Here is a 144,179-nt window from a genome sequence, read left to right as displayed (position 1 = left end):
TTCTTCCACTTATCACTCCTATTCCCAGCACTCTTCTAGTCTTGCAGATAAAAGATGAGCTCGTAGGGTCATACTAAATCTTTAGAGAGCACATTTTGGTATATGACGGTCACTAGAAAGCTACTATAGGTTATTGGTAAAGGACCTTATAGGATAACTAATGTTTTTGAGGAAGATTATTCTGCCAAGTAAGTGGTTGCAGTAGCATGGGCTGGACAAATAGATTATTCAGATTTGGGTTTTTTTTTTGTTTGCTTTTTTTATTGTGGTAAAACATATGTAACAAAATTTACCATTTCAATCATTTTTAAGAGTACAGTTCTCTGTCACTGAGTACGTTCATATTGTTCTGCAACCATCACAACTATCCATGAATAGATATTTTCACCTTCTTGAATGGAAACTTAGTACCCATTAAATAAAATTCCCCTTTCCTTTTCTTCCAAGCCCATGGAAAATACTAATCGACTTTCTGACTATGCATTTGAGTATTTAGGTACCTCACATAAGTAGAATCATACAATATTTGTCCTTTTGTGTCTGGCTTATTTCACTTAGCATAACATCCTCAAGGTTCATCAATGTTGTAACATGTATCAGAATTTAATTCTTTTTACAGCTGAATAATATTCCATTGTATGTATGTACCGCTTTTCTTTATCCATTTGTCCCTCAATGCACAATTGGGTTGTTTTCACCTTTTGGCTACTGTGAACAGTGCTGCTGTTAACATTGGTGTACAAATATCTATTTGGGTCCCTGCTTTTAGTTCTTTTGCATATATACCCTGAAGTGGAATTGCTGGATCAAATGGTAATTCTATGTTCAGTTTTTTTGGTAAAGCACCATAGTGTTTTCCACAGTGGCCGCACCATTTTACATCCACACCAGCAATTCACAAGAGTTCCCATTTCTCTAAATCCTGGCCAAGACTTATTGTCTGTTTGTTTGTTTTTGATACCAGCCACCCTAATGAGTGTGAAATGGTACCCCATTGTGGTTTTGACTTGCATTGTCCTAATGATTAGTGATGTTGGGCATTTTTTCATGTGCCTATTGGCCACTTGTATATCTTCTTTGAAGAAATATGAGTCCTTTGCCCATTTTTGAATCAAATTGTTTTCATTGTTGTTATTGAGTTATAGGAATTCTTTATGTATTCTAGATATTAATCTCTCATCAGATATGTGATATGCAAATATTTTCCCCTATTCTGTGGGTTGCCTTTTTATTCTGTTGATGGTGTCCTTTGAGGCACACAGGTCATTAGTTTGGATGAAGTCCAATTTATTTATTTTTTAATATTTTGCCCATGCTTGTGGTGTCATATCCAAGAAATCATCGCCAAATCCAATGTCATGAACATTTTCCCCTTTGTTTTCTTTGAAGAGTTTTTACATTTTTAGCTTTTATGTTTGAGTCTTTTATCTATTTTGAGGTAATTTTGGTATATGGTGCTAAAGTAGTGGCCCAAGATTATTCTTTTGCGTGTGAATATCCAGTTTTCCCTGCACCATTTTTTGAAAAGACTGTGCTGTTCCCTGCAAATGGTCTTGAAACCCTTGTTGAAATCATTTGACCACATATGGGGAAGTTTATTTCTGGACTCTTCATTCTATTCTATTGGTCTGTATGTCTGTCTTTATGCTGTTACCACAAGGGTTTGATTACTGTAGCTTTGTAGTCAGTTTTGCAATCAGGAAATGTCATATCTCCAACTTTGTTTATTGTTTATTCAGGATTCCTTGAGATTCCATATGAATTTAAGGATGAGATATTTTTCCATTTCTACGAAAAAAACTGTTGGGATTTTGGTAGGGATTGCATTGAATCTGTAGATAACTTGCTGGTATTGGCATCTTATTGTTGAGTCTTTCAATTAATGAATTGCGGGGAGTCTTTCCATTTATTTCTTCTTTCTTTCTTTCTTTCTTTTTTTTTTTTGTGAGGAAGACTAGCCCAGAGCTAACATTCAATGCCAATCCTCCTCTTTTTTGCTGAGGAAGATTGGCCCTGGGCTAACATCTGTACCCATCTTCCTCTACTTTATATGGGACGCTGCCACAGCATGGCTTGACAAGCGGCGGGTAGGTGTGTGCCCGGGATCCGAACCTGCGACTCCTGGGCCACCAAAGCGGAGCATGCACACTTAACTGCTGCGCCACTAGGCTGGCCTTGTATTTATTAGTTCTTTAATTTCTTTCAGCAATGTTTTATAGTTTCATTGTATAAGCCTTTCACCTTCTTGGTTAATTTTATTCCTACGTATTTTATTCTTTTTCATAGTGTTGTAAATAAAACTGTTTTCTTAAATTCTTTCCATTTCTTTCATTGTTAATGTATTAAAAAACCCTGATTTTTGTGTGTTTATTTTGTATCCTGCAACATTGCTGGATTCATTTATTAGTTCTAATAGTGTATTTGTGGAATCTTTATGGTTTCTACATGTATGATCACGTCACCTATAAACAGAGATAATTTATCTCTTCTTTTCCAATTTAGTTGTCTTTTATTTCTTTATCTTTTCTAGTTGGTCTGGTCAGAACCTCTAATATTATGTTGAATAAACTTGGCAAATACAGGCATAGTTGTTTTGTTCCTAGTCTGAGAGAAAAAGCTTTCAGTTTTTTACATCGAGTATGATGTTAGCTGTGAGTTTTTCATATATGGCCTTTATTATACTGAGGTGTTTCCTTTTATTCCTAATTTGTTGAGTGTGTCTATAAAGAAAGAGGATTGAATTTTGTCAAATGCTTTTTCTGCATTAATTGAGATGACCATGTCTTTTTTTCCCCCTTTATTTGCTTAATGTGGTGTTCTACAGTGATTGATTTTGTACGTGAAAACATCATTGCATTCGAGGAATAAATACCAGTTGGTCACGTTGTATAATTCTTTTAAAATGCTGCTGATATTGATTTGCTGATATTTTATTGAGGATTTTTGTGTCAATATTCACAGGGGATATTGTTTTGTGATTTTCCAATCTTGTAGTGTCTTCATATGGCTTTGATATCAGGGTAGTGCTGTTTTCATAGAATAAGTAAGAAAATGTTCCCTCCTCTTCAATTTTTTGGAAGAGTTGGCAAGAATTGGTGTTAGTTCTTTAAGTGTTTAGTAGAATTCAACAGTGAAGCCATTTGGTTTAGGGCTTTTCTTTCTTGGGAAGTTTTTTGATTGCTAATTCAATCTCCCTGCTGCTTATAAATTTATTCTGATTTTCTATTTCTTCATGATTCAGTCTTGGTAGGTTTTGCGTTTCTAGAAATTTATGCAATGCGTCTAGGTTATCCAATTTTTTGGTATACATTGTTCATAGTACTCTCTTATAATTCTTTTTATTTCTATAGACTCTATAGTACTGTCGCAAATTGGATTCTGTTTTTAGTAATCTGAGTGTTCCCTTTTTTCCCCCTGGTTGATCTAGCTCAAGGTTTGTCAATTTTGTTGATCTTTTCCAAGAACCAAATCTTCATTATGTTTTTTTCTCTACTGGTTTTCTAGTATTTATTTTCTTTATTTCTGCTCTAATTTTTTCATTTCTTTCCTCCTGCTAGTCCTGGATTGTTTGTTTCTCTAGTCCCTCAAGGCATAAAGTTAGGTTGTTGATTTAAAATCTTTTTTCTTTTTTTTGGTAAACATTTGCAGTTATAATTTTCTACCTTAGTACTACTTTTGCTACATATTATAAGTTTTGTTATATGTTCTTTTCGTTTTCATTTTTTCCCAAGTATTATTTAATATTATAATTTTTCCTTTGACCCTTTGATTGTTTAAGGCTCTGTTACTTAGTTTCCACATATATGTGAATTTTCCAGCTTTAATTCTGATAATGATTTCTATTTTCATTCCATTTTGATCAGAAAAGATACTTTGTAAGATTTCCATCTTTTAAAATTCATTAAGACTTGTTTTGTGGCCTAATATATGATCCATCCTTGAAAATGTTCTATGTGTACCTGAGAAAAACATGTATTCTATTTTTGTTGGATGGAGTGTTCTGTATATGTCTATTAAGTCCAAATGATCTATAGTGTTGTTCAAGTCCTCTATTCTGTATTGATCTTCTTTCTGGTTGTTCTACCCATTGTTGAAAATAGGAAATTGAAGTCTCCTGCTTTTATTGTTGAGTGGTCTATTTCTTTCAATTCTGTCAATGTTTTTGTCACATATTTTGCTGCTCTGATATTTGGTGTATATGTGTTTAGAATTGTTCTATCTTTTCGGTAATTTGACCTTTTTATCAATATAAAATGTCCTCGTTTTGTCTCTTGTAACAGTGTTTGATATAAATTCTTTTATGTCTAATATAAGTATAACTACATCAGCTCTCTTTTATTTACTATTTTCATGGGATTTATTTTCACATTCTTTCAATTTCACCTGTGTGTGTCCTTAGATCTAAATGAGTTTCTGGCTGACAACATATTGTTGGACCATGTTTTTTTCAAAAAATACGTTCTACCAATCTATGTCTTTTGATTGAGGAGTTTAATCCACTTAAATTTTACTGGGGGGAGTTTAATCCATTTTGATTGGATGAGTTTAACCTATTTACATTTGAAGTAATTACTGATAGGGAAGAACTTATTTTTGCCATTTTGTTATTTATTTATTATACGTCTTACTGCTTTTTTGCCCCTCATTTTCTCCATTTCTGCCTTCCTTTGTGTTTAGATGATCTTTTGTAGTGACACATTTTGATTCCTTTCACATTTACTTTTGTGTATATTCTGCACGTGTTTTCTTTGTGTATACCAAGATATTACATGTAACACACTTATGTTATAACATCTATTTTGAATAGATACCAACTTAACTTCAATTGCATTCAAAAACTCTGTTCCTTTCTGCTCTGCCATCCCCCCTCCACTTTATGTTATTGATATAAAAAGTTACATCTTTATATATTGTGTATCCACTAACATGGATTTATAATATTTTAAGCATTTGTCTCTTAAATACTGTAGAAAATAAAAGTGGAGTTATAACCACAAATTGCAATAATACTGTTTTTATATTTACCCATGTATTTCCTTTTCTCAGAGATCTTTAAATCTTCATATGGTTTCCAGTTATTGTCTAACATCCTTTGATTTCAACCTGAAGGACTCCCTGTAGCATTTCTTGTAGGGCAGATCTAGTAGTAATGAAACCTTTAGCTTCTGTTTACCTGGGAATGTTTTAATTTCTACCTCATTTTAGAAGGGAGTTTTTGTTGAATGTAGTATTTTTGATTGATAGTTTTTCTTCTTTCAGCACTTTAAAAATATCATTCCACTGCCTTATGACCTCCAAGGTTTTGCTGAGAAATTGGCTGATAATCTTATTGCATGTGATAATTTGCTTCTGTCTCATTGCTTTCAGATTCTCTCTTTGTCTTTTAACAGTTTGATTATAATATGTCTCAGTGTGGGTCTCTATGGATTTATCCTACTTAGACCTTGTTGAGCTTCTTGCATTTGTCAATTCATGTCTTTCATCATATTGGAAATTTTTTTGCCATTATTTCTTCAAATAATCTCTCTGCCTCCCTCTCCCTCTTCTCCTCCCGGGACTCCCATAATGTGTATATCAGTCTGATGGTGGGATCCCATAAATGTCTTAGGCTATGTTCAATTTTCTTTATTCTGGGCCGTATTTTCCTGATTCTTTGTATTCCTCATGATTTTGTTGTTGTTTTTGAAAAGTGGGCACTTACAAAAACAGTCACCTTTCTCAATCTTTGCCTACTGGCTTTGTTCCAAGGAAGCCCTTCACTAATTATCTGGGCTTTGGTTTGGGGTCTTGGAATTAACCTAAGGAGAAACCTTAAGGTCTTTTATGTATTTTCTGAGTATACGTCTTCTCTGGGCCTGTGTGTAGCTTTTTCAATTTTCCCATATACATACTGCATTTAAATGTCTTAATTTCCCAAAGAGTCTTTCTCTGGGGCCTTCAATGGTCTATTTTTTGTCTTCACTCTGAAAAGGAAAAATTCTGTTTCTCTTCTCCTCTCCTTTCCACTCTGTTCTTAATAATTATGCTCACCAACATGTGTGGGCACACTAAATAGTTTTCCCAAACTAAAAACTTCTGACAATAACTGCCTGGAGTTAGTCCATACCCCACAGGTTAAGGGCTTACTTCCACAAATCTGCCCCACTTCAGATGCTGATCACAAGTGCAGTTTGTCACCCGTGCTTCTGACTAACTGGCTATAAATTAGAGGTCCCACAATATCCTCCTCAAATTCAGTAATTTGATAGAATGGATTTTATTTGATAGAATGGATTGCAGAAGTCAGGAAGAAGGTTTACTAGTTTACTGGTTTATTTAAAAAAAGCATACAATTCAGGAATGGCAAGATGAAAGAGACACATAGAATTAAGTATCAGAGAAGGAGTGTGGAGGCTTCCATGCCCTCTCCAGGAGTGCCCTCCTCTGAGCACCTCCACATGTTTAGCAATGCAGAAGCTCTCTGAACCCCTTCAGTTAAGGTTTCTTATGGAGGCTTCATTAAATAGGCATGATTGTTTAAATCATTGGCCATTGGTGATTGACTTGACCTCTAGCCCCTTTCCCCTCCCCAGAGGTTTGGGGGTGAGGCCCAAAGTTCCAAATCTCTAATTAATTGATTGGTTCCCTTAGCAATCAGCCTTTATTCTATGAGTATCTATGGACTTCAAAAAATCACCTCATTAACATAAATTCAGGTGTGATTAAAAGGGGCTTGTTATAAATAACCAGACTCTTCTTTTACTTTCATCTGTCTGTAGCTATTTCAGGAACTGAGGACAAAAGACCAAATATTATAACAAGAGATGCTGCCATCACTGTCATTACTTTGGAAATTACAGAGATTTTAGGAGCTGTGTGCCAGCAATGGGGATGTAGATCAAATGTATATTTTTTATTGTAAATCTCAACATCATACACCCATAATGACGTGCTTCAGGTGTCTGCAGGTTAGTCTCCCTGCAGCTTTCCTAAGCAATGCCCACTGCTTCTCCCTGACTGAAATGTAAATTAGTTGAAACAGAGACCGGTCCTTCAAGCAGCATCTGACAACTTAGAACATTATGAATAAAGTCTTCTCTGCCCATCCAGTTTGAAGGAGGGAATTGAGAATAGGGCTGCTGCTATAAATGGCCTGTTTTATGTCTTCACTCATAATCTCTTACACCAGGCTTCTGTGGGTCAGTCTGAAGTTTTCCTGAGCAATGCCCACTGCTTCTTTCCACCTGAGATTTAAGTTATGCCACAACTTCTCCCTCCCCCCATTGCTGTTTGTAATCCGTGTGAAGTGGAACAAAGATGAAGAGGTAGCCCCAGACAGATTAGAACATTGCAAATAACTTCTGTGCTGTTCCCTCTGGATCAAGGGAGGGAATTGGGAACTAGATTGCCACCTCCTCCAGACAAAAACTGCAATACACAGGGGAGTGGATGGGACAAGGACAAGCAAAAACACCACAGAATTTTCAACCATTTTGAATGTGGCTTTTTCTCAATGAGGTGTTTGCTTGGCTGCTTTAGATCTTTGACTTTTTTTGCAGAGCTACCACAAGGTTATTTTAGCCAATTTTGGGGTTGTTTTTTGATGTCTCTGTGGGGACACAAGGGCTTAGAGCTTCCTACTCTGCATTTTTTCTCAGTTGTCTACGTTTTTAATCCTGGCTCTATGACTTATTCACTTAGCCTTAATGAAACTCATTTCTCTCATTTACAAAGTAGACATAATAATTTCTTGTAAGTATCAACGTAGCTGGTATGTAAGGTATGTATCATAGGGCTTGGTATATTATAGTCCCTCAGCACATAATAACAATTACTTGAGGTATTTGTTCAAGTAATTGAACAACTACTGGAAGTAAAACATTATTATTATTGAAGTAAAACTTTTGAGAATGATAATACCCTATGTTTCATCACCAATATCATCAGAGATTTGAGGGGATGATGGAAGAAGCCCTTTGCATTATGGTAATTCTAGGTTATATTTTGTCTCAGAGAAAGTATAGAAGTCTCACCCAGTTCTAAGTTGATGGGTGCTTTGTGTAACTCTGAGTCAGAGAATGACTTTGTAATCTTATTTCTCCTGGGATGCTCTTCTAGGTTGGTGGGTTGCCATGGCATCTGGACCTGACGTGATGGCTCCCATTTGTCTGGTGGAAAACAACAATGAGAAGCTGTCAGTGAACCAGAAAGCTATAGAGATTCTTGACAAAATTTCTCAACCAGTGGTGGTGGTGGCCATTGTAGGGCTGTATCGTACAGGCAAATCCTATTTGATGAACCGTCTTGCAGGACAGAATGATGGTGAGTGTTGTACTGGGTCAGAAGCCAATTGCTAGTTATATCTCCCCTTCTTAATGTTCTTCCCTTGTCCCATGAAGGGGGAACCAATCTCCTCTCAATAAACCAAACTTCTAATTTCAATTGTCACCTCCAAATTTCTACCTTACTGTAATCTGTTACCACAGTCTTTGTTTTACTCCCATTAAGGAAACTGTCCTACTAATGCTCAGATTACTACCTTCCTTTACCTGTGTAAGCCCTTGACTCTCACAATTGTGTATCTTCTCTCTCACAGCATATTTTGCTTTCTCTGTGGAATATTCCCATGAACATATAAAGATGTTTGACTATCTACCATCTTAAAGATCCTTTGTGGAGTTCACATCCCACTGTGGCTAACAATCCCCCACCCCCTTTTTCTTACCACTTTACCCAGGAAAAATATGTCCATTTCCTTTTTCCACTTCCCATGTCTCTCTTCAGTCTAGTTTTATCTGGCTTTGAACCTCACTGTTCTTTCAAAATGTTCTTGTTATGGTTATCAATCACCTTCATTTTGTCTGATTCATGGATGCCTCTTTGTTTTCATCTTGAGCCCTTGCTTGGCATGACTCTCACAGTTAATATCCCCTCCTCTCTGAAATAGATGACACACAAAGTAAGACATTCTTGAGGACATAGAGAAAGCACCCTCTTTTATGCTGGGGTACTTATATTCTGACAAGTCGGACTTTGTAGCCTCTTGGCTGCTTAGATCATCTGCTGTCACTGTATGCTGCTTTCTCCTGTTCCCTTGCAGGTTTTCCTCTGGGCTCTACTGTGCAGTCTGAAACCAAGGGTATCTGGATGTGGTGTGTGCCTCACCCCTCTAAGCCTGACCGTACCCTGGTCCTTCTGGATACTGAGGGCCTAGGGGATGTGGAAAAGGTAAGGCAGAGAGTTACAGATAAATCTTTTATTCTGAATTTTCTCCTTATCTCTTCATGATACTTTGTAATTTAACTGCTGGAATCTGTTTATGAAATCTAGAAGTCCAGCTATAGTAAATGAGGCAAACTTTGGTTTTTTCGAATCTCACTTCTAGGTAAGATACCATGGTATATGGAGTAAAATTTTCTGTTATTTCTTGGCAGTAGGTGAATGATTTGATTCAGTTTAGGAAGTAATTAGTGAATAACTGATTCTTGGGTCTCTGGATTAGTACTGCAAGTATTAATGACCAAAGTGAAGGTCTTCCCCTCAAAGAGTCTTTAGTCTGATGGATAAAGAGCCTATAGAGCATTATGGAAGGCTTTGAGACACCTCTGAATGCACTGGTTCTAGAAAAGCATGTGTTTGTCTTACAACAAACATTTAAAGATGGATTTTTGGTATTTTAGCTTTCTACTAATGGGTGAAATGAATGATCTCTCCTATTTTGCCTTACTTTGAGACTTATCTGGAAATAGTATCTAAATTTCTACAGGTCTCCATTTCTACCTAAAGAAAAATTAGAAGCTCTGTGTTTATTTTTAAAGCCATATATCAAACAAGTATATAATCTTGTTGTCTAAGTAATTTGTTTGTCATAAGTACCACTTCTTCTCATTCTAATTGATTACTTTTAAAAAATTGGGGTTTGGGGAAATAAATTAATGAATAGGATATTTTTCCCCCAAACTGTCATATAGAGTTTTCTAGGCATAAATCTCAACTTTTACATTTACTCTAGGGAACAGCTTTAGACACTGTTTGTAAGAGAAATAATTTCTGGATTTTACTATTATTTAGACAATGCTGTAATTTATACAAACAAAGTAGCCTGGCCTTTAAGGCTCTTTATCAGGCTGCACTAGAGCTCACCCTCCTGCCTTAACTTCTGCATAGACCCTCTGCTCCAGTCAAATCAAATAACTCTATTTTTATTTCAAAGACCTCTGTATTCTCCCATCACTAATTTTACTTCTTTGGGTTTTTCTATATGTGGGGTCACCTTCCTTTCTTCAAGTCCACATTTTACCAATTCTTTAACACTCAGCTCAAGGTTTTGAGGAAGCCTTTGTATCACGCACTTTTTCTCCAACTTTCATAGCTCTACTCTTCCTTGGTAGACTTCTAAATTTTAATTTAATATTATATCTATAGATTCCACTGCTTATATAAATTGCAAATACCTAAGCTGTTTGTAGATATTGTCATCTTTGCTGCATTCATTATTGTGGATATTTGTCACCACTTTGAAATGGTCAGCTTGAAAGTAATAATTGTCATTTTAAACTTTGCTTTTTAAAAATCTATGAACAATGAGAAACATTCAGTAGCTTCCTATAAGCATTTATCGAATTTAATTGGCTATAATTTGAATCCCCAGTTACGTCAACTATAATACATTTTGTATGGCCTATGACCAACAAATATATGTAGAGTGAATAAGTGGTAACACCCACCATTGAATGCCTAATTGCACATCAGATACCATACTAGCTTTTATATATGTTATTTTATCTCATCCAATTGAGGAAAAAGAAAGCCTTATGTAGATTAGAATCCTTTTATACATGGAAAAATCACAATCACAAAAAAGTCTTTGTACTTGTCAAAGCTGGTGTCTGTATTTATGTCTGTTTTCAAGTTTATTTCTTTGCATCGTGAGTAGGTTAGATGTGTTATCTTACAAAGCAAATTGCCAGTTATTTTACCCTCAAATGAATGTATTCAGAAATAGCTAAAAGAATTGCAATTCAAGATGTGCATTCCATGGCAAACCATAGGCCCATCTGGCAAACAAAAGAAAGGCCTTACTCTTAAGAGAAAAAGGGAGAGTAGGGAGGGGCTATTCTAAGCAAAAGCCCATTGGGAGAAAGTAACAGTTCAAGATGGCAATGGCTTCTCATTGGCTGAGCTGTGGCGTTTCTCATTGATTGGGCAGTTGCTAGCTGGTAAGAGAAATCCTTCTTCAGCAGTAAGGTAGTTGTACTTTCTGAGAGAGATAGAAGCCTATGTCTCTTCCTGTTTGGAGTGATTGATGATGCGTGATAGGGTGTAAAATTCCACCCTACAAGCCTTCCTGACTTTAATTTGGTTGAAGTTTCTCTTATTCATTTCATAGATGAAATAACAAGTGAAAGACTGATGGAATAAGTGTCTGAATGAATTTTTAGAGGGTAAACCCCTAAACCTTTTGCTCAAATGTGCTTTCTAGGGCGACCCTAAGAATGACTCGTGGATCTTTGCCCTGGCCGTGCTTCTGTGTAGCAGCTTTGTCTACAACAGCATGAACACCATCAACCACCAGGCCCTGGAGCAGCTGCAGTATCCTTCCAGGAACCAAACCACCCAGTTTCATTGAGTTTATGGGAATGGAGATGGAGTCAGTTTCTTTTTCCCTGTCACTTAGTTGTCTTTGGTGGAGCAGAGGGGATGCAGGGCAAAAGAGAGCATTTATAATAATTTTTTATTAGAGAAATGTGGGAATTGTGGATACTCCTTAGCCATTTCCTAGTTATGTGACAGAACTCACAGAACTTATAAGGACAAAGTCCTCCCCAGGGTCAGATGAAATAGAAGATTCCACAGAGTTTGTGAGTTTCTTTCCAGATTTTATCTGGACTGTGCGGGATTTCACCCTGGAGCTGAAGTTAAATGGTTGCCCTATCACAGAAGATGAGTACCTGGAGAATGCCTTGAAGCTGATTCAAGGTATCAGAGCATGGCCTGGGTAGTGGATAGTCCAATAGAGGGTGGGATCTAGTAAACACTGTCTGTCATCTTTGGGGTTGCATTTGTATTTAGACTAGATCAAAATCTGTAGAAATAGTGACTGGAAGGTGGGCTGAAAAGCTCTAGAGACAGGTGTTTAAGTTCACTTTAGAAAAGTAGAGCCTAAAGTAGAGTAAGATGATTCAAAACCAATTTGTTCTGTACACAATTTGTAACTTAGCAGCCAGATTACAATGGGTGCTAAAACTTTCTAAAGGCCAGATACTTATGTTCCCTAACTTGGCTTCTGCTTTTCTGTGTTGAGGAAAACAACAGACCAGGTACTTGTTAGACATGAAATTACAATGAAACGCTTATCCAAAGAAAAAATATCTTTCACACAGATATTATCCTTCTGAAATAGGGATATAATTTCTAATGCTTGCATGGATATATCATTTGCAAAAAATGACTTTGTGTTCTAAATAAACCTGAATAATATGTGTCTTTTCAATCTACATTTTTGCAATATCTCTGATAATTATTAGAACTAGAGAATTATAGAATTATTAGAATTGTTATTATTTCCATATACTAGCTTTCTCTTACACACATTTTTCCCTTTCTCTACACATTTACCCATGCTATCATTTCAAAATAATAAATTATTTTAAGGGTTAAGTGAATGGGTGTGTATCTGATGAAATCTTGAGAGAAATATCAATTCTGATATATTCAGTCTTGCTTTCATGTTTCTATTTATGTTTTCTCAAAACATTTATGGAGAATTTTAGTAGGCAGAAGATCAACACTGTCAAAGAAAATACAGTTCTTTATCTTAAAGAGTTTATGGTGTAGTGGTGACATCTTAAAATTACATTTTAGTTACATTTACTCTTCAAAGATTTTTGCTAAAAAATAGCTAATACTATACACATTATTTTTAGCATCAAAGTAGTTTTCCTTAATTAATCAGGGCGTCATTCTTAATATCATCCATTATTCCTTGTTTGTGGCTGTTCTTTTTGGTCCCACAGCTCAATTTGTACACGGGATCGAGTAGACCAAAAAGTTACATTTGACCTTTCATTCTTATAGCCATTCATTCAGTAAACATCTAATAGACAATTACTTTACCATGTTCAGGTCTGGGGAAATTAGTTGTAGGTTCTTTTATTTGCGTCATATGTCTGCCCAAATGTCTCTCCAGAGTTGCATAAGTTTGATGTGCAAAGAAGTATTGAATGTCTATGTTAAAGGAATTGTAAGCATAGAAGATGGCCAAGATAAAAAAAAAATCCCTGTGATAAAAATCTTTAGCTGCCTTGCCCCAAGACTGTTCCCACTGTAATCCCTGTTTTTTTTTTTTTTTTGCTTGAGGACAATTGTCCCTGAGCTAATATCTGTGCCAATCTTCCTCTACTTTGCATGTGGGACACCGTCATAACATGGCTTGATGAGTGGTGTGTAGGTCTGCACCTGGGATCTGAACCTGTGGGCTGCTGAAGGGGAGTATGTGAACTTAACCACTACAGCACCGGGCAGGCCCCAGTAATCTCTGTTTTTTCTATGCTACAGGCAAGAATCCCAAAGTCCAAGCATCCAATCTACCCAGAGAGTGCATCAGGCATTTCTTTCCAAAACGCAAGTGCTTTGTCTTTGACCGGCCAACAAATGACAAAGTACTCCTAGCCAATATTGATAATGTGTTAGAAAACCAACTGGATCCTAAATTCCAGGAACAAACAAACAATTTCTGTTGCTACATCTTCACTTCTGCAAGGACCAAGACTCTGAGAGAGGGAATCACGGTCACAGGGAAACGTGAGTCTCCTTTTCACATTTGTGTGGGGCCTAATTTATGTAGAATATATTATATGATGTGTTTTCTAGCATTTTTATTTGATTCTATATAGAATTATGCGTACACAAATGTTCATACTTCATGAAGAAATTTGTATACTTTATAAATATCACACTTTTTGGAATTTACAAATTCCTGTCCAGAATTAAAAACTTTATCAGTTATACCTGTAGCTTCCACATTCCTGAAAAAATACTCTACTGATAATAAAATCACTAACTAAGTATAAATACAGAATATAATATTTTCTCAGGGAAGTCCTTTGTAATTTGCAAGGAGAATACAAAAGAGATTTTGGGAGTTTAGTACAGTTCAAGAATAAATGTTAGACCATAAATCCCTGAAAATCCATTGGAAGCTGCAGAATTAGGAATAAATATAATCTGATTTACCCTGCATCATCTGTCTACCTATGTAATCTATTTTACTTTCAATTTTTTAAGTGGGAAATTGGGTTTTCCAGATGCCCTTTGGTATGTTAGCTCACGGTAAATATTTAAGTTTTTTAGCCCTGTGGCCAGGAGAACTGTAAAAATGAAGAGTCAGTAGGAAAAAAAGGTGATGCTAATAGAAGGAGATAGGTTGTGTGTGTGTGTGTGTGTGTGTGTGTGTGTGTGTGATATAGAAGTGTCTCAGAATCTTGGACCTGTTGAGTGATAACTTGATATTTATCCCCTAAATTTCCTGGCTTATTCAGGGCTGAGCACTCTGGTGGTGACCTATGTGGATAGCATCAATAGTGGAGCAGTGCCTTGTCTGGAGAACGCAGTGAGAACTCTGGCCCAGCTTGAGAACTCAGCAGCCGTGCAGAAGGCAGCTGACCACTACAGTGAGCAGATGGCCCAGCAAGTGAACTTGCCCACAGACACGCTCCAGGAGTTGCTGGACCTGCACGCAGCCTGTGAGAGAGATGCCATTGCAGTTTTCATGGTGCACTCCTTCAAGGATGAAAACCAGGTGTTCCAGAAGAACCTTGTGGTAATTTGTCTCAGTATTTACACTTTGTGACTGTCCCCCTTGAAGAATCAAGCCTAGAAGTGCCTTTATTGACCCCATGGCTCATCTCTCACTCAAGGATAAAGTAGTCTGGATTCTTAGGAGGGATGGAATTTTAGAGGACTAGATTTCCTTTTTTTTCCTCCCAAACCTCAGGCACTTTATCTAAAAATCTCTCTGATGAAAAGAAGTAAAATCAGTACAGATTGCTTCCTGAAGTGAATACTTCTATGGATTCCAAGCCTGGTCAGAATACCCAAAAGTCATTCCTGAGGTGGTCGCTTTTTCTTAGAACACACTCCAATTCCTGGGAACTAAAATTTCTCTTATCAGACCATCAATCCAAGCCATCTTCGACTTATTTTTCTCCTTGCTGTATCAATGTATCACTGAAGTTAGAATCACTGAGGGCTACAGCTGCAGGGACCACAGAGGTTAGGAAATGCAACGCCAGCATTTCCTATGCAGGACTTGAGACCCAGGGAGGTTAAGAAGCTTTCCCATAGTCTTGCAGAGAGTTTTCAGGGTTGTAAGTAAAGCAAGTCTTGTGATTCTTGTTTTGTCCCATGTCCTTCTTCAACAGAATGTTTTTCTCATGAGGACCACAGTCAGACCAATTCCTCTTCCAGATTCTTTGGAATTTTATCTCCTCTGTTCCTTTCTTCTGGTGACATCCCTCTACATTTCCCTTGCAGGAAATCATAAAGAATAAGAAGGAGGGTTTCTTGAGGCAGAATGAAGAGGCATCTGTTAAATACTGCCAGGCTAAACTTGATGAGCTTTCAAAGGCCCTAATGGAAAGCATTTCAACAGGAATATTCTCTGTTCCTGGGGGACACAAGCTCTACACGGAAACAAAAGAAAGGATTGAACAGGACTATCAGCAAGTGCCCAGGAAAGGAGTGAAGGTGAGGAAGAAGGGGAGCATGGGGAGCCTGCAGAATAGAGTCAAGAGGGTCTCCTGACAATCGAGCACAGCACCAGTTGTGGGTAATAAGAGAGCATGGGCATATTGTGACAGCTTAGCTTTTAAGGTCCGCTATTTGCTATTTATTCCCGAGGAGAGCAGAAATGTCCATTCCCCAAAAATGAGTATGGATTTCTGTAATCTACAAGGGACAGAATAGAAATTATTAATCTCTTTACCAAACAACATGACATTCAATGTACCAAGTGCTGATGATTTACAAGTTAAAGTCAGATCAAACGTGAGATAAAGTCAAATACATAGACAATTGCATACAGAGTGATAACACTTATGAACCTGCTTTCGATGCAAATAATCCATAACCAATCTATAAATCAAATTTGGGGTGAGTTTATTATGAGCCAAATTTGAGGACCATATAGCCTGGGGCCTTCCTTCCCCAAAGAAGGAAGAGACCCCAAAATGTGGAGCGTACAGAGTGGTTATATGTTGTCAAAGAGCGTGCATCACATATGAGTGGAATGTCTCTTTTTACAACAGTCACGAGATTGTCTAGCCTGCCTAGCAGGTGCAGCAATTCACACAGCAATAGATGAACACAGCAGGTAGCAGGTCTGTGGTCTCTACCTGGGTGGTCACAGCAAGTCAGCAATCAAACATTAGCCTGGACAGAGAGATGCTTATCCTTAAGGAAATGCTGGTGTGGGGGAAGTTGCAGCCTTATCTTAAGGGCATTTGTTCTTGTCTTTGGGACAGAGTAAATGCTTAAAGCAGATATATACAACACATGTTCAAAGGCCACCTCAGGCCCTTTTTGGAAAAACAAGGTCAGGCTGAATTAGTTTTACACCAAATGGCTTCCTCATATACTCCAATATATCCTATTGCTTGCCATTTATTTATCACTGCAAAAATGTGCTACATTGGTAGTGGTAACACATAATAATAAAAATAATAGTGCTACTAATATATATTGAACTATTATTGTCTATAGGCATAATGTTAAGCTCTTTCCCTAGACTCTTTAATTTAAGCCTTGTAATAGCATTAAGGAGCATCTACATTTATTGTCAACATTTTATAGATCTGAATTTAGGGACACAGACAGGTTAAAATAACTTGCCTAAAGTAACAGCCAGCAAGCGGCAAAGGAGGGCAGCAGCACAGATTAAAAGAAACATTTTTCAGGGCCAGCCCAGTGGCGCAGCGGTTAAGTGCACGCACTCTACTTTGGTGGCCCAGAGTTCACAGGTTCTGATCCTGGACGCGCACCGACGCACCACTTGTCAAGCCATGCTGTGGCAGCATCCCATATAAAGTAGAGGAAGATGGGCATGGATGTTAGCCTAGGAGCCAATCTTCCTCAGCAAAAAAGAGGAGGATTGGCATCGAATGTTAGCACAGGGCTGATCTTCCTCACACACACACACACAAAAAGCAACATTTCTCATTGGGAGGACAAAAGTCACCCATTCATTCAAAAGTCACCCTTCTCATCAGGAAGGTAAAGATATAAAAGCACCAGAGACTGTGGGTTTGTAGAACTGAACATAGTTCTGACCGGCTGGAATCTAGAGTGGGTAGAAGGAAGCAACACTGGGAGAGAGACTGGAGAGAGTCAGGAAGCAGGAAATATGGAGAATCTGGTCACTCTGGTCACTTGGACTCTGTTGGGAGAGCCACTGTGGAATTTTAAGCATGAAGCAAAAATGACATGAATGTACCTGTTTTTTCAGCACTGATCTCCCCAGTGGAAATCTAAATTCTTTGCCTTTTCTTGGTTCCTCAGGGGAACGAGGTCCTCCAGAGCTTCCTGCAGTCGCAGGTGGCAATAGAGAACTCGATCCTGCAGGCAGATAAAGCCCTCACTGAAGGAGAGAAGGCTGCAGCAGGTACGGGGCAGGGCTCGGCTCACAATGGGGCCAGTGGATTCCTGTGGTGTCCTTTGACAGGTGTGAGAGCAAAACCTTCCTGAAACAGGGAGCTTCCTCTCCTTCTGTGGAACAAACTGCTGAATCTGAAAACAATAAGGAGAGTTGTGGTTGTATATCAGCTAGACAGGGCATTTCTCATCACATTCTCAAATGTGGTTTTGATGGTGTGGATATGGGGAAATTCAGAGGTTTCCCACCTCCCTTTTCAAATTTTGTTTTGTCTCTGAGCTCAGAAGGGCAGATGTCAGTCCTCACTTAATTTTCTTCCTTTTCTAAAACTTTCCCGCGGCAGTGGAGCGGGCCAAGAAGGAGGCAGCTGAGAAGGAACAGGAGCTGCTAAGACAGAAACTACAGGAGCAGGAGCAGCAGATGGAGGCACAAAAGAGGAGTCTCCAGGAAAACATAGTCCAACTGAGAGCGAAGCTGGAGAGGGAAAGAGAAAACTTACTGAGAGAACAAAAGATGATGTTGGAACATAAACTGAAGGTAAGTCGGGCCGTGGCCTCAGTAGTGCTCGATGATCATCGCGATCAGGAAGGGATGGGTGCAGGTCACAGCAAGACGTGGAAGGAAGCATCATTGCCATTTACCACTTGTGATTTATAAAAACCCTGAATCCTTCTTTTTTTTTTTTTTTTAAAGAAGCCTTTGAATGCTATATTTTACATAGACTCTAGAGAGTTCTGGATGAGTATAGACTCTCCAAGCCCTTGAAGAATATGAATGCGGTTTGAGCTGCTGTTTTGGGGATTTTAAAATAATCTCATGAGGCCTGATTAAACAGATATTCCAACCACGAGTATTTAATATGAGCAGCAACTGGTTTGCTTTACCAAGACCACTGCCCATTATCAGGAACCCTACTACCCACCAAAGACCCTTAGGTAGATCTATGCTGACATAAAACTGCCATCAGAAATGTTCATACTTAAAACACAGGGAAGTGACAGCTTCTAAACTTGCTGCATTGTCTCCAGGTGTAGATAGTCTACCCACTTTATCATATGGCATAGGAGGAATTCTCTCAGTATCCATCTGAACATGTTTATACAGATTTCTGGAACAGCTTGAAGTTCCCATTATTTCTACAATTTGGGTGACCGTACCATCCTAAGTGGGAGTAAGAACTACTGCAATCAGATGTCGACTGGCATTTTTTGACTAGAACATATTACATTTGTCCTCATGTCAGGCTTAGTATCCTAGCAAGACCCTAATGGTATATGAATGTTATTAAGGCTGTAAAGTATGCTTCCTCTCAATGCTGTAGTCCAAGCCAGGAGAATTCCTTGTTTCAAAATCCTCCTTTCATGATTGAGTAAGAATAAATTTAAAAGTAAAAGGAAGATAGTTTGACAAGGTTCTTGAATATAAAACATAATGTTGAAAAAATGGAGATTTTACATCTTTTTTCATTTTTGCTTTTTAGGTCCAAGAAAGTCTGCTTAATGAGCAATTTAGAAAGAAAGCTGAAGAGATGAATGCAGAGATAAATCACTTGAAAAATCTGACTGATAGTACTAAAAATGATGAAACCCCCTGGATTGCACGAACCTTGGACAAACTTGGTGATGAAATCACTTCAATATTGTCTGCTCCTGCCAAACTTCTTGGTAGTGCTGTGAAAGGCTTGGGCTCACTATTGAAGAAGTAGCTCTCTTTTTAAAGAAATTATACAGTGTGGATATATGCTCTGACCTATTTTTGGTTGTGTGCTTTTCGCTTTTATTCAGCAAATTTTAAACATAAAAAGTAGCTACTAGAGGATATCAATGCACAGCCCACATTAGATAGAATAAATGCACATACACATTGACATAGCTGGTTCACTTTTAAGAAATATACATGTGCAAAATACTGCCTCAATGGACCTATAGTATATACATTGAGCCAGTGCTTTTAACGGCAAAAGTTGGTAACTACTTAAATATCCATTTATATAAATTGGTAATATGTATACTGGAATACTATGTAGCTAGTAAAATAAATTGAGTGGAGCTTTATTTGTATGAATATAAAACAATCTTGAAAATATATTGTAAATTGAAAAAATGAGCTGGAAAACAATGTGTATAATGTGTTCACCATAAAAAATATAATTATTATGTGCAATAATACATATGAATGCATAGAATATCTCTGGAAAGATTAATTAGGAGCTGGTAACATTGGTTTCTTCTGGATAGAACTGGGTGGGATTAAGGGTAGAAGAAATGCCTGCTTTTCATTATATACTCTTGTTAAGAAAGCTTGTATTACTATTTCATAAATAAATAACAAAGAAAATGTAAAGTATAATGCTAATAATGATAATAATAAAAGGAATGTGAAATTGACTATTAGATGGTGAAACTGCCCTTTGCTTCTAGAAATGACATCAGTCTGATCAATGAGGAATCTAAGACTAAGATCAGAGCACAAGAAAGCAGAAAATTTGCATCCTAATCTTGTTTTCCTTTTGGCCTTGGTTTTTAATCACTTATATTTACTTCAAAACTAAGATATAAACCCTGTTGCCCTTTCAAATATCAGCTAAAATAGCCTCTACTTCCTACCTTTGAATTGCACTGTTATGGTGTTAGAAGTAAATTACCAAACATAAGAATATGCATTGATAAGAGGGATCTCCTCATCCTTAAAAGCGCAGTGGTGGCCTCTCTGCTGTAGGCAAGAGTGGAAGGGACAATGTGCCATTGCAGAACCAGACAACCTGATAGTATTGGGAGTGATAAGCTCTGACCCATGTAGGCCAGGTGTTGGCACTTAAGTTTCAGAAGCCCAGTACATACAATGATAGTAATGAGCATCATAGTTTGTCTTAGTCAGTTCAGGCTGCTGTAACAAATTACCATAGACCGGGTGGCTTAGACAGCAAATGTTTATTTCTCCCAGTTCTGGAGACGGTAAGTCCAAGGTTAGTGTGCCAGCATTTTTGGGTTCTTGGTAAGGGTCCTCTTTCTGCTTCACAGATGGCTTATTTCTCTTCACGTGGTGGAAAGAGTAGGGAGAGAGTTCTCCCAACTCTTTGTTATAAGGGCACTAATCTGATTCATAAGGCCCCCATTCTCATTACCTAATTACCAGTCAAAGCTCTGCCTCTAAATACGACCACATTGGGACACTAGGGGTTAGAGTTTCATCAAATGAATTGGGGGGGAACACATTCAGTCTATAACATGGTTGGAGTGACAGCTAGCTGGTCTGGATCAGTAGGAATTCTGAAGATAATGAGTAGAACAGGGCATCTCTAGAGTCAAAAGAAATGGGAGAAAGCAATCAAATGGAGTCAAGGATGTTTATCAGGATGCTGAGAGGTAGCCCTGATAAAATGTACAATCCTTATCCTTGATCTGAGCCAATTTCAGACCATGAACCTATCAGCTGGAGGGGAGGCAAGATCCCAATGCATAGGACCCTGGAACTCTGGGACAAGGATAAATGATAATGATTATCGCAGTCTTCCCCCTAGAGGACCTCTGGCCATTTACTTGATACCTTTGTACTGAGGAATGGGAATGCCCAAACATTTCAAGGACTTGTGCAATCAGAATCCAAGTTGGCATTGATACTAGACACGGGAAAGTCATCTCAGTCTCCCTGTCAAAGTAGGGGCCCACGGCATCCAGGTAATCAATGCAATCCTGGCCCCCGTGCAACTAATTGGGATCTAGTATTTGTTTTCAACTAGAAGTACAGTTCATCTGAGGAGAGGGACAATTACACGTTTTTCTGTACATCTCCTCAGAGCATGTTTAGGCACAGAAGGTATTAAATTAGCATCTGCTGGAAAAACAAAATTTGACACGTGTGATTGTTTTTAATTGCCAGAATTCCATGAATACTCCAATGATCTGAGGTAATAGATAATTTTGGATTTTTGGCACTAGATTAAGGTTCTGTAAGGTGATTTAAAGGCTAGCATAACAAAAGAAACTTTTCTGGTGAAGTCTCCTCTCTGTGACCTCGTGTATCACAGTTTCTGTGCCTTGTGAGGATGTTAACACATCTGCACTGGAGATTTTAAATTGCTCTATCTGCCTATGGCTTCAAGTGTTCAGAAGGAAGAATGGCTTTGTCTTTTTTAAGAAAGAAAGAGTACAGTAATGAATATGTGGCCAATAAATGGTAGGGTTTAACAGAAAAGTAAGCTATTGTATTCAAATATCTATTCCCATTGAGAGCTTGAATCAAAGAGATGCTCTAATCCCTTAGAGACATCCTGAATTGGAGAAAAAGAAGAAAAAGGCTTTCAGAAGTAGTTATTTTATTCATGCATCTATTCTAATACTCATTAAAGAATCCTTAGTTTCAATTATTTGTACTATTTGTTAAATTCTCACTCTCTACCTGGCATTGTCTTGGATTCTGTAAAGACAGAAAGGTAAAGCTTATGCTCTATGGGTATCTTACAAAATAAACAAAAATAAATAATGTTATTTAGGGAGTAATAAATGCTGCAAAAAAGAAATTTCTTTTCTGGTTAGAGATTAGGAGTCAGAGTGGAAACCAAGAGTCCTTTTCTAAGTTCAGCTTCAGTCTAATTCTAATTGCCTGGAAATATAATTGCCTGTTTCTTGGGGAAATATTTATTATTGAGTCCTAAGGACCAAATACGATAATATTACAGCATAGTAAAACTCTGTGTCCATGGGGATTGAAAGAATGAATAAATAGATGAATGGTTGGATGAATGAATAAGTTTTACACTTGTTTATCATTTCAAGGGGTAATAAACATCTCTCCTATTACTCACAGTCAAAAAAGTAAAGATTTTTGCTGAGAATGTTCTGTTTTTGGAAATGAAGGAACGAAAACGTGAAAAAGTTTCCAGGTAAAAGGATGACATTAATAGACAGATATAAGACTCTCAGTACCTGAATTGGAAGCAAGTACAACGTGCAGGGTTTTTCACAAAGCAGAACTTGGGCTTTGTAACTCTGAACCCCAGAGTCTCAAAAAGAGGTTAATCGAAAAAATTTTGTAGTAAAGACCTTAAGTAAATACTCAAAGTGATTTTCCATCTTAGGTCTGAGTGATTATCAAAAGTAAATAAACTTGTCAAAAATAAGCCGATGAATTTTTCTCATAGCAACTTTTCTCTGTCTCTCTAATACCAGTATCTGGAGTCGACATCATTGCAGGTCTTGGCTTGTTTGCTCTGAGATCTGCTCTGCTTCTAACTTACTGATCTCTATTGCAGTGGAAATGGCATCTGAAGCACCATACCGCATTTCTCCTTTTAGTTGGCTTCCTGCTGGTAGGAGGCACTGGATAAAAATTGTGAGTAGGAAGGAAAAGACAATTTGGGGGATTTCTCTACCTTCTTGTGTCTCAGGTGGTATCTGGGAGCAGGCTCATCTCTTCCAGTGCTCCAACTCCCACAAGATAGGCCCTGTGTGCTGTCACTTTCTGCTGGATGGCCCAGGCCTCTGGGCTTTGGTATCACCACCTTGTCACTTGTCTCTCCAGCCTTAGATTGTTGCTTTTTCCTGCAGTAACTTAGCCCTGGTTTGCTTCCTGAGACCCTGTATTTGGTCCCAGCTCCCCTATCAACTGTACAAATGGATTATGTTTAAACAAACCAGAGTGGTTTCTGTTTCCATGACTGTATTATGACCGATATATCAACTCTGGAATGTTCTTAGCATCTCTTTTTTTTTTTGGAAGTGTGGCCTCCTACTCAGCATTGTTATTTGAATGGAATCCTTCTTACTTCAGACAATAAGATCCTATTCCCTGAGCACATTTTTTGTGCCACTTGTCCCATGCTGGACTGAATATGGTGCCTACTCTTGGCCCAGTTGATCAGTCCAGAAAAAAGCATCTGATCAAAAGTGAAGTAATGAATACCCTCCTTGATATGTTTTGAATAAGAGGGGGCCTAATCTCTCTGTGTCTCTATTGCTTGTCTGTGAATATATAAAATGCAGAAACTACCAAGTTCTATTTTCCTTCCACCTAAAATATTTAAAAAATTTTTTCATTGTCTAATATACACAGCATATAATTTACCATTTTAACTATTTTTAAGCATAAAATTCAGTGGCATTAAGTATATTCACACTGTTGTGTAACCATCACCACTATCTAGTTCTAGCACCATCTCATCATTCCAATCTGAAACTCTGAATCCCTTGAACAATAAGTCCTCCTATCCCCAAGCCCTAGTAGGGTAACCACTAGTCAACTTTCTGTCTCTATGAATTTAAGTACTCTGGATGCCTACTATAAATGGCATAATAGAGTTATGGCATAATAGAGTTATGCCATTTATAGTAGGCTTTTTGTCTTTTTGTCACCAACTTATTTCGGTTAGCAAAATGTCCTCAGGTTTATCTATATTGTAGCATGTGTCAGAATTTGCTTCTTATTTAAGGTTGACTAATACTTCATTGTATGTGTACATCACATTTTGTTTAGCTGTTCATGTCGATGGATACTTGAGTTACATCTACATTTTGGCTTTTGTGAATAATATGCTGCTATGAACATTGGTGTACTAATATCTCTTCAAGATCCTGCTTTCAATTATTTTGGATGTATACCCAGAAGTGGAATTGCTGAATCATATAGTAATTCTATTTTAATTCTTTGAGGAATTGCCATGCTGTTTTCCATAATGGTTGCACCGTTTTACATTCCCACCAACGGTGCACAAGGGTTCCAATGTATCTGTATCCTGGCCAACACTTGCTGTTTCTGTTTTTTTTCATAGTAGTCAGCCTAATGGGTATAACGTGAATTTTATTCCTTTTTAAGGCTGAATATTATTCCATTGCATATGTATACTGCATTTTGTTTATCCATTTATCTATTGATGAACAATGGGACTGTTTCCATCTTTTGGCTATTGTGTATATTGCTGCTATGAACAATGGTATACAAAAATATGTTAGAGTTTTTGCTTTTAGTTCTTTTGGATATATAACTAGAAATGGAATTGTTGGATCAAATGGTAAGTTTAGTTTTAATTTTCTGAGGAACTGCTGTACTGTTTTCCGTAGCAGCTGTAGCATTTTACATTCCCACCAGCAATGTACAAGAGTTCCGATTCTCCACATCCTCACCAAAATTTGTTTTCTGTTTTATTCAATGGTAGCCATCTTAATTGGTGTGAAAGGATGTCATTATGGTTTTGATTTACATTTCCTTAATGATTAACGATTTTTTGATGTGCTTATTGCACATTTGTATATCTTATTTGGAGAAAGTCTATTCAGGTCCTTGCCCATTTTTGAGTTGAGTTGTTTTGATTGTCATTGGGTTGTAGGTGTTCTTTATATATTCTTAATATTAGTCTCTTATCAGATACATAATTTGCAAATATTTTCTCCCACTTTGTGAGTTGCGTTTTTACTCTGTTGTAGGTGTACTTTGATGCATGAAAGTTTTTAATTTTATTGAAGTTTATCTGTTTTTTCATTTGTTGCCCATGCCTTTCATCAAGTCCAAGAAATCTTTTCCAAATCCAATGTCATGAAGCTTTATTCCTATGTTTTCTTCTAAGAGTTTTTATAGTTTCAGCTCTTACATTTAGGTCTTTGATCCATTTTGAGTTAATTTTTGAATATGGTGGAAAGTAGGGGTCCAACTTCATTCTTTTACACCAAGTTTTTCCCAGCACTATTTGTTGAAAAGACTGTGCTTTCCCCATTGAATCGTCTTGGCACCCTTACCAAAAATCATTTGACCATATACGGGAGGGATTGTTTTTGAACTCTCTATTCTGTTCTATTGGTCTATGTCTGTCTTTATGCTAGTGCCACACTATTTTGATTTCTGTAAAGACTTATGTAAAGGCTTTTTTTGCATCAGTTGAATGATCATGATTTTTTTCCTTTATTCCTTTAATGTGGTGTATTAAACTGATTAATTTTTGTATTCTGAGCCAATAGGATATAATCAACATTTATGGAATACTTCACTAAAAACAGCAGAATACACATTCTTCTCAAGCTCACATGCAGCATTCATCAAGATAGACCACATTCTGAGATATAAAACACAACTTAACAAATTAAAACAAAAATAGGAATCATAGAATGTATGTCTCAGACCACAGTTGGAATTAAACTAGAAACCAATAACAGAAAAACAGCAGGAATATCCTAAAATATCTGGGTATTAAACAGCACACCTCTATGTAACACATAGGTCAAGGAAGTCTCAAGCTAAATTAAAAAATATTTTAAACAAAATAAAAATACAATTTATAAAATTTATGAAATGCAGTTGAAGTAGTGCATAGAGAGAAATTTATAGCAATAAATGCATGCATTAGAAAAGAAGAAACATCTACAATCGATTTAATTTTAATACCTCAATTCATGAAGTTACTGGGGTAGTTGGGCTAAGAAGGAAATTGTGTTAACCCTTAAGGGATTCTATAGAGATATGGATGGACTGGGAGGCAAATTATGAGACAAATTGTCATAGCCCAGCACTGGCAATTGGTGACTCTGAGAAAGAGGGTGAGAAATGAAGGTTAAGGGTGGAATGAGTCACCCCAGTATCAATGAGAAATGTGATAGGGTGCCATTCAACTCACACGAGTAACATGACCTTATGAATTTAGTGGGAATTAAGGGCATGGAACATCTACTTCCTCAGAGGAGAGTTAGTACTCCTCTCTTGAAGAGAGTGTTTAGGTCTTTTCCTTGCTTTAGAGGGCCTGGCATTTCCAAACCCTATGGCCCTTTTCCTTACCATATCGGTACATATCCGGGTCAATGGGGATGTGTATTTTTGGGTCCTGCTTTTGTTTAAACTTTTCTAATACTTTTCATTGTAAAGCCATGAGCTTGGGTTGTGTGTTTTCTATTTTTTTAGAAAGATTACCCTCATAGTGCTGGGCTAATGTCTGAAGTTCAGATATCTCAGCATTTTACCAGTAGACATGTTTTTGGAGTGTCATGAAGCACACATCTTAGACCATTCAAAAAGCTTGTATCTAGAGCAACTGCTGTTTGGTAATTAAGTTCAAGCCCTGAGTGCTCTTTCAAAATATTTTCTAATTGGTGGTGATAAGTTGCCTCAGTTTCACCCTTTAGTTGTTTACAATTTTGAATATGTACATGACCAATCAATTTTAATACGGTAAACCTAGGAATGGTTTCAAATAGTTTTTCTTTAACTCTTTCACTCCCTGACTGGACTCAGTAGTGGCTTGAGATCCCTTAAGTTCCTCTGAGATAGTAGTCTATTCAGCTTTCTTAAACCAAAGAGAAGAATCTCTGGGTTCGAGACATAAGTGGATAAGTTGAAATAAGTCAGAGGATCTCAGAGAGTAAGCACTCAAGACATCCTGAGTTGTCCAATAAGTTTCTCTCTTTCCTTTTGGGAATTGGTGAAATCTTTAGCCATGGAGTTTGAATCAAGACCAAGATTTACATGTTACTTCCTCAGTTTGTTCTTGGTTGAGAGTGGGTGGCAAGACTGGCTTGAGCACCATCTATAGGAGGTGAAGATTTAACAAATTTAGTCATCAAGAGAAATTGAAGAGAAGGAGAGCATTCTGAGAAGGAAAGGAAAAGGGAGAGTGGAGATGGGAGGATGGAGGCACTGTAGGATGGGGTAGAGGGGATTGTGTTTTGGGATGGCCAAGAGGGGTCTCAGGGTTGAATAAGTGGTTTTGGAATCTTTTTTTTCCAGGGCTCCTCTAAGATGAAAGTAGTCAGCAGAGAGTCAAGAAGCAGGTGGGGCGTTGCATCCACTGAGAAACTGCCATGTTCTAAATCAATGGTACCTTTTAACAAAGATGTCTAGGACTCTACTACAGCTTCAATAGTACACTCAGACTCTTAATAACCAAAATCTGTCCTTACTGTGCTTAATGGACTATCATCTGGAGCACTGGATCAGGAGTCGGACTCACCAATGGATCCCTGATCAATCAGTCAGGAGTGAAGACAAAGGCTTAACATGTGCACACCTGGAGTCCTAAGTGAGAGTCCCAGGGGTACAATGATGAATCTGATCTTATCTGAGTTGCAGTACCAGACTATAAAAGAAAAATATTCTAACATTTGTTAAAATAGTGATGAAGACTTTATTCAAGACTATTGCAGTAGGAGTCAGGACTATTGCAATAGAGGAGAAAGATTGAGCTCAATTCTAAATATAGCAAAGCCAGCTGGAAATATATAACTGAAAGCAGAGTGAGAGGGTCAGAGGATAGGAAAATTACTAAGTGGAGACATCAAGGGTAGGGAGGTTCTTGCTAAATGGGCTTAATAGAATTTTTGCTAAAAACAGGCCAAGGACTCAGATATTGTCTTAGTTCAGGCTACTATAACAAAAATACTATTGACTGGGTGGCTTAAACAGCAGAAATTTATTTCTCACAGTGATGGATGCTGGAAAATCCAAAGTTCAAGCAGATTCTGTGTCTGTGAGAACCCCCTTCCTAGTTTGCAGGTAACTGTTTTCTCGTTGTATCTCAGTGTAGCAGACAGAGATCCCATGTCTCTTACTCTTTGATAAGAGCATAATTCCATTCATGAAGGCTCCACCCTTATGGCCTGATTACCTCCAAAGGGCCCCACCTCCAAATACCATCATGTTGGGGATTTAGATTTCACTATACGAATTTGGGGAGGACACAAGCATTCAGTCTTTATCGCTCCACCCCTAGCCCCCCAAATTCACATCCTCCTCACATGCAAAATACATTTATTCCCACTGCCTGAAAAGTCAGCTCATTCTAGCATCAACTCTAAAGTCCACAGTCCAAAATCTCTTCTAAATATTGTCTAAATCAGATAAGGGTGAGACTTGAGTTAAGATTTATCATGAGGCAAAATTCTTCTCCAGCTGTGAACCTGTGAAACCAGACAAGTTATATGCCTCCAAAATACACTGGTGGGACAGGGGTAGACAAGATAAGGAGAGACGTTCCATTCCAAAAGGGAGAAAAAGAAAAGAAGGAAGGCATGATGTGTCCCAAGCAAGTCTAAAACCTAGCAAGGCAAACTCTATGAGATCCTAAGTCTCAAGAATAATCCTTTTTGGCTCAGTACTCTGCCTTCTAGACACTTGGGGTATTGGTCCTGCCTCAGGACCCACTGAGGCATGAGTCCTGCCTTCACAACTCTGGTGGGGCTGTGTGGCTGAGGCTCTGTTTAGCAGAGGTCATGTTCCTGTGACTCTGTGAAGTGGGTGTTATGCCCCTACAGATCCTGCACTGAGCATTGTTCCCACCCTTTGAAACCAAGGTGGAGGTGAAACCGAGCATGAAGAGGTTAATAAATCTTCCCTGGGCTAGAAGAAGAGAGCAAAAACTTTGAGATAAGCTTTGCTAACTGCAGCTGTGCATATTCAGCATAATCAACTGTTGTTTAAAACTAAACAGGTCTTTCTGTCCCTCCTTAGTATATGAGTCAGCTGTTTTCCCGGGAAATCAAGGTCCAGAAATCAAGATTCAGCCTCACAAGGCCAAATGCAGGCTGAAGATGAAAACTAACCAGAAAAGTCCACACAGTCAAGGGAAAGAAATTCAGTCTTAAAGGCCAAATGCAAGCTGGTAGGAAGGTGCCAACCAGCATGTCCACATGCTCCCCCTCCCTTACCTAAAGACCCCAGCACATGCTCTCCCTCACAACCCTTAAAACCCCTTGTCTCCCGTCTTTCGGGGAGATGGGATAAATTTGAGAGATCTCGTCTCCCGGCTGATGTCACCTGAAATAAATCTCTTTCCTTGCCATAAGCCTGGCGTTCTAGTTTTATTTGGCCCTTCTTGTGTGGCAGGTAAAGAAGCTAGGTATGTATCCGGTAACAGAGGCAGCTCTGTCCCCAAGATCTGTCCACTCGAGGCTTGTGGTGGGAGTGGTAGCCCTGATGATCTCTGAATTGCATTTGGAGTCCTTCTTCTCTTGTCTTAAAGGATAGCACACTTAGCAGCTGAATAGCTCTATTGTCCAGTTCTGTTGGGTCTAAGAAGTCCAACAGTCTTCCTTTATTTCATCCTGTTTTCTCTGTTTCCTTTAGTTCTAGCTGGCAGTGCTTCTACTGGTATAATCTCATCTGTAGTTTTGCCTTTTATAGAGATGCCTGATTAAATCCGTGGTTCACATTCACACTGATCTCCTTAGCAAATGGTCGGTCTGCCACCACACCATTACTCTTCTCTTCTGAACACACTTTTTTATTTTTTGTAACATGGACAGACTGAGAATTTTCCAAATCTTTAAGTTCTGGTTCCTTTTTGCTTGACAATAGAGTCTTCAATTACCATCTGTCTTCTCACATATTGCTATAAGCTGTCAGAAGGAACCAAGCCATTCCTTCAACATTTTTCCTAGAGATCTTCTTAGCTAAATATCCAATTTTATCTACCTTCTACAAAATACTAGAACATGAACACAATTTTCAGCTAGGTTCGTTGTCATTTTATTAAAAAAATCATCTTTCCTGCAATTTCCAATAGTATGTTCCTCATTTCTGTCTGAGTCCTCATCAGAATCACTTTTCAAGTTCTCTTCCTGGCAATATTGACATTTTCTTGCATGCAGTACAAAAATCTTCCACCCTCTATCTGTTACCTAGTTCCATGTTGCTTTCACATTTTTAGGCATTTGCTAAAGCATCACCTCACTCCTTGATACCAAATTCCGTCTAGAGAAGCCATAAGCATTTGGTCCATGGTGTCAAGTGTGGGTGATGACAGATTTGATTAGATATCAAGAGTGGAGGAATATCGATAAGTTAACTTATCAGGATTCTTACTAAAGCTGGGCTAGGCAAGACAAGGACAGGGATCAAGGTCAAGACTTCGGGTTGAGAAGAGAAGAGACCTCAGAGGAGCCTCACTAAAATTTGACGAAGGAGGGAGTCTGTCATTGGAGGAGGGGCTATGTGGGAACTCTGTACTTTCCATTCCACTTTGCTGCGAACCTAAAATTTCTCTAAAAAATAAAATCTATTAATTGAAAGACACGGGCAAAAGTCTTGAACAGATACTCCACAGAAGCAGATAATTGAGTGGCCAATAATAACATGAAAAATATTCAACATATTTATTCAAATTAAACCACAATGAGTCAACAGTACATAATCAGAATGGTTAAAATTGAAAAGGCTACCAAATGTTGGTGAGGTAGTGGAGCAACGAAAACTGTTTTATATTGTTAGTGAAAGTGTTATATGATACATCTGCTTGGAAAAGGTTACGGCAGTTTCTATGAAACCAAACATACACCTATCCTATGATCCAGCATTTCTACTCATAGATATTTACCCAAGAGAAATAAAAACCTACAGTCACAGAAAAAAAATTGTAAAGAAATAATTTTGTTAAAGTGGCACTGGACAAGAGAACCAAAATGTGTCTGGAAGAACCTGGCAAAATCCTCTTTTGGACTCAAAGAATACCATAAATATTGATATAAAAAAAGCAGCACAGAGTTAACGTAACTAAGTACACAAGAGAAAAACGCACCAGGAATAGGCAGAGCAAAAACAAAAGAGAGCAGGTAAAGACCTTCAACACTTTAGACATAGAATTATCAAGAGTATATTAAAAACAGTTAATTTCCCTATGTTTAAAGAAACAAAAAACAACACTGAAAACATCTGCAGGAAATAGTAAACTACAAGATTGCATAATGTATTTGAAAATGAGCCTATAGAACTTCTAAAAACTGAAATTTGAATGATTGAATTAAAAAACTCAAAGGATGGGCTTAGAAGCAGATTAGACCCATTTGAAGAGAAATTGATTGAGCTGGAATATATATCAGAAAAAGCATTTCATAGTGAAAGACAGGTTGGTAATAGAGAGGATAGAGCAAGACGGTCTAAGCAACACGTAATCAGAAGAAGGAGTTGAGGAAAGAGAAAGGGGACAGAGGCAATAATTGAAGATATAATGTCAGAGAATTTTCCAGAATTTTAAAAGTCATCCACGTGCAGATGCAAGGTTTAATCAGGGTAGGAAAAAATAGTAAATCAACACCCGGACAAGCAGAGTAAAATTATAGCTTACAAATGAGGACACCTTAAAAACATACTCAGAGGAAGAACATGTGTACTTCAAAGCAAGGCAGAGTGAAAGCTGACTTCTCAGCAGCATCAATGGAAGTCAAACAATAAGGCAATGATATCTTTTAAGGTAGAGAAAAAAGACTTGAAAATCTAGAAGTATGCAGAAAAAATAACTTTCAAAAATGTGTCCAAAATTCATATTTGGAGGACAGTTTACCATGAACAGATTGACTCTAAAGAAAGTTCTAAAAATTTTACTTTAGGCAGAAGTAAAAAAATCCCAAATAGAAAATCTGAAATGCAAAAGCAAATGAATATCATTGTTCATTATGAGCATTAGGTGTGTCAAACAATCAATAAATATTGACTGCATGAAATAGTCGTAGTAACGTACTCTGGGATTAAAAAAGACAAGACAGAATTAGCATAAAATAATTCGGAAAGAATGGGGATATAGATCAAATGTTCTAAGGTTCTTGAATTGTTTTGGAGGATAATAAGGTGAGTAATTTTGAGTTTCATGATTTAGGTATGAATATTGTCATTGATAAAGTAATCAATTAAAAAACAGAGAGAGCCTTTAACTTCTATAGTAGGAGATGTAAAAATGATTTTAACACATCTCAATAATTCAGAAAAAAATAAGACATCCAAAACATCAGAAAAGTTGGAAAACATTTTAAACAAGTTATGTAAACAAATGTAATATTTGAATTTCTGATAAGCACTGTAAAGGAATTGTACAGGATGCCATGAGTGAGTTTAGCAAGGAGACTCAATTTAGATTAGTCAGTCAGCAATTGCTCCCTGACAAAATGAGAGTTAAGATGAATTTTTAGTAAAAGCATGATTAGGAAAGACATGAGAGAAGTGAGTTTCAGGCAGAGGGAGAGTGTGTGTACAAAATTCCTGATTGGAGAAGAGTTGAGTATATTTGGTACCGGAATGAAGGTCCATGTGCTGAAACTGAGATAAGGTGTGATGAGGAGAGGGACAGGCAGGAGCCAGATGGTGTAGGATCTTGCAGCCATGGTATGGAGATGCAAAATTTTAAGAATTTTCCAGGAAGAAGTGATGTGACTTAATTGTGTTTTACAAAAATCACCATGACTACTGCATGAAAATGAACTGAAGACTGCCAAAACTGATGATTCCTGGCTATGCCATTAGCCCTGAAAATAGGCCGACTTGTGGCTTCTTAAAATTACCAGCCTGTTTATAAAAGATTTAAAATGCTAAGTGCCATATACTTGCTCTTGAAAAACAACAATGAGAGGAGCTGGAACTCTTACAGGTGTTGTTTCTCCCCTTGCTCCCTCCACATGGCACAGGCTTCCAGTCATTACTTTCTTTTTTCAGCCTCAGTGAGACGTAACCGACATATAACATTGCGTAAGTTTAAGGTGAACAGTAATTACGTTTTAAAACGATCTAGTATCAAGTTTTTCCAGCCAGAAGAATAATCTCTCAGGTCATTCAAGACCTCTTAAAATGGTATTTCCTGTAAACACAACTCAGATATAAACTGAAAGCAATGAAGAGCTACTTTGGTAACAGTCTCGTTTCCAGGAAATCAGCTGCCTTTCTGTATGAGCAAAACAGCCTGATCCTGAATATCTAAATCCACAGCAGAATGCGAAACACGTGTCCAGACAAGTAAACCACTGTCGCTAACGTGCTTCTGCAGACTCTCCTTGGATACCACATTCTTTCACTGTGGAACACTTGTATTTCAGGGACCAGGAAAATTTCCTGGAATGTACAACTGCTGCTTGGCTGGAAACTTCACTGAAACCCCAGAGTGCTGTAATGCAAGACGTATACTTTCATTTAAGCTGCATGCCTCTGTCCTCCTCTGGTACATTTTACCACAGAGTTTTCAAAGCAAAGGTGTCTGGGCTCTATTTGAACACTTAGAGTTTTCAGCACACAACCTCCTTCTTTCTTATAGCAGAAAAGATATTGGGGTAACATATGATAAAAAGATAAAACAAAAGTTTATTATTTTGACATCTGACTCCTAATTCTTGATAGCAGGGGAAATTTGCATGGTTGTAAAAATTCATTGACATGCCCATTGGAGCAGAGGGGGAGGATGCAAGGATGTAAGTGTCAGCAGAAACTTATGCAATAAAAAATGGTGCTGCATTTCTTGTTACAGAAATTTTCTTAGAGAAATTTTAATTGCTCCTAAAAGCAAGGTAGTGAGTAAAGGAAAGACTTAGAACAGGAAGAGGAGAGTGGAGCCAGCAAGGTAGAAAGGGACTAGGCTTCCATGGAGTGAGGAGCTCATGGTTCCCTTCAAAGCTGTGATGGGCAAAGAAATCTTGGGAAAAAAGATGTCCTCCCCAATTTTAGTAAAATCTACTACACTCACATGAGCTTTTTGGATAGTCTTGCATTTGGCAGTGGGGTTATAGGACACTCTAAATACAGCTTTATCTCTGATTGAATTATCACCTAAAAGGTGAAAGGTCAGCTTCACCAAAAGTCATGCTGCAAGGGATCAGATAATGAGCCAGCGTGGTCTCAGCTAGCCCTGGGGACCACCCAGATGCCACAGAAAATAATGAGAACCACTCCTTGATCTGCTTTCATGTTTGGGAGGCCATGTAATTTGAGACAGTATGTTTGAATTACAGAAATAAGTTTTTATTCCAATAAATTATCTTAGCAGAGTGAAAAAAAATCCATCATGACCTAGCAAACAAAAAAAAGCCCTGAAAGTGAATTCCCAGGGAAGGGAATGGAGGTCTGTGCCTCATGTTCTTGGATTGTTCTGAGTTCTTGACTGTGTCTCATGCGACAGGACAGAGTGTCCTGGAGACTGCGTTCCCTGCATGGGATTGGCTCTGAGATAAATACTGGAGGATGAGCTACAGATTATGTGCTGCCAAAAACTAGGAATGGTCTTTGAAATATTAAAAAAATGAAAGCTACCTAAATGCGTTTCAATGGGCAAATCTAAATATTATATCCATATTCACGTAAGTAGCTATTTAAGAATACAGGTACCTCCACACAAATCTCAAAAAACAGAGATCGTGTGAAAAAGAAATGTTAGGAACAACTACATACTTAAATGACATCATTTTTAGAACAAAATAAGAAAAGAGGAAATTAAATATCCAATAAACATATAAAAAGATGCTCAATTACAGTAGCTACATATTTACTGAATGAAAATCAGACAGACAATATCAAGGTTTGACGAGGTTGTAGAGCACCTGGAATGCTCTGCACTGTTAGTCGAAATATAAATTAGTTACAACTGTGCAACTGTTTGACAGTATTTGCTAATGCCAACATATGGCTTTACAGCAATCCTTTTCTATGCACGTACCCGAGGAGAATGTGCACATATATGAACTAAAAGATATGTGCCGGAATTTTCATAACAATTATTTTCAAAATAGTGAAAAACTAGGCAATGCTCCAACGTCCATCAACACTAGTGTGGATAAATAAATTATGGTGTATTCACAGAATGAAATACTAGAAAGCAATGATAATAAATGAGATACAGCTACACACAAAAATATAGACTATTCTCACAAGCATAAAATTGAAAAAATACACTACATACTAAAAGGTACATAGTTTACGATTCCGTTTATATAAAGCGTTAAAGCAGGAGAGTGGTTATCCTTGATTGGGAGAGTTGGGAGGTTGCAGAGCTGGAATGGGAGCATGGGGAAGAATTTGGGGGTCCTGTCATGATCGGATTTTTTTATTTGGGTGCTGTCAATGTGGATGTGTTTAGTTTGTGAAAATTCATAGTTGTATATTTACGAGGCGGGCACTTTTCTGTTTGTATGTTTATGCTCAAAGAAGTTTATTTAAAACATATCTGGGAATAAATTTAACAAATATATGCGAGGAGTATAGACTGAAAACTATACCATATTACTGAGAGATTTAAAAAGGCCTAATTAATGATGAAACATGTAAAGTTTACGGAATGGGAGACTCATTATTTTAAAAATGTCATTTATCCTCAAGTTTATCTATAGATTCAGTGTAATTTCAAACAAAATCCCAAAGGGTATATTTGTGAAAAATGGCAAGCTTATTCTAAGAGCTATATGGAAACGCAAAAAGCCAAGAACAGCCAAGGCAATTTTTTTAATATTCGTATATATTTTATTTTTTAAAATTTTTATTGAAGTATAATTGACATATAACATTATATTAGTTTCAGGTGTACAACATAATGATTATATATTTGTATATGTTGTGAAATGATCACCACAATAAGTCTAGTTAATATCTATCACCATACATGTTACAAAAAATTTTTTTTTCTTATGATGAGGACTTTTAGGATCTATTCTCTTAGCAACTTTCAAATATGCAATATAGTGTTATTAACTATAGTCACCTTGCTGTACATTACATCCAAATGACTTATTTATTTATAACTGGAAGTTTGTACCTTCGACCCCTTCACCCATTTTACCTGCCCCCGACCCCCACCTCTGGCACCCAGCAATCTGTTCTCTGTATCTATGAGCTTGGTTTTTCTGTTTTTGTTTTGTTTTGTTTTTAGACTCCACACGTAAGTGAGAACATATAATATTTGTCTTTCTCTGTCTGATTTATTTCACTTAGCGTAATACCCTCAAGGTCCATCCAGGTTGTTGCAAATGGCAAGATTTCCTTCTTTTTTATGGCTGATTATATTCTATTGTATATACGTACACCACATTTTCTTTATCCATTCATCTGTCAATGGACATTTGGATTGCTTCATGTCTTGTCTATTATAAATCATACTGCAATGAACATAAGGGCTTTATATCTTTTTGAGTTAGTGTTTTTGGGTTTCTTTTTGGATAAATACCCAGAAGTGGAATTGCTGGATCAATGGTAGTTCTATTTTATTTTTTTTTGAGGAACTCCCATCCTATTTTCCATAGTGGCTGCACCAATTTACATTTCCTCCAACAGTGCACAAGGGTTCCCTTTTCTCCACATCCTTGCCAACATTTATTATTTTTTGTCTTTTGTATGATAGCCATTCTGATGGGTGTGAGGTGCTATCTCATGGTGGTTCTGATTTGCGTTTCCCTGATGGTTAGTGAGGTCGAGCACCTTTTCATACACCTATTGGCCACCTGTATGTCTTCTTTGGAGAAATGTCTATTCAGATCCTCTGCTCATTTTTTAATTGGATTGTTTGTTTCTTTTTTCACTCTTGAGAGTTGTATGAGTTCTTTATATATTCTTTATATATTTTGGATGTTAACCCCTTATCAGGTATATGATTTGCAAATATTTTCTCTCAGTCTGTAGGTTGTCTTATCATTTTGTTGATGGTTTCCCTTGCTGTGCAGAAGCTTTTTATTTTGATATAGTCCAGTTGTTGATTTTTGCTTTTATTGCCTTTAATTTTGTGTCATCCAAAAAAAATCATTGCCAAGACTGATGTCAAGGAGCTTACTGCCTGTGTTTTCTTCTAGGAGATTTATGGTTTCAGGTCTTACATTCAAGTATTTAATCCACTTTGAGTTAGTTTTTGTGTATGTGTATTTTTTGTGTGTGGTAAGATAGTGGTCCAGTTTTCTTCTCTTGCACGTGACTGTCCAGTCTTCCCAACACCATTTATTGAAAATCCTGCCCTTTCCCCATTGTATTTTCTTGGCTCCTTTGTCATAAATTAAGTGACCATATACGCATGGATTTATTTTTATTTCTAGGCATTCTATTCTGTTTCATTGATCTATGTGTCTGTTTTTTTTTTTTTTTTTTTTGGTGAGGAAGATTAACCCTGAGCTAACATCCGTTGCCAATCCTCTTCTTTTTGCTGAGGAAGATTGGCCCTGGGCTAATATCCATGCCCATCTTCCTCTACTTTTTTTTTTTTAATATATGGGACACCTGCCACAGCATGGCTTGATAAGTGGTGCGTAGGTCTGTGCTGGATTCTGAACCTGCGAACCCTGGGCTGCCAAAGCAGAGTGCACAAACTTAACCACTACGCCACCAGGTATGCCACATATGTGTCTGTTTTTATGCCAAACCATATGGTTTTGATTACTGTAGCTTTGAAATCACTAAAAAAAAAAAATCACTGTTTTCACCACTGTATCTTTGTAATATAGTTTGAAATCAGGGAGCGTGATGCCAGCTCTTGATGTCAATTTTTATTAGAGACTGGATTGAGGCCAAGGCTAATGGCAATGTTGAAATCTGATGAGTAATTCATTTTCATAGGTTATTATTACCTGAAAAACTCCAATGGCTAGCGTTTAAGCTCACTAAGGAAATTTAGACCCAATGTTAGATCAAATGATTTTAGGTCAATTTGTACCATGAAAAAAATGTCAAATTTACAATTAGTGCTATAACTTTCCAACGTTCACATATTTGTCTTCCTTATCAAATGCTCATCTTGTGTTATGTCAAGAAAAATAGCTAATCAGATTGGAAGTTAATAAATATAACATCACAATGAAATAAATGACCTAATTTTAAAATCGTATATCACACAGCATATTTTACTAATGCTAGATAGTTATGTATTTCAGAGAAAGAATAATATTCATACTTTAGAAGATCGAGAATAAAACATTGACATATCCTTCCAGTAAAATAATCAAATACTTTATTTTACCTTTCTCATGACATTATCTTCATGCTTGTAGCCTGTCTAAAAAAGGTTAAGTCAGTAGGTCTGGAGTTCCTTCACATTCCAAAGAAAAGTCTGGCCATTGATTGGCTCCTGGAAGTAACCTCTAAGCCGTTGAAATATCTTGCCTGATAGCAATGTTTTGTATATGTGGAGGCCTTCCAGATAAACCACCAGACAGTTTATGCTGACTATGTGATCTATTGTGAGGATCTTGGGCTACGTTATATCAGTTTGACCTCTGAAGGGGCTAGAATTTGAGTAACTAAGATCAGCCAGGTGAGACCTCCATGCCTACATGACCTTTCCGCCAACAACAGAAAATCTGGACACCAAAGCTTGAGTAAGCTTCCTTGGTTGGCAGTACTTATATATATCGTCACACATTGTTTCTGGGAGAATTAGATGCTGTCTATACAGCTCCACTGGGAGAGGACAATTGGAAGTCTGTGACTGTTTTTTCCTGGGCTCCCGTCTACGTATCTTTTGCCTTTGCTGGTTTTATTTTGTAGCCTTTCACTATAATGAACTGTAACTTTGAGCATAAAACTTTTCTGAGTACTCTGTGTCCTTCTAGTGAATCAGTGACCTGAAGAGTGGTCTTGGGAACTCTTTAGTCTGATTGTTCCTCAAAATGGGATTATCCAGAATGACCCTGACTCACTGAAACATGGCAAAAGCACGGTTTGGGAATGGGAAGAATGAGTGGTTGTGATTATAAGATGGTCTCATTGTGGCCCAATTGAATATGGCCTTCCTTTTCTTGACCTATAATCCTTAGATAACCTTTGAATATGATTCTTGCCACAATCATCAAAGAGATCTGAAATAGATCCCTCCAATCTTGAAACTATCAGATTTGACCTGATAAGAAATGTGGCATGCTGAAAGCTCTAACATTTGCTGCATTTATTTCCAGATCTGCCTGAGTCACCCTATAAAGCACAGAAGAAAATTCTTTCTTTGGCCCAACATGGAGCTTGATAATGAGTTTTCCATGCAGGGTCAGCATTCCATTATTTTTCAGATGTGGGATGTACCTCATTTGGAGTTGAGAATTAATTAGCATCAAATCTATGTTACCTCTCAAAGGGCATCGTTTGCACTGGAACACATTTGGGGATAGTTCTGAGGCCTGGCCTAGAGTCGACCCCCCTCACTCCCGTGAGATGGTGCTGAGAGAATCTTAGGATGGTTCAAAGAAACGAGATTGAAACAACTAAAAACAATGAAAGCTTAGGATTTTCATGGTTCCTTGATACAGCTGGCAGTTTGCTCATTGTGGGACTTTGTGGTGCTGCTAAGATAGCTTGCATAGAGAAGAAAATTCTGAGGCCATAAATGAAAGAGATTTTAGAATTCCTGTTAAGGAAATTATAAAATGAGGCTTCTTTTGCTTTAATTGTCAATTCTGTGGCTCACTTTTGAAGTATGTGTCATGCCTTTTACATTCAATAAACGTTTTGAAAATAGAAAGCAATTTCCAAAGAATATCAGGACCCATAATACAGAAAACAAATTGCATGTTGATTGAAGTAATTAACTTAACCAAATGGGAAACAAGTTAGAAGATGTAAAGGAAGAGAGACCAAGTTTGCAATATCATCAAAACAAATAAATACTTTAGAATAAAATTATAAAGCAGTATATAATATTTATGTGAAGAAATGTTAACGTTACTGAAAGAGACAAAAATTTGTAAAAATGGATAGAAATAAAAACGCCAATCCTTTAAGTAAATGCATACACTTAATATGATTCAAATAAATATGACAAAAAGATGTTTTTGGAAGTAGAATAACTTATTTTAAAGTAGGTATGTAAAACCTAAAAGCAAGAATATTCAATGCAAGTCTGAAAAAAAAAAAACATGATAAATGAGGGGGGACTCGCTGTAATTATATGACAAAATGACCAAAACTTGGCACACTGGTACCCACCCTTAAATATTCAAACTTCAGGAAAACAGACTTGAAAGTTTAGGCATAGACTCAAATTCACTCTGAAATTTAGTATATGATGAATTTGATATTTTGCATTAATGAAAGAATATGGACTATTAAATAAATGGTATTTGGACTATAGGAAGCTATAGGAAAAAAATATAAAGCTGGAAGCTTCCTTAAAGCTTTTACCAAAATAAATTTCAGATAGATCAAGTTGAAATATGAAAAACTTAACAAAAAACTTAGATAAAATATCTGAGCTTTAAAGAATAATATTGTAGTAAAGAGACCCTTTTTAAGAGGGACATGAAAGAAAGACATAGAAGATTAATAAATTCACCTACATAAAAATGATAAATTTTTTAATTAAAAACATGTAAACAAAGCAAAAAGACAAATGTCAAGATGAGGAAAACATTTGCAGTTTATATTAGACAAGAGATCATTTCTTCATGATATAAAATGACATACGCACTAGGATATTTGTTGCAGCATTGTTGTAATGACAAAATATGGGAACAACCGTAAAGTCCATCTATCAGGTACTGGTAATGTAAATCGTGGGACATGTGTATGAAGGAAGACTCTACAGTCACTAAAAGAAAAGGGAAACACTATTTTAACTCATATGAGAAAATCTCCGATTCATCATAAAGATGCAAAAACTATATAATTTAAATTATCACATGGACAAAATAATACTTTACCGCAGTTCCACCCTGCTTTGTCATGAAGCTCTGCCTCCTTATTTGCTCACCAGCATAAAATACCTTTAACTGGTCTCTGCAATTATATCAAATGCCCAGGTTCTGTCTAAACCCTGGAGGCCAGTACAATCCCGCCTTCCAGGCAGCCCTTCCTATCTACCCTAATAGCATAAGGGACTGACGTGTGCCCAGTGGAGTCCTAATGAGACAGCGTTTTAGACGTAGTCAGTGCTTATTAAATATTTGTAGAATAAATGACCATTGAATTGCAATACCTGATACAGAGAAATTTCCCAGAAAATATTGCTTGAAATAAATATTTTTTCAAAATGGAAAATATTTTATCATGATGTATGTGTACTTCTGTGATTAAAAATTCATTCACATTCATTGAAAATAATTGCATAAAGCACACGAAATTATAAAAATAACAAAATAAACTTTAATCCCTTCAATGACTTAGAGATACTGTTAATTTTAGCCTACATATTCTATTAGGGTTTTATCTGCACCTTGTTGATTTATAAGGTTTTTTAAAAAAATAGACTCATACTCTACATACCACAAATGAAATTATTCTAACAAACATTTCCAAGTTTACATGCGTGCAATAAATAACTTTGGTTTACTGGAAAGGGGTTTGGAGGATAGGTAGGAAATTCAGTTCACAAAGTTTACAAAAACATTCAATTGTCCCTGGAACTCTTTTTGCTTCCCCAACATAAACAAAGACTTTACTGGTCAGAAGAAAAGCAGCTGATTTCTGAGCATTAGTCTGATTTCCAAGTTGCCCTGCTCTACTTTTACGTTCATTCTCATTTTGTTAATAGAAAATAAGGTATTAAATTTTCTCCTGAAATTGACACCAGAATTTTACATTCGCAAGAAGGTGAGGATAAACTTTAGACCTGACTGTTTGCAAAACACTAATCAGGCAGAGAGAAAGTAGGGAAGGTGACAGGAGAGACAGGTAGAATTGGTGGATTCTTTCCCAGTTTCTCTCAGGTCAGAGTTGTTAGAGCCCCAGAATGTATTGACATAATGGTCATTTTCGCATCTGAGCCTGTATTCCTGACAGCTTGGATAAGAATCTGAATTTTAGATCAGGCTTTAACTTGTCCCGAATTTCCACAAGTCTCCAAATTCTATTTGCTAACTGTGAGTAAAAGAAGCAACACTTGTTCTTTTCTTTTTTTGCTTTGTTTTTGAGGCAGAGCATTTATAATAAAATATTGTAACTATTCTTTTTATTACTGTAAAGACTTTTACCATAATTTTTAAACTTTTAGCTTAAAACATAACATAAAAAACAGAATAGTGCTCAACTTAAAAGTATACAGTAAGGAAAACACTTTAGATGAATCCATCTCTGTAATTATTACCTAGGTTTAAAAAAAGGGAGCACTCCCAGTATCCCAGAAACTTTCTTGTGCCCCTTCCACTCAATAACCCCTCCATCCCACTCACAGATAGCCACTCTCCTTACTTTTCCCAGCAGATAGTAAGTTTGCCTGTTTGTGAATTCATATAAATGCAACCAAACAGTATGGATTCTGTTGTGTCCTGTTTTACTCAACATTATGACTGTGAGATTAATTCATGTTGTTGGGTTTAACTGTAGTTTGATTATATTCATTAGTATAAGACATTCTATTGTACAAATAGAATTTGGCTATTCACTGTGGATGGACATCTGAGTTATATTCAGCTTGGAGCTATTATACAGATTGCTGCTATGGTTATTCTATATATGTTTGTTATGCACATGTATCCACGTTTCTGCTAGACATATACTTAGGGGTGAAATGGCCAGGTCATGGGGAATTTATTGCCAACTTAAGTAGATGATTCCAAACAGTTTCGTGAGTCTACTTTAAATCATCTTGAATCTTATAACGGTTTCTAAAAGAGAAATAGCTTTTCTGGAGGAGTATTACAAGTCTGAAATAATTTTTGTGTATTTAATGATTCTACCTCTTCATAGTAGCAGACAACAAATATAGTTTACATTTGTTTGGAAAGGATCTACCTGTGACAACTAGCAAAACTCTGTGTGGGATGAACTTTGTTGTAAGTAGAAATTTCTGGTTCAACAGGCTCTGTGTAATATCCCAAGAAGCAGGAGGAGCAAGATGGCAGGAGAGGAGAGAAGAGATTGAGAACAACACAGAGGAAGGAAAAGAGATGCGTAAAAAGGAGCCAGGGATGCTTACTCTGCCAAACTTTGGTGAAACACACTGGACATACAAACTCAGCAAAAATTGGGCACCACAGTAAAAATAACAGCTCTCCTCAGTTACAAGGACTCTATGTCCTTCTTCAGGCTTGGTCATTCCTCCAACAGTTTGAGAAAGATACTTCCTGGGTGGCTGGGCCACTCATGACCTGACTTTGGCATTCGGGTTTGGGCTGGAGCACCTCAAGTTTACAGGGAAGAAGCCCATCTAGAACCCAAATCCATGATGTTTTGGGCCTTTGGACTCTTCAGACAGCACTCACAAGGAGCCTAGATTGGGGAATTCAGAGTCCTGTACACTTCCTGGTGTGAGCCCCTTTCTTAGACCATGCTACTTCTAGTAAGTCCTTTTCATCAACACAAATGCTGGTTTTGAGGGCCTTGGAGGTATAATAACGACAAGTAGAAAAAATGTAAATCGGTAGCTTTTGCCAGCAGTGTCTGATTGACCTGATATCAAAGTCACAAATCGGAAAATTCTTTAGCCTAAAATGAACTATCCTGGAAAAGTTTTGAACACATGTATTAAGGGAGCATTTCCAGCAGTGGAGATTAACAACATCTGCTCACATAAATATTCACCATCACTAACCAGATGTTGCAGGCACTGGAGGGAGACCCAACTAGCTGTCATTTTATTTTCACAGATTGGCTCTTGGCACCAAGGGTGAAGATACTCTTTTCAGTTGGTCACACTTGCAATGCCCCAAATCTGTTCCCTGGGAATGAGGTCAGGGCATGATGAGGAATGCCCAAGATTTGGGCTGTACTATAGATATCTGTGGTCACCATCAGTGATGTGGCCTAAAACAAATATACTATTTTAGAGGTGGGAGGGGGCAAAAGGCCCAGTTGGCTGAACCCATGATAAAGAGCATGAAACAGAGGGAACATCAGGGCCTCTCAGGGAGTGGATATGAGACCCTTTGTCTTTTATGAAGTTCACAAATATAAAATGCTAGCATCCAATATACAGTTCTTAGAGGAAGCTTTTTTCTTTCGTCGAGTATTTTTAAATATTCCTAAAACTATTAAATCCTTCTTAATTCTCATTTCTGTTCTGCTCCCCAAGGCCTAGGCACAGTAACTGCTGAACTCCGGGCAGACTTTCTCTCCAGTCACTCTCACTAGCAATTCCTTCTTCCTTTTTCTATATTTCTCCAGGCCCAGCAATACTCCAAGTGTCCATGCTATTGTTTTCAGCCTTATGTCACAGTGGCTACTGTCTCTTTCTCCTGTTCACAAATTCTGAGCCTATAAGTCTTGACTCTCAAAAACAATTCTTCCTTTATCTCCAGATTTGCTTCAACTGAGGAATTTCACTAACAATATTCCTGACCTGAAACTGTTTAAAGCCTGTGGTTCCAGGAACCCCACGCAGATCTGGATACCATCAAGTTTGTGCTCGTTCTCCTTATGTTGCATGATTCCCATCTGGGAATGTCCACCAAGTCCCCAAAGCTAAGAATACTAGGTGCCAAATAACAACTTATTCCTAAGCAAGGTGCTCAATCAGCTTTTCCAGAGTTGGAAATTCATTAAATTTATGGAGCATGAAAGAATGTTGTTCCAATTCAATCAAGTTTGTCACTTACTATCCTCTATCAGTTTAGGAAAACCTTCTGATTACAATTCTTCTCTTTCCAGTGTACTCTTATAAATATACCAATGCACTTCTCTGTAATTAGATTTACTGAATATTATATTTAAAAATACGCTTCTTGTAGCAATTGCAAATTATGGGTGCTGAAAAATATCTCCTAATTTATTTTTTCCTTTCATTATTTTATTTCACTATTCAAATGTTTACATCCTCATGATCAAAGAGGATTTTCTGATCAGAGGAGTGCTCTCATTACTCTGTCTTGATAATGAGTTCATCCCTTCTCCAAAATCAGTATCTGTTCCAGGGAAGGCTGAGGACACTGTGATTATTCTGACTTGAGATTATCCACCCCTTGGATCCTCACCACAGCCAATGGAAGCAACATCAAGGTAGAAGTGGGCAGCTCCCATTCAGAACATAGGCTTACTGAGAGAGGAGGTTAGTTTCTGAATTGAATGAAGGGCAGAGTGAGAACACACACGATCAATAAAAACTTTTGTGAGCTGATCAGCCATTCCAATTTGCACTCATTTTTACTCTTGCTAATAGCAAAAAAATTATTAATGACTCTGTGCCCAATACTTTAAAGATGTTAACTCACTAATTCTCATGACAACCTACAAGATTGGTCCTACTATTATTGCCATTTTATAGATGAGAAAACCAAGATGGAAAGAAGTTAGGCAAACTACTCAAGGTCACAAAATCACAGAACGTGGAAATGCGATTTGAAAACATGCATCTTGGTTCCAAACCTATGCTATTGTGAACCATACTGCATTATTTCTCTATGGTCAACACATCTTACTGAATATTTTAATGTTCCATGATTCTATTTTAAAAGGTGTAGCAGACTCTGGTTGCCTTCCCTATTTAAAAGAAATCTGTTCTGCCCTTTTTTTTAGTACAGGGCCATGCACCTAGAGACTATAATTCCTGTATTTCATCCAGTATGTCCAGGTGTTTAAATTTTCACAAATAAGATATGAGCACATGTGGATTATGCCATATTCCAGTCTGGGCCATAAAATATTGAATAAGTATTCTGACATTCTCTCTTTTCCCATCTCATGTTCTGGAGTCCAGATACATGCCTCAGAAGCCTAGAAAATTTGAACTATAACACGAAATACTCTTTTTTATTTTTAAACATTGTATTTTGGAGTCCCGTTTTAAAGCAGTATGGATGTTATTTTCATTAGTATAAAAGACAAACAAACTGAATAGGAATCTTTAAATTTCCTTTAGGAAATCTCAAAAGAGGGAAAGATTGAGAGAGAAAAAGAGAATGGAAACTCTGAACAGACATTTTAAATGCACAAGGAACGATTCTTTTATTTCAGAGAGGGAATAAAAAGTTATAGTAATGATCTAAGATTTCATGACTACCATTTCTAGCAACATTTCTCTTTTTTACTCACTCAGACTCTGCGTAGACTCGTGACATACTACGTATGCCAACAGTAATGACATCTGATATCTGATGTGGATTCAACCAGATGGGTCTGCCTTTCCTTCAGCTAACTCTGAAGGCAATTTTGGTTTTTTCCCACAATGTCCCAAATTTAGAGAGAGAAAGGATTTGTTTACTACTGAACTTACATGTAAGAGGTAAAAAATTTAAGCACAAAACTTTCATTTTGTTTAAACCATAGTTTGCTGGATCTTTCTATTCACCAGAATTGAGCACAATATCTGATCACAATAGGTGCTCATCAAATATCTGATGAGCAATAGAATAAAGATAAGTAGGGCTGGATGTCACAAAATGTGAGAACTGAATTCTCTAATGAGACCCTTAAAAAAACAATTTGGTGGTTGTGGGATGAATGGCAGATGCTGCAGAAATAACAGCCCCTTCTCAGTTCACACTAATGTACTACAACCCTGCTATGTGATAATCACTGTAGAACACCAATACTTCGTTTATAAAGAGCTTACAGGATAAAAAAATTTTTAATAAGAAAGTTAATTTCAAGTAAGTTTTTACATTAGGAAGTGTAGTGAGAGAAAAGGAGACCAGTGTTTACCTCTGTATTCCATATTTCACCATATAATCTTTGGCAAATCTGTCAGCCTTAATCTACTACGTTTATTTCATCTACAAAGGAGGAATAAATATCTTTAACCTTTCGGGTTCTTGTAAGGGTCTATAAGATCATGTAATTAAAGCATCTGAACCAGGGCTAGACGCAGTTAGGGATTCAATAAACGGTAAATAACTCTAGAATGTTATTACAGAAGTAAATCTTTGGAGACTGGTAATACACAATGGGTCATCGCTAGCAGTTAGGGGCATGATGAATAAAGAGCTGTGCCATCTGCCAGCGCTAGTCTTCTTATTGAGAAAACACAGGGTATCCCATCCCCACTAGGTCAACGTGCAGGATGACCCTATGTCAGGGGATGACTTGTGGTCTAATAGTCTCTTGAGAGACTCTTTTGTGTTTATTGGCGTCTGGACCCCTCATGTTGGCTCCCTTGTGTCTGATGAAAACAAAATTCAGCAGCTTGAGTGAATTAGGAAGCATTAAACAATCTCTACAAGATTCTCAGCCCAGGGTGGTGGTAGTCATTGTAGAGATGACACAGGAAAATCCAGCCTGATGAACCAGCTGGCACAACAGAACAATTGTGAATGTGCCCTGGTGAACCAGTAGTTAACTCATGAAAGAACACATCAGTTCATTCTGATAAAGAAAATTTCTCTTTCCATATTCATTCTCTCTCTCTCCTTCCCTCTCCTTCTCTCTCGCTCTTCCTCCCTCCAACTCTTCAGCTACAAGGAAGAATTATTTCTGTTTCAATCAAATAAAAATCCACCCCTTTAGTCCTCTGTCACCTTCTCAGGAGCTCAGCTCCTGATATTACTCCCTACATTTTTTCCTGTATGATCATTTTTACCCTCCTTATATCATTCTCATCAGCATACATGTGATGTCACTTTCCAATAGACAGCATGTTTTGAGTCATACTTCTTTAATTCACTCAGCTCATCTCTGTCTTTAATTGGTGTGTTTAGAAAATTTATATTTAATGCAATTATTGATATATTAGGGCATTAGTCTGTCATTTTATTTGTTGTTTTCTATTTATGTCCTTTTTTTGTTTCTCTGTTTTCTTTTTTCCTAAGTTACTGTGAATTACTTGAACTTTTTTTTTCTATTTCTGTTATTCTCATATTTTTTACTCTTTTCGTTACTCTTTCTGCCTTCCTGACATTCTAAGATTCCTTCATCTACCATTTTCTTTCTCTTTTGACAACTTCCTTTAGCCCTGCTTTTAGAGTAGGTCTGCTAGCAACAAATTCTTACTTTTCCTTTCTATTAGAATGTCTTGATTTCCCTTTCGTTCATTAGGATCCTTTCATGGACAGAGAATTCTGGGTTGAAAGTTCTTTTCTTTCAGCACTTGAAAAATATTGTACCACTTCTTTCTGACCTTCATGGTTTCTGATGAGAATTTTTTTGTCCTCTTTCAAAGCAGTATTTTGCTAACTTACATCCCCTTCTCTCTGTTTTTTTTTTGATTGTGAGATGTCACAGAAAAGTACCCAAACTATAAAATGTACAATATGTAATATAATTGATAATTATAAAATGAACACCTAAATCACTGTCCAGGTACAGAATAAAACTTGTCAGTAACCTGAAAGTGCTTATGACAGCCCTGACAAACCTTTTAGAACCAATCATTATTACAACTTTGACAATTCTTTTCCAGGATTTTACCAATTATGTGTGTATCTCTAACTAATATAATTTAGTTTGGCCCGTTTTAAAACTTTATATAAATGGAATTATATTTTATGTATCTTTTTGTGTCTTGCTTCTTTTGTTCAATAAGATGCTGATAAGATTCATCCATTTTGTTTGTATTTGTAAGCTTACCTGTTCTATTTTATGAAGATATAACACTCATTCTACCTTTGATACATCTGTGGGTTTTCAGTTTTTCTCTATTATGAAAAATGTCATGGAGAATTTTTTGAACATATATACTTGGGCACATGTGCATAAGATCGCCTTGTGCAATGAACCGAGAAGTGGAATTCCTGAGTCATAGCGGATGTGCATCTTCAGTCTTTCTAGATGAGGTTAAATGTCATTTCAAAGTTGCTGTAGCAGTTTACACGTTAAGCAGTATATTATGATTGTTCTCCACATCTGAATTTTTAACTTATAAAATCTGGTGGCTGTGTGATGATATTTCATCGAGACATTAATTTTCATTTTCTCCACTACAAATGAGATCCAGCACCTTTTCATATGTGTGTTTGCTGTTTTGTTTTCCTGTGAATTCACTGTAGATGTCTTTTTTTTTCTCTCGGGTTGTCTGTCTTTTAAATCTTGACTTGTATGAGGTTTTTGTTTTTGTTTTTGGTGAGGAAGATTGGCCGTGAGCTAACATCTGTTGCCAATCCTCTGCTTTGTATGTGGGATGCCGCCATAGCATGGTTTGATGAGTGGTATGTAGGTCTGTGCCCGGATCTGGACCTACAAAACCCCGGGTAGCCAAAGTGGTGCGCGTGAACTTAACCACTACACTCCCGGGCTGGCCCCTGAATGAGTTTTTTAATATGTATTTGGGATGAGTTTTTTTCGGTTAGATGATTCACAAATCTCATCTATTCTGTGATTGCCTCAACACTTTTAATGGTCTTTTAAGTGAAAGCCATGTTTAGTTTTGATGTAGTCAAACTTAACAAATTTTTACTTTATGGAGGTAGCAGTGGTGGTGTCTCTGTGTGTGTGTGTGTGTGTGTTCTGTAAGAATTACTTTTCTCATGCAAGGTCATGGCATTATTTACATATGTTATATAGTTTTTTTTCCCCATCCCTGTGATTAAATTGTATTGGGAAAGTTGGTACCCATCTCTGAAAACATACTTTGGACTTGTATTTCACACCACATGAAAAAATCAATTCTCAGTGGATTATAGATCTAAAGTGAAAGGAAAAATGATAAATATTTTAGAAAAAAACATAGATAAATAGCACCATGACCTTGCATGAGAGAAAAGTCCTATAATAATTTATGAATAATGACAGTTTTATTTCATTTTTTCCAATTTTTATGCCTTTTTCCTCATTTTACTTGCATACTGCAATGGACAGACCATCTCATACTATGAAGAACAGAATTAACAAAAGATGACATCCCTGTCTTCTTCTCAGTTACAAATGAATGATTTAATCTTTGAATACGTTTGCTGTAATTTTTGTAGGTATTTTGTAATTTTTGAAGCTTCCTTTTTTCCCCAGTTTGATGGCATTTCATAGTACAATTGGATGTTAAGATTCATTACACTTTTATTTTGCATCTATTAAGATGACCATCTAATTTACTTCCCTTTAATCATATCATTTAATGTTAGTGATTACTTAAAAGTTTAACCAAAGCAGCCTTCTGAGAATAAACCAAACTAGATCATGATGTTTTATCCTTGCTATATACTGCTGAATTTTGTTTATTATTACCTGGCTCAGAATTTTTACTTCTGTATTCATAAGTGATATAATATTTTTAATTTTTGTATACCATTTAGTCATATTTTGGTATTAAGGATCTCTGATTCTCAAGTAATGAGTTGGATATTGTATCCTATTTTTTGTGTTCTGTAAGAATTTGTTTAAAATTGATAATATTTTTGCTTGAATATTTGTAGAAATCTCAATAGAAACATCTAGGTCTTGAGATTTCTTTGTAGAAAGAGTTCTCACTAATTCCGTTTTGATAATAATAATTAAAATTTCCAGGTGTTTATTTCTTCCTTGAGTCAGTTGTGGTAATTTACATTTCTCAGAATTTATTTTACTCAACTTTTAAATTATTTACCTAAAATTGTTCATACCTTCTTCTATTTTTACTATTATCATGGTTTATAATAATAAATTGCCTCCTTTTTTCTTCCTGATATAGATTTATTTATGCATTCTATTTTATTTATATTTACTGACACTTTTACCTCTTCAGGCATTTCTTATTCCTTTTTTTTTTTTTTAAATTTTATTTATTTTTTTCCCACAAAGCCCCAGTAGATAGTTTTACGTCATAGCTGCACATCCTTCTAGTTGCTGTATGTGGGACGCAGCCTCAGCATGGCCAGAGAAGCGGTGCGTCGGTGTGCACCCGGGATCCGAACCCGGGGCCGCCAGCAGCGGAGCGCACGCGCTTAACCGCTAAGCCACGGGGCCGGCCCCCTTATTCCTTTTTGTAGATATAAATTACCCTTTGATATTTCCCTTCTGCTTGAGCAACCTCCTTTAACAATCTTTCATGAAATTCTGTTTACAATATATTCAGTCAGCTTTACTTTGATGAAGTCTTTGTTTTGTATTCTTCTTGGAAATATTTTAAATCAGTAATTCTGATTTGACAGAATTCTGGTTTGACGTTATTTTTCATCCAGTACTTTAGATATGTTATTTCACTTTCTTCTAATTTGCATAGTTTCTAGGAAGAAGTCTTCTGACATTCCTATTTTTGGTCTTCTGTAGATAATGCTTCTTTTTTCTCTAGCTTTCTTTAAGATTTTCTCTTAATATGTAGATTTCATGAATTTGGCTATGGTGCACATAGGTATGTGTTTCTTTGTTATTTATCTTGCATAGGGATCTCTAAACTACAGGATATGTGGTTTCTTGTCTTTCATTAATTTGGGAAGAATTATATGTCCCTTTTATTTTCTTCTCCTGTTTTTACTATTCAGATTACATGCATATTAAATATTTTGATATTGTTCTGTGGGATATCTTTCGGAGTAGCTCTAAAAGACAACCCACCCCTCCCACACACACCTTTCCAAATTTTAAAGTCTCTCAACTTTGATTATGTGAACTCTTTGATACCCAAGAAATGGTAAAAAGGATATATTAAGCCAGGAATAATGTTTTTGCCTTTATAAATGGGACTTGAAGAGGCTTTAGAGTGAGTATTGTCTGTTTAACAGTGAGACTTGAAGCCTAAGTCAAAAATTTAAAATTTCTTCTAAAAAATCTATGTATAACTTAAATGGACCACCCCTGGCAAGCGTTGCAAATATGTAAAGGAAGTACTTCTTGAGGTGTGGCCCAACAGCTGTGCCTTTACATGTTTTGACACTAAAACAGATTCAGTGGACCATGGATGGGGCCCCACCAGCTAATTTTTGTGAAGGTGCTTTCCAGATTGGGTCTCTGGGACAAGGATGAGATGCTTTTTCACATCAGGCCCATGTACAAGTCACTGAGCTGTTCTCTAGGGGAATCAGAGCAGTGTTTATGAAGGGTCCTCTGAAGAAAGAATGATCAAGAGTCTGGGGCTGTACCCCCGGGAGTGCTTGTGGTCACCATCAGTGATGTGGCACAAGGCTAAGTCTTACCTCATGTAAGGTGGACGAGTGGAGAGAGGCACTATGGGTTGAATGTGAGTGGAGAAGGAGCAGAGACGATCTGTCACAGCCTCTCAGAAAGTGGCATGAGGAAAACTACATTTCTACAAATTCATATGTAATCCTAGCATTCAAGTGTCCAGGAAGTATAACCAGAGATTCTATCTTCCCCTAAATATTCATCTACAAATTAAAAATCTCTGTCATTTCAGTTTGCCTTTTAAGTTCTGCATTCCACGTAGAGGAAGAACAAACTGGAGGTGTACTCTCCTTCTAGTGATGTAATCTTCTCCATCTTGTGAACAAAGTGATGTATTTACACAGCCAACCTTACCAAGCAGCTTCCATTGTCCTATATTTTGTGTGATTCCAAAAGCCTAGTCTTTTATTGTCTATTTCTATGCCCAGCAATATCTAAGGTGTTTTTAGTTTTGCTTTGATTTTACTGTTTTGTCACAGTGAGCTACTCTCTCTGTCTCTAGAATTCTCCAAGCCCGTGAGTCTTGCCCCTCAAGGGCCATAATTCCTTTGTACTTATATTTTTCTCAGTTGAAGAATTGCACTCAACAGAATGCTGAACTGAAACAGCTTCAAGTTTGTGCTTCTCTAGAAGTGCACAAAATCTGCAGCTTTGTGTTCCTCCACCAAACTTTGTGTACAGGATGTTAAAATACAACTCTTCTTGTCTGAGAATTTTCACTAGGCCCCGAAACTGAGCACCCTTGGTGAGAAATAAACACACTTTCTAAAACAAGATGTTAGATCACCTTTTCTGGAGTTAAATTAACAGAACATGAATAAAACTTCATTTCAGTTCAATCAAATCTCATTAACTTCCATCAGTTTAGGAAATCATTTTAATAAATCTTCACCAACATTATGCTTTTGTGACTGAAAACTGACAGAGTATATTTTTAAAAGATATCTTTTCCTGCAAAAATTTCCCAACCTGGAAGCTGAGAGAAAGACTCCAAATGTATTTTTCTTCAAAAATAACAATAAATTAAAAATGATAAAATATTATTAAAAATAAGTTTGTAGTAAACATGATATTATAAATAAAAATAACAATAATTATTTTTAAAAACAACAGTAATGACAAAAGCTAAAAGAACTAACTAGCTTTATATTCTTTATCTCTAGAGTCACATTTTTATATTATAGCCTCATGGAACAAAACATAAAACAAAAATGGGAGAAAGAGAGAGAGAAGGAGAGGGCAGCCTTTTTGATCCGGCTGGTGAGGAAGGACTTTCTTTCTCTGGGCTTGTGTCAGTGCCCGACTCTCATCCTGTATCAATCTGTGTGTCTCAGTGAGTGAAGGGTCACTATATTTAACCCAGCTTTGCTTCAACTCTAGAAATTGTCGAGTTTAATTTCAGGTCTTTTAAAAAAGTTGTCTCAGATATTGTTGCATATACTTTTAGAGCTATGTCAGAATTTTCAGCTTTAAATATTGTATAATTTTATTTTACAAGATGAGCTCATGGCAATCCAGGTAGAGATCATATTTTTCTAGCTGCTCTTGCATCTAGGTGTGGCCGTGTGTACATGGAATATAAGCGGAAGTGTGTGTATGTTACCCGTGAGTCTGGGCCAGAGACCCTTGAGCTTCTTCTCCACCAGCCACTCTTTTTCCATATTACTGTCTGGATATTAGATGTGGCAGCAGTCAACCTTTAACCTTGCAGATGTGTACAATGCCTTAGTAGGTACAGAACAACAGAATGGAAGGAAACTGAATCCTTGAAAGACCCTGTGGAGCCTAGAGTGGTGGGGATATAATATATATTCTAAGCTGTAGCACATACATAATCTCTATGTCTAGTGTCCTCACTTCTTTCTCTCTCTCCTGCCATCAGAGAGATGGAACTCAAAACACAGCTCTGAGCATGTCTAGTAACATTCACAGTCTCCATGATCCAGGTCTCAATTGATTTTTCAACTTTATCTTCAATGAGGCTGTTACACTGGCTATATTGAACCTTGCTGATTTTTAGCACTTAGCCCCTACTTGTGTATATGTGTTCATTCCCTTCCTTTGCTTTAAAATATATTTTCTCCAATCACTCTGTTCAAATCTGAGTCATTCTTTAAGATCCAACAGAAATGGCACCTCCTTTGTGGAGCCACCTATAACTCTTCCAAATGAAAGTAACTGTTGCTTTTGTAGAGACTAATCATTTTATTTGTAAAATCATTTTAACACCCATCACAGATATTGCTGGGAAAATGGCGGTGTAGGAGAACTCTGAACTCACCTCCTCTCAGGGACACTACAAATTTACAACTACCTGTGGAACAATTACCTCTGAGAGAGAACTGGAAACTGGATAAAAAGAACTCCTACAACAAGGGACAACACTGACAGAGATGAGAGAGGCAGAAATACCCCTCTGCTGAGAGAAAAAACACATTCTAGCCACAGCGCTTCATGTCCAGGAACAATCTTAAGGTACGAAGCTTTTCCTGGAGGAGGAGGGGATCTGAGTGGGAGAGCTATGCCACAATAAACAACTTTTGAATTCAGCACGAATGAGATGAGTGTCATAGGACCTGGTCTTGCAGGCTATAAAACCAACCAGGAATACCCCCAGAAAAGCTGTTGAACATAAAAGAAAGAAAAGCCTGCCCTGTGGCGGGCCTGGTGTCATAGTGGTTAAGTTTGGTGTGCTTTACTTTGGAACAAAATAGGGGAAGATTGTCGCAGGTGTTATCTCAGGGCCACTCTTCCTCAAGCAAACAGAGGAAGATTGGCAAGAGATGTTAGGGCAGGGCCAATCTTCTTCACAAAAAAAACAACAACCAAAAAGAAGAGCCTGCACTTAAAGGGACGAAGCACTGATTCACCCATTCCAGAAACCAACACAAAATCATCAGAAAGAGAGGTGCACAGTCCTTTGGTGAAAGAGACTCACTTGAGAGGCTCTGAGTGCAATTCAAAGAGGCAGGAGGCATCTGGGACCACCTCCCCAGGCACTGAGACATTGGTGGCAGTCATTACCGTGACCTAGTACAGTCATGCTGACACAGATGCTGGCAGACGTCATTGGATTTCTTCCCCTAGCCTGTTAGCGCAGGGGTTTGCCCTGCCCACTAGAGCGCTGATTTAGTCCAGTTCAGCCAGGGCAGGCAGCCCACCCTAGTGACTGGCCCTGCCCACCAGCAAGCCCTTGAGGAACGTGTGGGCCTTCATAGGCGGGGTGTGTGGGACCTCTGCAGCAGGTGAGCGAGTCTGCCTTGGTGGGGTGGGGTGTGCACACTGCGCAGGAGTGTGTTGGTGGGGGTGTGGGCCCTCAGGTGGTGAGGTTTGTCAGCTTCAGTTAACTTGTGCCACTGGCCTTCTCAAATAGCCAAACAAGGGATCTGTCCCACCTTCCAATGCCTGAAATGACTGTGTGCTGCCACACCCAACTGGGGTCAGCCTCACCCAGCTGCACTCCTGAGAGAGCCGACAACATCCTCACAGGCCAGAGGCCTGCAGCAATTGTGAACTCTGAGCCTAGGAACCAGCCGTGCAAGGGGCCTGACTCAGTTAACAGCAAAACAGCAGCAGGTGTGTGCTATCAGACCTTGCAGCCAGCAGTGCTGGGGCTCAACCCACACAATACAGAGACTAAAGTGACTGTAGCAGCTGCATACAGCTGAGTCTTACAACAAGCTATCTGGGAGCCAGCCTAGCCTACTTGTACACACACAGCAAGAGCAACCCCACCACAACAGAAGGGCACAAGTAGGCGACACAGGGGACGCTCCTAGAACACTTAGAACTGGTGACAAGAGGGAAGCAAATTGTTTCACCTCATAAGGCATCTCTTACATAAGGCCACATCTCCAAGATAGGGAAACATAGCTGGTCTACCCAATACATAGATACAAACCAGAGAAGTAGGAAAAATGAGGTGACAAAGGAATATACTCCAAATAAGGGAGCAGGACAAATCCTCAGAAAAAGAACTAAATGAAACAGAGATAAACAAGCTACCTGATAAAAAGTACAAACTACTAGCCATAAGGATGCTCACTGATCTTGAGAGAAGAATAGATGAACACAGTGAGAACTTCAACAAAGAACTGGAAAATATAAAAAAGAACCAATCAGAAGTGAAGAATACAATAATGGAAATAAAAAATTCACTAGAGGGAATCAACAGCAGAGTAGATGAAAAAGAACAGATGGTGAGCTAGATGAAAGAGTAGAGGAAATCATCCAAGCTGAACAGAAAAAAGAATTAAGAAGAAAGAGGGCAGTCTAAGGGACCTATGGAACAACATCAAGCATTCTAACATCCATAATATAGGTGTCCCAAAAGGAGAAGAGAGAGACAAAGGGGCAGAGAATCTATTTGAAGAAGTAATAGCTGAAAACTTTGCTAACTTAAGGAAGGAAACAGAAATCTGGGTACAGAAAGCACAGAGAGAACCAAGCAACATGAACCCAAAAAGGCCCACACCAAGACACATAATAATTAAAATGTCAAGAATTAAAGATAAAGCGAGAATCCAAAAGCTGAAAAAGAAAGGCAACAAGTTACAAACAAAGGAAATCCCATAAAGCTATCAGGTGACTTCTCAGCAGAAACCTTGCTGGTTACAAGGGAGTGGCATGATAAATTCAAAGGGATAACGGGAAAAAACCTGCAGCCAAGAATACTCTACCCGGCAAAGTTATCGTTCAGAATGGAAGGAGAGATAAAGAGTTTTCCAGATAAGCAAAAACTAAAGGAGTTTATCATGAAGAAACCAGCCTTATAAGAAATGTTAAAGGGACTTTTTTAAGTGGAGAAGGAAAGACTACAAAGAGGCATAAGAAAATTATCAAAGAAAAAAAATCACTGGTAAAGGCAAATATACAGTAAAGATATCCGATCAACCACCTTTAAAGCTAATACGAAGGTCAAAAGACAAAATGACTAAAATTATCTATTTTAATGATAAGAGTTTAAGGAATATAGACTCACAAAAAAGAGGTTAAATATGATATCAAAAACATAAAATGTGGGTGGAGGGGAGTAAAAGAGTATGGCTTTTTGTAAGAGGTCAAACTTAAGAGACGATCAAATTAATATAGATTGCTCTTTACATGGGTTATTATATATGAACCTCATGGTAATCACAAACCAGAAACCAGTAATAAATACATAAAAAATTAAGAGAAAAGAACCCAAACATTATACTAAAGGAAGCCATCAAATCTCAAGGGACGAGAGCAAGAGAAGAAGAAAGGAACAGAGAAGAACTACTAAAACACTCAGAAAAAAAGTAACAAAATGGCAACAAGTACATACTTATAAATAGATATTTTAAATGTCAGTAGACTAAATGCTCCAATCAAACAACATAGGGTGGCTGAATGGATAAAAAACCAAGACCCATATATATGCTGCATACAAGAGACACACTTCAGACCTAAAGACACTCACAAACTGAAAGTGAGGGGATGGACAAAGATACTCCATGCAAATGGCAATGAAAAGGAAGCTGGGGTAGCAATACTTATATCAGAAAAAATAGACTTTAAAACAAAAACTGTAACAAGAGACAAAGAAGGGCAGTACATAATGATAAAGGGAACAACCCACCGAGAGGACATAACAATTTTAAATATCTATACACCCAACATAGGAGCACCTAAATATATAAAGCAATTATTAACAGACATAAAAAGAGAAACAGACAGTAACACAATAATAGTAGAGGACTTCAACATTCCACTTACATCAATGGATAGGTCATCCAAACAGAATGTCAACAAGGAAACAGTGGACTTGAATGAAATACTAGACCAGATGGACTTAATATATATGTATATACAGAAGATTCCATTCAAAAACAACAGAATACACATTCTTTTCAGATGCACATGGAATATTTTCAAGGATGAATCATATATTAGGCCACAAAACAACTATCAATAAATTTATGAAGACTGAAATAATACCAAGCATCTTTTCTGACCATAATGGTATGAAACTAGAAATCAACTACGGGAAAAAAACTGGAAAAGCCACAAATGTGTGGAGATTAAAGAAAATGCTATGGAACAACTGTTGGGTCAATGAAGGAATCAAAGGAGAAAACAAAAAATACCTGGAGACAAATTAAAATGAAACTACAACATTCCAAAACTTATGGGATACAACAACAGTGGTACTAAGAGGGAAGTTTATAGCAAAACAGGCCTTCCTGAAGAAACAAGAAAAATCTCAAATAAACAATCTAACAGTGCACCTAAACGAAATAGAGAAAGAATAAACAAAGTCCAAAGTCAATAGAAGAAAGGAAATAATAAAAATCAGAGTGGAAATAAATGAAATAGAGTCTAAAAATTAATAGAAAATGTTAATGAAACTAAGAGCTGGTTCTTTCAATAGATAAACAAAATTGACAAATCTTTAGCTAAACTCACCAAGAAAAAAAGAGAGAAGGCTCGAATAAATAAAATCAGAAATAAAAGAGGAGAAATTACAATGGACACCTCAGAAACACAAAGTATTATAAAAGAATACTAGAAAAAGCTATATCCCAGCAAATTGGATAATCTAGAAGAAATGCATAAATTCTTAGAATCATACAAACCTATAAAAATGAATCAAGAAGAAACAGAGAAGTTGAATAGACCAATCACCAGTGAGGAGATTGAAACAGCAATCAAAAAATCTCCCAAAACACAAATGTCCAGCACCAGATGGCTTCCCCAGTGAATTTTATCAAACTTTCAGAGAAGATTTAATACCTATCCTTCTCAACCTCTTCTAAAAAATTGAAGAGGCAGGGAACCTTCCTAATTCATTCTATGAGGCCAAAATTACCCTGACACCAAAACCAGACAAGAACAACACAAAAAAAAAAAATTACAGGCCAATATCACTGATGAACATCGATGCAAAAATCTTCATAAAATAGTTGCAAACTGAATACAATAATACATTAAAGGGATCGTACACTATGATCAAGTGGGATTTATTTGAGGGGATACAGGAATGGTTCAACATCTGCAAATCAATCAACATGATATACCACATTAACAAAATGAAGAATAACAATCACATGATCATCTAATAGATGTAGAGAAAGTATTTGAGAAGATATAACATCCATTTATAGTAAAAACTCAGAAAAAAAGGTGTATGGAAGGAAAGTACCTCAACATAATAAAGGCTGTATATGACAAACCCACAGCTAATATCATAGTCAATGGCGAAGAACTGAAAGCTATCCCTTTAAGAACAAGAACCAGACAAGGATGGCCACTTTCACCACTCCTATTTAACGTAGCATTGGAAGGCTTAGCCAGAGCAATCAGGCAAGAAAAAGAAATAAAACAGATCCAAATTAGAAAGGAAGAAGTAAAACTGTCACTATTTGCAGATGACATGATTTTTTTTTAATTGATGTTTTAATGGTTTTTAACATTGTGAAATTTTGGGTTGTGCATTTTTGTTTGTCCATAACCATATATATGACTCCCTTCACCCCTTGTGCCCACCCTCCACTCCCCACCCCCACCGACCCTGGTAACCACAGTACAGTTTTCTCTGTCCATGTGTTGGTTTATGTTCCACATATGAGTCAGATCATACAGTGTTTGTCTTTCTCTTTCTGGCTTATTTCACTTAACATAATACGCTCCAGGCCCATCCATGTTGTTGCAAATGGGACGATTTTGTCTTTTTTTATGGCTGAGTAGTATTCCATTGTAATATATAACCACATTTTCTTAATCCAATCGTCAGTCGAGGGACACTTAGGTTGCTTCCACTTCTTGGCTATGGTAATAATGCTGCAATGAACATCGGGGTGCATAAGCCTCTTTGGATTGTTGATTTCAGGTTCGTTGGATAGATTCCCAGTAATGGGATGGCTGGGTCATAGGGCACCTCTATTTTTAAGTCTTTGAAGAATCTCCATACCGTTTTCCATAGAGACTGCACCAGTTTGCATTCCCACCAGCTGTGTATGAGGGTTCCTGTTTCTCCACATCCTCTCCAACACTTGTTTTTTGTCTTGGTGATTATAGCCATTCTAACGGGCGTGAGGTGGTTTCTTAGTGTTGTTTTGATTTGCATTTCCCTGATGATTAGTGGTGTTGAACATCTTTTCATGTGCCTATTGGCCATCTGTATATCTTCTTTGGAGAAGTGTCTGTTCATTTCCTCTGCCCATTTTTTGATTGGGTTGTTTGTTTTTTTGTTGTTCAGTTGTGTGAGTTCTTTATATATTATGGAGATCAACCCCTTGTCAGATGTATGTTTTGCAAATATTCTCTCCCAGCTGGTGGGTTGTCTGTTCATCTTGATTCTGGTTTCGTTTGTCTTATAGAAGCTCTTTAATCTGATAAAGTCCCACTTGTTTATTTTTTCTTTAGTTTCCCTAGTCTGGGTAGGCATCAGATGACATGATTTTATATATAGAAAACCCTAAAGAAGCTACCAAAAAACTATTAGAAATGATAAACAACTACAGCAAAGTTGCAGGATACAAAATCAACATACAAAAATCAGTTGTGTTTCTATACACTAACAACAAAATAAAAGAAAGAGAGCTCAAGAATACAATCCCATTTACAATCATGAAAAAAGAATAAAATACCTAGGAATAAATTTAACCAAAGAGGTGAAACAACTGTACACTGAAAACTATAAAACATTGTTGAAAGAAACTGAAGAAGACACAAAGAAATGGAAAAGTATTCCACGCTCGTGGATTGTAAGAATTAACATAGTTAAAATGTCCACATTTCCTAAAGCAACCAACAGATTCAGTGCAATCCCTATCAAAGTCCCAATGCTAATTTTTACAGAAATAAAACAAAGAATCATTAAATTTATATGGAACAACACAAGACCCTCAGTAGCCAAAACGATCTACAGAAAAAACAACAAAGCTGGAGGTATCAGACTCCCTGATTTCAAAATACACTACGAAGCTATAGTGATCAAAAGAGTAAGGTACTGGCAGAAAAATAGACATGCAGATCAATGAAACAAAATTGAGAACCCAGAAATAAACCCACACATCTATGGACAGCTAATTTTTGACAAGGGAGCCAAGAACATACAGCTGTGAAAGGAAAGTCTCTTCAATAAACGGTGTTGGGAAAACCAGACAGCCACATGCAAAAGAATAAAAGTAGACCATTATCTTACCCCATACACAAAAATTAACTCAAAATAGATTAAAGACTTAAATGTAAGACCTGAAACCATAAAACTTCTAGAAGAAACCATAGGCGGTATGCTCTTCAACATTGGTCTTAGCAGAATCTTTTCAAATACCATGTCTTACCAGGCAAGGGAAACAAAAGAAAAAGTAAGTAAACTGGACTATATCAAACTAAAAACCTTCTGCATGGCAAAGGAAGTACCTATAAAATGAAAAGACAACCTAACAATTGGGAGAAGATATTGGCAAACCGTATATCTGATAAGGGGTTAATTTCCAAAATATATAAAGAACTCACTCATCTCAACAACAAAAAAACTAACAACCCACTTAAAAAATGGGCAAAAGATCTGAACAGACTTTTCCAAAGAAGATACACAGACGGCCAACAGGCACATGAAAAGATGTTCAACATCACTAATTATTAGGGAAATGCAAATCAAAACTACAATGAGATATAATCTCACGTCAGAATGACAATAATTAACAAGACAAGAAATAACAAGTGTTGGAGAGGATGTGCAGAAAAGGGAACTCTCATACACTGTTTGTGGGAATGTACACTGGTGCAGCCACTATGGAAAACAGTATGGAGATTCCTCAAAAAATTAAGCATAGAACTACCATGTGATCCAGCTATTCCACTTCTGGGTATTTATCTGAAGAACTTGAAAACGTGAATGTGTAAAGATACACGCATTCCTATGTTCACTGCAGCATTATTCACAATAGCCAAGACTTGGAAACAAGCTAAGTTGCCGTCAATGAATGAATGGATAAAGAAGATGTGGTATACATATGCAATGGAATACTACTCAGCTATAAAAAAGAGAAAGTCTTGCCATTTGGGACAACATGGTTAGACCTTGAGGGTATTATGCTAAGTGAAATAAGTCTGATGGAGAAAGTCAAACACCATATGATTTCACTCATAAGTAGAAGATAAAAACAACAACAACAAACACATAGATACAGAGATTAGATTGGTGGTTACCAGATGGGAAGGAGAGAGGGTGAAAGGGATGATAGGGTACGTGTGTACAGTGATGGGTGATAATTAGTTTTTGGGTGGTGAACATAAGGTAGTCTACACAGGATTCGAAATATGATGATGTACACCTGAAATTTATGTAATGTAAACCAATGTTACCTCAATAAAAATTAAAAAAAAAAACACCCATCACTTCTTGCTTTTTTTTTTTTAATAATATTTGCCTCCTTCAAGATACAGATTGGCTGAAGGTGAGAGACTTGCTTTGTTCATCTCTAAATATGCAATAGGAATGGACCTCACAAGAGTATTACATGTACTGGTAAACTGTACCACAAAGTGTTGCAGGAAAAAAATAGCATTGCTTAATTTAAAAAATACCAAGTAAAAGACAATTTATAAAAATTAACAAACTAACGCCACAAAATAAGAGTACATGTTAATTCTGAAAATTAGGAAATCTAGGATATAAACTCATATTAAAAGACAAACCACCCAATAAAAATATGACTGATGGTGTTACATCACATGCTAAAGGAGATGAAGAGATTTGAATTTTCCAGTTTTCAGTTTATTTTCTGATATTGTACTCAATGTAACAGCTTTCTTGGGAAAAGTTTGTCATTTCAGTAATCCATTTTTGATAGTGCTTGAAAATGAATCTCTAACATCTAGCAGTGGGTTCTTAGTTTTTACCATGTTGTCAAAGAGTCAGTTTCACACAAACACATTGCTGAAAGCAAAATTAACACTCTCAATGTCTTTTAAACCAGCTCAGAATATTCTAGGCAGAGAAAAATTAATTGAAATTAATCCAAAATTGTTCCGTTAACACAGCTCCTACCTGTATCCATCCCAAAGGCAACAGATATAGCAAAAGATTAATTTGATTACACAATTTTTGTTCTATAGTCTAATACAGTGGAATCCCTTAAATTTATATCTTTATTTTTTCTGAATTATTGCTCATACTAAAACTCAAATATGAAGGGAAGAACCTTAACAGAAGATACAAGCAGAAAACTGAGAGAAAATATGTGTGGCATTTGTCAGCTTTTAAAAATTTGTTGATGGTTATGATTTCTTTGCTCATTTTCAATAAATATTCACTTTTGAATTTGTATTTATGTATTATTTTATTTAAAGGAAACACTCAAAATGTATAAACTCCAGACCCCCATAATCCCCCATAGATTCACCACACACTAAAAAATGTGGACGAATGTGCTACAAATAATAGTGACTATTTCTGGACTGCAAAATTAGGAGTTTTCCACACACACATTTATTGTTAATGAACAAGTACTTATGTTAATAACAAGAGTACTTAAAAACAGCGAGAGAGAAATGAAAAGAGATTCTAAGAAGAAAATTAAAACAAAAAAGCCTCCTTTTGCCTCCCAAACAAGTTGCCCTGAGAGCCAGGCTGTTGAACTGTCTCAGCCTAGTGTTCCTTTGCTCATAGGCAAGGCTGGTGCCCTATATTCATTATGGGGTCAAGGAATCCTAAGCCAACCGTGAAAGAGGGACGGGTCTGGGTGTTTGAAGCGGGGTGTGGAGGAGTGTCCACACACTCGAGCCTCTAGCCTCGGTTAAAAAAGATGAACACCTCTAACAGTTAAAACCACAGGAAACGCGCATCCTTTTGATTTCACTTCTCCTCAACCTGACCATAACCGCTTGGCTGTAATAAGTGGCTGATTTTCAGCTTCTAAAGAGAACAGTCGCTATCCGGAGGAGCCAGACGCAGCAGGAGCGCAAGGGGCTTTCGAGGGCGGCTGAGAACTTGTCCCCTGGCTGCAGCGCCCAAGCAAGGTGAGTTCGCTCCTAAACTTGGTCTTCCATGCATAATTCCCCGGTAACAAACAACAATAAACTCCCAAGCGCACGTTCCGCACTGGCAGGCGCAGACTCCACTCCGGCAGGCGGGAAGGCAGCGGGCGGCGCAGGGGCCGGACAGTGTGTGGCCCCGGAGGCTCCTTGTCCGGGCAGCTCAGCGTCTCCGTTTGAACCCCAGGCGGCTGCGAGGCAACAGCGCGCGCACTGTGTCCCGGGATGCGCTGCTCCTCCTTGGGCATCTACCCAGGGCTGCAGCAAAGAGTCCTGGATGGGAGGAGGAGGAGTGCGTCCTACCTCATTTGCGGAAAGGGGGCTGAAGTCCTTTCTTGGACTGAGGGTCCAAACCCCATCCCCCTGGCAGAGGCACTGGGTGGAGTCGCTCCCTCCCTTTTCCCTTCTCCCTTCCTGGGATGTTTCTTGACTGGTCCTTGCTGGACACTGGAGAAACAGAGAGAAAAGATGATGCTCAACATACAATTGAAATATTAGAAAATTCTTTCTTGTATTAACCGTATTTAATATTCCAAAGATTCTACACAACTGTATTAATATGAAATAATTCATTCTCACTCTGGCTAATCAACTGTTAAAAATAACTCTGAAGTCTAAGCCTGTATTTTGGCTGCACTGTTTCCAAATCTGTGGTCCCTACAAAAAAAAAAATTACACAAATTACTTTTATTTTCAGGTTCAGTTTTTTGCTCTGTTTCCTTTGTGAGAATGCAAAAAATTCCTCAGTTTGTTTTCAACTTCTATAAAATAGCAACAGAAGAGTCGGAGGACACAAGGGAGCAAGGAAGAGGGAGAAACAACTGGGAGCTTTATCTTGAGCACACTAACCTGAACTGTGGAGCGGAAATGCTAACTCATCAACTTCCTTTTGCATGCACCTTAATTTTGAGATTAAAACTCTCAGTTTCTGATTCAAAATGGTATCCGAGGAGTGGAGGGGTCAGGGAGAATGTAGCCTGATAGTTTAGACTGCAGGGTTCAGTTGCTGGCTTGGTTCAGAGAAAGCTCGTTTCCTGATTTGGGCCAGTGGTAGCGGCAAGATGACAGTCTTGTGCCGTGTCACATAACCAGGACAGCAGCAAGTGGAGTAGAAAGAACCCTGCTTGGAGAGATGGGAGATTAGGGTCTCTTCCTGGCTCTTTTCTGGGGGGAGAAGACATTTTCTTCATCCATGACCTTAATTTTTCTCATTATAATATGCATGAGGATAGACTCATCACTGGTTCTTGACCCTGACTCCACATTAGATTCACCTCCTAGGCTTAAATAGACCTTTCCCAAAATAAGATATACTAATAGCTAATACACATATGAAAAGATGTTTGACATCACTAATCATCAGGGAAATACAAATCAAAACTAAAACGAGAAACTACCTCATACCCATTAGGATGGCTTACTATCAAACAACAGAAAATAAAAATGTTGGTGAGGATGTGGAGAGATTGGGACCCTTGTGTGCTGTTGATGGCAATGTAAAAGGTACCAGCACTGTGGAAAACAGTATGGTGGTTCTCCCAAAATGAAAAATAGAATTACTATATGATCTATCAATTCCACTTTTGAGTATGTACCCAAAAGAATTGAAAGCAAGTTCTCAAAGAGGTATTTGTACACGCATGTTCATAGCAGCATTATTCACAATAGGTAAAATGTGGAAGCCACCCAAGTGTCCATGGATAGATGAATGGAAAATCAAAATGTGATAGATACATATGATAGAATATTATTTAGTCTTAAAAATGAAGGAAACTCTGACATATACTACAACATGAATGAAACTTGAGGATATTATGCTAGGAAAAGTAAGCCAGTCACAAAAAGACAGATACTGTATGATTCCATTTATTTGAGTTACTTGGAGCAGTAAAAATCATAGAGAAGAAAAAACAATGATGGTGACCAGGGGCTGGGGAAATGGGGCAGGGGGAGTTATCGTTTAATGAGTACAGAGTTTCAGTTTTATAAGATGAAAACTGTTCTGGAGATCGATTCCAGTGATGATTGCACACAACATGAATGTACTTAATACTGCTGAACGATAATACTTAAATGGTTAAGATGGTGAATACTATGCTATATGTATTTTACCACAATTAAAAAATTGGAAAAAAGTGCTTCTGTACGCATTTTCTAACCGATTTTCAAAAGAGGAGGTTCATTTTTCTTTACAGACCTCCCCAATCAAATACCATCCTCTCACAGAAATGGTGGATTATAGATACAGAGAGTAAAGATAGTTTTCGTCTAGGAGATCATCATCGTTATCATTATTAGTGGAACAGATAGTGTCTTAGAGCACTGGAATAAGGGCTTTAAAAATCTTCATGTAGGAATGAATTTTGTCCCTACATCACAGACCCTTATCAGATAAAAATAATTCTAATCAAAACTGAGTTTTGTCATAGACATGTGTCCCTTAGAAACATCAGAATCATTGATGGCTTTTGTTATACATATAAACTCTTGGGCTTGGGAATCTGGGTTTTACAATCATTCCAGATGACTCTTATATACATCAAAATTGAAAACCAATTCTGAACAGGAGTGAACAACACTACTTTCTTAATGTGAAGCTAAAATTTGTAGTACTTTCCCAGCTGTAGTTCTTTCACAAGTTCTTCTATTTTTAAAATAGATTTTGCAGTAAAATTCACATCTTTTTGCAGTTTCCCTCAATCTTGTCCCTGAGAGGGTATGCACATCTAGTGATTATAATGTGGCTATTAGGGGCTCATGTTTTACGTCCATGTCACTTATTCCTCAGAGCCTGAAGGATCCAAGAAAGGAAGGGTGAACAGGAATGGTGTGTTTTCAGCTGATTATTGTTTTGTTCTGATGAAAAATTTATTTTCACACCTTATGTCTCTGTAACTTACAGTTTATAGAATGCACTGAAACACATTAATGGACCAATTTGTCATTGTGGTTTTTGTAGATTAATTTTCATCTAATTCAACAAGCAGTTACTGAAAGTTTATTTTGTGCTGGACACTCTGCTAAGATGAATGTTTATAGCATCTCATTTAAACTTCAAACTAAGCCTTGGGGTACGACTAGTTATTTCACCTATAACTCTCATATAATTATTTAAAATGTGACTTAACCAGGTTAAGCTCCTTGCTAAGGTCACATAAGTAGTCAACCGTGGAGCTGGAAAATTTTGAAAACAATAGATGTTTTGAATATTTAACAAATAAAATATAAAAATATTTGAGGCATTTCAACTAAATGCTTTTACATAGTCTTATAGTAAGAAATTTAAGAGCCGGCCTAGTGTTGCAGTGGTTAAGTTCATGCACTCTGCTTCGGCAGCCCAGGGTTGGCAGGTTTGGATCCTGGGCATGGACCTACACACCGCTCCTCAAACCATGCTGTGGCAGCATCCCACATACAAAATAGAGGAAGATTGGGCCGGCCCCGTGGCTTAGTGGTTAAGTGCACGTGCTCCGCTGCTGGCGGCCTGGGTTCGGATCCCGGGCGCGCACCAACGCACCGCTTCTCCGGCCATGCTGAGGCTGCGTCCCACATACAGCAACTAGAAGGATGTGCAGCTATGACATACAACTATCTACTGGGGCTTTGGGGGAAAAAATAAATAAATAAATAAAATTATCAAAATAGAGGAAGATTGGCAACAGATGTTAGCTCAGGGCTAATCTTCCTAACCAAAACAAAAAAAGAAAGAAAAAAAAATTAGAGATATCATAGAGAACAATTTTAACATAAAAATAATCAAAAATTTGCAATAGTAGTACTTTTAATACTTGTTTCAAACTAAACTTTTATTTTGGAAAAATAGTTCTGAATTATCTTGAAATTTTAATATTACAATGAAATATCACATACATTTTACTTGGATTTACTCCTGGTGACATTTTGTGACATTTGCATTCTTTTTAAATAGATGTGTATTTTCTTCTATTTACAGTCTTATTCTGATTATTATTTTGGGGAGTAAGAAGCAGAGACCATGACCCTTTACCGCTGAATACTTGAGCACATATCTCTTAAGACCCTATTCTTCCTTCTTGAAAGGTAGCTGCCTTCTTTGGACCTCCCTCGTTTCCACACGGCCACTCCTTCCTCCAGCTCCGGCTCCTGTTCCATCACTCTAGTAAATCTGTGCTCCATTAGATCATCCTTGGCCTCCCTGCTGACAATTGCAGTGACCTCTCTGGGCATTTAACATTGCTGGCCTCTCCTCTCTTCTGGATGCTTACTCTGTCTACCTTGCCTCTGAAACTCCATGCTCTCTCAGGACCATCACCCCTTAGATTTCCCCAAGGCTTTTATTCTTTTGTATTCTTAAGCTGAATTAAGTCATCTCAACACATGATTCAATTGTGCATATCACTCACATAGACCTCTTTCCTCAAGAGGATTTCAGTGTAACAAATGTTGACTGAGTGCATTCTATGTGTCTAGCCTGGGGTCTAAGCTGGGAACAAGACAGACATGACACCTGTCCCCCAAATTATAAGTATGATGAACCATGAACTGTAATCCATGTTGTATTGCCTACCACCTTCCTAGTTTGAGATGGTTAACGGTAGCTGTCCCCTTATATTGTTTCGTCCCTACTCCTATACTAATAGAATACCTGCTTGTTTGCTGTGTACATGTTTTCCCAAAATACTCATAGTAATTCCAGCTTCCTCTGTGGCTGGACACGGTAGTGGGATAAGTCAAGATCTATTGTTTTTAAGTAGAAGTGATGAGTTCTTAAAAGAGGGACGTGTCATTTTCCTTCTCCAATCTGCTCTTACTATAAATATGGTAGCACACCATCTTGGACCTTGGGCTGCCGCTTATAGTTGGCCGAGCATATGGCAGAAGGGTCCTGGGCCCCAATCTTGTATGAAACAAATTTCTCCTACCCATGTGGGACTACTAATCCTGGAATTTATGTAAGACAGTAGTATATTTAAATTGTTCATGAGCCTTTTTTTTTCTGTTTCTCACAGCTAAACCTAATCCTAACGGATACAGTTATTCTAGTATTACTTTGAGGGCAGGGGCTATAGCTTATAAATAATTTTATCCCAGGAAACAACCACAGTTTCAGGTATATAATAGATGCTCATCCAAAGCATTTAAATAAATTAAAGACAGTATTGATAACACTGGGTATCAAAGAATGAAAACATGAAAGCATACCATTCAAAAAATATTAGGTGACCTGGAGCCCTCAATGAAACACTGATCATGCAAGGAAAGAGCCTGGTCAAGAAACTGCTGAGTGTTTTCTGGAATGAGGGCCTGACTCTACAGAAATAAGAGGAACCCATGTCATCACACTAATACATTAGAGAACACGTTGTTGTTATAGCAGAGTCAATAGAAAGCCCCTGTACATTACTGATCGAGGAGTATATGGGGTAATCAATGTTGTCGAGAAAGATTATTCTGCCAGGTAAGTGGTTGCAAAGCATGTCATAGTGACACAGATTTCCCTGGTTTCAAATCCTGGATCTACCACTTATTCATATGTAAATTTGAGCAAATCCCTCAGTCTTTCTGAACTTTACTACGTATGCAAAATAGGTATAATAAGCCCAAACTTGCAAGGTTCTTATAAATACCAGCGAGGTCAGGTATGTAATGCACGTGTCACAGAGCTCAGCGCAATGTAGACTCTCAACGCATGATAAGCATTGCTTGAATTTTGGTTTTCTATGAAAGTAAACTTTGGAGGCTGGTACTACCTGCTATTTCATCACTACCGCCATCAGAGATGATGATGGAGGAAGCCCTCTTGTGGTCTCCTAATGCTATCCTACATTTTGAGCCATAGTCAAGAAAAGAGGTTCCACCAGCCCTTTGCTGATATACAGATGCTTTGATTAATGCTGAGGCAGAGAATGGATTTGTGATCTTATTTCTACAGAAAGACTCTTTTGGGTTTGCAGGTTGCCATGGCGTCTGGACCTATCATGTTGGTTCCCATATGTTTGGTGGAAAACAAGAATGAACATCTGTCCGTGAACCAGAAAGCTGTAAGGATTCTTAACAAGATTTCTCAACCCGTGGTGGTCGTGGCCATCATTGGGCTGTATCGTACAGGAAAATCCTACTTGATGAACTGTCTTGCAAGAGAAAAGACTGGTGAGTGAAGTCCTGTGACAGAGGCTACTTGCTTGACCCCAGCTGAATCTCAGCTTCTCACCACTCCTCCAGGGTAACATGAAGGGAGATTCCAAATTTCTTATTAAACACATCTAATTCTAATTTTCACCAGAAAAATGGCAACCTGACGTTTTTCTCTTTCCAATTCTTACTCCTGCTGTTTCTGCTTCCTATATAACCAAAATCTCTTGTGCTAGTGCTCTCAAAGCCATCTCTTCTAACCTGCCAGGCACTGAGCTCTTGCAGTGATGTCTCCCACATCACATTTTCCTTTCTTTACTAGAGTATTCTTATTGACTAACCAACATGCTTGGATATCTATCATCTTAGAAATTCTCTCTGGACCCCACATCTCATTATGACTACCACTCCACTTTTTCTTTTTACTTCTCTTTGAGCAAAAATATATCATCTCAATTTCCTTTTCTCACTTCTCCTCTTCCCACCTCTTCTTCAGTTGACTTCTTTCTGGTTTTAAGCCCAAAAGTCCACTGAATGCTCTTGTTATATTCACCAACGACCCCTGTTTCATCTGATTCAATGGATGTTTCTTTGTATCCATCTTAGTCCCTTGCTCGACATCATATCTCACAGTTGACTTCTCCCTGCTCTTTGAAATACTTTCTTTCCTTGGCTTCTGAGGCACCACACTCTTCTGGGTTTCTTCCTATCTCTGTGTTTAGTTTTCTTCAGTCTCCAACTTTTCTCTTTTCAGTCTCCAACTTTATCAGCCTCCAACTTTTCTTCCAGCTGTGTGAATCATAGGTCTCTCCAGGACTTGGCCCTGGGATCTTTTCTCTCCTCTGTTTATACCCTGTCCAAGTGATCTCATCCAATCTACGGACTTTAAATGTCATGTTTATTCTGATACCTCTCTAATTGATATTTCTTGCCTTAATATCTCTTCTGACTTTCAGACTCATTAATCAAATAACCACCTGATTTTTTTCTTTTTGAAAGTTGTCCACTTAAAGTTATCATGTTCACAATAAAAATCTTGATCAATTCCCGCTTCTAAACCCAGATGAAACGAATCAAAACAAAGCAAAATAAAACACACTTTCTGCTTTCTCATTCATCTTCTTCTCTAGTGTACCTGTAGCCTTTCAGTCTTAAGTCCCAAACCACATCCCTCGCTTGGTTTGTCTCCCACATCCAATTCATGCATCAGACTTCTTGTTATTCTTACTAAGCGTATATCAAATCTGTCTCTTTTTCTCCATTTTTATGTTACCATCCTAGACTAAGTCACCCTCAACTTTTGCATGCAATATTTGTCTTTTTTTCCGAAGTGTCCTCCTTGCTTCCACTTTGGCCCTCTCTAATAATTCTCTTCAAAGAAGTCAGAGTGATCTTTAATCTAGTTGCTTTTAATACTCTCCTTAAGCTGTCATTATACGTATATAAAATAAATACTCCTCGGAGACCCACTATGATGAAGTCTTTCCTATTCCTTCAAACACATTTGATGTGTTTTCTTCACCACTGGTTACGCTACAGCCACACTAGCCTCCTTTTTATTCTTGCAAATTGCAAGCCCTTTTCTAGCTCCAGGCCTACGCACGTGTAGTTCACTCTGCCTGCAATGCTTGCTGCTTCTTCACCAGCTAGCTCCTTTTATTCACAGCTCTGCACAAACGTCAGTTCTCAAAGAGGTCTTCCCTGACCATCCTGTCTCATGTTGCTCTTCTACTTAAATTTAACACAATATGAACATAGTTTATTTACATCTTTACTTGTTGAGTGTTTTTTCTCTTATATTAAAATTAAAATCTGTAGAGCAAGAAACTTTACCTGGACTCTTTGCTGATAAATTTCCAGCAACAAGGACAGTGTGTAGAACGTAGTGGGTACACAGTAAATGCTTTTTTACTTGAATAAAAGAAAAATAAATCAGAATGTTTATCTTTTAGCTCACTGTTATCTTTATGTGGCTTTTACTAGCCTTTATAAAATTTCTGATTAGAGCACAATACCTAGGTGTTGCTGAATATCTTATAGACTAGCATGTCCAAATCCTACAGTCCGTGAGTATGGTTTAACGTAAAGAGCATTTCACGTATAAAAAAAAAGTCATAAGAAAAGTAGAGGACAACTTTCTGAGTTTCATGGGCAGAAAATGAGAATATAGAATCCGCATCAACTACCCATCAACACTTCTATCCTGGTTTTATGCAGGGCTCTCAGAAGATCTGTTTTCCCTCAATATGGAAAAAATCAGCATGAACATGATGCGATGTTAATATTCCTCTTAGAGAATGTTTTAACTGTTGCTATGATCCCTTGAATTAGTTGTGATTAACAGCATCTTCAAAACAAGTAAGAAGTGAGATACAGCCATGACTTTTTATGAGGGCTTATAAAAGTGTGCTTTTTTTTTTTTTTCCACCCATTCCTTTCTCCCTGGTCCATTAAGACCAGATTTCATTTGGCTGGCCCATATGCTGGCTATAAGTTAGCAGACTCTTAGCACTCATTGGCTATAAAACTCCAAAGGGCAGGTATTTCTGTTTATTTTAGTCACTGCTGTATCTCCTGAGTCTTGAACATATCCCCAATGCCTAGAACATAATAGGTACTTAATAAGTATTCAATAAATTATCTTGTTTATTCCTCAGACTATTGAAAGGTCTTGATCTAATTATAATACATTCAAGTAACTTAACTTCTTTAGGGAGTCATGATTGTTGAACACTTAAAAATCAAAGCTTTCTTGTGTGTAGCATGCCCTTTCTCTCATCTAGTTCATTGGTAGGCCACATAGACATGAATAGAAATTTTCTTACACTGGGAAATAGAATTTAGCATTTTGTATAAATCAAACTTATATGAAAGAGTCTGACCGCTAAAGGTATGAGTAGTTAGATGACACACAACATTGGACATCCTTGAAATGGGGAAAAGCACCATGCGATATCCGAGCGCGCTTACAGTCCTGTAACTCTAATTTTGTAGCCCATGGGCTTCTTGGCCTATCTGCTGTCATGTCACCGTATCTTGCTTTCTCTTGTTCCCTTCAGGTTTCCCTCTAGGCTCTACAGTGCAGTCTGAAACCAAGGGCATCTGGATGTGGTGTGTGCCTCACCCCTCTAAGCAGAACCATACCCTGGTCCTTCTGGACACCGAGGGCCTGGGCGATGTGGAAAAAGTAAGATAGAGAGTCACAGATGGATCCTTTTCATACTGGATTTTCTCCTTATCTCTTCATGATCCTTTGTAATTTAACTGTTGTGAACTATTCCTGAAATACTGAAATCCAACTATATCGAAGGAGGCATACTTTGGTCTCTGAAAGTCAATTCTAGTTAAGAACAGATAATGTGGTATATTTGGTAAGATCTTTTATTTCTGAGCACTGAAGTGCATAATTTCATCCATTTTAATAAACCTTTATTGAGAAGCTGAGTTAAAGGGTCTTGGGCTGAGTATTATAGATATTACTGAACAAAGTGTAGGCCCTGCCCTCAAAGAGCCTTCTGCCCAGTTGAGGAGACAATGTGTATGCAGTCCAATATAATACCAAGTAATCAGTGCTTTGTTGTGGGTAGGCAAGGTAGGTTTCCTGGAAAGCAGACTCAAAGATAGACACTGACAGGCAGGAAGTTTATTTATACGGATTTTAGTTTGTTTGTCTTCATATTATGGGTAAAATGAATGATCTCCTCTCTCTCTCTCTGCTATTTCTGTCTCTCTCTCTTTGCCCTTCCTTATCTGCCTCCTTTCTTCTTTAAATTGGAAGCAATGGCCATATTTCTCTAGGTCTTCATTTCTGCCTAAAAGGAGGCAGAAATTCTGTCCTTCCTTATAAGGTGACATATCAAACAAAGATAGAATCTTGGTGTCTAAACTTTTATTGTCTTCCCTAAGTCCAGCTTCTTCTGTTCTTAGTCATTTACTCAAAATAATTAGAATTTGAGAAATGGGGTATATCAATAATATTTCTTTTACAATTCCCCATTCCTAGATTTAGATTTCAGCACTTGCATTTCCTCAAGGGTTTCCAAGAACAGGCCAGATCTTACACACTGTTTATACTACAACCAAATGCTGGCTTCCACAACAATTTAGGCAACACGAAAACAGTTCTGCCCATCTTCAAGTCTCTGCATCGTCCTGCACAGGAGCTTGCTTTTGAGCCTTATCTTCGGCACCCATCCTCTGCTCTGTGCCAGTCAGACCACATAATTCTATGCTTATTACATTCTGACTCTCATTTTGCTTCTGTAGATCTTTGTACTTACATGCTTCTTTCATTTCTTCAAGTCTACATTTTACAAATCCTTTAACATCCAGCAAGAAATTTCTAGGGAGGTTTAATATCACACACACACTCTTTCTCTAATTCTAACATCTTCTGTTCCCCTTTGACAGATTCATTATTTTTATCCAATATAATGGCTACCGGTTTCACTGCTTAGATTCACAACTAGTGTGTAACCTTTTGAATATATTATCCTTGTTGCATTCATTTTTCAAATGTTTGTAAATACTATGAGATAGTCATCTTGAATGTAACAATTATTGTATTTATCTTTGCTTCCCTATAACTAAGAAACATGTGTAACATTTAATAGTAGTCCATAAATATTTAATTTAATTGGCTTTATTTTGAGTGACCCATTGTGACTAGCACAGTATGTATTTTGTAGCTCACTTTTTGTTAAATGAACACGTGGTGTCACTTATTACTAAGCAGCTAATTGCTCAAAAGACACTCTACTTTTTTTTTAATACATATTATCTTATTTCATCCCATTCAGAAAAAAAGGACATTTTGAAGAAAGTATTAGAATTCTTTTATAGATGGGGAAACTGAGGTCACAAGCGATGTCAATATAATTGCCAAAGCTGAGATTTGCCTTTAATTCTGTTTTCAAGATGTTTTCTTTGTAGCAACACTGTCCTATCTGAAAATAACAAATGAAAAATGATTGAACAAATAACTGAGTGGGTTTCTGAAGGGAAGATTAGTAAGTGCTTTCTCTAATACATTTTCTAGGGTGACTCTAAGAATGACTCGTGGATCTTTGCCCTGGCTGTGCTTCTGAGCAGCACTTTGGTCTACAACAGCATAAGCACCATCAACAACGATGCCTTGGAGAAACTGCAGTATCCTTCCCAGTTTTATTGAAAAATTGATGAGAATAGAGAACAAATGGGATTCTTCTTCCCCGTGGCTGAGTTACCTTTGGTGGAGCAGAGGAGACTCAAGGCAAAAGAGAGTGTTTATAGTAATTTTTTATGAGGGAAATGTGGGAATTGTGGCTAGAAAGTTCCTTTTCCTTAGCCAAGTCCTAGTTATGTGACAGAGCTCACAGAACTCATCAGGGCAAAGTCTTCCCCCAAACCAGATGGAGTAAAAGGTGCCACAGAATTCGTGAGCTTCTTTCCAGACTTTATCTGGACTGTGCGGGATTTTACCCTGGAGCTAAAGTTACACGGTCACCCTATCACAGAAGATGAGTACCTGGAGAATGCCTTGAAGCTGATTCCAGGTATCAGAGCATGGCCTTGGCAGTGGATGGTCCAGTAGAGGGTGGGAGCTACTAAACACTGTCCATCATCTCTGGGATTGCATTTGTATTTGAGACTGGGTCCAGGCCCATAGCAATGGTGTCTGGGACCTAGGTTGTTATTTCTTGATGAGTTCTAGTGACTACAGCTAAGCTCACCCACGAAGAGCAGGGCTTCATGCAGAGCACATATTGAAAACTAAGATAATTTGTACCCTAACACCCAAAGACAATGGATGCTAAAACTTTTCAAAGACCAGACACTTGTGTTCCTTATTGCGCTTTTCCCCTTTTTGTCTTGAAAACAATGACTTGTTAGGCGTAAAATCACAATGAAGAATATATTTCCCTCAGTTCTTGCTCCTCTCAAGCAGGGTTATAAATGTCTAGTGCTTGGATAGTTGTATCTTCTACAAAAAGTGACTTTACACCCTGAATAGATCTGACAATCTACTTTTGGTCTATATTTTTTAATTATTTCTTTTTCTTTTCTTTCTTTCTTTTTTTTTTGGTGAGGAAGATTGGCTCTGGGCTAACATCCATGCCCATCTTCCTCTACTTGATATGGGACGCTGCCACAGCATGGCTTGATAAGCAGTGCATGTGTCCACACCCAGGACCCGAACCTGCGAACCCCGGGCTGCCGAAACGGAGTGCGTGAACTTAACCACTGCGCCAGTGGGCTGGCCCCATTATTTCTTTTTTTTAAATTGAGGTATAATTGACATACAACATTACATAAGTTTCTGGCATACAACATAATGATTCAATATTTTATACATTGCCAAATGATCACCACAATAAATCTAGTTAACATCCATAACCATACATCATTACAGAATTTTTTCTTATGATGAAAACTTTTAAGATCTACTGTCTTAGCAACTTTCAAAAATGCAATACAGTATTATTAACTATAATCACCATGCTGTATATTACATTTCCATGACATTTATTTTGTAACTGAAAGTTTGTACCTTTTGATCACCTTTACTCATTTCGCCCACCCCTTCACCTCTGGCAACCACCAATCTGTTCTCTGTATCTAGGAGCTGGATTTTTCTTTTGTTTAGATTCCACGTGTGAGATCATACAGTATTTGTCTTTCTCTGTCTGACTTATTTCACTAAGCATAATGCCCTCAAGGTCCATCCATATTGTCTCAAATGGCAAAGGTTTATTCCTTTTTATGATTGAAAATATTTTATAACATTTATATATATAATATGTAAGATATATATATTATGTATGATATATATATATAATATGTATAACATAATATATGCAACATTTTCTTTTTCTTTTTTTTTTTTTTTGTGAGGAAGATCAGCCCTGAGCTAACATCCATGCTAATCCTCCTCTTTTTGCTGAGGAAGACCGGCTCTGAGCTAACATCTATTGCCAATCCTCCTCCTTTTTTTCCCCAAAGCCCTAGTAGATAGTTGTATGTCATAGCTGCAGATCCTTCTAGTTGCTGTATGTGGGACGCGGCCTCAGCAGGGCCGGAGAAGCGGTGCATCGGTGTGTGCCCGTGATCTGAACCCCGGGCCGCCAGTAGCAGAGTGCGCGCACTTAACCGCTAAGCCATGGGGCCGGCCCCTGTAACATTTTCTTTACCCATTCATCCATTGATGGACACTGGGTTTGCTTCCGTATCTTGGCCCTTGGAAAAAATGCTGCAATGAACTTGATATCTTATCAAGTTCATGTTTTCGTTTTCTTTAGATAAATACCCAGAAGTGGAATTGCTGGACAATATAGTAGATCATATGCTGGATCATATGGATCTATTTTTAATGTTTTGAAGAATCTCCATACTCTTCTACAGAGTGGCTATACCAATTTACATTGCCACCAATAGTGCACAAGGGTTCCCTTTTCACCACATCCTTGCCAACACTTGTTATTTCTTGTTTTTTTGAGAATAGCCATTCTAACAGGTGCGAGGTGATATATCATTGTGATTTTGATTTGCATTTCCCTGATGATTAGTGACATGGAGCATATTTTCAGATACCTGTTGGATAGCTGTGTGTCTTCTTTAGAAAAATTTCTATTCAGATCCGCTGCCCATCTTTTAATTGGGTTGTTTGCTTTTTTTCTATTGAGCTGTATGAGTTCTTTATATATTTTGGATATGAGCCCTTTATCAGATACATGTTTTGCAAATATTTTCTCCCATTCTATAGGTTGCTTTTTCATTTTGTTGATGGTTTCCTTTGCTGTGCAGAGGCTTTTTAGTTTGATGTAGTTTATTTTTGCTTTTGTTGCCTTTGCTTTTGGTGTTATATCCAAAAAATTATCACTAAGACTGATGTCAAGGAGCTTATTACCTATGTAAAACTTCTAGGAGTTTTACGGTTTCAGGTCTTACATTCAAGTCTTTAATACATTTTGAGTTAATTTTTGTATATGGTATAAGATGGTGGTCCAGTTTCATTCTTTTGAATGTGACTGTCCAGTTTTCTCAGCACCGTTTATTGAAGAGATTGTCCTTTCCCCATTGTATAATCTTGGCTCCTTTGTTGCAAATTAATTGACCATATATGCATGGGTTTATATCTGGGCTCCCTATTCTGTTCTATTGATCTATGTGTCTGTTTTTATGCCAATAGCAAACTATTTTGCTTACCATAGCTCTGTGGTGTAGGTTGAAGTCATGGAGTGTGATATCTCTTGCTTTGTTCTTTTTTCTCAAGATTATTTTGACTATTTGGGGTCTTTTGTGGTTCCATGCAAATTTTAGAATTGTTTATTCTAGTTATGTGAAAAATGGCATTGGAATTTTGATAGGGATTGCTTTGCATCCATAGATTGCTTTGAATAGTATCCACATTTTACCAATATTAATTCTTCCAGTCTGTGCACACTGGATATTTTTTCATTCATTTTTGTCTTCAATTTTTTTTTCATCAATGTCCTACAGTTTTCAGTGTACAGGTCTTTCACTTAGTTGGTTAAATTTATTCCTAGGTATTTTATTGTTTTGACACAGTCATAAATGGGGCTGTTTTCCTAATTCGTCTTTCTGGTAGGTCATTATTAGTATAGAAATGCAACAGAGTTCTGTATATTGATTTGTATCCTGCAATTTTACTGAATTCATTGATTAGCTCTAACAGTTTTTTGGTGGAGTTTTTAGGGTTTTCTACATATAATATTATGTCTTCTGCAAATAATGACAATTTTACTTCCTTTCCAATTTGGATGACTTTTTTTCCTTTTCCTTGCCTAATTGCTCTGGCTGAGACTTCCAATACATGTGGAATAAAAGTGGAAATGGTGGGCATTCTTGTCTTGTTCCCGATTTTAGAGGAAAAGCTTTCAGTTTTTCACCATTTAGTATGATGGTTGCTGTGGGCTTGTCATATATGGCCTTTATTATGTTGAGGTACATTCCCTCCATACCCACTTTGTTGAGAGATTTTATCATAAGTAGGCGTTGAATTTTGTCAAATGATTTTTCTGCATCAATTGAGATGATCATTTGGTTTTTTATTCCTCATTTTGTTAATGTGGTGTATCACAGTGATTGATTTGTGCCTATTTGCCATGATCAAGTGGGATGCCTGGATGGCATCCCTGGAGTAAATCCCACTTGATCATGGCAAATGATCCTTTTAAAATATTGTCATTTTGGGTTTGCTAAATTTGTTGAGGATTTTTGCATCTTTGTTCATCAGGGACATTGGCCTGTAATTTTCTTTTCTTGTGGTGTCCTTATCTAGTTTTGGTATTAGAGTAAGCTGGCCTCATAAAAAGAGTTTAGAAGTGTTCTCTCCTCTTCTAGTTTTTAGAAGAGTTTGATAAGGACGTGTGTTAATTCTTCTTTGAGTGCTGGGTAGAATTCACCAATGTGGCAGCCTGGTCCTGGATTTTTGTTTGTTGGGAGGTTTTTGATTACTGATTCAATGTCCTTACTAGTAATTGGTCTGTTCAAATGTTTTTTCTTCATGATTCAGTCTTGGAAGGTTGTATATGTCTAGGAATTTATCCATTTCTTCTAGGTTGTTCCATTTGTTGGTGTATAATTTTTCATAGTAACCTCTCATGATTCTTTGTATTTCTGTGGTATCAGTTGTAATGTCTCCTCTTTCATTCTGATTTTATTTGAGTCCTCTCTCTTTTTTCTTGGTGAATATAGCTAAAAGTTTGTCAATTTTATTTATCTTTTCAAAGAATCACCTCAGTTTCATTAATCTTTTCTATTGTCTTTTTAGTCTCTATTTCCTTTATTTCAACTCTGATCTTTATTATTTCCTTCCTTCTACTAACTTTGGGTTTTGTTTATTCTTCTTTTTCTAGTTCCTTCAGGCATAAGGTTAGATTGTTTGAGATTTTTGTTGCTTCCCGAGGTAGGCCAGTACCACTATAAACTTCCCTCTTAGAACTTCTTTTGCTGCATCCTGTAGATTTTGGAACGTTGTATTTTCATTTTCATTTGTCTCAAGGTATTTTTTGATTCCTTCTTTGATTTTTTTCAAAGACCCATTGGTTGTTTAGTAGCATGTTGTTTAGACTCCATGTGTTTGTTTTTTTTCCAGTTTTCTTCTTATAAGTGATTTCTAGTTTCATACCACTGTGGTCAGAAAAGATGCTTGATATGATTTCAATCTTCTTAAATTTGTTAAGATTTGATTTGTGACCCAAGATGTGATCTCTCCTGGAGAATATTCCATGTGCACTTGAGAAGAATGTGTATTCCGTTGCTTCTGGATGGCATGTTTTGTATATATCTAAGTCCATCTGGTCTAACATGTCGTTTAAGGCCAACACTTCCCTATTGATTTCCTGTATCAATCATTTATCCATTGATGTAAGTGGGCTGCTAAAGTACCCTTCTATTATTGTATTGCTGTCTATTTCTCCCTTTAGATCTGTTAATATATACTTAGTATATTTAGGGGCTGCTATATCGAGAGCCCCTAAATATATAAATATTTATAAATACTATATCCTAATATTATATTTTTATAATATTTACAAATGTTATATTTACAAATACTTACAATATTTGCATTCCTAAATATTTACGGTATTTGTACTCCTAAATATTTTCAAATTTTATTTCCTTCTGTTGGATTCACCACTTTATCATTATGTAATGACCTTCTTTGTCTTAGTACAGTTTTTGTTTTAAAGTCTGTTTTGTCTGCTATAAGTAAAACTACTCCGGCTTTCTTTTGGTTTCCCTTTACAAGGAATATATTTTCCATCCCTTCACTTTCATTCTGTGTGTGTCCTTGTTTCTGAAGTGAGTCTCTTGTAGGCAGCATATAGGTAGGTCTTATTTTTTATCCAATCAGCCACTCGATGTCTTTTCATTGGAGAATTTAGTCCATTTACATCTAAAGTAATTATTGACAGGTATGTACTTATTGCCGTTTTGTTAATTGTTTCATGATTGTTTATAGTTCCTCTGTTTCTTTCTTCTTCTCTTGCTTTCTTCCTTTGTGGTTTGATGACTTTCTTTGTATATCTACTATATGTTTTCCCTTTGTGATTACCACAAGGCTTACATATAACAACCTATATTTACAACAATCTATTTTAAGTTGATAACAACTTAAGTTTGAATGCATTCTAAAGCTCTACATTATTACTACATCCCACCATGTCTCATGTTTTTTATGTCACATTTTACGTCTTTTTATTTTGTGTATCCTTTAACTAATTATTGTAGTTACATTTACTTTTGATACTTTTGTCTTTTAAACTTCATACTAACTTTATAAGTGATTAATCCACTACCTTTACTATATATGTACCTTTACCCATGAGATTTATACTTTCATATGTTTTCTTGTTACTAATTTGCACTCTTTCTTTTCGGATGAAAGAATTCTCTTCAACATTTCTTATAAGGCCAGTTTCGTGCTGAAGAACTCCTTTAGGTTTTGCCTGTCTTGAAAACTCTTTATTTCTCCTTCAATTATGAATGATAACTTCGCTGGGTAGAATATTCTTGGTAGGAAGTTTTTCTCTTTCAGCACTTTAAATATATCATAGCACTTCCTTCTGGCCTGCAAAATTTCTGCAGAAAAATCTGCTGATTGTCTTTTGGGGATTTATTGTACACAAAAAGTTGCCTTTCTCTTGCTGCTTTTAAAATTTTCTACTTGTCTTTAACTTTTGACATTTTAATTATAATATGTCTTCCTGTGGGTCTCCTTGGGTTCCTTTTATTTGGAACCCTCTGGGATTCCTGGATCTGGAAGTCTGTTTCCTTCCTCTGGTTAGGGAAATTTTCAGCCCGTATTTCTTCAAATAATTTTTATGCCCTTTTCTTTCCCTCTTTTCTCCTTCTGGGGCTCCTGTAATATGAATATTAGTCTGATTGATGCTGTTCCATAATTACTTTAAGCTATATTCTCTTTTTTTTATTCTTTTTTCTTTTTGTTGCTATGACTGGATGAGTTCCTCTACTCTGTCTTCAAGTTCACTGACCCTTTCTTATGCTTTATCTGGTCTGCTGTTGACCTCTCCAGTGTATTTTGCAGTTCAGTTATTGTTTTTTTCAACTCTGTGACTTCTGTTTGGTACTTTCTTATATTTTCTATCTCTTTGTTGAAGTTCTCACTGTGTTCCTCCATTCTTCTCCTGAGTTTGGTGAGGATCTTTATGATTATTACTTTGAACTCTTTATCAGGTAAATTACATTTCTCCATTTCATTAGGGTTTTTTTCTTTCTGAGGTTTTATCTTGTTCTTTTGTTTGGAACATATTTGTTTGTTTCTTCATTTTGTTCGACTCTCTGTATAGGTTTCTATGCATTAGATGAAACAGTCACCTCTCTCAGTCTTGAAGGGTTGGCCTTATGTAGGAGATGAACCTCATAGTTTAACCCTGCGCTGGCTCCTGGTTGTGTCTCAAACCTTTGTGATTGTCCAAGTTGCCTATTTTGTTTTTAATATCTCCTAGTAGTTGAGGGTGTGCCAAGACCAGTCAGTGTCCCAAAGGGGAGGATCTGAGTTAGTACCTAGATTCAGGCTGATTGGAAGCCAGACTCTCAGACAGCAGCTTTAAAAATGCAAATACATACAGTTCTGTGGGACCACAAGCATAAGCCCCACTGGTCACCAGAGCCAAGTGATCTGGAAGTGTCTCCTGGACAGCAGTCACAAACAACAGGGCACCAAATGAGTGTATATGCTCCTTTCTAAGAGATACTGGTGAGCTATAGTGAGGCAGAGAGAGAGAGAGGGCAAGGATGACGTCCCCATCCTATGTTCTCTGAACACATCTCTGCAGCCCCTGCATGTCTGCCAAACCTGAAGCCTGTCCCTAAGGCTGAAGCTCAAGGACAAACAAAAAAGCCTCTTTCACAAAAAAGCTGGAGGTGTTTTAGTCTGCTGTCTGTGCAATGCCTAGGGATGGTAGTCTGCCAAAAACTGTCTTTTAAATTATTTCAGTCCCCTGGGACCCAGTAATGCAAGCCCCTGTAGCCTCCAGAGCCAGACAATCAAGGGACATTCCCTGGGTGGCAGCCACAAAAACAAAGTAACCAGACGTAAAAACTGGGGCACTGGATGTGTGTAGAAGCTCCCTCCCTGGAGATACCGGCACTCTGGAGCATGGCAGAGAAAGAGTGGAAATACGGTATACGCTGGCTGAAGTGAGGCAGAAAGGTAGTGCCAAGATGGCATTCACCAAAAGGAGAAAAAAAAAAAAGGAAAAGAAAGTGAAAAGGAAAAAAAACAAAAAGCAAACAGAAAAGAAAAGAAATAAATGTTTTTTTAACAAGATGGCACCTGTTCGCTTTAGCAAGGCAGACTGGGAGCAGGAAGATGGCATCCACTAGCCTCTGTTTCCAGAGAATATCCCAGTAGGCCCCTCAGACCAATGCTTTAAAATTAGCAAATGAGTCTTTCACATAAAGTCTGGGCACTTTTCAAAGGGCTGTTTCTGCACTGGGCTCTGGGGCAGGTGAGTCTGCATGTGAGCCCTTTAAGAGCCATTTCTCAGTTCACCACAGCCCCATTGGTCTTGTGGGCATGAGCCCCATTGGTCTTCAAAGCCAGATATTTTGGAGGCTTGTCTCTCAGGAGCTGGTCTTAAAGTCTGAGATGACCTCAGGGAAAAGCTCAGGGTTTTGAGTTCCTTCCTGATTGTGGTCACAGCACCAGGTGTGGGGTTTATGGCGAGATTTTGTCTCAGCCTTTTTCACCCACTTCAATGTGGTTTCCCTCTCAGCCCAATGTGAAGGGGTTGCTCCAAGACTTTTTAGGTTTTTTTTAGAGGAAATTCTTCCATATATATTTGTAGATTTGGTGTGTTTGTGGGAGGTGGTGAGTTCAGGATCTTCCTGCATCGCATCTTGAACCGGAACAACTTTTTTATTATTTCTGGTAATAGCCAGATCCTTCCTTTTACTTTCCTCATCATGTCATCCTTTTTATTCTAATATATTTATTCACTTATCTCATTTTAAGTTAATAAAATCTTTTAATGAATTGCATTTATGTGAGTGAATACTTGACAAAACCAAGATGTTTATGGAGTAGTGGTGAGTTCTTTAAATTACATGTAGGCCGTGTTTAGTCTTCAGAGTTTCTACTAAAAAATAGTCTTATTTGTAGTATATGAATTCTTATTAGCATCAATCAATGAAGTTTTCCTTCGCTGAATAAGGTATCATATGTCCTATGTTAATCATTACTCCGTTATCTTTGTTTGTTACTCCTCTTCATTTTGTTCCTACAGTTTACTTCCAACATGGGTTGGAGTAGGCCAGAATAATATTTGACCATCATTCATTATATCATTCATTTGATAAACATCTAACAAATCAGGCACCGTGTTTGGCTCTGTGGATACCAGCCATAAGTTTTTTTACCTGGGGCAGATGTCCTAAAATTTCTCTCCAGTGATATGTCATTCATATGAGTTTGATTTGCAATTGTATGAATATGTTAAAGGAGTTCTATAAGCACAGAAGTCTCCAACGATCGAAAATCCTCAGTTATAAAAATATTTAGCTGTCTTGTTCCAAGACTGTGCTTACTATAACTCCGTTTTCTCTCTTCCTCAGATGCAAATCCCAAAGCTAAAAATTCCAACACAACCAGAGAGTATATCAAGCATTTTTTTCCAAAACGGAAGTGTTTTGTCTTTGACCGGCCAACACATGAAAAGGAGCTCCTAGCCTGTATTGAGGATGTTTTGGAAAACCAATTAGATCCTAAATTCAAGGAACAATCAAATAATTTCTGTTCTTATATCTTCACCAAGGCAAGGACAAAGACCCTCAGGGAAGGAGTCAAAGTCACTGGGAATCGTGAGTTTCCTTTTTCAAAATCATATTCCTGAGTGGCATAATATATGTTGACTATTTAATTATAATATGTTTTCAGTAGTTTTGTTTCATTTTGTATAAAAGTGTATAAATAACTATTTACACCCTAGAGAGAAATGTATATGTGTTTCAGTAATTATCTCTCATCATGGGATTAACAAATCCCTTTTCAGAACCCCAAACATTGTCACTGATATCTGGAGTTCCCACATTTAAGAAGAACCCCACCATTGATGATAAAATCACTAACTGGGTATAAAAATAGAGTACATTATCTTCTCAAGGAAGTCCTATATAATAAGTGCTTTTCTCAAGGAGACTTCTTGGGAGTTTAAACCAATCCAAATAAATAGTATTTTCTGAGTCCCTGAAAGTCCACTGGAAACTTAAGAATTCAGAATAAATATTATCTGAATTATCTTCCCTAATTTACCTTCCTGTGTGGTCTATTTTTCTCTTATTTTTTGTTAATGTGAAATGCTTTTTTCCAGACACCTCTGATTATGTTAGGTGAAGGTAGGTACTTAACATTTTTCAAAAGTGATGGCCTGGAGGAAATAGAAGAGGAGTAAATGTGAAAATGAAGGTGATAATAGTAGAAGTAAGTAGGTGTGTGGCAGAGTGTGTGTATGGTTTTAGAATCGTAATCTCATTGAGTGAGAAATTGACATTTATCTCTGTTTCCTGCTTTACTCAGGACTGGGGACTCTGGTTGTGACCTATGTGGATACTATCAACAGTGGAGGGGTTCCTTGTTTGGAGAATGCAGTGACAACTCTGGCCCAGTGTGAAAACTCAGTGGCCATGCAGAAGGCAGCTGACCACTACAGTGAGCAGATGGCCCAGAGAATAAGATTCCCCACAGACACGCTCCAGGAGCTGCTAGGTGTGCACACAGCCTGTGAGAAGGAAGCTATTGCAGTCTTCATGGAGCACTCCTTCAAGGATGACCAGCAGGAGTTCCAGAAGAAGCTCATGGTACTTTGTCTTAGCATTTGCCCTTCTTGATACTTGCCCTTGTGGAATGATGCCTGGAGTTCTACATATTCATCCCATAGCTCATCTCCTATACAGGGTAAAATAGTCTGGATTCTCATGAGCAAGAATTCTAAAGGACTCTATTTCCTTCTTTTTCCTCAAAGCTTGGAAAATTTATCCAGGATCTGTCTGATCTTTCAAGCAAAATCAGCATTGATTTCTCCTCTCCTAGTGAGTTGTGGCGTGGTTCCAAAGCTCTTCTAAGTCGTTTCTGAGCTGGTTGCTCTCTAGGTGTACTCACTCCTATTCCTGGAGACTTGATTTCCCTGGAAAGACTCTCTTAAAAGTTCATGATTTATATTTATTTTCTTTTTAATTGTGTCATTGTATTCTTGAAGATAGAATCACAGGATGTTACAGCTACTAGGAACTATAGAGCATATGCAATGCAACCTCAACATTTCACAGATGAAGAACCTGAGGCCCAGGAAGGTTATGAAGCTTTAGCAGGGTCTTGGAGAGAGTTTTCAGAGTTGGGAATAAATCTCTTAATTCTTGCTACATTGCTTGTGCTGCTCCTCTAGAATGCTTTTCTTACAAGGGCCACAGTTAGACCACATATCTAAGATTCTTTGGAATTTTATTTCCTCTGTTCCTTTCTTCTGGTGACATCCCTCTACATTTCTCTTGCAGGAAATCATAAAGAATAAGAAGGAGGGTTTCTTGCTGCAAAATGAAGAGGCATCTGTTAAATACTGCCAGGCTAAACTTGATCAACTTTCAAAGGTCTTAATGGAAAGTATTTTAGCAGGAACTTTCTCTGTTCCTGGAGGATACAAGCTCTACAGGAAAGCAAAAGAAAGGATTGAATGGGACTATCAGCAAGTGCCCAGGAAAGGAGTGAAGGTGAGGAACAAGCAGAGCATGGGAAGCCTACAGAATAGAGCCAAGGGTGTCTCCTGACAATCTGAGAGCACAGCACCAGTTGTGGGTAATAAGAGAGCATGGGGATATTGTGACAGCTTTAGCTTTTAAGGTCCACTATTTGCTATTCAGATCTGAGGAGAGTAGAAATGTTTGCTATTTATTCCTGAGGAGAGTAAAAATGTCCATTTTCCAAAAATGAGTATGGATTTCTGAAATCCACAAGAGACAGAACAGAAATTATTCATTTCTTCATCCAACAACATTACATTTAATTGCCGAGTGCTGATGATTTACAGGTTAAAGGCAGAGTCTTTGCATTCAAGGCAGATCAAAAATGAGAACGAAGTCAAATACATAGACAATTGCATACAGAGCGTTAACACTCATGAATCTATGATCCTGGGCTGCATTGGTGATGGTAATAAATGTAACAATAATAATACAATGAACATCTACTGAGCTGCTATTGCTTATATGCATATTGTTCAGCTCTTTCTCTAGACATTTTAGTTTAATTCTCCAAAAATGTTATGAAGCATCTACTCTGATTGTCCACATTTTATAGATGTGAACGAGGAGGCATAAGAAGGTTAAATAACTTGCCTAAAATAACACATCTAGCAAGTGGCAGGGAAGAACATCAGCATATAGTAGACTCTGCATTTCACATTAGGCATGTAGTCTAGGAAAACTTGCCAGAAGAGAAGGGGGATGTAAGTTTTGAAGTATTTGTACATGTTGTCCGGGCTGAGATGTTGTCCAAAGGGAAGAGCCGCAGGTAAACATGCAAATATATGAAAGCATCGGAGATTGTGGGTTTGTGCAGCTGCACATAATTCTGATTTGCTGAAATCTAGAGCGAGGAGGGGGAAGTTGCACTGGGAGAGGGACTTGAGGGAGATCAGGAGGGTCTCTGTTCACACTAAGGAGCTTGGACACTTTGTTGGGATTCTGGAGCATTTTAAGAAGAAAGTAAAAATGATGTGGATGGACTTGTTTGTACAGAACAAATTTCCTCTGGGAATCTAACTTCTTTGCTCCTCCTTGATTCCTCAGGCGAACGAGGTCCTGCAGAGCTTCCTGCAGTCGCAGGCGGCAATAGAGAACTCCATCCTGCAGGCAGACAGAGCCCTCACTGAAAGGGAGAAGGCCACAGCAGGTACGGGGCAGGGCTCAACTCTCAGGGGGGAAGATAGGTTCCTGCAGTGCCCTCTGCAGTGCCCAGCAAAGATCAAATGAAGATCTTTCCAAAATCCTGAGCTTCCTGTCCTTCTGTGAAATGCACATTCTACTGAATCTGAAAATAACAAGCAGAGTTGTGGCTGAGCATCAGCCAGACAATCAAGGCCTTTTCCATCACATTCTCAAATCTGCTCTTGATGGTGTGGCCATGGGAGGGAATTCTGAGATATCTCACTCTCTCTTTCAGATTTAATTTGGTCTCTGTTCTCAAGGTGGTAGAGCTCAGGCCTGATCTGTTACTTTCTTCTCTTTCTAAAACCTTCATGGGGCAGTGGAGCGAGCCAGGAAGGAGGCAGCAGAGGAGGAACAGGCATGGCTAAGGCAGCAACTGTGGGAACAGCAGCAGCAGATGGAGGCTCAAGAGAGAAGCCTGAAGGAAAATCTAGCCCAACTGAGAAGGAAGCTGGAGTGGGAAGGAGAGAATGATCTGAGAGAGCAGAGAAGGATACTGGAGCACATGCTGATGGTAAGTATGACATGGCCTCAGTAGTTCCTGACAGTCATGGCCCTGGTACATCAGGAAGGAATGGGTGAAAGTTAAAGCAAAATCAGAGAGAAGCACTACTGCCTTTACTTCATCAGAGTCACCATACTGCATCCTGGCTTTTTGAGAGGCCTTTGAATTTTGCTCCACACTGAGACACTGGAGAGTCCAGGATGACTGTGGCCCCTCCAAGTTGTTGGAGAATATAAATAAACTCTCCAAGATTTGAGTTGCTATACTGGTAGGATTCTAGGAAGATCTCCTGGAGCCCAAATTAAACAGGGTTTCATGGATTATCAAGTAGATATTTCAACCAGGTGTTTTTAATATAAGCAGCAACCAGGTGCATCACCAAGATCACTGTCAATTATCAGGAACTCTACCAGCACCAAAGGTTCTAATTTGGATCTATGCTGACCTAAAACTATCAGATATGTCAAGACTTAGAAGTATAGCGAGCCTACACCTTCTAAATTTGCTGCGGTTGTCTCTAGGTGTGGATAGCTTGCCTAAATCACCACATAGCATTGTGGGAATTCTTTCTTTTCCCATCTAGAAGTGTTTATATCAGATTTCTTGATCAGCTTATAAGTTTCCATTATTTCTACCGTATGGGTGACCATGCCATCCCAAGTGGGACTGAAAATTTGTGAAAGTGAACTAACGGCTCCCTCCTAACCCACATTTTTGGTGGAAACATGTTATTGCATTTGTCCTCATGCTTGGCTTAGCACCCTAGCAAACTCCTAGTTGAGCATGAATATTAGTAAAGTTGTAAACTATCCTTCCTCTCATTGTCCTGGTCCAATTCAGCAGATATTATCTGCTTCAAATGTTATCCTCTGATGATCTAACAAGAAACAGTACTTTTCTGTGTAAAAGAGAGTTTAACGAAGTTCTTAAATATAATATCTGACTCTTGAGAAAATGGAGATTTTCAAAGGTTTACCTTTTCTTCCTCCCACACCTTTTGTCTTAGAACCAAGAGGAGCTGCTTAATGAAGGATTTAGGAAGAAATCTGAGGAGATGAATGCAGAGATAAATCGTCTGAGAAATTTGATTGAGACTACAGAAAAGGATAAAACTCCCTGGATTGCACGGGCCCTGAACACCCTTGCCACTGAAGCATCTGCAATCCTGTCTATTCCTGCTAAAGTAGTTGACTGGGGGCTGAAGGGCCTGAGCTCACTGATTAAATAGGATTAGCTTCTCTTTCTTTTAAGGAAATTATACAATGTGCATATATGCTCCACCCTATTTTTGATGTGTTTTAGCTTAAATAGGATTAAATTGAATAAAAGATATTCAACCTCACTCATAATTAGAGAAATAAAACTAAACCCACCAGATATAATCTTTCACTTTTCAGATTGACAAGGATTAATAAATTTGATACCAAATTGTGTTAGAAAGGTATGGAAAAATAGTCTTATATGGGAGTGTAAAGTGTACAATTTCTATTTAGAAGTTGTCCTAATATTTCTTACATTTTAATGTATTTATGCCTTGATTTAACATATTCACTTTTAGGAAAATACATGGAAAAATACATGTTCACTTTTAGGAAAAAAACACACACACACATAAATGAGATTCATTGAGGTACTTCTTTTAATGTAAAGATTGATAATATAAAGTTTTGTACATACCTGTTGTAGAATTATAGATAGCTATTAAATAATTCGACAATAGAAGTTACATAAACTTATATATAATATTCTTCAAGATATATTTTAAGGTGAAAAAAATGAGGTGCAATACAGTGTGTATAGTGTGGTGTCTGTGGAAAAAAAGAATTCATGAAAACTAGTAACGTTGGTTCCTTCTGAGGAGAACTGGGTGGGATCATGAGTGGCAGGGACACATAGTTTTCATCATATATTCTATCTTTTGAAATTTGTAAAGAAAGCTGGTATTATCTATTTATAAATAAAAAAGAAAATGTGAAGCATAGTACTACTAATAAATACTAATAGAAATGTGAAACTGACCACTAGATGGTAAATTACTCATTGCTGATGTTATTACATCAGCTAGTTTAATGAGGGATTTAAGGCTAAGAATCAGAGTGCTGGAAAACACAAAATTTGCATTCTAATCTTGTTTTCATTTTGGACTTGTTTTTTTAATCCTTATATTCACATCAAAACTAAGCCGTAAAGTTTCGGGCAATCCTTTAAAATCTTAGCTAGAGAGGCCTCTATTTTCTTTTTTTTTTTTTTAATTTTTTGTTTATTGCAGTAACATTGGTCTATCTTTGAATTATAGCTTTAAGGTGTTAGAATTACTGAAAAACAAGAACATGCACTGGTAAGAGGGATCCTGTCATCCTTAACATTCGGTGGCAGCCTCCCTGCTGTATGTCAGGGTGGGTGGGACAACATGCCATTGCAGAACTGGACTCCTGACAGTGTTGGGGATGAGCAACTCTGACACATGGAGGCCAGGTGTTGGCATTTAAACATCAGACTCCAAGTGGATGCAGTGATAGTTGAACAGCAAGGTTAGAGTGACAGCCTAACCTGACCATAGAGAATTCAGAAGATGATCAACAGACCATGGTCAAAAGGGATAGGGAGAAAAGAATCAATGAAGTTAAGGATGGTTTATGAGGAGGCTATTGATTTTTAGCCCCAATAAAAAGTATTACAATTCTTAGCCTTGATCTGAGCCAATTTCAGACCTCGAACCCCTCACCTGGAGGAGACGCCAGGTCCTCAAGAAGAATGACCCTGGAACTCCAGGAAAGAATAATGAAAATGATTTCTCCTGCCCTCCCTCTAGTAGACCACTGACCATTTCTTGAGTACATAGGCCCTGGGGAAATGGGAATACCCAAACATTCAAGGACTCCTGATTCAGAATCCAACTTGGCATTGATACTCAGATACTAGATGGACTCACAGACCCCTGTTAAAGTAGAAGCACACAGGTCCAGGTAATAACTAGAGCCCTTGCCCAGGTACAACTAACTGGGGTCTAGTATTTGTTTGCAATTAGATAGTAAAGTTCATCTGAGGACAGGGACCATGTTTCTGTGCATCCCCTCAGAGTATTTTTAGACATAGAATGTGCTGCATATACTTCTGCTGTAAAGACAAAAGGATGATGCAAATGTGATGGTTTTTCAATTGCAAGAATTACACGAACTCTTCAAATGTCAGTTGAGGTAATAAGTAGTTTGCATTTTAGACACCAGATTAAGGTCTCTAGGGTGATTTAAAGGCCAGTGGAACAAAAGAAACTTTCCTGGCAGTCTCCTCCATGAAATTGGGTGTCACAGCATCTGTGCCTCTGTGAAGATGTTAACACATCTGCACTAGAGATTTTAAACTGCTCTGTCCAGCTGTGACTTCAAGTGTTCAGAAGGAAGAGTGGCTTTACCTTTTTAAAAGAGAAACCTCACTGTAATTAATATGTGGCCAGTAAATTGGAGAGTTTAACGGAAAAGCAAGCTACTCTATAGAAATATCTCTTCCCATTGAGACTTGAATTAAACAGACTTTCCAATCTCTTAAACTAGAGACACTATGTGGTAGGCTCAATAATGGCTCCCCAAAGATGTCCATATATAATTGCCAGAACCTGCGAATATGTTCCCTTACATGGTAAAAGGCCTTTGCAGATGTGATTAAGTTAGGGATCTTGACATGGGCACATAATTCAGGTGGGCCCTTGTAATCTCAAGGGTCATTATAAGAGGGAGGTAGAGGGCTAAAAGTCAGAAAAAAAGTGAGGTGACTACAGAAAGAAAGAGAGACTGGAAGATACTACACTGTTGTCTTTGAAAATGCAAGATGAGCCAAAGAATAAAAATATCTTCAGAAGCTAGAAAGGTGAGGAAAGATTCTCCCTAAGAGCCTCTGGAAGGAAAGCAACCCTGTCAACCCAGTTTTGACTTCTGATTTCCAGAATGGTAAAAGAATAAATTTGTGTTATTTTAAACAACTAAGTTTATGGTAATTTGTTATAGCACCAATAGGAAATTAATACACCCTGAATTAAAGAACAAAAAAAACACATGCTTTTCATTTAATTAATAATTTTTATGCATCTATTTTTCATATGCACTAACTATCAGATTAATTTATTTGGAATTTCTGAATGAGAATGAGAATTCTCATTCTCAGCCCTATCAGTTGCTGGGCTCTAAGAAGAAAGAATGGAACAAGACAGATAAAACTCTTTTCTTCATGGAGCTTCCACTGTATAGGGACCTTAAAAATAAATAATATTATGTAGGCAATAATAAGTGAGCAGTTTTTCCTTAAGTTTAGCTTCAATCTAATTTGTATTTCTTGGAAATAAAATTCCATGCTTCTTCAGGAGATATTCATTTTTGAGTCCTAAGGATCCAACATATTAACATTAAAGCATAAGAAAGCCCAGGGTGGGTGGTGATTGAAAGAATGAATAAACAGATGAATGACTGGATAAATGAACAAGTGTATTATTTGTTTATCATTTCAAGTGGTAATAAATATCTTTGTTGTAACTCATAATCAAAACACTAAAGACTTGTGCTGAGAATGTTGTGTTCTTGGATCTGAAAGAACCAAAACACAGACGATTCCAAGTAAAAAGATTACATGAATGGCCTGCAGTAAGGCTCTCCATAGCTGGATTGGAGGAGGCCAGTCCAATGTGCAGGCTCTGTCACAGAGCAGAGTTTGGGTTTTATAGCTCTGAAGCTGAGTCCCAGAGTGAGGCCAGTGCAAAAGTTTTCTGACCTTAAGTAAATAGTCAAAGTGGTTTTCCATTTAAGGTCTGAGCGATTATTAGAAGTAAATAAACTTGTTAACAATGAGCTCATGAGTTTTTCTCAGCCCTTTTTCTCATAGGAACTTTTTTCTGTTTCTCTAATACCAGTATCTGGAGTTGACACCATTGCTGGTCTTTGCCTGTTTGCTCTGAGATCTCTCCTGCTCCTTTCTTCCTGCTCTCTATTGCAGTGGAAATTGCATCTACAGCATGATATCCCATTTCTCCTTTCTGTTGGCTTCCTGCTGGGTTCAGCCAACGTATGAGGCACTGGATGAAAATTGTGAGTGGGGAGGAAAGGACAATTTGGGGTTTCCCTCACTTCTTGTATGCTTCAGATGGTGTCTGGGAGCAGGCTTATCTCCTCCATTACTCCAACTCCCACAAGATAGGCCCTGTGTGTTGTCACTTTCTGCTGTGAAGCCCAGGTCTCTGAGCTTCAGTATCAACACCTCGACACTTGTCTCTCCAGCTTTAGATTATTGCTTCTTCATGCAAGTTGTTTCACAAGCCCCCACTTTTGGTCTCGGCTCTTCTATTAACTATACAAATGGATTGATTATATTTCAACAAATAAAAGTGATTTCTGTTTTCATGACTGTATGTGACTGATTTATCAACTCTGGAATGTTCTTTCCAGTATCTCTTTCTTGAAAGTCAGACTTCAAAATTCTTCTTTCAATGGAATTCTTCTTACTTAAGACGATGCCATCCTATCTCCAGGACATGATTTTGTGCCCTCTTGTTCCATGCTGGACTGAATATGGTGTCCACTCTTGACCCAGTTGACTGGTCCAGGGAAAAGTCCCTGATCAAACATGAATTAATGAATCCCTTTCCTGATATATTTGGACTAGGAAAGGCCCCAACCTCTCTCTGTTCCCGTTGTCTGTGTGAATATATAAAATACAGAGACTGTCAATGGCTGTTTTTGACAAGGTTGAGAAGGCTATTTTGAGGCAAAACAATCATTTCTTTTGTAAAGAAAGACAGTTTTGCTTCTTTCTTATAATCTTTATGCCTTTTCCCCCATTTGCTTTATTACACTGAGTAGGATCTCTAATACTACCTGAGGCTCTCTAGTGTCAGGTTTAATCACATTGGTGAGAGAACAATCCATTTTTTTCTCCTGATCTAAAATGGAAAATGTTCAATAGTTCACTGTGGTGTAGAGTGTTCATTTTAGGTTTTCGTTGATATCATTTATCTAAATTGGATCAATTATCCACAGTATTTTCTTTTCTCATTTTGCTGACAGGTTTTCTTTCTTTCGTAGTGAAGAATGTATGTTGACCTTTGTCAATTTTTTTTTCTGCATCAATGAAGATGATCATATGATTTTTCTCCTTTAATCTCTTAATTTTGTGAATTGTATTTATTGATTTTTGAATGAAAAATCCATCTTGTTTACCTGGTATAAGCCCCAGTAGGTCATGATATAATATCCTCGGTATATATTGTTGTATTCAATTTGCAAATGTTCCATTAAGAATTTTTGCCTCTATGTTCATTTTTATGTCCTCCTGAAGAACTGATGCCTTTTCCTTGTGAAGTGACCTTCCCTTTCCTAGTGATATTCAGTGCTCTGAAATTTACTTTGAGCTCTCTGACTTTCTTTTCCTTGGTGCTAGCATGGTACATGCTTTTTCCATTCGTTTACTTTTAACCTCTATCTGTCTTTGCAGTTAAAAAGGGTTTCCTGTAAGCAGCATCCTAATCCCCAGAATCTGTGAATATGTGACCTCATACGACAAAAGGGACTTTGCAAATGTGATTAAGTTAAGCATATTAAGATGGGGAGATTATTGTAGATTCTCTGGGTGGGCCCAATGTAATCACATGGGGGGTTAATAAGAGGGAGACAGAAGGGTCAGGGTCGGAAACGGCAATGTGACAATGGAAGCACAGAAAATAAGATTCATAAATGCTACACTGCCGGCTTTGGAGATGGAGGATAGAAACATGAGCCAAAAAATGAAGAAAGTCTCAAGGAGTGAGAAAAGGCAAAGAAATGGATTCTCCCCTAGAGCTTCAAAAAGGAACGCAACTCTGTGAATCTGTTTTAGACTCTGACCTCCAGAACTAAAAGAGACTATATTGTGGTTAGTTTTTTGTTTTTTTTTGGTGAGGAAGACTGAGCTAATGTCATTGCCAATCCTCCTCTTTTTGCTGAGGAAGACTGGCTCTGAGCTAACATCTGTGCCCATCTTCCTCTATTTTGTATGTGGGATGACGCCACAGCATGGTTTGATGAGCGGTGCATACATCCACGCCTGGGATCTGAACTTGCAAACCCCGGGCCTCTGAAGCGGAGCATGAGAACTTAACCACTACACCACCGGGCAGGCCCCTATTGTGGTTGCTTTAAGCCACTAACTTTGTGCTAATTTGTTACAGTCACAACAGGAGGCCAACAGAGTTAGGTCTTGTTGTTTTTTTGTTTTTTTTTTCAATTAGTTGATTTCTAATTTACCACCTTGCTATGTGTTTTCTACTTGCGCCACATGATTTTTTTTTCTTTTTTGAGGAACATTACAGGAAGATGTGACCGGGCTGGCCCCCTGTCCCACAGGATTTTTGTTCTCCTTTCCCTCTCTTTCTGGCTTCTGTTGCATTCATTGAGTATTTTATATGATTCTATTTTTTCTCTTTGGCTTATTAGCTATAGTCTTTTTTTTTTGTTATTTTAGTGTTTGAGGTAGGATTTGTAGTATACATCGTTAAGTTACCACTGTCCCTTCTTAAGTGATATTATAACATTTCATGTGTAGTACAAATACCTTACAATTACTTTCTTTTTCCCCTCCTGGATTTGTACTATTGTTGTCATACATATTAGTACTACATATGTTATAAACCATTTAATCTGTGCTTATTACTTTGCTTTAAAAAGTCACTTATACTTTCAAATGATGTTAATAAAAGGAAGACGTGTCTTTGCAATTATCCTTGTAGTTACCTTTCAGGTGCTCTATATTCTTTGTGAAGATCCAGATTTCCATCTAATGTTATTTTCCTTCTGCTTGAAGGTCTTCCTTCAACATTTCTGTGGTGTCGGTTTACAGCTGATGCACTTCAGGTTTTGTATATTTGAAAAAGTCCTTATTTTACCTTTATATTTGAAAATTATTTTCACTGGGTAGGGAAATAGAGTTGATAGTTTTTTCTCTCATTATTTTAAAGATAAAGCTCCACGGTCTTCTAGTTTACATTGTTTCTGATTAGAAATCTTCTCTCACCTTTATTTTAATATTAATATTTCAATAGAAATATTGCAAATGATTACCACAGTAAGGTTAGTAAACACATCCAGCACCTCAAACACTTATAATTTTGTGTGTATGTGGTGAACTTTTAAGATCCACTTTCTTAGCAACTTTCAAATATACAATACATGATTGTTAAGTACAGTCAGCATGCTGGACATTACACACCCAGAACTTCTTCATTTTATAACTGGAAGTGTGTACCCTTTGACAAACTTCATTCATTTTCCACTCCCTACTCACTGTCTCTGGCAACCACCAATCTGTTCTCTGTTTCTATGGGTTTGGTGTTTTCAGATTCCACATATAAGTAAGATCATACAGTATTTGTCTTTCACTGTGTGACTTATTTCACTTGGCATAATGCCCTCAAGGTTTATCCATGTTGTCACAAATGACAAGAATTCTTTCTTTTTTATGGCTAAAAAGATTTCCATTGTATACATATAACACATTTTCTTTATCCATAAAGTTATAAAGGATGAAGGAGTGTTTGGCCCCATCATATCCCCATTTAATTCACCTATTTGATCCCTGCAAAACCCAGATGGGTTGTGGTGGATAATGGTGGTCTATACAAATCTTAAGCAAATGGTAGTACAATTCACCAGATGCCAGTTGTGATATCTTTACTGAAACACTATCTTTGGAACTTTTACACTATCATTGATATGGTGGATGTATTCTTCACAATTCCCATCAGCAAAGTTGATTAAAGCAGTTTGTGTCAAGTGAAATTGTTACCACACAAAGTGTAGGATCTCCTCGCTGTGAGACAAAAGCCAATTGTCAGGAGGCAAGATGATGGAAAAGAAAGGGCAGTTTATTACAGCTGGCTAGCAAAGGGGAAGATGGCTGACTAATGTCTCAAAGAGTCACGTTAAGGGGCACAAAATCTTACAGCAATTATACAGGCTGGCAGGGTATAGGGGCACGGTAACTCTGTTACAGACTGGCAGTGCCACACCAGATCTTTCTGTGTTCGTTGATGATGGCTATTAGCATAGACTCTCTGTTCAGGGGTCATCACATTCCTGAGGAACTCAAAAGAGCAAAGTTATCATCTTACCGCAGTGGGGAGGTACATGCGCAAGCAGGAGTCTTAAAATCTGCAGAAAATTAGATCTCCGAGAGGGTGTATATCCAGCTGGGTTAGTTTGTCAGAGGTCATTCAAGGTTACAACAGGGTTTCTTTTCTACAACATGGCTTCCTTTATGTCAACTTTGTCTTGAGCTGGTATCAAAATGACATTCAACCTCTTGTTCAGGACTTTGTTAACTCTCTTGCTCTCTGACACAATGTAGTGTACCGGGACTTTGATCATTTGGATATTCTACAGAACATCCTGTTAGCCCACTGTGTTGATGTTAGCATACTAATTGTATCTGGTGAAGTGTCAAGTACTCTAAATGCCCAAGTAAGACACACACATGTCAGAGGGTAGAAGACAAACCTCATGAAGATTCAGAGGCTAATGTTCTAGGGCGGTCCAGGACATATCCTCTAAGGTAATGGACAAGTTGTTACTTCCAATACCCCCTACCAGTGTTTGCTGGGCCTCTTCTTCTGGAAGCAGCTTATAATGTATTTGGGAAGTTCTGCTCCAATTCATTTATTAGTTGATTTGGAAAGCTTCCTATGTGAGTGGAACCCAGAACAAATGAGCACTCTAAGACAACATAACTGCAGTGACAGCTGCCTTTCTGCCTGTGTCATATCTCCAACATAGCTGATGTTTCCAGAAGTATCTGTCAAACTCTAACAGGAGTATTGGCATATTCCTTAGGATTTTAGAGTAAAGCTGTGCCTTCTGCAGCAGAGAACTAATTGCTTTGAAAAGCAGCTCCTGGGGAGGAAAAAAGAAAGCTGGTAGAAGTGTATTTACTCTCTGGATTCTCTTAACTTCCCCTCTGCACTACACAGCCATACCCATATTCTAGTCAGCTGATTCTGACATGCTTCTCCTAAATATTAAAAAATACCATAGATTGCTTTTATTTTAAGATTTCATCTTCTGCTCCATTTTCTTCGTGGTAACGATGACATCCTCAGTTTTTTTCAGCTTCCACAAGGGAAACAGAAAGTGAGTGGAGAGGAGTGGGGCAAGGGTGAGCAAGAAAACTGAGAGCTTGTTCTTGAACTCACTGCCCTGCAGTCCTGTGGAGCAGAAATGCTCATTCATCAACTTTCTTTTACGTGCAACTTACTCTTGAGCTTAAAGTTCCCAATTTCTAATTCAAAACAGCAATTGAAGAATGGAGAGATAAGGGAGAAGGTTGCATGATAGTCTAGCCTTCAGAGGTCAGTCCCTGGCTTTAGTTCAGGAGAAAGAAGTTCAACTTCTCCACATGGCCCAGAGGCCACTGTGAGTTGATAGCCTCATGCCACATCACATAACCCAGGGCAGCAGCAAGTGGAGTGGAATGAACACTGCATGGAGAGATAGGAGATCTTCTCCTGGCTCTTTAAACAAGAGAGAGAGATGGTTTTCATCTGTGACCTCAAGTTATCTGACAATAATATGTGTTATGATAGACCACTCATTCTCAATCTGGTGGCCTAAGAAGTACTGATAATTCCCCCTTGTTCCGCCCTCTGATTTAATTGATCTGAAAGGATTCCCAGGCATCAGTATTTTTAAACAATCCACTCTCCCACCAGGTGAACATAATGTTATAGGAAACACTTATAACAGTTTAGGAAACACTAGACAAGTCTAGAAGGGCTAAATCCCAATGTTCTCTCCAATGCAAAGGCCTATATGACTCAACTCAGGTTGTTAAGGTGCACTGACTTCTAAACACATCGTTTAGACACATATGCTGGAATAATGATGTGTGGGGTAAGTTTACACTCACAGTTCTCAAGCAAAATTTTAAAAAGTGCTTCCATGCCCATTTTCAAACTGATTTTCAAAAAGGGAGTTCAGTTCTCTGCAAGGGCCTACTTGACCAAGTACTATTCCCCTCAACAGATGGTGGTTTGTGGATAGTCTTCATCTAGGAGTTTACAGAAAATTATCATCAGAAGAGACTGTTTCTCGTTTATCTTTCTATTAGTTATACTTAATGAGCCTTGAAGTGAGCCCTCTGTACGTCTCTATGTAGAAATAAAGTGAATCCTTACATAATTGACCTTTAACAGTTAAAGATTACATCTCAGTCAAAACTAAGTTTTGTTTGTAGCCATGTTTCTCACAGAAACATCAGAGTCACCAGTGGTACTTGTTATACATATAGATTCTGGACGGTAAGAATCTGGGTTTTTATCAATCACCCAGTTGAGTGTGAAACATAAAATTTCGAGAACTATTTCTGATCAGGCTTGAACTGCACTACGTTGTTTATTTGAAATTAAAAGTCCCATAGTTCATTCAGAGTTGAGACACCACAGGGATGGTTTTTAATTTTAAAAATGCATTAAAATTCACACTTCCCCCAGCTTTCTTTAATTCCAGCTCTGAAGTGGAGACTCCACAAATCCAGTGATTATAATTTGGCTATTTGGGGCTCATATTTTACTTCTATATACATTATTTTCCAAAGTCTGCAGAATCTAACAAAAAGAGGTTAAATACAGCAGTGTTTTCAGCATATTACTGTTTTGTTCTAGGAAAACATTTATTTGTGTACCTTGTATCTTTGTAATTTAAAGTTTAAAACGCGCATTTAAATACATGAGCTAATTTACATTACACAATTTGCTCATTGTGTTTATTGTAGATTAATCTTCATCCAATTCAACAGACATTTACTGAAAGCCTCTTTTGTGCTGCACATTCAGCTAAAATAAACACTGGTAATATCTCATTTACTTCTCAGAACAACCTACCAAAGAGGATCTATTAATTTACCCATAGTACTACATACTTATCATGAGAAAATTGTGATTTAGCAAGATTATTCCCTTGCTCAGGTCACGTAAGTAGTCAGTTATAGAGCTGGAAAATTTTGAACCATAAATATTTAACATAAATTATAAAATTTAAATTTGACTGTGGAATATAGTGCTCTGTTTACATATTCTTATAAAAATATAGTGATATTATAGAAAACCATTTTAATAAAGCCAATCAAATGTCATTTGGGGGCAAAATAATCACTGTTGAGAACTACTGAGGTGGAATAATTAAAACCATCTCTATTTAATCACATCCCAGTCTCAAAATAGGTGTTCCAGGGTCTAAGTAGCCACAAGGGCTGAAGGAAAGCGTGGAAGGAGGGGTCACTTAATGTCTAAGGAAGGTGTCTTCTTTGCCTCAAAATATGTTTAAATTGCCTGACTCTCTGTGGAGAAGGTAAAAGTAATGTGATCCAATCCACCGGCTCAGGCTGTAAATCCCCCTGGTCTCTGCTTTTTGTTGCTTTATTAATGGGTAATAGTGTTTACCCAATTTTATTAAATTTTTTATTTCAAGGTGAGATATTTTGACTATTTTATTTATTTTATTTTTCCCCCCAAAGGCCCAGTAGATAGTTGTATGTCATAGCTGCACATCCTTCTAGTTGCTGTATGTGGGACTCGGCCTCAGGATGGACGGAGAAGTGGTGCCTCGATGCGCACCCGGGATCCGAACCCGGGCCACCAGCATTGCAGCGCGCGCACTTAACCACCAAGCCACAGGGCCGGCCCTTAACTATTTTAAGGTTCAAAATATTTCCAAATCTAGAAGTTTCCTGTAATTCTCATTTTTATTTTTTTATTCAGGATAATATTAAGTAACTGAACTCAGAATGAAATCCAAAACTTTCACTAGAAATACAAATCTAAGTAAAACCTCTAAAATTACTACCTCTTGTACAACATATTTATTTCATAAAGATGGGAGTTTCTTTGGATTGATAATTCATGAAAGCCAAAGATCACATGATAAGATGATGATGATGACAACGATATGGATGACAATGATGTCAGCACAAAGAGATTAGTAACAAACTCACATTCATGAAGTGATTTATGAGTGTGGTGGGATGGAATTTCCTTGGTTTGACTTATCAGGTTAAAAGCCAGGATGCTGTGAACCAAACTCCTGTAGTCCTGAGTAATATCAAAGCAAGCACTTTTAAACATGACTGCATTTAGCCATTCAATAAATATGTATTGACCACTGAACATTTCCTAGACAGTACAGAAGGCATCGAGGATTTCATGCTGATGCATTTTTCATTCAAAAATAAGACATTAACCAAATTGTCATACAAAAAATGTGATAGTTGAATATCTGATAAGCATTGAAAAAGAATAGTATGGGGTGCCAAGAGTAAGTGTGGAAAGGAGACCCAATGTAGATTAATCAGTCAGTCACCCTCCCCTGAGGAAACAAGAGTAAGATGAATTTACAATAAGAGCTCAATTAGGAAAGAAATGAGAGAAGTGATTTCCAGGCAGATGAATATGTTCCAGGCAGATTTATGTGTAAACTGCTACAGCACCTTGGAAATGCCGCTTAACCTTTTCTAGAAAGACTGAAGACGCACATCCCCTATGACTCAGGAATTCGGCTTCTTGGTTCATTGCACAAGGGGATCTTATGTACACGTGCCCAAGTTTATATGTTCAAAAAATTCTTGATAACATTTTTCATAATAGATAAAAACTGAAAACCCAGACATGTATCAAGAGTAGAATAAATAGTATTGTATCTTCATAAAGTAGAACAGATAAGCTTGAAACTGCAATCAAAATGGATGAATCTTATCAACATCTTATTGAACAAAAGAAGCAAAACACAAGAAAATACATACAATATAATTTCATTTATATTAAGTTTGAAAATAGGCCAAACAAAATTATATTATTTAAGGAGGCACATATAATTGATAAAATCCTGGGAAAGAATTGTCAAAAGTGTAATAATGATTGGTTCTAAAAGTTTTCTCAGGACTGTAATAAGCACCTTCAGGTTACTGACAAGTTTTGTTCTGTACCTGGACAGTGATTTAGGTGTTCATTTTATAATTATCGATTATATTGCATATTGTACATTATATAGTTTATGCACTTTTCTGTGTCATCTCAAGTTTTGGAAAAAAAAAAAAAGCAGGGAGAAGGGGTTGTAAGTTAGCAAAATATTGCTTTGAAAGAGGACAAAAAAATTCTCCTCAGAAACCATGAAGGTCAGAAAGAAGTTGTACAATATTTTTCAAGTGCTGAAAGAAAAGAACTTCAACCCAGAATTCTCTGTCAAGAGAAGTATCCTAATGGAGGAAAGGGAAATCAAAACATTCTAATAGAAGGGAAGAGTAAGAGAATTTGTTGCTAGCAGACCTATAAAAAGAAGGGCTAAAGGAATTTGTCAAAAGAGAAAGGAAATGGTAAATGAAGGAAACTTGGAACTTCAGGAAGGCGGAAAGAATAACAAAAAGAGTAAATTTAAAAGAATAACAGAAATAGAAAAAAGAGTTCAAGTAATCCACAGTAAGATAGGAAAAAAGAAAACAGAGAAACAAAAAACAGATAAACAGAAAACAACAAATAAAATGACAGACTTAAGCCCTAATATATCAATAATTGCATTAAATCTAAATTCTCTAAACACATCAATTAAAGACAGAGATGAGCTGAGTGAATAAAAAAAATATGACCCAAAATATGCTGTCTACCAGACATTGACATCAAATGTATGCTGATGAGAATGATATAAGGAGGGTAAAAATGATCATACAGGAATAATAAAGGCAATAATTTCAGGAGCTGAGCTCCTGAGAAGGTGACAGAGGATTAAAGGGGTAGATTTTTATTTGATTGAAACATAAATAATCCTTCCTTGTAGCAAAAGAGCTCGAGGGAGGGAGAAGGAGAGAGAGGGAGAGAGAGAAGGAATATGGAAACAGAAATTTTCTTTGTCGGAATGAGTTGGTTCGCCCTTTCATGTGTTAACTGCTGGTTCAGCACAATTGTTCTGTTATGCTAGCTGGTTCATCAGGCTGGATTTTCCTGTGTCATCCCTACACTGACTACCATCACCCTGGGCTGAGCATCTTGTAGAGATTCTTTTCCTAATTCACTCACAAGTGCTGAGTTTTGTTTTCATCAGACACGTGGGAGCAAATATGAAGGGTCCAGACTCCACCAAACACAAAAGTCTCCCAAGAGACCATTAGACTATAAGTCATCACCGGAGATAGGGTCATCCTGCATGTTGACCTAGTGGGGATGGGATACCCTGTGTTTTCTCAATAAGAAGACTAGCATTGGCAGATGGCACAGCTCTTTCTTCACATGCACCTAATTGCTAGTGATGACCCACTGTGTATTACAGTCTCCAAATATTTACTTCTGTAATAACATTCTAGCGCTGTTTACCATTTATTGAATCCCTAACCGCGTCCAGCCCTGGTTCAGATGCTTTAATTACATGATCTTATAGCCCTTTACAAGAACCCCAAAGGTTAAAGATTTTATTCCTCCTTTGTAGATAAAACAAATGTAGCAGATTAATGCTGACAGGTTTGCCAAAGATTATACAGTGAAGTGCGGAATACAAAAGTTAACACTGGTTTCTTTGTCTCTCGCTAGACTTCCTAATGCAAAACCTTACTTGAAATCAACTTTCTTATCAAAAATTTTTTTAGCCTGTAAGCTCTTGATAAATGAAGTATGGGTGTTCTACAGTGATTATCACATAGCAGCATTACAGTACCTCAGCATGAACTGAGCAGGGGCTGTTATTTCTGCAGTGTCTGCCATTCATCCCACAACTACTAAATTGTTTCCAGACAAATCTGTACTTTTAAGCGCCCCATTAGAGAAGTCAGTTCTCACATTTTGTGACATCCGGCCCTACTTATTATCTTTATAATATATGATCAGATATTGTGCCCAATCTGGTGAACAGAATAGATCTAGCAAACTATGGCTTAAAGAAGATGAAAGTTTTGTTCTTAATTTTTTTTTTACCTCTTACATGTAAGTCCAGTAGTAAACAAATCCTATCTCCATCTGAATTGCAGAAATTGTGGAAATAAACCAAAATTTCCTTCAGAGTTAGCCTTGAAGAGAAAGGCAGACCCATATGGCTGAATCCACATCAGATATCAAATGCCATTTCTGTTGACATACATAGAGCTCCTCCTCACGAGTCTACACAGTTTGAGTGAGTAAAAAAGAGCATTATTGCTAGAAATGATAGTCATGAAATCTTAGATCCTATTATAACTTTTTAGTAAATCGCCACTTTTTATTCCTTCCCCGAAATAAAGGAATTGTTCCTTGTGCGTTTAAAATGTCAGTTCAGAATTTCCTTTCTCTTTTTCTCTCTCGATCTTTCACTCTTTTGAGATTTTCTAAAGGAAATTTAAAGATTCCTATTCATTTTGTTTGTCTTTTATACTAATGAAAATAACATCTATACTGTTTTAAAATAGGACTCCAAAATACAATGTTTAAAAATAAAAAAGAGTATTTCGTGTTATAGTCCAAATTTTCTAGGCTTCTGAGGCATGTATCTGGAATCCAGAACATGCGATGGGAAAAGAGAGAGTGTCAGAATACTTATTCAATGTTTTATGGCCCAGACTGGAATATGGCATAATCCACACGAGGTCATATTTTATTTGTGAAAGTTTAAACACCTGGACATAGCTGGATACAAAGAGAAATTATAGTCTCTAGGTGCGTGGCCCTGTGCTAAAAAAAAAAAGGGCAGAACAGATTTTTTTAAACAGGGAAGGCAACCAGAGTCTGCTACACCTTTTAAAATAGAATCATAGGACATTAGAATATTCAGTAGAATGTGTTGACTATAGAGAAATAATGCAGTATGGTTCACAATAGCATAGGTTTGGAACCAAGATGCATGTTTTCAAATCGCATTTCCACGTTCTGTGCTTTTGTGACCTTGAGTAGTTTACCTAACTTCTTTCCATCTTGGTTTTCTCATCTATAAAATGGTAATGATACTAGGACCAATCCTGTAGTCTTGACTTGAGAATTAGTGAGTTAACATCTTTAAAGTACTAGGCACAGAGTCATTAATAATTTTTTTTTGCTGTTAGCAAGAGTAAAAATGAGTGCAAATTGGAATGGCTGATCAGCTCACCGAGGTTTTTTTGGCCACGTGTGTTCTCACTCTGCCCTTCATTCAGTTCAGAAACTAACCTCCTCTCTCAGTAAGCCTATGTTCAGAATAGGAGTTGCCAATTTCTACCTAGACCTTGCTTCCATTGGCCGTGGTGATGATCCAAGTGGTGGATAATCTCAAGCTAGAACAATCACAGTGTCCCCAGGCTTCACTGCAACAGATATTGATTTTGGAGGAGGGATGAACTCGTTATCAAGACAGAGTAATTAGAACACTCCTCTGATCAGAAAATCCTATTTGATCATGAGGATGTAAACATTTGATTATTAAAATAAAATAATGAAAGAGAAAAATAAATTAGGAGGTATTTTTCTGCTCCCATAATTTGTAATTGCTACAGGAAGCATATTTTTAAATATAATATTCAGTAAGTCTAATTACAAAGAAGTGCATTGGTATATTGGTAAGAGAAGAATTGTAATCAGAAGGTTTTCCTAAACTGAGAGAGGATAATAAGTAACAAGCTTGATTGAATTGGAATAATGTTCTTTCATGCTCCATGAATTTAATGCATTTCCAACTCTGGAAAAGCTGATTGAGCACCTTCCTTGGAAATAAGTTGTTATTTGGCACCTAGTGTTCTCAGCTTTGGGGACTTGGTGGACATTCCCAGATGGAAATCATGCAACATAAGGAGAACGAGCACAAACTTGATGGTATCCAGATCTGCATGGGGTTCCTGGAACCACAGGCTTTAAGCAGTTTCAGGTCAGGAATATTGTTAGTGAAATTCCTCAGTTGAAGCAAATCTGGGGATAAAGGAAGAATTGTTTTTGAGAGTCAAGATTTACAGGCTCAGAATTCATGAACAGGAGAAAGGGACAGTAGCCACTGTGACATTAAACTGAAAACAACAGAATCAACACTTTGAGTATTGCTGGGCCTGGAGAAAAAAGGAATAAGGAATTGCTACTGAGAGTGACTAGAAAGAAAATCTGCCCACAGTTCAGCAGTTACTGTGCCTAGGACTTGGGGAGCAGAACAGAAATGAGAATTAAGAAGGATTCAATATTTTTAGGAATATTTTTAAATACTTGAAGAAAGAAAAAATCTTCCTCTAAGAACTGGACACTGGATGCTAGCATTTTATATTTGTGAACTTAATAAAAGACAAAAGGGTCTCTTGTCCACTCCCTGAGAGGCCCTGATGTTCCCTCTGTTTCATGCTCTTTATCAGGGGTTCAGCCAACTGGGCCTTTTTCCCCCTCCCACCTTGTTATGAGAGGTTCGGGGATTCCATCGGAGACGTAAAAGAAACTTTCTACTCCAAACAAATGGACTGAAGGTATATTCTATTATATAGAGGATAGTAAAGGTGATAGTCCGCAAACAGATCCGAACAGGTCAAATAATAAGAGGGGAAAAAACACCAGCTCAACTGGAAAGGGAAAACATCCACATCAGCTGAGATAGCAGCAGATCCAAATAGGTCATATAATAAGAGGGAAAAACATCAGATCGATCGGAAAGGGAAACACCAGATCGACTGAAGGGAAATGACACAAATCAACCGGAAAGAGAAACACCAGGTTGACCGAAAAGAGAACACATCAGATCAACTACTTCATAGTAAATCAATTACTCACAACACCCACGCCCCACTGCCGGGAGAGTCCTGTCAATCCACACGGCTGGGCAAGGATCACACATCCTGGGCAAGGCGTCCCTTCCACAGGTGGAACTCTCACCGGGTCTCAGTCTCTAGCAGTTTATATAAGCAGTTACAGAGTTTGCAGAGCAAGCGTCTAGTGTTCCCATGTACAAATGGTTATCAGTGGCGTACGTGCACTGAGCCCCTTGGCTAACGTCCCAGCCCGGTAATTGTGTACGTTCTCTTTGGTTATCTTCTTAGCTCGGCACAGATGGCCAGTCCATCCCGTGCTACGACGCTCCAAGAGCCTTGAAATGTTACAACTTGTAACTCTCTCCGTGGGAGAAGGGCCAGTTCCCACCACGTAGAAAGCAGCTTTTATATTTCTTTTTGTGCTGGTGGCTGTAGGTCAATGGAGCGGCCAAACATGGCTGTACTCACGTCAAGACATATTTGGCCGTGGCCATCTCCATTAACCATAAGACACCATATGTACAGACAATGAACTTCGTACACAAGTACATAAGGCACATCTAAGAATCCAAAATCTAATGACTACAATAATTATAAAACTATCTCACAATAAAGGACCCAAACCCCAAGGTAACCAATCAAATAACCCCTTAGAATATGAAATATTATTAACTTGATCTTGCAAATCATGTACAGCATCAAAGATAACATTAGATAAGGTAACACTTAGGCCTAACAAACTAGCTTGTAGAAGTCCAGACCAGCCCCCATCACGGAGGGTAGCAGAAGGCAGGGTAATAGAGAAATTATCTTATATTGAGAAGTTGCTTGATGTTTTTGAGACCAAATTTCTTGGCCATTCATAGTCCAGGTTATAGGTCCCCCTGGTGTAGAGCAGTTGGTCCAGCAGTGCAGGGTCAAATGTTGTCCTACGGAGACATTAGTTGGTGTGGAGGTCTGCAGCAGACATGGAAGTGTAGTATAGGATAACGAGCACAGCAGGAATATCTATTCATGCAAAGAAACAGAATTTTTAGGAACATGATATAATTGTTCATTTCCTGGATACATAACTATGAGTGTTGCAGGGGGCCCTTGGGCCACTACTTCTGCGGCACGGGGAGCCGCATTGGGCGGATGTGTCACCCACACTTTTGCTCCAGGTTTCCATCCATCTGTAGACCCAAATCCTTGCATTCCTCTTTTAGTTAATTCACTTGGAGGTTGTCCTTGTGACACATTTGGAGTCAGGAGGGGAAGCACCAATAATTGTCCCACTCGTTCCCCAGACTCTACAGTTAGTACTGTGTCACTACCATTATATAATATAAATTTTATTTCTCCTTGGTAATCTGGATCAATGACTCCTCCTAGTACATCAATACCATTTGCTGCCAGTCCAGAGCGTCCTTTTAACAAACCAAAGTTATTTTTGGGAAATTGTACCCCTATCCCAGTAGGGACTATAGACTGCTTCTTAGGGGGCAATTGAATAGAATGAACGGTAGATAAATCCAATCCAGCCGCTTCGGCTGTGGCACAAAAAGGCAGTTTAGCAGACTGAGTCAAGGGCCAATAGATTAAGGTCATAAACTCATGGGTGGCAGTTGTCACTTCTGTAATCTTTGTTGGTAATAACCTTGACAGAGGAGCAGTACTTAGATGGTTGTGTCACCCCTTTAATGAGCCATGACTGAGTTTTCTCAATTGTTATTTAAGCAATCCATTCATTCATTCTATGAGGCCTGCAGCTTGGGGGTAATAAGGTATATGATAAATCCATTTTATATAATTTTCCTTGGTATAAGTTTGAATCAACTTACCTGTAAAGTGGGAACCGTTGTCACTCTGAATTTGCCTTGGTATTCCATAATATAACTTAATTGTATCTAATAATTTTATGGCACTCTGTTGGGTGGCCACTTTAGCTGGTATAGCCAATAAATAACCAGAATATGTATCAACAGCAGTGCAGGCATAAGTATAGCCACAAGAATTTGGCAATGGTCCAATAAAATCTATTTGCCATGTATGGGTGGGAAATAATCCCTTTTGGATATGACCTTGGTAGGGGTGTGGAACTCCCCATTTATTTTACTGTTGGCATAACAGACATTGTTGTACTGCAGTGGCAATATCATCATGGGTGACAAGGATTCCCCTTTGTTGTGCCCACCTGTATGAAGTTTGTTCTCCCAAGTGTCCACTCTTTTCCTGGACCTATTGTGCTAAGCCTGGGTTGTGCGTTGCATGACTTTGCACCAGCTGATCAGCATAAGAGTTATGCTTTTGTTCTGTAGAAGTTAAAGAACTGTGAGCATCAACGTGAAATACAGTAACAATTGTATTTTGGCATCATAATCATATGTCTTTTGGTAATTTCTTTTTAAGTTAAAAAAAACTTTAATTTTGGCAGAAGTTTACCAAAAATATCAAAAGATTTTAAAACACTTGATCAAACAGGAAACAATGCCTAGTTATTTATTTAATCAAGTTGACAAGAGAAACAGTTAAAGGCAAACAGAGAGTTAAAACAGTCAAAAAAAAACAAAAAGAAAAACCTTAATAGAGAGACTTAGGTCTTTTTGAACATAGGAAATTACTTTAACAAAACATAGGTGTTTTGCCTTTTACATAGACTTACTCAAAAGAACACCTTTTAATCTCTATATAAAGAGCAGACTAAAAGTTTAAGAAAATTACCCTTATAAGAGAGAAAGTCAAATTTTAATTTTTTATCAGCTTCAGCTTACTCTAGCCAACTTGATCATGTGCAAAACTCCTCAGGGCTTTACTTTCACAAAGCTTCTGTCACTTATCTTTTTACATTTAGAATTTGTCCCACGCCTTTTTTTTCTTTTCTTAGTACTTTAGAACAAATTTATCTTTCTTAATAAAACAAACAAAAATATCTCTATTCTCTATATCTTTTTTACGGACAACATACATTTTGCTTTTTGTATACAGAGTTTCCAGAAATGTGTACTTTCTCACAGAAAAATTCCTCAACATGCACATAACATGTTTATCAATAAACGTAAACATCGTTCAGTTTTTTTTTTTTGAGATAAGAAACCATAGGCAGACAAATCCATGCTTAGTAACCAATTTTTAATGTTTTATCTTATGTGGAAGTGACCCAGAGACTCAATAAATTTTTATCAACTTAATTTAGCAAAACTCTAAAGCTTCAAGTTACCAAAAAGATTTTGGAAGCTGTTTTTGAAATAACTTTGTCTTTTAGAAGTCTCTGTGTGTTAAAGATGGCATTTCATCGTGAGAGGTTTTGAATCCTCTCTTTTAAGGGTGACCCTTAAGGTGAACTCATCTGAAACAGATTCTCCAGAATAGCCATCCCAATTTCAAATTACTTCAAAAGTTTACTTATTTTCACTTGCTTAATTTCAGATCAGGAATTCCGGGGGAGTTGAAGCAGGGAAGCTCAGCAAGAGAGGGGAGGGGAGCAGCAGATTCAGTTTAGGCTGCTGGCATGTTTAATTACTTAATTATTTTCTCTTAAAGAGGCAGTACAGTATTCTTGATTTTATTTAAAAACCTCAAAGGATTAAAATAGGCTTCCCACTAGTGGTTTAACTTTTTAGCTGGCTTTTTCCAATTGCATAAGCAAATACATCAGTTTTGGTAAATTGAAATTGCCCCATTTTGGCCACTTTTTCTCTCTGGAGTCTATGGAATATTGTGGCCATGTGGCGTTACAAGAAAAAATTATCTTCGTCTTGGACATGGGCTCCTAGCTGAATATAGCCCATTTAGCCAAGAGGTGGCCCAGAGGGCTCTCCTTGGGGACAGATGGAACTTCCCCTCTTCAAAATTACAAACATACAGAACAGACAGTCAAATCGGATCCCAAACAGAACAGACAGATGCATTTAACAGATTCCGGGTGAAAGTCCTACAATTATTCCCACTCCAGTAGGGAGAGCCCTGCCTCTTAAAGAGACAGGACTCCAGGTGGAGGGGAAGGGAGATCTCGGTGTAAGCAAAAACAAACAAACAAATAGACAAACAAACAAATAATTCTAGAGCCTGTTTCCCTGTCATAAGTAAATGTGCCCAGGGTCAGCGGTGCCAGGTCAGATGGAAAGCACTGGGAGCAGTCCCTAGGGCAAATCACCTAGGCAGCTGCTGGACTGTTTCCCAGGACACTCCACCCAGCCCAGGGCCACCGAGCCACGGACAAAGATCCTCCCGGCTGGCTCGCCAAATTATTATTGGATACATATTCAGGCTCTCTATTTGTCACTGAAGAGGGGCCAAATAAAACTAGAATGCCAGGCTCATGGCAAGGAAAGAGTTTCTATTTTGGGTGACATCAGCCGGGCCTGTAAATCTGAAACTTCTTTTTCCAAAAGTACATTCTCCCTTGTATTTTATCCCTATCCTTTACAGCCCCACGATAAGCAGTCAATAAACACCAACCTCGCTGGGCCAGAAAAGAAACATCATCTCTTTTTTTCCTACCATCTGCAAAGCTTTGGTCACATCCAATGGTTCATATCTCGCAAACGAACATCCCAAGATTCACATAATCCTGACCTATGAGCCCACTCCCCAGCCAGAGTGCAAGAGGGAGGGTCCTCCCATCCTGCGATCTCTTCCACCTTGGCTTCAGTTACCTTTTGTTTGAACAGGAAAGCCATCTCCTTAATCGAATCCTGCTCACAGCGCCAATTATGTGATGAGAGGTTCGGGGATTCGATCGGAGTCATAAAAGAAACATTCTACTCCAAACAAATGGACTGAAGGTATATTCTGTTATATAGAGGATAGTAAAGGCGATAGTCCGCAAACAGATCCGAATAGGTCAAATAATAAGAGGGAAAAAACACCAGCTCGACTGGAAAGGGAAAACATCCACATCGGCTGAGATAGCAGCAGATCCGAATAGGTCATATAATAAGAGGGAAAAACATCAGATCGATCGGAAAGGGAAACACCAGATGACTGAAGGGAAATGACACAAATCAACCGGAAAGAGAAACACCAGGTTGACCGAAAAGAGAACACATCAGATCAATTACTTCACAGTAAATCAATTACTCACAACACCCACGCCCCACTGCCGGGAGAGTCCTGTCAATCGACACGGCTGGGCAAGGATCACACATCCTGGGCAAGGCGTCCCGTCCACAGGCGGAACTCTCACCGGGTCTCAGTCTCTAGCAGTTTATATAAGCAGTTACAGAGTTTGCAGAGCAAGCATCTAGTGTTCCCATGTACAAATGGTTATCAGTGGCGTAAGTGCACTGAGTCCCTTGGCTAACGTCCCAGCCCAGTAATTGTGTACGTGCATGGTTCTCTTTGGTTATCGTCTTAGCTCGGCACAGATGGCCAGTCCATCCCGTGCTACGACGCTCCAAGAGCCTTGAAATGTTACAACTTGTAACTCTCTCCGTGGGAGAAGGGCCAGTTCCCACCACGTAGAAAGCAGCTTTTATATTTCTTTTTGTGCTGGTGGCTGTAGGTCAATGAAGCGGCCAAACATGGCTGTACTCATGTCAAGACACACCTCTAACTGAGTTTACTTGTTTTAGGCCACATCATTGATGGTGACCACAGATATCTATAGTACAGCCCAAATGTTGGTCATTCCTCATCTTGCTCTGACCCCATCACCAGGGAACAGATTTGGGGCATTGCAAGTGTGACCACCTGAAAAGAGTATCTTCACCCTTGGTGCCAAGAGCCAATCTGTGAAAATAAAACAACAGTTAGCTAGTTTGGCCTCCCTCCAGTGCCTGCGACATCTGGTTAGTGGTGGTGAATATATATGTGAGCAGATGTTGTTAATCTCCACTGCTGGAAATGCTCTCTTAATACATGTGTTCAAAACTTTTCCAGGATAGTTCATTTTAGGCTAAAGAATTTCCGATTTGTGACTTTGATATCAGGTCAATCAGACACTGCTGGCAAAAGCTACCAATTTACATTTGTTCTACTTGTCGTTATTATACCTCCAAGGCCTTCAAAACCAGCATTTGTGTTGATAAAAAGGACTTACTAGAAGTAGCATGGTCTAAGAAAAGGGCTCACAGCAGGAAGCGTACAGGACTCAATTCCCGGATCTAGGCTCCTCTTGAGTGCTGTCTGAAGAGTCCAAAGGCCCAGAACATCATGGATTTGGGTTGTAGATGGGCTTCTTCCCTGTAACTTGAGGTGCTCCAGCCCAAACCCGAATGCCAAAGTCAGGTCAGTGAGTGGCCCAGCCACCCAGGAAACATCCTTCTCAAACTGCCGGAGGAATGACCAAACCTGAAGAAGGACATAGAGTCCTTGTAACTGAGGAGAGCTGTTATTTTTACTGTGGTGCCCAATTTTTGCTGAGTTTATATGTCCAGTGTGTTTCACCAAAGTTTGGCCGAGTAAGCATCCTTGGCTCCTTTTTACGCATCTCTTTTGCTTCCTCTGTGTTGTTCTCTTCCTCCTCTCTCCTCTCCAGCCCTCTTGCTCCTCCTGCTTCTTGGGATATTACACAGAGCCTGTTGAACCAGAAATTTCTACTTACAACAAAGTTCATCCCACACAGAGTTTTGCTAGTTGTCACAGGTAGATCCTTTCCAAACAAATGTAAACTATATTTGTTGTCTGCTACTATGAAGAGGTAGAATTGTTAAATACACATAAATCATTTCAGACTTGTAATACTCCTCCAGAAAAGCCATTTCTCTTTCAGAAACCGCTATAAGATTCAAGATGATTTAAAGTACACTCAGGAAAACTGTTTGGAATCATCTACTTAAGTTGGCAATAAATTCCCCATGACCTGGCCATTTCACTCCTAACTATATGTCTAGCAGAAACGTGGATACATGTGCATAACAAACATACATGGAATAATCATAGCAGCAATCTGTATAATAGCTCCCAACTGAATATAACCGGTGTCCATCCACAGTGAATAGCTATTTGTACAATAGAATGTCTTATACTAATGAATGTAATCAAACTATAGTTAAACCCAACAACATGAATTAATCTCAGATCCATAATGTTGAGTTAAACAAAAGGGATACAACAGAATCCATACCTTTAGATTGCATTTATACGAATTCACAAACAGGCAAACTTAGTATCTGATGGGAAAAATAAGGAGTGTAGCTATCTGTGAGCGGAGTGGAGGAATTATTGAGTGGAAGGGGCACAAGAAAGTTTCTGGGATATTAGGAGTGCTCCCCTTTTTTTAACCTAGGTAATAATTATGAGGAAGGGTTCATCTAATGTGTTTCACCTACTGCACACTTTTGAACACTTTTCTGTTTCTATGTTATAAAAGTTTAAAAATTATGGTAAAAGTCCTTACACTAATAAAAAGAATAGTTATGACACGTTATTATAAATGTTCTGCCTCAAAAACAAAGCAGAAAAAGATAAAAGGGTTACCTCTTTTACTAACAGTTATCAAATAGAATTTGGACGCTTGTGGAAATTCTGGACAATTTAAAGCCTGATCTAAAATTTAGATTCTTACCCAAGCTAACAGGAATACAGGCTCAGATGCAAAAATTACCATTATGTCATAGAATCTTGGGATCTATGCAACTCTGGCCTGAGAGAAACTGGGAAAGCATCCACAAATTCTACCTGTCTCTCCTCTCACCTTCCCTACTTTTTGTCTGTCTGATTAATATTTTACAAACAGTCAGGTCTAAAGTTTATCCTCACCTCCTTGTGAATGTAAAATTCTGGTGTGTTTTTCAGGACACAATTTGATACTTTGTTTTCTATTAAAAAAATGAGAATGAATGTAAAAGCAGAGCAGGGCTACTTTGAAATGGGACTAATGCTCAGAAATCAGCTGCTTTTTCTTCTGAACACTAAAGTCTTTGCTTATATTGGGGAACCAAAAAGAGTTCCAGGGACAATTGAATGTTTTTGTAAACTTTGTGAACTGAATTTCCTGCCTATCCTCCAAACCCCTTTCCAGTAAACCAAAGTTATTTACTGCTTCTTGTAAACTTAGAAACGTTTGTTAGAATAATTTAATTTGTGGTATGTACATTATGTCTGTTTTTTAAATAAAACATAAATCAATAAGGTGCAGATAAAACCCTACATGAATATGTAGGCTAAAATTAACAGTATTTCTAGGTCACTGAAGGGATTAAAGTTTATTTTGTTATTTTTATAATTTTGTGTGCTTTATGAAATTATTTTCAATGAATGTGAATTAATTTTTAATCACTGAAGTACACATACATCATGATAAAATATTTCCATTTTGAAAAATTATCATTTATTTCAAGCAATATTTTCTGATAAATTTCTATGTATCAGGTATTGTAATTCAATTGGTCTTTTATTTATTTGACAAGTATTTAATAAACACTGACTACATCTAAAACTCTGTCACATTAGGACTCAACTGGGCGCACGTCAGTTATTTATACTAAGTTAGGTCAGATAGGAAAGGCTGCCTGGAAGGAGGGATTGTACTGGCCTCCAGGGTTTAGACAGAAACTGGGCATTTGATATAATTGCAGAGACCAGATAAAGGTATTTTATCCTGGTGAGCAAATAAGGAGACAAAGCTTCATAACAAAACTGTTTGGAACTGTGGTAAATTATTGCTTAATCCTTGTGATAATTTAAATTATACAGTTTCTGCATCTTTAACTTTATGATGAATCTGGGGATTTTTCTCATATGAGTTAAAACGTTGTTTCTCTTTTCTTTTAGTGACTGTAGAGTCTTCCTTCATACACATGTCCTATGATTTACATTAACAGTACCTGACAGATGGGCTTTAGAGTTCCAATCTTTTGTCTTTCCAACAATGCTGCAACAAATATTCCAGTACATATGTTATTTTATATCATGAAGAAATTATCTCTTGTCTAAGATAAACTGCAAATGTTTTCTTCACCTTGACATTTGTCTTTTTGTTTTGCTTATATATATATATTTTTGTTTGTTTATTGCAGTAACATTGGTTTATAACATTGTAAAAATTTCAGGTGTACATCATTGTACTTCTATTTCTGCATAGATTACATCATGTTCACCATCAAAATACTAATTACAACCCATCACCACACACATGTACTGAATTATCCCTTTCACCCTCCTCCCTCCCCCCTTCCCCTCTGGTAACCACCAATCCAATCTCTGTCCCTATGTGTTTGTTTATTGTTGTTATTATCTACTACTTAATGAAGGAAATCATGCGGTATTTGACCTTCTCCCTCTGACTTATTTCACTTTGCATTATACCCTCAATGTCCATCCATGATGTCACAAATGGCTGGATTTCATCGTTTCTTATGGCTGAGTAGTATTCCATTGTGTATATATACCACATCTTCTTTATCCATTCGTCCCTTGATGGGCACTTAGGTTGCTTCCAAGTCTTGGCTATTGTGAATAACGCTGCAATGAACACAGGGGTGCATGTACCTTTACAAATTGGTGTTTTCAAGTTCTTTGGATAAATACCCAGCAGTGGGATAGCTGGATCATGTGGTAGTTCTATCGTTGATTTTTTGAGGAATCTCCATACTGTTTTCCATAGTGGCTGCACCAGTTTGCACTCCCACCAGCAGTGTATGAGAGTTCCCTTCTCTCCACATCCTCTCCAACACATGTTGTTTCCTGTCTTGTTAATTATAGCCATTCTGAGGGGCGTGAGGTGATATCTCATTGTAGTTTTGATTTGCATTTCCCTGATAGTTAGTGATTTTGAACATCTTTTCATGTGTCTGTTGGCCATCTGTATATCTTATTTGGAGAAATGTCTGTTCAGGTCTTTTGCCCATTTTTTAATTGGGTTGGTAGTTTTTTTGTTGGTAAGATGCATGAGTTCTTTATATATTTTGGAGATTAAGCTCTTATCAGAAGTATGGTTTGCAAATATCTTCTCCCAATTGTTAGGTTGTCTTTTCATTTTGTTGATGGTTTCCTTTGCTGTCCAGACGCTTTTTAGTTTGATGTAGTCCCATTTGTTTATTTTTTCTATTGTTTCTCTTGCCCGGTCAGACGTGGTGTTTGAGATGTTGCTAAGACTGATGTCGAAGAGCGTACTGCCTATGTTTTCTTCTAGAAGTTTCACAGTTTCAGGTCTCACATTCAAGTCTTTAATCCATTTGGAGTTAATTTTTGTGTATGGTGTAAGGTAAGGGTCTACTTTCATTTTTTTGCATATGGCTATCCAGTTTTCCCAGTTTTAATTTTTAATTAAAAAATTTATCATTTTTAACTGGGTGAAATTACTAATCTTTTATTTTATGTTTTTCATGTCACAAACAGAAAGAGTCTCTTTACTACAATATTATTTTTAAAGCTCGGATATATTATCTAAGTTTTTAGTTCAGTTTTTCTTATTTCCACTTGATCCATCTGAAATTTCCTTTGGTAAAACCTTTAAGGATGGTTCTATCTTTATATTTTTTTCCTATGGCTTCTCGTAGTCCAAATACCATTTATTGAATAGTCCATATTCTTTCATTAATGCGAAACACCAAATTCGTCATATACTAAATTTCAGTATGAATTTGAGTCTATGTCTAAACTTTCAAGTCTGTTTCATTCAACTTTGAGTATTTAAGTGTCAGTACCCATGTGCTAAGTTTTGGACATTTTATCATATGATTACAGTGAGTTTCCACTTATTTATCACCTTTTTTTTTTTCAGATTTGCATTAAATATTCTTGCTTTTAGTTTTACGTACCTACTTTAAAATAACTTATTCTAGTTCCAAAAACATCTTTTTGCCAAATTTATTTGAATCATATTAAATGTATACATTGACTTAAAGGATTGGCATTTTTATTTCTATCCATTTTTACAAATTTTTGTCTCTTTCAGTAACATTTTAACATTTGTTCACATAAATGTTATATACTTCTTTATAATTTTATTCTAAATTATTTTATTTGTTTGATGACATTGCAAACTTGGTCTCTCTTCCATTCCATCTTCTAAATTGTTTCCCATTTGGTTAAGTTAATTACTTCACTCAACATGCAATTTGTTTTCTATATTACAGGTCCTGATATTCTTTGGAAATTACTTTTTATTTCTAAAACTTATATTGAATGAAAAAGGCGTGACACATACTTCAAAAGTGAGCCACAGCATTAACAATTAAAGCCAAAGAAGCCTCATTTTATAATTTCCTTAACAGTAATTCTAAAACTTCTTTCATTTATGGCCTCAGAATTTTCTTCCCTACACCAGCTAGCTTAGCAGCACCACGTAGTCCCACAATGAGCACACCGCCAGCTGTACCAAGGAACTGTGAAAACCCTGAGCTTTCTTTGTTTTTAGTTGTTTCAGTCTCTTTTCTTTTAGTTGATTTATCTCTTTATTTACACCTTGGATTTCTTTTTAAATCCTTCATTAAACAGTTCTTCTTGGACTTATAAAAAGAAAGAGTTCACTAAAATCCCTAAATATCAAGAGTGGAGATTTGATATTTAAAAACTTGAATAGCTAAGCACGTGTATCTATTTCTCTACCAGCTTAGAAAATTTTAAATGAGGTTGTCCAGTATGTTCACACATTTGGACCTAGATACTGGGAGTATTCACAGTTTGAACCTTCCTAAGATTCTCTCAGCACCACCTCATGGGAGTGGGGGAGGTTGACTCTAGGCCAGGCCTGAGAACTATCCCCAAATGTGTTCCAGTGCAAATGATGCCTTTTGAGAGGTAACATAGATTTGATGCTAATTAATTCTCAATTCCAAATGAGGTACATCCCACATCTAAAAAATAATGGAATGCTGACCCTGCCTGGAAAATTGAGTATCAAACCTCATGTTAGGTCAAAGAAAGAATTTTTTTCTGTGTTTTATAGGGTGACTCAGGCATCTGGAAACAAATGCAGCAAATTTGAGAGCTTTCAGCATCCCACATTTCATATCAGGTCAAATCTGATACTTTCAAGATTGGAGGGATCTATTTCAGATCTCTTTGATGATTGTAGCAAGAATCATATTGAATGGCTATCTAAGGATTATAGGTCAAGAAGAGTAAGGCCATATTCAATTGGGCCACAATGAGACCATCTTATAATCACAACCACTTATTCTTCCTTTTCCCAAACCATGCTTTTGCCATGTTTCAGTGAGTCAAGGTTGTTCTGGATAATCCTATTTTGAGGAACAATCAGACTCAAGAGTCCCCAAGACCACTCCTCAGGTCAATGATTCCCTAGAAGGGAAGTACTGAGTACAGAGTACTCAGAAAAGTTTTATGCTCAAAGTTACAATTCATTATAGTGAAAGGCTATGAAATAAAACCAGCAAAAGCAAAAGACGCGTAGATGGAGCCCAGGAAAAAACAGTCACAGACTTCCAAATGTCCTCTCCCAGTGGAGTTGTATAGACAGTATCTAATTCTCCCAGAAACAATGTGTGACAATATATATGGAGGATTGCCAACCAGGGAAGCTTACTCAAGCCTTGGTGTCCAGATATTTTATTGTTGGAGGAGAGGTCATGTAGGCATGGAGGTCTCACCTAGCTGATCTTAGTTACTCAAATTCTAGCCCCTTCAGAGGTCAAATTGATATGATGTAGCCCAAGACCCTCACCATAAATCACATAGTCAGCATAAACTATCTGGTACTTTACCTGGAAGGCTTCCACATATACAAAACATTGCTATCAGGCAAGATATTCTAAGGGCTTAGAGGTTTCTTCCAAGAGCCAATCAAGAGCCAAATTTTTCTTTGGAATGTGAAGGTACCCCAGACCTATTGACTTAACCTTTATTAGACAGGCTATAAGAATGAAGATGATATCACGAAAAAGGTAAAAAGAAGTATTTGATTATCCTACTGGAAGGATATGTCAATGTTTTATTCTCGATCTTTTAAAGCATAAATATTATTCTTTCTCTTAAATATGTAACTAGCATTAGTAAAATATGCTGCGTGATATGTGATTTTAAAATTAGGTCATTTATTTCATTGTGATGTTGTATTTATTAATTTCCAATCTGATTAGCTATTTTTCTCAATATAACACAGGACAAGCATTTGATAAGGATACAAATATGTGAACATTGGGAAGTTATAGCGCTAATTGTAAATTTGACATTTTTTTCATGGTGAGATTAAAGACTAAGCATTGGAGTTTTTCAGATAATAATAACCCAGGAAAATGAATTACCCATCACCTTTAAACTATCAATAACCACCAGTAGCATTGGCCTGAATCCAGTCTCTAATAAAAATGGACATCTAGTGCTGACATCAGGCTCCCTGACTTCAAACCATATCACAAAGATGTAATAATCAAAACAGTGATTTTTTTTAGTGGTTTCAGAGCTATAGTAATCAAAACCATATGGTATTGGCATAAAAACAGACACATATGGGGCTGGCTCTGGTGTGTAGTTGTTAAGTTCACATGCTCTGCTTCTGCAGCCTGGGGTTTGCAGGTTCGAATCCCAGGCGTGGACCTATGCACTGCTTATCAAGCCATGCTGTAGCAGGCACGCCACATATTAAAAAAACAATGTAGAGGAAGATGGACACAGATGTTAGCCCCGGGCCAATTTTCCTCAGCAAAAAGAGGAGGATTGGCAACAGATATTCGCTCAAGGCTAATCTTCCTCAGCAAAAAAACAGCAAAAAACAAACAAAAAAAAAGAGACACAAGATCAGTGGAACAGAATAGAGTGCCTAGAAATAAATCTATGCATATATAGTAAAATAACTTATGACAAAGGAGCTAATAATCTACAACGGAGAAAGGACTGTCTCTTCAATAAATGTTGTTGGGAAGACTGGACAGTCACATGCAAAAGAAGAAAACTGGACCACTATCTTACACCATACACAAAGACTAACTCAAAGTGGATTAAAGGCTTGAACATAAGACCTGAAACTTTAAAACTCCTAGAAGAAAATATAGGTGGTATGCTCCTTGACGTCAGTCCTGGCAATGATTTTTTGGATGACACAAAATTAAAGGCAACAAAAGCAAAAATCAACAATTGGACTATATCAAACTAAAAATCTCCTCCACAGCAAGGGAAACCATCAACAAAATGATAAAGCAACCAACAGAATGAGAGAAAATATTTGCAAATCATATATCTGATAAGAGGTTAATATCCAAAATATGTAAAGAACTCAAGAACAAAAAAAGAAATAAACAGTTCAATTACAAAATGGGCAGAGGATCTGAATAGACATTTTTTCCAAAGAAGGCATACAGATGGCCAACAGGTACATGAAAATGTGCTCAACATCATTAAACATCAGGGAAATGCAAATCAGAACCACCATGAGATAGCACCTCACACCTGTCAGAATGGCCATCATCCAAGAGAAAAAAAAAAAAACAAGGGTTGGTGAGGATGTGGAGAAAAGGGAACCCTGGTGCTCTGTTGATGGGAATGTAAATTGGTGCAGCCACTATGGAAAATGGGATGGGAGTTCCTGAAAGGAAATAAAGAAAAAAGAAAGAACTATCATTGATCCAGCAATTCCACTCCTGGGTATTTATCAAAAGAAAACAAAAACACTAACTTGAAAAGATTTAAAACCTTCATGTTCATTGCAGCCTTATTTATAATAGCCAAGACATGAAGCAATCCATATGTCCATCGACAGATGAATGGATAAAGAAAATGTGGTGTATGTATATACAATAGATATAATCAGCCATAAAAAAGAAGGAAATCTTGCCATTTTCAACAACCTGGATGGACTTTGAGGGTATTATGCTAAGTGAAATATGTCAGAGAAAGAGAAATACTATGTGTTCTCACTTACATGTGGAGTCTAAAAAAATAAAACTAAAAAACCAAGTTCATAGATACAGAGAACAGATTGTTGGGTGCCAGAGGTGGGGGTTGGGGGTAGGTAAAATAGGTGAAGGGGGCAAAGGTATAAACTTCCAGTTATAAATAAATAAGTCATGGGGATGTAATGTACAGCATGGTGACTATAGTTAATAACACTATGTTACATATTTGAAAGTTGCTAAGAGAGTAGATCTTAAACGTCCTCATTATAAGAAAAAAAATTTTTTTTGTAACTATGTGTGGTGATGGATATTAACTAGACTTATTGTGGTGATCATTTCATAATGTATACTGTTATGGAATCATGATGTGGTACACCTGAAACTAATATAATGTTATATTTCAATTATACTTCAATAAAAAATTTAAAAAATAAGATACATATGAATATTTAAAAAATTGCCTTAGCAGTTCTTGCCTTTTTTGCATTCCCATATAGATTTTAGAATAAGCTTGCCATTTTCCACAAATATACCCTTTGGGATTTTGTTTGAAATTACATTGAATCTATAGATAAATTTGAAGATAAATGACTTTTTTAAAATAATGAGTCTTCCAGTCCATAACCTTTCCACTTTTCACCATTAATTAGGTCTTTTTAAATCTCTCGGTAATAAGGTATAGTTCTCAATCTAAAGTTATTGCAGATATTTGTTAAATTATTCCCAGACATGTTTTAAATACACTTCTTTGAGCATAAATATACAAACAGAAAAGTGCCCACCTCATTAGTACACAACTCTGAATTTTCAGAAACTAAACACATCCACATTGCCTGCACCCAAATAAACTCTCCAAAGTTTGAGTTGCTATATCAGTGGGATTCTAGTATGATCTCATGGAGCCCAAGTTAAACAGGGTTTCATGGATTATGAGTAGATATTTCAACCAGGTGTTTTTCATATAGGCAGCAACCAGGTGCATCACCATGGTCACTGTCAACTATCAGGAACTCTACTACCACCAAAGATCCTGATTTGGGTCTATCCTGACCTAAAACTATCAGATATGTTCAGACTTAGAAATATAGGGAGCTGACACCTTCTCAACTTGCTGTGATTGTCTCTAGGTGTGGACAGCTTTCCTAAACCACCACATGGCATTGGGGGACTTCTCTCTTTTCCCATCAGAAGTGTTTACATCAGATTTCTTGCTCAGCTTATAAATTCCCCTTATTTCTACCATGTGGGTGACCATGCCATCCCAAGTGGGACTGAAATTTGTGAAAGTGGACTAATGGCTCCCTCCTAACCCACATTTTTGGTGGGAACATATTATTGTATTTGTCCTCATGCCTAGCTCAGCACCCTAGCAAACTCCTAATGGAGCATGAATATTAGTAAAGTTGGAAACTATCCTTCCTCTCATTGTCCTGGTCTAACTCAGTATATATTGTCTGCTTCAAATATTATCCTCTGATGATCTCATAAGAAAGAATATTTTTATGTGTAGAAGAGACAATTTAATGAAGTTACTAAATATAAAATCTGACTCTTGAGAAAATAGGGACTTTCAAAAGTTTACTTTTTCCTCCTCCCATACGCTTTGTTTTAGATCCAAGAGGATCTGCTTCACGAAGGATTTAGGAAGATGTCTGAGGAGGTGAATGCAGAGATAAATCGTCTGATAAATTTGATTCAGAGTACTGAAAATGATAAAACATCCCTGATTTCATGGGCCCTGGACACACTTGCCACTGAAGCAACTGCAATCTTGTCTGTTCCTGCTAAACTAACTGGCCAGGGGCTAAAGGGCCTGAGTTCACTGTTTATTTTAAATAGGCCTAGGTTTTCTTTCTTTTAAGGAAATTATAGGATGTGGATATATGCTTTACCCTATTTTTGATGTTTTTTATTTTAAATAGGATTAAATTAAAGGTATTCAACCTTAGTCATAATTATAAAACTAAAAGTAAAACCACTAGATATAATCTTTCCCTTTTCAGATTGACAAGGATTAATAAATTGGATACCAAATTGTGTTAGAAAGGCATGGAAAAAGAGTCTCTCTCTTATGGGAGTGTAAATTGTACAATTTCTGTTGAGAAGTTGTCCTAATATTTCTTACATTTTAATATATTTATGCCTTGATATAGCATGTTCACTTTAGGAAAATACATGTGCAAAATTATACACACACATGTATAAATGAGATCCATTAAGGTATTGCTTTTAATGTAAAGATTGATAATATAAACTTTACTACATAAATGTAGTGGAATTCTAGGTAGCCTAGACAATATAATTTATATATAATGATATAGAACAATCGTCAAGATCTATTTTAAGGTGAAAAAAATGAGGTGCAAAACAGTGTGTATAGTGTGGTTTCTGTGGAAAAAAAAAGAATTCATGAAAACTAGTAACATTGATTCCTTCTGAGGAAAACTGGGTGGGATCAGGAGTGGGAGGGACACATAGTTTTCATTATATATTCTATCTTTTGAATTTTGTGAAGAAAGCTGATATTATCTATTTATAAGTAAGAAAGATAATGTAAAGCATAATATGAATAATAAATACTAATAGGAATGTGAAATTGACCACTAGATGATAAATTACTCTTTGCTCCTAGAAATGACATCAGCTAGTTCAATGAAGGGTTTAAGGCTAAGAATCAAAGTACTAGAAAGCAGAAAATTTGAATCCTGACCTTGTTTTCATTTTGGCCTTGGTTTTTTTGTTTTGTTTTTTTTTTTGGTGAGACAGATCAGCCCTGAGCTAACACCTGATGCCAATCCTCCTCTTTTGTGCTGAGGAAGATTGGCCCTGGGCTAACATCTGCACCCATCTTCCTCTACTTTATATGGGACAGCGCCACAGCATGGCTTGACAAGCGGTGCGTCAGTGCGTGCCCGGGATCCAGGCCTGCGAACCCGGGCCGCCAAAGCAAAGAGCGCGCACTTAACCGCTGCACCACTGGGCCAGCCCCTTGGCCTTGGTGTTTTAATCCCTATATTCACTTCAAAACTAAGCTATAAAGTTTCTGGCAATCCTTTATATCTTAGCTAGAGTGGCCTTAACTTTCTATCTCTGAATTATAGCTTTAAGGCGTTAGAAGCAGAATTACCGAAAAACAAGAACATGCACTGGTAAGAGGGATCCTGTCATCCTTAACATTCAGTGGCAGCCTCTCTTCTGTATGTCAGGGTGGGTGGGACAACGTGCCATTGCAGAACTGGACTCCTAGTAGTGTTGGGGATGAGAGACCCTGACACATGGAGGCCAGGTGTTGTCATTTAAACGTCAGAAGCCAAGTGGATGCAGTGATAGTTGAACAGCAAGGTTAGAGTGACAGCCTAACCTGACCATAGAGAATTCAGAAGATGATCAACAGAACATGGTCATGAGGGATAGGGAGAAAAGAATCAATGAAGTTAAGGATGGTTTATGAGGAGGCTATCGATTTTTAGCCCCAATAAAAAGTGTTACAATTCTTAGCCTTGATCTGAGCCAATTTCAGACTTCGAACCCCTCACCTGGAGGAGACGCCAGGTCCTCAAGACGAATGACCCTGGAACTCCAGGAAAGAATAATGAAAATGATTTCTCCTGCCCTCCCTCTAATAGACCAAAAACCATTTACTCGAGTACATAGGCCCTGGGGAAATGGGAATACCCAAACATTCAAGGACTCCTGATTCAGGATCCAACTTGGCATTGATACTCAGATACTGGATGGACTCACAGACCCCTGTTTAGTAGGGGCACACAGGTCCAGGTAATAACTAGAGCCCTTGCCCAGGTACAACTAACTGGGGTCTAGTATTTGTTTGCAATTAGATAGTAAAGTTCATCTGAGGACAGGGACCATGTTTCTGCGCATCCCCTCAGAGTATGTTTAGACATAGAATGTGTTGCATATACTTCTGCTGTAAAGACAAAAGGATGATGCAAACATGATGGTTTTCAATTGCAAGAATTACATGAACTCTTCAAATGTCAGTTGAGATAATAAGTAGTTTGCATTTTAGACACCAGGTTAAGGTCTCTAGGGTGATTTAAAAGCCAGCAGAACAAAAGAAACTTTCCTGGCAAAGTCTCCTCTGTGACCTTGGGTGTCACAGCATCTGTGCCTCTGTGAAGATGTTAACACATCTGTACTAGAGATTTTAAACTGCTCTATCCATCTGTGACTACAAGTGTTCAGAAGGAAGAGTGGCTTTACCTTTTTAAGAGAGAAACCACATTGTAATGAATATGTAGCCGATAAATTGGAGAGCTGAATGGAAAATCAAGCCACTCTATACAAATATCTGTTCCCATTGAGAGCTTGAATTAAACAGACATTCCAATCCCTTAAACTAGAGACACTCTATGTGGTAGGCTCAATAATGGCTCCCCAAAGGTGTCCATATATAATTGTCAGAACCTGTGAAAATGTACCCTTACGTGGTAAAAGGCCTTTGCAGGTGTGATTAAGTTAAGGCTCTTGAGATGGGTACATAATTCAGGGAGGCCCTTGTAATCACAAGGGTCATTCTAAGAGGGAAGCAGAGGGGTAAACGTCAGAAAAAAAGTGAGGTGACTGCAGAAAGAAAGAGAGACTGGAAGATACTACACTGTTGTCTTTGAAAATGCAAGATGAGCCAAAGAATAAAAATATCTTCAGAAGCTGGAGAAGGTGAGAAGAGATTCTCCCTAAGAACCTCTAGAAGGAAAGTATTCCTGCCAACCCATTTTTGACTTCTGATTTCGAGCATGGTAAAAGAATAAATTTGTGTTATTTTAAGGCACTAAGTTTGTGGTAATTTCTTACAGCACCAATAGGAAATTAATACAAGCTGAATTAAAGAACAAAAAGAAAACATGCTTTTTATTTAATTAATAATTTTTACACATCTATTTCATATGCATTAAGCATTAGATTCATTTATTTGGACAATCTGCTCATCAATTCTTCTTCTGTCCCTATTGTTTGCTGTGTCCTATGAAGATGGAAAGGAACAAGACAAATAAAGTTCTTTTCTTCTAGGAGCTTCCACTATATAGGGACCTTAAAATAAATAATATTACGTAGGCAATAATAAGTGAACAGTCTTTCCTTAAGTTTAGCTTCAATCTAATTTGTATTTCTTGGAAATAAAATTCCATGCTTCTTCAGGAGATATTCATCTTCGAGTTCTAAAGATCCAGCCTATAAACGTTAAAGCATAATAAAGCACAGGGTGGGTGGTGATTGAAAGAATGAATAAATAGATGAATGACTGGATGAATGAATAAGTGTAACACTTGTTTGTCCTTTCAAGGGGTAATAAATATCTTTGTTGTAACTCATGATCAAAAAACTCAACACTTTTGCTGAGAATGTTGTGTTCTTGGAGCTGATGGAACCAAAACACAGAAAAGATTCCAAGTAGAAGGATTATATTAAGGGCCTGATGTAAGGCTTTCGATAGTTGGATTGGAGGAGGCAAGTCCAATCTGCAGGCTCTCTCACAAAGCAGGGTTTGGGTTTTATAGCTCTGAACCCAAGTCCCAGAGTGAGGCCAGTGCAAGAGGTTTCTGACCTTAAGTAAATAGTCATAGTGATTTTCCATTTAAGGTCTGAGGGATTATTAGAAGTAAATAAACCTGTTAAAAAGGAGCTTATGAGTTTTCTCATAGAAACTTTTCCCTGTCTCTCTAATACCAGTATCTGGAGTTGACACCATTGCTGGTATCCGACTGTTTGCTCTGAGATCTCTTGTGCTCCTTTCTTGCTGCTCTCTATTGCAGTGGAAATGGCATCTGAAGCACCATACCCCATTTCTCCTTTTAGTTGGTTTCCTTCTGGGTTCAGCTGTTGTAGGAGGCACTGGATAAAAATTGTGAGTAGGAAGGAAAGGACAATTTGGGGTTTCCCTCACTTCTTGTAGGGAGGGAAGGACAATTTGGGGTTTCCTCCACTTCTTGCATGCTTCAGGTGGTGTCTGGGAGCAGGCTTATCTCCTCCATTGCTCCAGCTCCTACAAGATAGTCCCTGTATGTTGTCACTTTCTGCTGTGAAGCCCAGGCCTCTGGGCTTCAGTATCAACACCTCGTCGCTTGTCTCTCCAGCTTTAGATTGTTGCTTCCTCATGCAATTGCTTAGCCCTAGGTTGTTTCGTGAGCCCTGACTTTTGGTCTCAGCTCTTCTATTAACTGTACAAATGGATTATATTTCAACAAATAAAAGTGAATCCTGTTTTCATGACTGTACATGACTGATAAATCAACTCTGGAATGTTCTTTCTAGTATCTCTTTGTTGGAAGTAAGACTTCAAAATTGTTATTTGAATGGAATTCTTCTTACTCCAGACAATGCAATCCTATCTCATGTACACGTTTTTGTGCCCTCTTGTTCCATGCTGGACTGAATATGGTGTCCGCTCTTGACCCAGTTGACTGGTCCAGGGAAAAGTCTCTGATCAAACTTGAGTTAATGAATCCTTTTCCTGATATATTTGGACTAGGAAAGGCCCCAATGTCTCTCTGTCTCTGTTGTCTGCGTGAATATATAAAATACAGAGACTATCAGTGGCTATGTTTTTGACAAAGTTGAGAAGGCTAATTTGAGGCAAAACAATCATTCCTTTTGCAAAGAAAGACAGTTTTGCTTCTTTCTTATAATCTTTATGCCTTTTCTCCCACTCGCTTTATTACACTGACTAGGACCTCTAATACTGCCTGAGGCTCCCTAGCGTCAGGTTTAATCAGAACGGCGAGAGAGAAATCTATTTTTTCTCCTGATCTAAGATGGAAAATGTTCAATAGTTCATCGTGGTGTAGTGTTCATTTTAGGTTTTCATTGATACCATTTATCCAAATTGGGTCCATTATCCAAAGTATTTTCTTTTCCAATTTTGCTAACAGGTTTTCTTTCTTTCTTAGCTGAGAATATATGTTGACTTTTGTCAAATTTATTTTCTGCATCTGTGCAGATGATCATATGATTTTTCTCCTTTTATCTCTTAATTTTGTGAATTGTATTTATTGATTTTTGAATGAAAAATCAATCTTGTTTTCCTGAGAAAAGCCCCACTTGGTCATGCTATAATGCCTTCAATTTATATTGCTGTATTTAATTTCGAAATATTTCATTAAGGATTTTTACCTGTATGTTCATCAGAGGCTTCATATACAATTGTATTGCCTTGTAATGTTCTTGCCATAATTGAGGGTCAGGCTTATGCTAGCCTCGTAAAATGATTTGTGAAGTGCTTGCAACATTTTTCTGAAAAAGATAGTATATGATCGGTTTCGTTTTTCCTTCAATATTTGGTAATATTCACCAATGAATCTATCTGTTCATTAAGCTTTTTTCTTGGAAGGTTTTTAATTATGAAATTAATTTTAGTTAACATATGGCTACTCAAATGTTCTTCTTCTTTTGTCAATTTTGTTAAGTTGGAATATTCAAAGAATTTGTCTATTTCCTCTAGGTTGTCAAATCAATTGGCATGAAGATGTTCTTAAAATGTCTTTATTAGGTTCACAATGTGTGCAGGATATCTCATAATATGTTCACTTTCATTCTTGATATTGATGATTTATGTTTCCTCCACTTTTTCTTGACCATTCTAAATGGTCATCAACTTTATATTTTAAAATAAAAAAAATTTTAAATTCTTTTAAATTTTGTCTTTGCCTACATGTTTTCTATTTTATAATTTTCTTTCTTCTGTTTGCACTTTCTTTTCTGATTTCTTAAGACAAAATCTTAGAATAGTGATTTTTAATCTTTTTATATTAATGAAGTTTTAAAATTATAAATTTCCCTATATTTATTGCTTTAATTACATTCCTCAAATATTGGTATACTGTCTTTTCAAAATATTTTCTAATTTACCCTTGTGATTTCCCTTTTACCTCTAAAGTAACATAGATGTGCTTGCTTAATTTCCAAATATTTGGCACTTTTATAGATTTTTTGAAATTAATTTTTCATCTAATTTTCTTATGTCAGGGCAGATATTCTATATGATTTTAGACCTTTGAAAGTTATTGAGAGTTGTTTTTATGTCCTAAAATATGGTTTCTCTTCATAAAATATGTGTCTATTCTTCAGTTTGACCAATGTAATTCTAACCAAGGTCATCAAACAGATAAAAGCTAATATATTTGGAGCAGATATCATAATATTAACCTGTTTCTTGCTTGATACTCAGAGAGTGTCAAAGTAGTTTGTTGTGAAGGAAGTATTGGGGAATGAGTTTAAGAGGGAAATTATTTCCTATTGCCATGTTGATAAACTCTCTCTGTTTCTTATCCCACATTCTCCTGTCCAAGACGTTCTAAACTAGGTTTTTAAAGCAATAGAGTGACTACTGTGTTCCTTCTTCCAGAATAAGTGCCAATGCATGCCAAGATGTAATATTTTTGTGTCATTTATGATTTCACTAAAAGATGTGGTATAATTTTGCACACACATGCTTCCTTTCCTTGAATTTATTTTTCTTGTTTTGTGAGGATTGGGAAGGAGAGAAGAGAGAGAAGTTAAAAGTTTCTTTCACTGTCTGTCTGTTGGTCTCTACGCACACCCTAGGAAAGTGTTGCAACTCAATAGGCCCTAATAACAAGTGTTCCATCCCAACTCCTGAAAAACTTTATCTAGCTACATCTTTAGGTGACTGCTTTTAGGTGGCCACTTGGTGGCAGTCCTTTGGGGATACTGTTGTGGTTCTTGAAAAATGATAGGGGTGGAGAACAGAAGGAAATGGTTTTAGTTGTGCGAAAAAGGCAATTCTCAGAGGGCTTGCGGGAGGGAGGTGGCTGGTGGCAAGATCCGTGTGTTCCTTCAACTAAGAATGGCAAATATTTACCAAATTTTGTTTCCACCGTAGGCTTGAGAAGCCATTTTCTGCAAAACAGGAAGAGATCATTCTCTGCCCTTTATACTACTACACTAAAGTAAACTATTTTAAAAATGGTTGAATTCAGCTTCTGAAAAGGCAGTATCAGGAGATTTGCAGACCCACTCCCCTGCAAAGCAATCATACTGGTGGAAATTATTTAAAAAACAACTATTTAAAGTCTCTGGAAATTACCCAAGGGACATACAGCAAATAAATAAATACTTATTCAAGAAAATCTATATAATTTTGGAAAAAACAGTGAGTCCCTAGCGCTTGAGCCACTACCTGCTTCCTCCCCACACTCCTCCCAGCTCAGCATGACAGAATCTCTACTTTGGGTAGGTGTGGCCAAGAAAACGGGGATCTCTCTCTCCTCAGCTCCCAGCTCCCGGTGAAGGAACACTATCACACTGAGAGGGGCAGGCCACAAGAATTTTCTACCAACCCCAGCTCTGAGTTGCAGAGGCTAAATTCCTGGTGAGTGCAGACGAGATCTGTGGCTCCCTGCCTCCATACATCCCCTATTCACAGAATGGAGGATCTGTGGCAGGTGCAGCAAGGCTGAGAATACTGGAGTCTTGATCTCAATTGCATAGCTCACTCAGGGCAGAAGTTCCACTTAGGAGAGGCAAGTTGAAAAAAAAAGAGGCTACTGGCTTGCCCAGCCCCCTGCTTTAAAGCAGAGGTGTTACTCAGAGAGAAGTGGGCCACTGTTTCACCCCTTACTCGAGAGCAGGAGCTCAGAGATTTTGCCTAGAGGGAAGGCAAGTCCATGGGAACAGAGACTCTGGAGCTCTCCCCAAAGGAACTGACTTTATTTGGAACAAAGTGTGGAGGAGTCCAAGCCTAAGGACACTGTCAAACCAATGGCTATTTAGATGGTAAGCAATTAAGAAATTGTATATTCCTCTTAAGAGGAACAAGCTAAAGATTAGGCCAGCTAGTTCATCATAGAGAATCAGGAAAAGAGACAGTTAAGAGCCCACCTGCAGTCAGAACCCCAAAAACTGGCCTCAAAAACTACCCTTCCCCAAATTTAATTGGATTAGACTGGAGCAATTATTCCCCAGGGGACTGTCAAAAACTGTAGAGCAATCAACTGGAAATTCATGGAGCCTTAACAGCTGGCTGTGATACCAGTAGTGGAAGATAGTTTAACAGAGAGATTAGGGAGTGAGACAAAGAAAAGCCTGATAAAAGCATTGCCATCCCAGGGTGATACTGCACATGCCCAAGGCTGTGCCCACTGAGGAGTGACACCAGATGCTTCACACTGTGGGGCTAATAACTTTACTAAAGTAGTCTAGTCAAGTTATTAAAAAATTAATTTATTAAAACACATTTCATGTCCCAGAATGTAGTCTATCTTGGGAAATGTTCTTTGTGCATTTGAATAGAATATGCAATCTGCTATTGTTGGGTGAAATGTTCCATAAATATCAATCAGGACAAGTAAGTCTATATACTGTGCTTGTTTTAAGCCACTAACTTTGTGATAACTTGTTACAGCCACAATAGGAAGCTAACAGAGTTAGGTCATTTTTGTTTGTGTGTCTAATAATCTCTGTCTTTTAATTGTGTTGTTTAACTCTTTTACATTTAATGCAATTATAGATTGAGCTCAAATTTAACATCTTGCTGTTTGTTTTCTATTTGTGCCCTATGTTTTTTGTTTCCCTTTCCCTCTTTTTCTGGCTTTGTTTGCATTTATTGAGTATTTTTCATGATTCCATTTTCTCTCCATTTTCTCTCTTTGATTGGCTTATTAGCTATAGTCTTTTATTTTTAGTGTTTGAGGTAGGATTTAGAGTATATATCTTTAAGTTACAACTAACCATTCTTAAGTGATCTTGTAACATTTCATGTGTAGTACAAATACCTTACAATTACTTTCTTTTCCCCCTCCTGGATTTGTACTATTATTGTCACATATGGTAGTACTACATGTGTTATAAAGCATATAATCTGTGCTTATTACTTTGCTTTAAACAGCTACTTCTACTTTCAAATGATGTTAATAAAAAGGAGACAAGTCTTTGTGTTTACCCTTGTAGTTACCATTTCAGGTCCTCTATATTCTTTGTGAAGATCCAGATTTCCATTTGATATTATTTTCCTTCAGCTTGAAGTTCTTCCTTTAACATTTCTGTAGTGTAGATTTATTGTTGATGCATTTAAGCTTTTGTATGTTTGAAAAAAGTCTTTATTTTACTTTTATTTTTGAAAATTATTTTCACTGGGTAAGGAAATAGGGTTGACAGTTTTTTTCTCTGAGTATTTTAAAGATAAGTTTCCATTGTCTTCTAGTATGCATTGTTTCAGATTAGAAATTGTCTCTCACCTTTAATTTAATATTAATATTTCCACAGAAATATTAATTACATAGAATTATGGAATAATAAATTAACCCCATATTAATATTAATTAATATTTTATTCTACTGAACTATGAGCATAAATATTAATATTTCTACATAAATATTAATTTTTTACAGATTATATATCTATACATTGCAAACTATTACCACAGTAATGTTAGTAAACACATCCATCACCTCACATACTTATAATGTGTGTGTGGAGAACTTTTAAAATCTACTCTCTTAGCAGCTTTCAAATATACAATACAGTATTATTAACTACAGTCAGCATTCTGGACATTAAATACCCAGAACTTATTCATCTTATAAAGGGAAGTTTGTACCTTTTGACCAACTTCATTCATTTTCCACCCCCTACTCACTGTCTCTGGTGACCACCAATCTGTTCTCTGTTTCTACGAGTTTGGTGTTTTCAGATTCCACATATAAGTGAGATCATACAGTACTTGTCTTCCTCTGTGTGACTTATTTCACTTAACATAATGCCCTCAAGGTTTATCCATGTTGTCACAAATGGCAAGAATTCATTTTTTTTTGTAGCAGAATAAATTTCCATTGTATATGTATACCACATTTTCTTTACCTATAAAGTTATAAGGGATAGAGGAGTGTTTGGCCCTGTCATCTCTCCATTTAGTTCACCTGTTTGATCACTTCAAAAACCAAATGGACTGTGGTGGATAATGGTGGTCTACACAAATCTTAAGCAAATGGTAATACAATTCACCAGACGCCAGTTGTGATATCTTTACTGAAACACCATCTTTGGAACTTTTACACTATTATTGATCTGGTGGATGTACTCTTCACAATGTCCATCAGCAAAGTGGAATAAAGCAGTTGATGTCAAGTGAAATGACATTCAACCTCCTGCTAGGACTTTATTAACTCTTGCTCTCTAACACAATGTAGTACACTGGGACTTTGATCATTTGGATATTCTATAGAACATCCAGCTAGTCCACTGTGTTGATGTTAGCACACTAATTGTACCTGGTGAGCAGGAGGTGTCAATACTCTAGATGCACAAGTCAGATACATGCATGTCAGTGGTTAGAAGACAAACCTCATGAAGATTCTGAGGCCAATGTTCTAGGGCATGCCAGGGTGTATCCTCTAAGGTAATGGACAAGTCGTTGCTTCCAATACCCACTGCAGGAGTTTGCTGGGCCTCTTATTCTGGAAGCGGCTTATAATGTATTTGGGAAGTTCTGCTGCAATTCATTCATTAATTGGCTTGGAAAGCTTCCTATGTGAGTAGGACCCAGAACAAGTGAGCATTCTAAGATAATAGAACTGCAGCGACAGCTGCCTTTCTGGCTGTGCCGTATGTCCAACATATGCGATGTTTCTAGAAGTAACTGACAAACGCTAACAGGAGTATTGGCATATTCCCTAGGGTTTTAGAGCAAGGCTGTGCCTTCTGCAGCAGAGAACTAATTACTTTGAAAAGAAGCTCCTGGGGAGGAAAAAGGAAAGCTGGTAGAAGTGTATTCACTCCCTGGATTCTCTTCACGTCCCCTCACCCCTGCACTACACAGCCGTACTCATACTCAGTCAGCTGATTCTGACATGCTTCTCCTAAATATTAAAAAACACAGATTGCTTTTACTTTCAGGTTTTCTCTTCTGTTCCATTTTCTTAGCGGTAATGATGACATCCCCAGTTTTTTTCAGCTTCCATAAGGGAGACAGAAAGGTGGGCAGAGAGCAGTGGAGCAAGGGTGAGAGAGACAACTGAGAGTTTGTTCTTGAGCTCACTGCCCTGCAGTGCTGTGGAGCAAAAATGTGCATTCATCAACTTTCTTTTACATGCAACTTATTCTTGAGCTTAAAGTTCCAAATTTCTAGTTCAAAGTAGCCATTGAAGAATGGAGAGATAAGGGAGAAGGTTGCTTGATAGTCTCACCTTCAGGGGTCAGTCCCTGGCTTTAGTTCAGGAGAAAGAAGTTCAACTTCTCCACATGGACCAGAGGCCACTGTGAAATGATAGCCTCATGCCACATCACATAACCCAGGGCAGCAGCAAGAGGTGTGGAATGAACACTGCATGGAGAGATGGGAGGTCTTCTCCTGGCTCCTTAAACAGGGGAGAGAGACAATTTTCATCCACAGCCTCAAGTTATCTTATTTCAATCTGCATAATGATAGACCATTTGTTCCCAATCTGGCTGCCTAAGAAGTATTGATAATTCCTTCTCCTTCCCTCATCTGATTTAATTGGTCTGAAGGGTGACCGGGGCATCAGTATTTTTTAAACAACCCACTCTCCCACCAGGTGACCATAATGTTCAGCCAGTTGTAGAAAACACTAGACAAGACTAGAAGGGCTAAATCTCAAAGTTCTCTCAAATGCAAAGGCCTGTATGATTCAACCCAGTATGGTTAAAATGCACTGACTTCTAACAACATCGTTTGGACACATATGCTAAAACGACGGTGTGTGGGGTAGGTTTAAACTCTTAGTTCTCAAGCAAAATTTTTAAAAGTGCTTCCACGCCCATTTTCAAACTGATTTTCAAAAAGGGATGTTCAGTTCTCTACAAGGGCCTCCCTGACCGAGTACCATCCCCCTCAAGAGATGGTGGTTTGTGGATAGTCTTCACATAGGAGTATACAGAAAATTATCATCAGAAGAGATTATTTCTCATTTATCTTTCTGTTAGTTACACTTTATGAGCCCTCTCTACCTCTTTATGTAGAGGTGAAATGAATCCTTACATAACTGACCTTTAACAGTTAAAAATAACATCTCGGTCAAAACTTGTTGTTTGTAACCACGTTTCTCATAGAAACATCAGACTCACCGGTGGTACTTGCTACACATATAGATTCTGGGTGGTGAGAATCTGGGTTTTTATCACCCAGGTGATTCTGAAACACATAAAATTTTGAAAACGACTTCTGAACAGGCTTGAACTGCACTACATTGTTTATTTGAAATTAAAAGTCCCATGGTTCATTCAGAGGTGAGACATCACAGGGTTGGTTTTTAATTTTAAAAATGCATTAAAATTCACATCTTCCTACAGCTTCCTTTAATTTAACTCTGAAGGGGAGACTCCACAAACCCAGTGATTGTAATTGGCTATTTGGGGCTCATATTTTACTTCTATATACATTATTTTCCAAAGCCTGACAAATCTAACAAAGACAGGCTGAATACAGCAGTGTTTTCAACATATCATTGTACTGTACTAATAAAACATTTATTTGTGTACCTTGTGTCTTTGTAGTTTAAAAAATGCATTTAAATACATTAGCTAATTTACATTAAACTATTTGCTCATTGTGTTTGTTACAGATTAATCCTCATCCAATTCAACAGATATTTACCGAAAGGCTATTTTGTGCTGCACACTCAGCTAAGATAAAAACTGATAGTATCTCATTTACTTCTCAAAACAACCCACCAAAGAGGATCTATTAATTTACTGATAATACTATACACTTGTCATGAGAAAATTGTGATTTAGCGAGGTTATTCCCTTGCTCAGGTCATGTAAGTAGTTAATTATAGAGCTGGAAAATTTTGCCCTGAAAAATTTTGAACCACAAATATTTAACATATATTATAAAATTTTATTTTGATACTTTTGAACTTAATGTTCTGTTTACATATTCTTACAAAAATATAATGATATTATAGAAAACTATTTTAATAAAGCCAATCAAATGTCATGTGGGGGCAAAATCATCATCATTAGTAACTACTGAGCTAGAATAACTAAAACCATCTCTATTCAATCACATCTCAGTCTCAGGATAGGTGTTCCAGGGTCTAAGCTGCCATCAGGGCTAGAGAAAAGCATGGAAGGAGGGGCCTCTTAATAATGTCTAAGGAAGATGTTTTCTTTGCCTCAAAATATGTTTAAATTGCATGGTTCTTTGTGGCGAAGATGAAAGAAACATGATCTAATCCATCAGCTCATTCTTTAAATCCTGCTGGTCCTTGGTTTTTGTTGCTTTACCATTGGGTAAGAATATTTACCCAATTTTATTAAATTTTTTGAATAGTTCGAGGTGAGATATGTTGACTAATTTGAAGTTCTAAATATCTGGTTCAAAATATTTCCAAATCTAGAAGTTTCTTGTAATTCTCATTTTTATTTTTTTTTACTCAGGGTAATATTAAGAACTCAGAATGAAATCCAAAACTTGTACTAGAAATACAAAACAAATCCAAGTAAAGTGTCTAAACTTACTGCCTCTTGTACAACATGTCTATCTCATAAGGAAAGGAGTTTCTTTGGATTAATGATCATCAAAGCCAAAGATTACATGATAAGATGATGATGATAATGATAAGGATGATGAGGGTGTCAGCAACAAAGAGATTAGTGACACAAACTCACATTCATGCTGTGATTTATGAGCATGGTAGGATGGATTTTCCCTGGTTTGACTTATAAGGTTAAAACGCCAGGATGCTGTGAACCAAACTCATGTGTAATCCTGAGTAACACCAAAACAAGCACTTTTAAACATGATTGCATTTAGCCGTTCGATAAATATGTATTGACCAGTGAACATCTCCTAGACACTGTGGAAGGCATCGAGGATTCTGTGCACATGCGTTTTTTCATTCAAAAATAAGATATTAACTAAATTGTCACACAAACAAAAGTAATATTGAATTTCTGATAAGCACTGAAAAAGAATAGTACAGGGTGCCAAGAGTAAGTGTGGAAAGGAGACCCAATTTAGCTTAATCAGTCAGGGACCCTCCCCTGAGGAAATGAGAATAAGATGAATTTATAATAAGAGCACAATTAGGAAAGAAATGAGAGAAGTGAGTTCCATGCAGATGATTTTGAGCGAAATTTCTTGTCGGGGAAGAGATTGCTGTTTGGTACCTGAATGATGGACCATGTAGTGAAGCAGGGATAGCTGAGGTTTAGAGAGGGGCAGGCAGGAGCCAGATGGTGTAGATCTTACAGAACACACATGGAGACTAGACGTTACACTAACTGCAATAAGAAGGTTTTAAGACATTGTGCAAAAAAATGACAGGACTTAATTTGTGGTTTTAAAATATTCACTGGGACTACTGCATGGAGAATGAACTGGAGATAGCCAAAAAGGATGATTCCTGGCCATGTCATCAGCTCTCACAATAGATCAACCTGAAGCTTCCTAAAATGACCAGTCTATTTGTAGAGAGATTTAAAATGCTAAGTGCTTATATACTTACTCTAGACAAACAACAAAGGAAAGTACTATAACTCTCAGATATAATGTTTCTCCTCTTACTCTTCAGATTGCATACATTTCCATTCATGATGCTTTTTTTTGTCTTTTTCTTGTCATTCTAAACATTTTTAAGTTTCAGTTCAGTAGTGTTAAGAATAGTCACATTGTAAACAGATCTCCAGAACTTTTCTCGTCTTGACACATTGAAACGCTATACCCGTTCAACAACGCCCCATTTCCGCCTCTCCCCAACCTCTGGTAACCACCATTCTAGACTTCCTTTTTCTATGACTTTGACTAGTCACTAGGTTTTAAAATGACCTCCTATAAGGGTTTTCAGGCCAGAAAAACAATTTCTTAGGCCATCCAAATTCACTTGAAATGGTGATTCCCGTAGTCTAATTCAAATTGAAACTAAAAACAGTGAACAACCATTTATATAATTGGGTCAATCATCGGAAATCAGTGGCATTTCAGTTTTAGAAAAATAAGAACTTGATTTTTTAAAGTTCTAAACTCATAGCAAACTGCATAAAAAGTGTTGAAGGACAACTAAACCACTGTCCCTGAAAGGGCCTTGGCAGACTCTCTCTAGACAACTCCTTCTTCCACCTGTGTTTCACGAGCTAGGAAAAAATTGATGGGATGTTGGGATGTGCAGCTACTGCTTGGCTCAGAACTTCCCCAAAGCCCCAGAGCCCTCAAGATGTCTGTTCAATTTCAGCTCCATGCCTCTGTCCACCTGTGGTACATTTTGCCCCAGGGTTTCCAAAACAAGGGTGTCTGGGCAGTGCTTGCAACACTCACCATTTTACATACAGCCTCCTTCTGTCTTGTAGCAGAATAACTCCTGAGATAATGTATTATATAAAAGGCAAAACAAAGGTTTATTATATTAACAATGGGTACCCACATTATTCATATAGAGGAAAATATGTATGTTTATAAAAATACTTTGAAACGCCTACTGGAGGAGAGGGGGAAACTACCAGCTCATTATACTCAGCAGAAAGCTAAGCAATGAAAAATGACTGCTAACTTGCCTTGTTAGACCATTTATTTGCTCTTAAATGCAAGGTAGTGAATAGAGAAAAGAGAACAGGTAGAGGAGAGAGAAAATGGACTTATGTGGTTGAAAGAGGATGGGCTTCAGAGGGGTAGAAAGCTTGTCTTTCCCAAGAAAGCTGATGGGCAAAGAGATCTAAGGAAACAAAATCCCCCGCCACACATGTTTAGTAAAATCTGTACACATACACCTGGTTTTAGATAGTCTTGCATTTGGGAGTGGGAATCACAAGAGGAGCTATATCCAGCTAGCTATCTGATTCAATTACATCCGAAAACTGAGAGATCACCATCACCATGACTGCAAAAGTCAAGGGGGAAGGGATCAGAAAATCACCAAGCATGGTCTCAGCTAGCCATGGAAAATCACCCAAATATCACCGTAACTAATAGGAATCAGTCTTTGGTCTACATTGCCTTTTGGGAGGCCATGAAGTTTGAGATGGCATGTTTGAGTTAGAAAAGTGAGGTTTTGGTGTAATAGGTGTTCTTAGTAAAGTAAATCAGTCCATCATGATCTGGCCTGTGAAAGGAGCTCTGAAAGTGAATTCCCAGGAAAAGGAATGGACGTGTTTCCAGATATTCTTGGACCGATTTATGTCTTTTTACTTTGTTTCATGTATCGAGAGAGTGTCCTGCACTCTAATTTCTTGCATGAGTTTGAAACTGAGATATTCTCTGGATGATGAGCTAGAGATTATGTGTTATCAAAACTAGAAATAGTCTTGGAAAAACTGAGAAATTATAAACTGCCTAAGGTGTTTTAGTATGGAGGTATAAATATTATATTCAGTCTAAGTAGATACACACAAACACACAAGAATACACACATACACATGAAGATCTCCAAGTAGAAAAATGAAGTGAAAAAAGCAGGTTAAAAACAGAAACATACATAAATGACAGTATTTTTCAGAACCAAAATAAAAGAGGATATCTAAAGAACGAAAACGAGATTAAAAGATACTTCACTCCATGGGTCATTAAACCCGCAATATATTACCAACACACATCTGCCAAGTGAAGAAAAGACAGACAATAATGTGGTTTGATGAGCTTGTGCAACACCTGGATTGCTCTCCCAGCCTGCTGGTAAAAATTGCACTCACAGTACCCTCAGAAAAATTATGCCCCATATGCTCAGAGAGGCTCAATAACACACCCTCGGATTCATTTACTCTCGTTCCTTGTTTCATTCTTAGCTACATATTCTCCTGGCTGAATGTGAGGTCTTGCATGTGCAGAAACAAATCCCTGTGGAGATGTAAAACATAGGAAGTTTGAGTGCCTTCTGGAACCACACTGAGATCCATCAACTAAGGACGTTTACTGGCTCAAGGTGTTGCAGCTTAAACTCTGACCTGTCTTTGGCTGAGAGATAACTTATGATGACTCGAGTGACCTCTAGAAAGCTAATCCTAAAAACTAAAAGAATAAAAATTTAAAAGTATAACTGAGCAGAGAAATCAGCAGCCACACGTGGCAAGGTCCTGAGACTGTACAGAATTAGTCCAGGCAAGTGATTAAACAAATTGCAAAACCAGTTCAGGGTCCTCAAAAACTCCTGGAGGGAGGCATCAAAATCCACTGTTAGAACATTATTTTATTTCTAATGCCCTGTGTTCTTAAACAAATCATGGGGCATGCAAAGAAACAGGAAAGTTGACCTAGTCACTGGAAAAGAAGTTAATGGAAACTCTGTCTCATGGACCCCAGGTGTTGAACTTAGCAGACAGTTCGAGGCAGTTATTATGAGTATTTTTAAAGAATTAAAGATAACTATATTTAAAGAACCAAAGTATGATGGAAATGACTCATGATATAAAAAATATTAATAATAAGATAGTTATCAAAAAAATAAAATGGAAATTCCGAAGTGGAAGATTACAAGAACTAGAATAAAAAATATAGTGTCGTGGCTCAACAACAGATTTGAGCCGGCAAAGGAAAGATCTGTGAACTTGAAGATAAACCAGCAGAGGTAATCCAATTCATGGAAAATAAAAGAACTAAGAATAATGGATAGAGCCTCAGAGAGCTGTGAGGCACCAGCAGGTGTGCCAGTTTAGGCATAATAGAAATCACATCAGTAGATGAAATAGAAAAACTGGTAGAAAAGATATATGAAAAAATAATGACCAAAAACTTCCATAATTTGATTAAAAACATTAACCTATTTGTTCAAGAAACTCCATGAATTCCAAGAAGTATAATACAACAAAATGGGCACCTACATACATCATAGTCCATTTGTAGATAGGCAAGATGGGGATAAAATAAAGCAAGCTCGTTATGTTGATATTTACTAAGGCCTGACTGCGGAGTTTCTGGAATCCTCCAACCTCCCTCACTCTTATATTTTCTCAGGCTCTAGTGGCTTGATTCTGGCCTACCTTTTCTAAATATTTAAAAATACCATGATTTACTTTTACTTTCAGGTTCAGTTTTATGCTCCATTTCCTTAGAATGATTAACGCCTTCAGTTTATTTCTGGCTTCTATAAATTAGAAGCAGAGCAGTGAGAGGACAAAACAGAGCAAGGTGGAGTTGATGAGCAACTGGGAGCTCATTTTTGAACAGACCAGCAGTGCTGTGGAGCAGGTATGCACATTTATAAACTTTCTTTTACCTGCAAATTAGGTTTTGGCTTAAAACCTTTGATTTCTAAGATGGAAGTAGGATGAGAAAAGGAATTGGAGTAAGGCCACCGTGAGGGCAGCAGCAAGTGGAGGGGAAAGAAAGCTGATGGAAAGGTTAGGGTCTTCTCCTGGCTCTTCACATGGGGAAGGAGGCATTTTTCTCTGTGACCTCAGCTTTCTTCATTGTTTCATGCATTAGGAAGGTCTAATCAATAGTTCTGAAGTCTGGCTGCATCCTGAGATGCAGAGATCCTAAAATCCTGAGGTTTTAGGAAGTATGATGATTCCCTCTCCTTCTCCCATATGATTTAACTATTTGGCAGGCTGATGGGGGCATCCGTATTTCTTTGTTTTTTGTGGTGAGGAAGATTAGCCCTGAGCTAACGTCTGTTGCCAATCCTCCTCTTTTTGCTGAGGAAGATTGGCCCTGAGCTAATATCCATACCCATCTTCCTCTACTTTATATATGGGATCCCTGCCACAGCATGGCTTGGTAAGTAGTGTGTAGGTCCATGCCCAGGATCTGAACCTGTGGACCCTGGGCCACCAAAGCAGAGTGCGCGAACTTAACCACTATGCCACTAAGCCAGTCCCAACATCATCATTAGTATTTTTTTAAAGACTTCCCAGGTGATTCTAATATGCATCCAGTTTTGAGCACCCTGGACTAGAAGGATTATCACCCAAAGTTTTCTCGTCTACAAAGGCCTCAACGACTCAACTCAGGGCAGTTAGTATGCACTGATTTTTAACCATATCCCATGGACATATATGATAAAATGGTGACATGTGGGCTAAATATAAATTCAGGGTCCTCAACAAAATCTTCAAAAGTGCTTCTATGCTCATATTCAAACTGATTTTCAAAAGGTGAGGCTCAGATATCTTGAAAAGACCTCCCTGATCAAATATCCCCTTCACAGAAATGGTTATCTGTGGACACAGAGAACAAATATAGTGGTTTCACCAGCAATATATGGGGTTCCCTTATCCCACATCTTCGCCATAACTTGTTATCTCTTGTCTTCTTTATGATAGTCATTCTAACAGGTGCAAGGTGATATCTCATTGTGGTTTTGATTTGCATTTCCCTGATGATTATTGATATTGAGCATCTTTTCATGTACCTGTTGACATTTGGATGTCTTCTTTGGAAAAATGTCTATTTAGTTCCTCTGCCCATTTTTTAATGGAATTGTTTGTTTTTTGTTATTGAGTTGTATGATTGTCTATTTTACTTTTAATATACTTTACTGGGAAATTCTTTTTCCAGAATACATCAGAGCATGTGAGCTGAAGGAAGATATGTAACTTTATTGAGTGTAGTGACCTGGAGAACTATAGAAGAAAGAATTAATAGGAAGGAAACCAATAATTTAGTAGGAGGAGATGGGATTTATGAAGAGTTTCATACCGCATAGGGTTTCTTAGAAATCATTTTAGAATTGTAGTTTCTGATTTTGATTCTCATTGATCCCCTAAATTTTTTATCTCATTAAGGGCTGAAGATTCTGGTGGTGACCTTTGTGGATGCCTTCACCAGTGGGATAGTTCCTTGTTTAGAGAACGTGGCGACACCTCTGTCCTAGCGTGAGAATTAAGCAGTGCTGCAGAGTAAAATTCTCACAGAAATGGTCTGGACACTGCCAAGCGTGGAACACAGGAAAGCCTCCATGGAATGCTCCTTCCAATATGACAAGCAGGAGTTAAAGAATGTGTACAGGGTAATTTGTCTTAATAGTTGATTCTTCATTTACTCCCTCTACATAGAGGCTGCCTTATCGGCCACAGATTCTCTACTCTTTGTAGTAGAAGGACCCTAATTCTCCTGAGTAAGAGAGTTCTCAAGGACTGTATTGCTCTATTTTATCTCCCTCTCCTCCAAACTGAGGCACTTTATTGG

General features: G+C 37.6%; 2 protein-coding genes across 3 annotated transcripts in view; both read left to right on the top strand.

The window, feature by feature from the left end:
* The window catches only part of LOC131404142 (guanylate-binding protein 6-like), a 22,439-nt gene extending 2,423 nt beyond the window's left edge, over window positions 1-20,016 (top strand). The window contains exons 2-11 of the mRNA XM_058538469.1: window positions 8,098-8,301; window positions 9,080-9,207; window positions 11,462-11,571; window positions 11,762-11,958; window positions 13,537-13,782; window positions 14,520-14,800; window positions 15,514-15,726; window positions 17,536-17,638; window positions 17,973-18,166; window positions 19,110-20,016. Of these exons, the coding sequence (XP_058394452.1) occupies window positions 8,112-8,301; window positions 9,080-9,207; window positions 11,462-11,571; window positions 11,762-11,958; window positions 13,537-13,782; window positions 14,520-14,800; window positions 15,514-15,726; window positions 17,536-17,638; window positions 17,973-18,166; window positions 19,110-19,334 (1,887 nt within the window). The 5' untranslated portion in view covers window positions 8,098-8,111 and the 3' untranslated portion in view covers window positions 19,335-20,016. The remainder of the gene's footprint in view (window positions 1-8,097; window positions 8,302-9,079; window positions 9,208-11,461; window positions 11,572-11,761; window positions 11,959-13,536; window positions 13,783-14,519; window positions 14,801-15,513; window positions 15,727-17,535; window positions 17,639-17,972; window positions 18,167-19,109) is intronic.
* A 43,977-nt stretch (window positions 20,017-63,993) lies between these two features.
* On the top strand, window positions 63,994-90,870 carry LOC131404141 (guanylate-binding protein 6-like). Of its 2 annotated transcripts, none has more exons than XM_058538468.1 (11): window positions 63,994-64,129; window positions 70,056-70,273; window positions 73,315-73,442; window positions 75,294-75,403; window positions 75,593-75,789; window positions 84,839-85,084; window positions 85,800-86,080; window positions 86,774-86,986; window positions 88,064-88,166; window positions 88,522-88,715; window positions 89,713-90,870. In XM_058538468.1, the coding sequence occupies exons 2-11, from the start codon at window positions 70,084-70,086 to the stop codon at window positions 89,932-89,934; spliced, it is 1,884 nt and encodes a 627-aa protein (XP_058394451.1). In that variant the 5' UTR covers window positions 63,994-64,129; window positions 70,056-70,083; the 3' UTR covers window positions 89,935-90,870. The 2 variants fall into 2 exon arrangements, with proteins under 2 accessions (XP_058394451.1, XP_058394450.1); XM_058538467.1 differs by having other exon boundaries at window positions 63,995-64,129; window positions 70,078-70,273; window positions 89,713-90,869.
* Window positions 90,871-144,179: the final 53,309 nt, after the last annotated feature.

Source organism: Diceros bicornis, chromosome 4 (assembly GCF_020826845.1).
Source record: "Diceros bicornis minor isolate mBicDic1 chromosome 4, mDicBic1.mat.cur, whole genome shotgun sequence".
Classification (NCBI taxonomy): Eukaryota; Metazoa; Chordata; class Mammalia; order Perissodactyla; family Rhinocerotidae; genus Diceros; species Diceros bicornis.
Note: the sequence above shows the minus strand (reverse complement) of the source record. Positions and strands in the feature narration are given on the sequence as shown.

What these genes read in the sequence shown, in the direction of transcription:
- LOC131404141 (XM_058538468.1), top strand. Translation starts at nt 70,084, where the DNA reads ATGGCGTCTGGACCTATCATGTTGGTTCCCATATGTTTGGTGGAAAAC. An exon ending in TGCCCAGGAAAGGAGTGAAG is followed by an intron (nt 86,987 to 88,063) that starts GTGAGGAACAAG and finishes TTGATTCCTCAG; the next exon opens with GCGAACGAGGTCCTGCAGAG. An exon ending in AAGGGAGAAGGCCACAGCAG is followed by an intron (nt 88,167 to 88,521) that starts GTACGGGGCAGG and finishes TTCATGGGGCAG; the next exon opens with TGGAGCGAGCCAGGAAGGAG.